A 120,597-nucleotide genomic window follows, 5' to 3' on the forward strand; every position below is an offset into this window, starting at 1 on the left:
TTTTAATATTTAATGCTGTACTGTTTTTAACACTTGATTGGGAGCTGCCCAGAGTGACTGAGGAGGCTCAGCCAGATGGGCGGGGTATAAATAATAAATTTATTATTATTATTATTATTATTATTATTGCTTTTAAATGTCTTTAGATGGTTTTGATTTTTAAAATAGGCTTTTATTCTATTTTATATGCTTTGACCTTTGACCTGGTGCTGGGCTCCTTTGGGAGGAAGAGTGGGAGAAAAATTTAATAAGGTTGTTTTTCTTTTTAAATGTAACCTTTGGATTTAGCTGCGTGGAGTTTGTAATGATGCAAATGAATACAGGAAGTAGTTGGGGATTGGTGTAGTGGCATCTAATGTCACAAAGGCACTGAGGTTCGGGGAGGGCTTTCTCCTGTGTGAGAAGACAGTTTTACTGAGAGTAGATCCCTTTATATTACTAGCCCTAACTCAGTCATCTTTATTCATTTCATAGGGTCTGCTCTGAGTAAAATCTAGCTCAACGGCTTTTTCTTCTATGGCGATTTTGTCCTGAGTTCAAGCGTCTTCAAAGCCCATGACACCTTTGGTAAAGGCTGTTCTCTAATTGGAGCGCTCGCAGGCCACTGATTCCCAGTTGTCGGTGTTTATACTACATTTTTTTAAAGATTTGCTTTGAGAGAGTCTTTAAACCTCTTTTGTTGACCACCAGCATTGTACTTTCCATTCTTAAATTCAGAATAGAGTAGTTGCTTTGGAAGACGATAATCAGGCATCCAAACAACATAGCCAGTCCAACAAAGTTGATGTTGAAGATTCACTGCTTTGACACTGGTGATTTTTGCTTCCTCCAGTACACTGGCATTAGTTCGCTTGTCTTCCCAAGTGATATGTAAAAAGGTAAAAGATAAAGGACCCCTGGATGGTTAAGTGCCGTCAAAGGCGACTATGGGGTTGTGGCGCTCATCTCGCTTTCAGGCCAAGGGAGCCGGCGTTTGTCCACAGACAGTTTTCTGGGTCATGTGGCCAGCATGACAAAACTGCTACTGGTGCATGGGGGACTGTGGCAAGTGCCAGAGCGCACGGAAACGCTGTTTACCTTCCCACTGAAGCGGTACCTATTTATCTACTTGCACTGGCATGCTTTCAAACTGCTAGGTTGGCAGGAGCTGGGACTGAGCAATGGGAGCTCACCCTGTCGTGGGGATTCAAACCGCCGACTTTCTGATCAGCAAGCCCAAGAAGCTCAGTGGTTTGGACCACAGCACCACCCACTTCCCTCTAAGTGATATGTGTCCAAAGATGGCACCCACAAGCACAGCATTGTACCTGCCCGCCTGCATAGTTCCTGCACAGAGATGCTTAATGAATGTAGAACAACTGCAGAGAGATTCAAATGGATCAAATCCCCCCTCCTATTGACCATGTATAATAGTCTCCTGCTGTGCTTCATTTCAAAGTGAGAGATGCTAAGAGCACCAGTATTTAACAATGACTACTTGTGGGACGCGGGTGGCACTGTGGGTAAAACCTCAGCGCTTGCCGATCGCATGGTCAGCGGTTCGAATCCCCACGGCGGGGTGAACTCCTGTCGTTCGGTCCCAGCTCCTGCCCACCTAGCAGTTCGAAAGCACCCTTAAGTGCAAGTAGATAAATAGGTACCGCTTTATAGCGGGAAGGTAAACGGCATTTCCGTGTGCTGCTCTGGTGCCGGTTCGCCGGAGCAGCTTCGTCACGCTGGCCATGTGACCCGGAAGTGTCTGCGGACAGCGCTGGCTCCCGGCCTCTTGAGTGAGATGAGCGCACAACCCTTGAGTCTGTCAAGACTGGCCCGTACGGGCAGGGGTACCTTTACCTTTACCTTACTTGTGGAGCCACCTTGTTACTGCATGGCACGGCCTAGACCACCTGACTTTGTGAGTTAGCGTACTAACCTAAGTGGTTGTTAATGCCATTTAAGCCATGCTAATCTCTACCGCAAGGATGCAAGCACCATGTCAGATTTAGTTTGGGTTTGCAAATATTCAGTTATCTGTCAAGTCCTGTTTCTGCGTTCTCCCAGGAATTTATTTGCTGCTAAAACTATGTAAACTAAAAGGAGACTGGTTTACAGGCAAGTTGCGAGCAGACGGAATAGTCCTGCTTTTTGTGAACTTTTGTTCTTAGAAAATGAGATAGTTAAGGAGAGAGATCACCCGAAATAGTTCTAAGAATATTTTTAGCATGCATGCGTAGAATTATGAACAGTAAATCAAGAAAACACAAACACGTAGGTCAGATCTTTTTGTGCTCTGTTAGACAGAAATAAAATATTTCATTTGCCATACAGTACTTACTTTTTATTTCCTCATACTTATATTCCTCCCTCCTTCCTAAGGAAAACACAGAGAGTCTAGTAGCAACACAGTATCACCTATGCATCAGTACAACACAGTGAAATAATGGATTATAGCACATTATAACTGGCTATGAGAACAGAATAAAAACAATAAATTCAGATGTTGCTCAACTTCAGATATGTTATGCTGCAGACCTTAAACAAATCTGAACAAATAGAAAAATACATATCACATATTCATCACGCCATGACTAAACATACAGTTTCCTCCCCTCAAATATATAAATGATACAAAACACGACACAGTGTTACAATGTTTTTGCAATATTTGCGACAAACTAAAAGAGAACAATTTTTTTTGGAAAGCTACATTTTGCAATCTTTGTAAATAACTGTGTGTTTTCTGAACGGTTGGTTTCTTAACAAGCTTTATAAGTCTTTAGATTTTGATGCTGTCCCCTGTGATATTGCATAAATAATACTTGCATCAGTAAGGAAGAAAAGACGTGAGTTGATTGCGAATACTAGTAGGTGAGGCATCTTTAGGGTTGCCATATTTCAAAAAGTAAAATTCCTGACACTACCCAAAGCAGCTCACAAGGGCTTGCGATTTATTATTCACCTGAATCTGATGCACACCCATAGCTTCTATCCGAGAAGTCTGTATCAACTCAAAACTTAGTGCAATGAGAGAAAGAAGTTTTGCATTTGCAGTGCTATCTGTTCTGAACTCAGCTGTTAAGATTAATAGTAAACAGACTATTATGTAACAGCACTAAGAAAAAAAGCTAGAAGGTATGCATTTGCAAATCCTGAGGATATGATTAGATATAGATTTGTGTTCAGTGCCAATCACAAAAGGATCATGGGGAAAAGTATTCAGGGAGCATGAAAGGAATTGTAAAAGGCATCTGCAGAACCTCACAGCCCACAATCAAATGGGGAGGAAACCCTCTGCATTAGATACTGAGAAATTTATTTCCTGTAGGGCAGGAAAGAGAGGTCACATAAGTCCAAAGAAGAACAAGCCGCCTTGATCACAAGGAAAAGTAGACAGACATGCACACCCAAAGCCCACAAAATGTGCTTGCTGAGGCAAATGACACCTCTATAAGTTTGTCTTGCATTTTGGTCAAAATATCACAGATGTGGGAATGTGAATCAAGTAAATTATTTCAAACCGTTTTAATCGGTTTCATTTTGATCATTTAAATGTTTCTCGCAAACAGCTTACGGGTTTTGCCACAATCAAGGGGCATATACACTTTCTTTTTACAATAAATAAATGGAATCACTGCTCTTCTATGTCCAGAACAAATGGCATGGGAAGGTGGAAAAATCACAGGTCTCTTTCTGAGTTTATTAGTCTCTTTCAGTCTCCCAGGGATAAATTATACAGGTTATCCTAGATGAGTAGCAGTGCCTATAAGTGCAGTTTAAGCACACAAAAATTGCTGCTGTGGGGCCCACAATCCAGATAGAATGGGGGTTTGGAGGACTTTAACCCTTGTTCCTGCTGTGCCGTCCCCAAAGTCAACAATTTGCATTCAAAAAAAACCATCCAGCTTGCTTCACTGCCCCCCCTTGCTCCCCCAGCAATACAAATCACACATATTGGGTCCATGGCAGCTTTAAAAAAGGAGTCTTTCCCAATCCTACTGGGAGATGTCTGAGACTGAACATGGGATCTTTTGCTTCTATTCCCCCCCCCCCCCATTTTTTTAAAATTAATTTTTCCAGAAAATTTTTTAGACAGACAAACAGAGAAACATACATCCCAACTGTGGTTAAACCAATCTTAATAACATTGTTAAGTGACTTCCTCAAATCACCCTGGTTGAATTTCATTGTATATCATTTTAGCAGTTTTCCAAAATCAATCTTCTCAAAAAATTAACTTGATCACTTAGCATCTTTCATTCTTTCAAATCTAATTTTAATCATCTTAATTCCTATCCTTACATATTTAAATCCTAAGCCTATCTAATATTTGCAAGCTTTTCCAATTAAATTATCTTAACATATTTAGCTAAATAGTCTTTAAATTTTATCCATTCTTCCTGGTACGCCTCCTAGTGGTCGCGGACTCTTCCAGTCAGGTTGGCTAGCTCCGAAAAATCCATCACCTTCATCTGCCAATCTTCCACTGTTGGTTCTTTTGCTTCTAACACAGGTACTCACATACCCCACAAGTGTCCTGGAAAAATGGGACATACTGTTTTCTCATGGAAGAGCACGGCGGCCATTTTGAGTACTGCAATCTCGCGTGATTTCACATTGTGATCTCATGCCGAAACTCCCCCCCCCGAAAAATGCTTTCTTGGGGGCCACGATCTCACACAGTACCCCAAAGCATGCATTTTTGGGCACCATGCGAGCACAGCCTCGAAAAAGCACATCTTTAGGTGATCTCTCACAGGTCATATGATTCACACTGTCGGGAAGATTTGCATCCTGGTTTGGGAACTCGAGATGTTGGTGGCCTTCAGTAATACCTAACCTATTTTCAAAATTACTGAGGAAACCTTAAGGCATTACATAAGTGCTGGCAGAATTATTCTGTTACCATTTTTCCATAATTTTTTTTTTACACCCGTTCTAGTTTGTAAGAAGGAAGCTGCCTCACTCACTTAAAAAAAATAAATAGTACGCTTTGCCTTGTCATCCCATTTATTATTAAAAAATTGAAATGCTTCCCAAAAGCGATTGTTCGAAACATATTGTCTTAATATCTTGCACAGTTTTTCATAACACTGTTACTCAACGTTAGCAGAGATTCATTACTCAGACCATCTGGAAGTGCCAAAACTAGTAACAGCACCGCTCAGTCATTTTTTAAGGGACCAAAAGCTCTCCGCTGAACTCCACTGTTTTAATTCTTCCAGGCATTGCACAAATGTGGCCCATGGGGCATGACAGATAAAACTCTGAGGATATCCAGAAATTGGTGATAGCAGCAGGGTTTGCTTGGACAACATCTGTTGTGTATAGGACCATTGGCGTGGGTAGACATCAAAACATAATCACCATAGCTGTCAAGTGTCCCTTATTTGAAGGGACAGTCCCTTATTCCAGCGCCATGTCCCGCTGCTGTCCCTTATTGATGATGTCCCTTAAATTTCAAAGGAAGCAGCTCCTCTCGCTCCCTCCCTGCCAGCCAGGGAGGAGGGAGGCTCCAACTGTGTTGCTTGGCTGTGTTGCTCACCCAATAAGAAGGGGGGTGGAGCTTGCATGCCTTGTGTGTGGCTAGTTAATGCAAGCTGAGGGGTTTTTTGAATGCTGGACGCCATTTTGTTGCACGTGCTGCTGCAAACTTTGCAGTGCAAAGCCAGGCCGGGGAGCCATCTTAAGTTGAGGCTGCATAGGCCTTGTGGTGCATGTGATTCAGATTCTATTCAGTTGAACCTCTGGTTACAAAGTTGGTTGGACAGTGTTCTCGACGCTACTAGCATGAGTTTGACCAGACTGCAGGAGGACAGGAAGACTGGAGTGCCTGGAACAGGTGAGGCTGCAGGTCCCTTATTTGGGCTGCTGGTCCCTTATTTTCAAGGCTGCTGGTCCCTTATTTTCAAATCTGTAAGTTGACAGCTATGATAATCACCAAAGTTTGCTGAGCGAGCAAGACAGAGGAATGAAGAATTGTGAGAGTGAGCTCCTGCTTTATGGTATTGCATGAGCGGTTTCTGTCTAGTTAACAGTTCTGATACTGAAAGCACCACCGTTAACGGGAGGCATTTCTGCTGTGTCAAGACTTTGTCGTACATATGTCACTAGCTCTATTGCCAGTTCCTGGAACGGAATCACCCGTTCGTTTCCAACAGACACATGGAACAATAGCTGAAATATTGGAAGATGCTGCACATTTGTCTTCCTGTGGGGATCAGAAGAAAGAAGCCAGGGCATCTTCCAAACATAACAATCCATGGGAAATGCAAAGGCTGTATCCTATACTGCAGACTGAAGCTGGTTTAATGACAATTTCCATCAGCCGCAGCTAGGAAGTTGTCGTCCAAAGTATCTCCTCCAGTATAACTGAAGGACTGTCTCCACCTCCATCGCTCAGAATGTTGTCCACCTCCGAGGGTCTTCTGCAGGTTACCTCACTCTGAGAAGCGAAGTTACAGGGAATCAGGTAGAGGGCCTTCTCGGCAGCGGAACGCCCTCCCATCAGACGTCAGAGAGATAAAGAACTACACAACTTTTAGAAGACACCTGAAGGCAGCCCTGTATTGGGAAGTTATTAATATTTGATGTTAAGTTTTTGTATGTGCTGGAAGCCGCCCAGAGTGGCTGGGGTGACCCGGCCAGATGGGCGGGGTATAAATAATAAAATTATTATTAAATCATTATTATCTGGAGGGCACCAAGTTGGGGAAGGCTGGCTTAAGGCATTTTTAACTGCCTAGGGACATATTCTCACCACCTCACACTGCAGATGGTAACATTCTGCACACTGACAGGAAGAGCACATCCGCAACATCAATAACAAAGAGGCAAAGGCAGCGCTGCCTCAGGGCGACGCAACTCAAGTTAGAAAAGGCACAAAATAACTACTTTGTTGTTTTTCAAGGTCTCTGTCAGGTTTCGACAGTGGATTCATGGAGAAGTATTAATGATTCATGTGGGATTTAGCCTTCTTTACAAATCCTGCATTCGGCCCAGTTCAAATCTTGTGAGAGTGACACCCTGCTCTGCTCTTGACTGCTGCAAAGTTGTTTCTGTGCACAAAGCCAGGTGCCTAAAGGAATAAAAAAATGAAACAGGAACTGTTCTGTGCTTCTTTAGATTAAGGTTCAGATATATTACAGTGGTACCTCGGGTTAAGAACTCAATTCGTTCCGGAGGTCCGTTCTTAACCTGAAACTGTTCTTAACCTGAAGCACCACTTTAGCTAATGGGGCCTCCCGCTGCCGCTGCACAATTTCTGTTCTCATCCTGAAGCAAAGTTCTTAACCTGAGGTACTATTTCTGGGTTAGCGGAGTTTGTAACCTGAAACGTCTGTAACCTGAAGCGTCTGTAACCTGAGGTACGACTGTATACCATTTCTGTCCTGCACAGCATTTGTGATTCTGTGTGTACAACCCATTTACCCACAGCTGCATTTGCATGCCAAGGCACCTGAGCCACAAAGTTCCCAGGAAAACAATAAATCACACTGACACGGAGTATTTTGGTTTATGGGTTCAAATAGGCCACAACTTTATTGGTTACAGATGTGAGCAGTTTGGCTTAGGCATTGGGGTGAAGCCAGGCTATATCCAGACTCCTGCCCATCTGCAGGGAGTCCACGGAAGCGTAAACCACCCATAGGGGGTGCCCTGTAACTCACATCAGATAGTGGCACCCCGTGGGGTCCCAATAGGGGCTGTGACATGGCCCTAGCCCACGCACAGACTTCGGACAATATTCACACCCCAAATCCCTTTAACGGGATACCCATACTGAGGAGGGGCAGGCGAAGGCAACAACCTCCTCTCCAACCAAACAAAGGCTTACCCAATACCTAACCTCACAAAAGTTGTGATGATTGTTGCTAGGTAGGTGAAAACCAAATGGCTGATGCCAATTTGCCAAGAGGAAAAAATTCCTACCCGGTTCCAACAACATGGCGACCGACAATTGCCACAGCAAGGTCGTATCAGAGCAAAGCATGAAAAGAGGGTAGGTGTGTAGGGTGATCTGATGGAGAGGCAAGGAAGAGGGAGCTGGCCAGCTCTGCGATGATTAAATTACTCACGGCCACTCCCACCTTGCTGGCTGATTGGCTGGAGCTGTTGCCCAACACAGATGACGCGGCTGGCTATGATGTAGGAGGAAATAGCATACCTCCCCCCTAAGCTGGAAAACCAGGGGTCAGCAAACTTTTTCAGCAGGGGGCTGATCCACTCTCCCTCAGACCTTGAGGGGGGGTGGACTATTTTTTTGGGGTGTGTGTGTGAATTAATTCCTATGCCCCACAAATAACCCAGAGATGCATTTTAAATAAAAGCACACATTCTACTCATGTAAAAACACCAGTCAGGCCCCACAAATAACCCAGAGGTGCATTTTAAATAAAAGGACGCATTCTACTCATTACATGACTGATTCCTGGACTGTCCGTGGGCCAGATTGAGAAGGCAATTGGGCCAGATCCAGCCCCCGGGTCTTAGTTTGCCTACCCATGTGGAAAACTATTGAGGCCTAGCTGCCTGGCTGCAACGCCGCCCACCGGTAAAAAGGCGAGCAGACTTAAAAGATAGTGTCTGGGTGAGGACATTTTGTGTGTGTGTCCATTCTGTGGTCCTGTTCTGGATCCTTCCCCCAACGAGCCTGCATTTGCCTCAGAAGAAAAGATGTCCATTTTCTTCACAGGGAAAAGATCAACTGTGGGTTGCATCCAAAGTAGCACTGAGTAACATGTCTCTCTTGCACACTGGGACTTCTCCTGCCCCTAAATATGTTCCCTGGAGATTTAGGGTGGGCTCAGGGCACATGCAGGGGGAGGAAAATCCCAATGCAGAAGTGGAAATTATTGCACTGATAAGGATGCATCACCATATTCTTCGCTCTATAGGACACACCCGACCATAAGACGCACCTAGTTTTAGAGGAGGAGAACAAGAAAAAAAATATTCTCTCCCTCTCTGCTCAGCGCCTTTCCAGCAAAGCGGGAGGAGAAACGGAAGGGGCTCCTCCCGCTTTGCTGAAGGGGCGCTGAACAGCTTTCTCTCTCTGTTCAGCGCATCTTCAGCAGAGGGGCAGGAGAAACGGAGCCCCTTCCATTCCCCCTCCCGCTTCGCTGAAGGGGCGTTGCGCAGAGAGGGAAAGCTGTGCAGGCGCCTCTCCAGTGAAGCGAAGCCAGGAGAGCAAGAGGGATCAGTGCTCACCGATCCCTCTTGCTCTCCTGGCTTCAACGAAAGCTGCACAGCCTGCATTCGCCCCATAAGACGCACACACATTTCCCCTTCCTTTTTAGGAGGGGAAAAGTGCGTCTTATAGAGCAAAAAATACGGTAGTTCATGGGTAGGCAAACTAAGACCCGGAGGCTGGATCCGGCCCAATTGCCTTCTAAATCCCACCCATGAACTGTCTGGTAATCAGTGTGTTTTTACTTGAGTAGAATGTGTCCTTTTATTTAAAATGCATCTCTGGGTTATTTGTGGGGCATAGGAATTCGTGTCTCCCCCCCAAAATATAGTCCGCCCCCCCCCACAAGGTCTGAGGAACAGTGGACCGGCCCCCTGCTGAAAAAGTTTGCTGACCCCTGGATTAGTTGGAGACTGCTTTGAGTATGTGCAACTGATGGGGCACTATGGCAGGGGAAAAGTTTAATTCCCATCTTACCTTGCACTGTGGCTGAGGCCAAATTAAGATGGGTGAGGGTTCTGGTGTAGTTCTCCAAAAGGGAAATAAATAAAATAAAATAAGGTTTTTTGGATGTTAAAGACTAACACATTTATTATGGAATAAGCTTCTGTGGACCAGAAAGTAAGTATTCTGAGCATGTGCAGTTTCACAACTCTTAGGAAAACACATGCACAACCACCACAAAAAGGAAATTCCCTGAGTGTATAAAGTTTCACATTTTAAAATCACTTCCATGGAAATAAACAGTAAGCCCTTAATGGAAGGGAGGAGACGCCTTTCATACAATTACTGGAATTGAATGATGTCTCAGTGTCCATACGAAAGTAATAATTGTTTTGTGAGAGATTTTCAAGTCTTTTTTTATTCATATTTATTAATAAATATATGTAATAGTTATTACCACATTTGCAATATATTTTTTCTCCTGTGTGTTCTTATTTATTATCCCCTCCAGGATATATTGTATCCCCTCCCCCCCCCCCCGCCCGCTGCTGGAATTTTTGGGATAAAACTTTCTGTATTACTACACATGGAAAAAAATGATGAAAGAAAGGAGAAAAATTAATTTGTTTCCGTTTCCAATAAAAAGAATGAAAAACTGAATATTTGAGGATGTTAGCTTGTTCAACTTACTTTCTCAACATTCATTTGTTGTATGAGAGACAAGGCATTGAATCGACTAACATTTTCTCTTTGCAGAAATTGTAAAGCAGAACTGTAACGTTCACCAGTTTTTATCTGGACTGTTGTTTTGAAGGAAACAACAAATAATTTCCTCATGCCAAAACAGCACATCCCTGTGACCTGCCAAAAAGACTGGGTTATCCAAGCTCTCTTATGTATTCGAGTTTGATTTTTTGTTGTTGTATTATTATTGTTGCTTGGCTGTTTATCAGAAAGTGACTTCAGTAAGGGAATGGAACAAGTCTCCATCAGATTTTCCTTATTTTAACTGTCAAGAAAAGCTTGAGCCCAGGTCACCAGAGAAGGTAAGGTTTGACAATGCAAATGTATCAATAGTAACTAACAGGCAAAAGCAATCCATATTGCTCCCTTTTTTGAGGCTGGCTGCCATATCGAACTCATGTGGTTTTCTAGTAACCAGGGAGGAGTAGGGGGTGGTTCGGGCTACCGTATGTTTGGATTTTCCTGGACATTACAGGGATTTCAAAGGCAGAACTGACATCTGGGGGGAAATTCTGAAAGGCGGCACTTAGTCCTGGATCTTAGCCAAGTCAATCACATTTTTTGTGTGTGTCTAAAAAATGCTCAATAACTTTTGGATCCCCTCCCCCCAAACTGAACAACTTTCAGGGTGTCCTGGATTTTACTTTTTGAAGTATGGCAACCCTAGGGGTTGTAGAAGCTTGTTTTATTGTGGCAGCTTTAGCAGCTGAGGGAGGGGAAAAAAACTCATGAGAAGCAGATTTTTTGGCTTTATATCCTCAGAGCCTGTTAACTTTCACATCTGGGAGTGATGTTATTTTGGAGCGGACACTGCCTGTTCTTGTAGGACGCAACCCTATAAATCTCTTATCTGGAGCATCTGTAAATAAACCAGGCTTTTATGAAGACACAACAAAGCATTTTAAATTTCTCTGCATTGCAGGCTTTGCTTATTTTCTATTTTCCGCTTCTTAAGGGCTAAAAATTGAACAATCACACCTACATTTATTAGAACACCCTAAAGTAATTTGCAGACAATTAATTAATGAACGCGGGTGGCGCTGTGGGTTAAACCACAGAGCCTAGGACTTGCCGATCAGAAGGTTGGCAGTTCGAATCCCCGCAACGGGGTCCCTGCTCCTGCCAACCTAGCAGTTTGAAAGCACGCCAGTGCAAGTAGATAAATAGGTACCGCTCCGGTGGGAAGGTAAACGGTGTTTCCGTGTGCTGCTCTGGTTCTCCAGAAGCGGCTTAGTCATGCTGGCCACATGACCCGGAAGCTGTACATCGGCTCCCTCGGCCACTAAAGCGAGATGAGCACCGCAACCCCAGAGTCGGTCGCAACCCCAGAGTCGGCCCCATAACTGTGGGTGCCCAGGGTTGTGGGTGCCATGCGGCGTGACTGGCCCTGGCACCAAAATTTGTGGTGCCCGGCCCCTTCATGGGGAATTTTGTGGGCCCCAGGGAGTTGGCCGCTATGAGTGGTCCTATCCTGTGATGTTCTTCAATGAGTTATTCTATCCCCGGATAACGTTGGTGCACTTTGCCAAAGGAGGAGAAGGCAGGAGGACTCTTCAGGATGGGCCGTGAAGTATCCAAGATATGGAACGATGAAGCAGCACTGTTTAATTTCTCAAAGAAATGGCCGGGCAGAAATTATCCGGGCGTCTAGATGAATGAGCGCAAGGGTATAAATCTGGGGACTTTCTGCAGCCTTTGGGCTCCATGCTCATTTCATGACACAGAGATGGGATGCCATGGAGGGAGGGATGAGGCGGCAGAGGGAATTGGAGGATAGGGTGGAACAGTGCAAAAAAGTGGGTTGTAGGTGCTGACCTTTAAAGCCCTAAATGGCCTCAGTCCATTAAATCTGAAGGAGCGTCTCCACCCCCATCGTTCTACCCGGACACTGAAGTCCAGCTCCGAGGGTCTTCTGGCGGTTCCCTCGCTGTGAGAAGCCAAGTTACAGGGAACCAGGCAGAGGGCCTTCTCGGTAGTGGCACCCGCCCTGTGGAACGCCATCCCATCAGATGTCAAAGAGAGCAACAACTACCAGACTTTTAGAAGACATCTGAAGGCAGCCCTGTTTAGGGAAGCTTTTAATGTTTGATGTATTACAGTGTTTTAATATTTTTTTGGAAGCCGCCCAGAGTGGTTGGGGAAGCCCAGCCAGATGGGTGGGGTATAAATAATAAATTATTATTATTATTATTATTATTATTATTATTATTATTATTATTATTATCATTATTATTATTATTACTGGGTGAGGCATGCAGGCTTTTCTGGGAATCTCGATGGAGGCATTGGTGGAGATAGCCTCTCAGGCACCTGGGGTGAACTGCCCATAGAGGCAGAGTGAACTGCCCATAGGAACGGAATGGGGCACTTGGTGCCCATAGGAATGGGACGGGACAGGCGCAGTGCCCTTAGAGAGGGAAGGGATGGGGCGCACGGTGCCCACAGGGACGGGGCACGCCTCGGTGCCTCAGCTGCCCCACAGCTGGGGGGAGGCAGCAGGCGGACAGTGTGGAGCCTGCGGGTGCCGAAACGCATGACTCGGGCGTGCTGCAGGCCCTGTGGTGAGTGCCGCCCACCATTTTGTCACCCCCCAGGGTGATACCTGGGGTGGACTGCCCCTCCTGCATCACACTTCCTATCCCCCTGGGTGGAGGAATCTGGTCCCTGGTGTGGGCCGTTGCAGTAACCCTGCCAGCTCCCATCCCCAGTTGGCCGGCAGCACTATTAGAAATGTGAGCGAAGCACCCAGTGGGTCTTAGAGAGCCAGTGTGGTGTAGTGGTTAAGAGCAGTAGACTCGTAATCTGGTGAACCAGGTTCGCGTCTCCGTTTCTCCACATGCAGCTGCTGGGTGACCTTGGGCTAGTCACACTTCTCTGAAATCTCTCAGCCTCACTCCCCTCACAGAGTGTTTGTTGTGGGGGAGGAAGGGAAAGGAGAATGTTAGCCGCTTTGAGATTCCTTCGGGGTAGTGATAAAGCGGGATATCAAATCCAAACTCTTCTTCTTAGAGGGAAGGAAGGTGGAGATATTGGGCAAGAGTTGCAGAAGGAGGAAAAAGGAAGGGAGGGAGGAAGGAGTCAGAAGGGAAAGCCGCGAGTGGAGGGAGGAAGGCAGGCAAGCAGGCAGATGGACCGACAGAGGAGGGAACAGAGCACACCTAACCCCAGTGGCCGCGGAGGAAGTCACTGACAGAGTGCGAAAGGTAACAAAAAGCAACCTTTTTGAGTTTCTGGTCCATGGTTTCTCCCTGCTTCAGAGGCACTGATGCAGGTCCTCCATCCTAAATCTGGGGCTAACCCTGCCCTTGTAAATTATCTATTAACATGAGTCAGTCTTGGATGTTGCTGATTGACCATGCATTGGAAAAAATGTGCAAACTCCAAGAGCCCAGAAATGTAATGAAAGTCCCTGAAGGGCAGGGAGAGATTGAAGTGTGTGTTAACCTTGGTGTTGAAGGAGAGCAACTAAGAATCTTTTAAGGATCACACGCAAATAGTAGTTTCTGACATTTTATTAACTGAACGCGTCAGCAGCAGAAGGAAAAAAATAAAACGGAGATTCATTCATTTGAAGAAATATCTAGTAACACTAAAATTTAGACATTCGTTGTTATTAGATACCAGATGTCAGGCGAAATACTTTAAAATTAAAAAAAAATCCCTTTCTTGACTTCTTAGGTTACTAAAATGATGACTGTCAAAGAATGTTGAACCACCTTCAAAAAGTGCCATTATTCCAAGATGCTAGTTTACTAACCACATTTATAAGAGGATACACCATCCTTGCAAGAATGACCTGCAGGTGAGGAATAACCCGGGGTTCAAGCCACTAAGGGATGGCTCATACAGGCATGGTTGTCCCTTGGCTGGAACATCAAACGACAATCTGCATGTCTCAATGAACTATCACTGATTAATCACCACAGAGAGAACTTTCTTATTACCCAAAATCTACTCAGTTGCAATATATTTCCATACAGAGAGCTCATATACAGTCATACCTTGGATCCCAAACATCCTGGAACTCGTACGTTTTGGCTCCTGAATACTGCAAACTTGGAAGTGATTGTCTGGTTTGCGAACGTTCTTTTGGAACCCGAACGTCCGACGGGGCTTCCGCGGCTTCTGATTGGCTGCAGGAGCTTCCTTCAGCCAACCAGAAGCCATGCTTTGGTTTCTGAATGTTTTGGAAGTCGAACGGACTTCCGGAACAGATTCTATTTGACTTCCAAGGTATGACTGTAGTCACCTGAGAATCCACAAGTGATGGCTGGATCACGTAATGTCCACGCAGGTTTGAAAAAGGCCTCAGCTGATAGCGTCGTAGCACTCAAGTTATAATGACCTAACATCCAGGCCAGTGTAAGGAAATGATATGTGGGTCTCAAAGAAATTTAGAATTCTTTTTTAGGGGGGATGGGAGCAGAGGTGGAGTTACTTAGAAATAAAGAAAGGAATGGCTGTTATTGAGGTGTATCATGGCAAGCATGGCCACAATACAAAGTTCTGTGTTTCCGGGGCTTTCCATTGTCTTCTTTGGAAGAAATATTCCCGATTCCACACTGAATATCCAGAGCCTTCTCGCCCTGCTTACAAAAGAAAATCACAGCATGTCCCCAGACCAACAGCTTGGCCTTGGATGCAATGAAAAGATTCGGGCTTTTCCTCAGATTTGGGCCAACGCAGCAGCCTGCTAGATTAAAATCGACAGACAAAACGACATTTCAAAGCTCTCCTTGTATGGCATTTGAAAAGGAAGGGATGGACCCTGAGGTACCACACCCATGAGCAAGCTTCACAGAAAAGAAAATTGTAAAATAAACATCTGTCCTTCAGTGACACCGTGGGTAGGGCAAATCTGTGTGTCATCTCTCCAAGAAAGATGTGCCTAATAGAATTAAAACATGTTTATTGTGCAACTTTAGGCCCAGATGTGTTTCCAGATGACACACTGTAAGTACAGCACTGTCAGCTAATTAGATTTAAAAATTCCTTTACACCCAAAATCTGAATGCTGTGACCTATATAAAACAGAATATATTTGCATAATTTAGTCAAGGAGAGGAGGAGGTACCCAAAGGGACCGGAAGGATCTTTCTGTGGAAGATTTCCCTCCGACCCCTGGATTCTGAGATCGGACCACGCATTTTCAACCATTTTTTTTATAACTCTAAAAAGAAGAAGATATTCTTAGGAACATGAATCCTGTAGACCAGAGGTTCACAACCTGTGGCTCCCCAGATGTTGTTGGACTACAACTCCCAGCATCCCTGAGCTCTGGCCTTGCTAGCTAGGGGTGATGGGAGTTGTAGTTCAACAACATCTGGGGACCCACAGGTTGAGAAAGGCTGCTGTAGACTTTACTGCCATGGAATCACAGGCAACACACAACCTTGAATAAATCCATGCTTTTTCAAATGACAGGAATGGCTCCAAGAACCCAACGACTTTAATTTTGTAACACCACACGGCCGCTTCAATACATTTCATTACTCCATCAAATGCCATCCTAAATAACAAGAATTTGCCAAGCTTTCCCTAAAGCATCTGAATATGATTATACAATCGTGACGACAACCATTCAAAGCTTTTTCAAGCCTCAAAAGCATTGTAACGGCTCACAAAATTAGCTGCCTACTGAAGCCTGTTAAATGACAATTAATGTGCAGCCTTGAAAAAAAAGGAGGAAATTGAACACTTCACATTGCACCGTGGCATTTATAGGCAGATGTTGTTCTGAGAAAGACGAAGGGGCTTCATTTCCCTCCTTGCCAGTCCTTTCATAAGAAGTCAGAACCACATTGGTATGAGACTGTTCCATCACCAGTAGCAGTGACTAGACAGTTCTCATTTTTTCTCCACATTAAATAAGCCACATATTATTTATTTATTTTAATGAAACTGCCCCCCCCACCCCGCATGCCCATTTTCTTTGTTCCTAAGTCTTTTGGGGAATTTATTTCACCTGCGTCCATGTGCTCTCATAGCTTTTTCCTGCTAGTCAATATACATGATTTAAAATAAAAATACCTCATCATTAAAAAAAATAAAAATGCATCAGTGGTATTATCCACAGAGTAAAGCCCTTCTCAGTGTAAGTGGAGACAGCAGAATAAAGTTTGGGAAAGGCATGAGAAACAAGAATATCGCACTTACATGCAGTCCTCAAGAGGCTAAGTCTTCCAGAAGGTTTTCCTGCATGCAGTTAAGCTACATTGCATCCCACTGACTTCTGCTGGATTTAAGTACTTTAGGGGGTATGCATGGAATGAGAGGAGTTGCAGTCCAGCAACATCTGAGGGGCCATGGGTTCCTCATCCCCAGGTCTTTTTTTCCAGCTGGAACTCACCGGAACTCGATTCCGGCACCTCTCAGGTGGGTGCCATTGCCATTATAAGAGGACAAGGGAGGCTTTCCAGCACCTCTTTTTCTAGAAAACTCTCCCTGCTCGTCCCTATTAGGGCTGGGCAATATAGCGATTTGAAGTCCAGTTCAAAGTCCATATCACAGTTTTTGACCTGGCAATACATTGCAAATCATGATGCGTACACGCTCTGCAAACAATCACAGTGTGGGGAGAACCGCGAGGCTGGTCAACTGTATACCTTGACATCGTGATATATCAGTACATCACGACGTTTCGCGGGTGATACATCGGCAAGTTTAAAAACAGCTCCATCTTCATTTCAGACATTGCGACAGATCAGTTTATCACAATGTTTAGCGGGTGATGTATCACGAAGCTGAAAACCAAATACAGTGGTACCTCGCAAGACGAATGCCTCACAAGACAAAAAACTCGCTAGACGAAAGGGTTTTTTGTTTTTTGAGCTGCTTCACAAGACGATTTTCCCTATGGGCTTGCTTCGCAAGACGGAAACGTCTTGCAAGTTTGTTTCCTTTTTCTTAACACCGTTAATCCAGTTGCGACTTGACTTCGAGGAGCAACTCATAGAATGTGGTGTGGTAGCCTTTTTTTGAGGTTTTTAAAGACTTTGGTGATTTTTGAAGCTTTTCCAAAACTTTCCCGACACCGTGCTTCGCAAGACGAAAAAATCGCAAGACGACAAAACTTGCGGAACGAATTAATTTCGTCTTGCGAGGCACCACTGTACTGGCTAGCCCTATGGTTCACCTCTAGATACCGTATTTTTCGCTCTATAGGACGCACCCGACCATAGGATGCACCTTGTTTTAGAGGGAGAGAACAAGAAAAAAATATATATCCCCCTCTCTGCTCAGCGCCCCTTCAGCGAAGCGGCAGGAGAAACGGAGCCCCTTCCATTTCTCCTCCCGCTTGGCTGAAGGGGTGCTGCGCAGCTCTTCCTCTCTGCTGAAGCCAGGAGAGTCTTGCTCTCCCGGCTTCAGCGAAAGGAACCTGAAGCCTCCGCAGCCTCCTTCAGTGAAAGGAACCTGAAGCCTGCGGAGCACAGCGGGAACTCGCGCTGCGCTCCGAAGGCTTCAGGCAGCTATCCCTGAAGCCTGGAGAGTGAGAGGGGTCGGTGTGCACCAGCCAAGGAGTCTGCACCAGCCAATGCAGCCAAGGAGTCTGCATTCGCTCCATAAGATGCACACACATTTCCCCTTAATTTTTGGAGGGGGAAAAGTGCATCTTATAGAGTGAAAAATACGGGTAGTTCCATCCTTATTTCAAACATTGCGATAGATTGGTCTATCATGACGTTTGGCTGGCAATATACCATGATGTTGAAAAACAGATATTGCCCAGCCCTAATATCTTTCCTTTGCCTTCTATACCAAATTACTGCCAGCGCTACTGCCAGTGCAGACTCCTGGGTCCATAAGCCTTAGAAAAGATGATACCTGAGTCAACTCATGAATGGGTCAGGGCTCCTGTACCCATCTCCACTATCGCGTTCTGAAGAGCCAACTTAGCTATGGCCAACTCATTCTCCAATCACTGCCTTTCCCATCAGTATATAGTCAGCCGGGTTTCTGTACCACAAGAAGAGTGAGCAGCTGCAGTACATCCAAATCTCCTCTGACTGAAACATCTAGGACCCAGGAGGCAAACAAGCTGGAAACGATCCGTTGTATTGTGTTGCGTTGCATTGCATTGTGCATCAGAGGATGTGAGTTTTAAGTGCCTGATTTTCTTCTTCTTGCGAAATACAAACCTGCTACTGTCTCTAGTGCAAACTTCATGTATGCCATTCAACAATGTGCACCAAGGAGCACATGGAACTACGGTCCAAGCATTCGCTTCACTTTGTGCACATTCAAAAACAGATCCTTCTGCAAAAAGGAAAGGGAAGCTCCATGGAGAAATTCCTTAGAGGAGCTGAATGAAAAGATGAAGAAACATAGCATACCATTCAGGCCCAAAGATTCCTCATGCCTTTGCGACTCCCTCCATTTAAAATAGTGATCAATACAAGATAAATCATTGGGTCAGAGAAAGCAAGTTGTGACTAATGGCCCAATCCTGTTCATATATACCCAGGAGCTGTGCACATCTAATTCCATGGGCCTCAATCTCAAGTAAGGGTAGCATGTCCCACTGAAGCCAATGGAGCAGGTTAGTCACTGATTAACGCCAATCAAATCAGAGCCATTGTCTATACTGCAGATTTATACCTATCTTTGTCAAAGTTAAATGTTGCACAGACAACACGTAGAATACTTTACAATCATCGCATCCTTTCCAATACTTAATTAGGTTGCTCTGTTGGCTGCACTTAAGACGAAACGACATGATAAATACAGCATTTACAAGTTCTTCTGAGCATACAAAATGACCTTTGGACAACCCCCAGTCATGATACAAAACCGCTGAAAATAAACCGAAACTTCCCTTGATTCCCGTCATACAAAAGAATTGCCCACTTTGTCTACACGGTAGAAGCTGAAGAGGCAACATCTATCTATCCCGACACATATCTATATGTACAAAACACATATGTAGCTCTAGAGCTTGATTGATCCCCATGAAAACTTCAGCCAGTATTTCTCCGAAGGTTGGGCATCCAGAGGTCAGAGCATGAAACTTCAGTTGGTGGGCAAGACCAGCTCCAGTGTACAAACAAAGAGCAAGCACTCACATGCTGAGATATGCCAAGGCATGAGCACATGTGAGAAAGAAATTAAAATCCGTCACATCCTTCAAGAGTAACCAAGTTCAAAGACTGACCAAAAAAGTGTGGGTGGGTGGGTGGGACTGTCTTGTTGGCTCCTGGAGTCATCCACTCAAAATATCGTGAGGGTGGGAATAAAAAGTCCTTGCTAATCAGCCGTACAGCTTTTCGGCTTTAAAAACAACGTTTTCCGTGTCGTAAATGCTTTTCCCGTTCGTATGTTCCCAGTTGCACTCGCTATTGTAGCTTTGACTATCGACCATCGTGGAGGCTGTGTAGGAAGGCGGGTTGTGTAGGAAGCACTCACGATTGTAGCTGAAGCTTTGACCATCGACGATCGAGGAGGCTGTGTAGGAAGCTGAGCGAAGGGCATCTGAGTGAGAAAAGCTGTGCCCAAGCTGGATCCTGTGTTGCTTCCAGTGTCTCCTCAGAACAGACTGGACCTATTTCAGGGAAGAAGGGGACAGAGAACAGGTTGACAAAGATGGCTGCCTCAGGTGCCACATCAGAAATATGATACGATAATCTTTATTGTCATTGTCCCATACAGAACAACGGAATTGAAAATCTACATCAGACATTCAGAAACCAACAAGCCTGCTATCCCAGCCTAGTTAGCCCCCTAAAAACTCTGATACCCCATAATTAAATACAATATACTCCCATAGAGACTACCTTACACTGCATTTAAAACCAAAATCGCATTTGAATAGAAACTGTTTCTCAGGCGGCTAGTCCTAGTCTTTATAACCCTGTACCTTCTTCCAGAAGGCAGAAGCTGAAAGAGATCATTTCCGGGGTGTGCACTAACCTGCGCTATCTCTGCAGCTTTCTTATGGCACCTGGCAGCATAGATTTGATCCAAGGTGGGAAGAGTGCACCCACTTATTCTCTCCGCAGTCTTTACAACCCTCGACAACATTGTTTTTCCCCTGACCATGCAGCTCCCAAACCACACACACAGACCATAAGTTAATACACTCTCAACAGTACAATGGTAAAATGCCATCAACAGGTCCTTTGAGAGATTATTTTTCTGGAGGATTCTCAGAAAATATAACCTCTGCTGTGCTCTCTTTATCAGGTCTTTGCTGTTTTCTCCCCAGGTTAGGTCATCCCTCAACTCCATTCCCAGAAATCGAAACATAGAAAATGGCACACATTTGCTTTCCTCGCTCAGTGCCAGATTAAACCCCGTGGAGCCCCCTCCCCCAGCAAATTATCTCCTAATATGTGGGTGTTTGTTTAAAAAAAAAAAAAAAAAAAGAATTTTAATACACCAATTTCAAGGTCAAATCAATATTATTTTGATCGGCTGTCATAGGACCCATAGGCTAGTGCCTACTCTGCTTATTTGATAATCTGGCACTGTCTTCACCTTGTGCTCCTAATTTCGAATAGGTTATATATTTGAATTACGCAGGGGCTCAAGGACCGGAGGCACTGATACCATGGACTGGCTCTCCCACCTCCTCAATTCAGGTAGGTAACCGTGTTGGTCTGACGCAGTCAAAATAAATAAAAATTTGTCCAGTAGGACCTTAAATTGGTCTCTAAGGTGCTACTGGACAATTTTTTATTTATTCCTCCTCCTCAGTGTGAACAGCAACAGACACAATGGTGGAATCCTTCCTCATGAACTGACTCAAGGGGAGCCACACAAAGAATGCTGTTGGTCAAGGGAGCCGTGGACTCGAAAAGGTTGAAACCCTCTGGTTTAGTTTCTGAAATTAAGTAGGCCTGGACCTGGTGACCCCTGGGTGGGAGATTGCCTGGTGACCTCTGTACAAATGGAAACAATAAATATCCCCAAAACACGTTGACCAACGTGAGATGTTCAGCATGATTTAAAGCACCATAGCATCCTAAACGTTATGCATCTGCATAATCTGGCAAGAGTTTTCAATCAGCAAACGTGATTCACATTTTTGTGGCGTTGATGGAAACGCCGCTTCCTGAATAGAGCTCTGTCTGCTTTCCTACCTTGTTTAAAAATACACGGGATAAAACAGATGAAGGCACACGAGGCCTGCGTTTGTTTGTAGAAGGACTATGGAAGGATGTTCTGTTTTACAATAGTTTCCGTTTATACAATATGGGAGGCCACCTGTGCAACAGGAAGCGGAGTTTAGCAGCAGCCTTGGCAAAAGGTATGCAGAACCCATCCCCTCAAAGAACCGTTGACATCGGGAGTGGAAGGTTACTGAATCTGCTTTGTCAAATATTGGACGCGATAGCAGCTAGGATACCTTATGCTCGGAAATGGAAAGATGAAGAAGTTCCCACTAAATAAGAACGGATAAGGAAAGTAAAGGGCTATGTTGAATCAGCAAAGCTAAAATAAGATAATTTAATGATGGCTGGGTTTTTTGGGAGGTGTTTGTGTGGGGGGAGAATGGAATCCCTTTTCGGATTATTTGAAGAAATATTACAATATGAAGAACCCGCGACCAGGCTTCGAGCTACGAGCAACAGAAAGAATGTGAGATTATTGTGTCATGATAATGATGGAAAAAAAGGGAAGATGAGGTGCAGCAAAGAGGGGATAAGAATAACATCACAGAAAATGGGTTGGGAAGTTAAAAAGAAAAAATAAATTTTATTATAATGTGTATTGGAATTTTATGTGCAATTTTTGGAAAACTCATTAACCATAAATAAATACCCACTAAAAAAAGAGAAAGATTGAATGTCATCATGTTGTGCTATGTGTGCAGAATGATGCTAAAAAGTAATCAGCTCCCGAACAATGCCATAAGTCTGGATTTCCCCAGACATTACTGGGATTTCAAAGGTGGCGCTTCGTCCTGGATTGATCAAAAAATTGTGGATTTTTTGGCATTTTTATTTTAAAAAAGAAAAAAACCCAACAGCTTTTGGGGTGCCCTGGTTTTTACTTTTTGAAATATGGCAACCCTACGCTAGTATTATAATACCACCCCCATTTAGAGTGGCCTTGTACCCCACTTCATAGAGGGCCACCATCTATTTGAAAGGCTGTCAGTCTTCTGTTTAGAGGCGCCCTCTGTTTGAAGGGTTTTCCTGTCTGAGTTGGGTTTAAAGATAAACAACCATAGTAAGGAGGAGCAGGAAGAAGAAGAAGAGTTTGGATTTGATATCCCACTTTATCACTACCCAAAGCTGTCTCAAAGCGGCTAACATTCTCCTTTCCCTTCCTCCCCCACAACAAACACTCTGTGAGGTGAGTGGGGCTGAGAGTCTTCAGAGAAGTGTGACTAGCCCAAGGTCACCCAGCAGCTGCATGTGGAGGAGCGGGGAAGTGAACCCGGTTCACCAGATTACGAGTCTACCGCTCTTGACCACTACACCACACTGGCTCTCAAGACACCAGCAGCAGCTATGCCAACCATGAAAGATTCTTTGGGAAATGGTCAGGCTTTTACTGGGAAGGCACAGGAAGACCAAACCAGTTACAGACTGGCGTGGAGGGAGGGATCTTGCTGCTATTAGCTTAGATTAACCAATAATAATAATAATAATAATAATAATAATAATAATAAGATTCACCAGATTACGAGTCCACCGCTCTTAACCACTACACCACACAGGAGGGAGCCTGAAGCTGCTGTGAGAAGCAGATTCAGTTCTCACACCAGTCAACTTGCTCATGGTCTTCCTTACTATGGTGGGATGTACTGGAATTCTGTTTAAAAGATCGTTGTGATGTCTAAATTTGCACATCATGCAAATTGCATGTGCAAATTGTACGCACAACCGTGTCCTCTTTTGGCTTCTCTTTTTTATGGGGAGATGCTTCAGCTGCTATCCTGCCCCCCCTCCCTCGGTGAGGCAGAAGCGGTGCATTGCTGCACATTCATCATACTGGAGGAAACAGAAATATCCGTGTGTTTCCACAGTCGCTTATATAAACTGGGGTTTCAATATAATTTAAGGAAGTCCATGGGAGGAAAGTTTCCCATCACTTTCCCACCCCTTCCGTTCCCTGCATCCCATCCCAAATGGGCCCCTGACACTCCCCCCCACTAGAAAGGGTTTTTTTGGGGTGTGTGTAAGTGGCTGCTGGTCTCAGAGGAAGGGAAACTTTCCTTCCACAAACGTCCTTAAATTAACTTAGAATTTGAGCCACATAATTCCAGGAATCCATTTATTGGTAACAGACTCTCAGTGGTATTACCACTCCTCTGTGAATCCAGTACTGAATGGTACGGAAGTGTATTTCCTTCTTCAAAAGGGATTTTCCATCTCATCCCAACATCCGTTTTCTGTAGCAAATGACTAAAGGAGACCGATAACCCTAGCTTGCACAGGAGGACCAAGTAGTTTGTGAGGTACATGAAGAAATGGCCACTGTGGGAGCTGATCAAGAAAGAAGATTCCACCTAAACATTAGGAAGAACTTCCTGACAGTAAGAGCTGTTCGACAGTGGAATTTGCTGCCAAGGAGTGTGGTGGAGTCTCCTTCTTTGGAGGTCTTTAAGCAGAGGCTTGACAACCATAAGTCAGGAGTGCTCTGATGGTGTTTCCTGCTTGGCAGGGGGTTGGACTCGATGGCCCTTGTAGTCTATTCCAACTCTATGATTCTATGATTCTATGATCAAAACCCAGCTATGTGGAAGCTGTCCCACATTTTGAGTCTTTTGTGCATAGCAGCTCACTATGTACACAGAGTGTTTTTTTTAAATGTATTTTTATTAAAGATTTTCTTAGTTTACAAGAAGTATGTGCAATGTCTCTATCTCTCTTTTTTCCTCCCAGTAACATTTTTTACAGATCCGTTTCATTTGTTGAGGCATTAGGAAGAAGAAGGGGAAAAGGGGGGGGGGGGGAGAGATGGGTGGGGTTGGGTGGCTGTGTTTCTATTACAGTGGTACCTCGGGTTACATACGTTTCAGGTTACACACTCCGCTAACCCAGAAATAGTGCCTCAGGTTAAGAACTTTGCCTCAGGATAAGAACAGAAATCGGGCTCCAGCGGCGCAGCAGCAGCAGGAGGCCCCCATTAGCTAAAGTGGTGCTTCAGGTTAAGAACGGACCTTCGGAACGAATTAAGTACTTAACCCGAGGTACCACTGTATACTTAATATATGTAGGGTTTTGTGTCAGTGTTGCTTGTGTAGGTTCTGTGCTTTCACTTGTGTTCCTTTGGTGGTGAGAGAGGTTGGGGTTGGCCTAGGGTGTGGTTGTCTGTTTGTGATTGGCTGTGGTGGCCTTTGTTTTAATGTGTGAGTGGGGTGGGTGGGTGTTTTGGATCAGATTAGCCATATTGATTTGTATGCTGTAGGTGGATTTTTGTCATTGTCTTGTTCGGCTGTGTATGTGATAAAAGGAAGCCATACTGGGCTGAAGGCGTCTTCTTCTATTTGTCCCCGTGTCAGTTTCAGTTTATTGGTTACAAGTATTAGAAATCACCCCATTATCACAATAATGCCCATTTACACCACAAATAACTCACAACCCACCTACTTTCAGCAGCCAGAAACACCATAACCAGACACTGGAGAGACCTGTCAGGAGTAAGCACGGACCAATGGTACCAAATAGTATGGCAAACAACCATGTACACAGAGTTCACAGGGCTACAAGAAATGTTTCTCCTCAGCTTTGTGGTGGAAAATGGAAGCAAGGGCCAACAAGCATTTCACACAAATGTATCATGATATGAAGGAACCTTCATTTGTAAAAGTAAAGAAATCAGTTACTGTACCTCGCCATTAAAAAAGCAGAAAATGGTTGCCACCAGCAAGCCCTGTGGAACAAAACAATAAGCTGTAAATCTAATGAGACAAATGCACTTAATAAAATTCAGATGCAAGTAAGGGTGATTCAGAAACTCAGAGGGACACATTTTCTCGCACTGGTTCTTGGCTGCTTTGAGTTCTGATTTTCTGCAACGTTGGTGCCATTCTCTTTTATTGAAGAACAGGATATTTTAATGCCACCAGAGGTGTCTGTGCGGGGAATATATTAAGTGGAAACGTCTAGCAAACCAGATCGGTAGTTGGGTTCCTACTGAGGGTATTCAGTGAGCCAACATGACAGTGACGAGGGATTAAAGTTTGGAGCGATCATTCTGTGATATTATATGACAGTGGAAAAAGCTGTATTGTAACTTTTGAATAAATGTGTATTAATTTTTTTTTAAAGGGGGGGTTGCCCTTTTTTTCTAGTGAGGCCCTCACTCTGAATATTTTTCTCTTGCCATCACCAGCCTTTGCTAACTTCATTCTAACTTGGGCTGAGTGGAGTTGAAGTCCTAAACATCTGGAGCTCACCCAGTTGGTGAATGCTGGAAACACCATCAAACAGACAAATCTGGTTATTAGGAAGAAGGTCCTTAAAAAAAAAAAAAAGGTGCCAAAGCAGTAACTGGTAAAGAGTTGAAAAGAGCTAATTTTCAGGAACGTCAGGGCCTAAATGCAGGGTAGAGGGAAGTATGTTTTGAGGCTATGGTCCAACTATACAAACAAAGCTGCTCAATTTCTTCTGCCTTGCAAAATTGTGCAAAGTGGAGGGCACATTATTCTTAGAGGAAGGAAATGTTGAAACAACTGTCTGCTCCCCTCCCCAATCCTTGTGAATCAGCTTTGTATAAAGTAAAGGTTAAAAATGTAAAGGACCCCTGGACGGTTAAGTCCAGTCAAAGGCGACTATGGGGTTCTGGCACTTTGATGTGCTTTTGAACTGCTAGGTTGGCAGGAGCTGGGACAGAGCAACGGGAGCTCACCCCGTCGCGGGGATTCGAACCGCCAACCTTCAGATCAGCAAGCCCAAGGCTCAGTGGTTTACACCACAGCGCCACCCTATCATCAGTGCTTAAACAAAACCAAAAATTGGAATGCATCTGACAAGGCTCGCAAGGGGCATTTGGATCAGTTATTGATCATCACGAGCACATCACTCCTTTTTTATTTTCTTTTTTGACATTCCTGTACCCCCAAGTGCAAACTCCACATGCAGATTTGATACCTGATAGTGTATAAGGATATGCATCACATAGTCATAAATCTCTTCGGCGATAGGGCCCACGGGCCGCCAGGGAAACAGTACAAATTCGATGCCCAGAAGTGGCACTAAAATGAGGGTGGCTCTGACGGCTTTCATGTAGAGATTAGATTCTGCTTGGTGGGTGACCTTTAGCTTGGTGATCAGCACTCGCACAATGTTCAAGAGGAAAAAAAGATTCACCTACAAGGGAAGCAGAAGGACAGTGTTAACATGGATAAATTTTGTCATACGGTATCGACACACTTGTTTTGGGTGAGGCTCCATAACTCACTGTGAAAATCCTATTGGATTGCGGGCAATTCCATGGCAGAACAATCGCAGCATGCACAGCTCTGCCAGTTTATGGAAGCCAGGGCAGGATTGTGGCAGTAGTAGTAGGGAATTTTCCAATTTTGGGGGGCATTTCAGGGGAAATGGAAGATTATTGGCTACTCTAGTAGACACACATACAAGCTCATTTTGGCTGCTGGTGGAACACAGCGAGCAGAACATCTATGTTGATGGAGATTTCTGGGTACACATGGGCCTCTGGTGGCGTAAGTATAATTCTGCCTGAGGATGATAGAATCATAGGCCTGTAGAGCTGGAAGGGACCCCAAGGGTCATCTAGTCTAACCCCCTGAAATGCAGGACTCTGAGCGAAAGCATCCATGACAGATGGCCATCCAACCTCTGCTTAAGAACCTCCATGGAAGGAGAGTCCACCACTTCCCAAGGGTGCCTCTGTTCCACTGTTGATCTTCCCCTCTTGCAATTGTGCTGACAGCCAGCCTCAAAGCAGCAGAATTGCAGTCTAATAAGTATTTTTTTAAAAAATTAAAACTATTTGGCAATTAAAATTGCAGTGAATATCAAAATAAATTATTTGATGAAATATAAAAGCAGGCCATTTTGCATCCACTGTCCAGAACACTGAAACTTTTCAGCAAATATTCTTCTTACAGAGAATCTAGTTAGCAGAAATATAATAACTAACAACACACACACACAAACACACACACACGGTGCGTGTGGATCATCACTACCAAAACCCCCAAACTCAGGCAAGAAGTTGGACTGTAAACCTATGGGGAGAAGGAATATTGTCTCCATCTATCTAAACAGGTTCATCTTGCCAGATTTATGTGTCCCAAGGGACAGATGAAGAAGGACAAATTCAGCACCCGGGACTCAGGCTGCCAACCCCTGCTTTAAGGCCTACTCCCTTTTAAGTAGGAAATCATGCTGGTCCTCATGAAAGCCAAGACATAAAACCAGGATTATTTTTTTAAAAAATACAATATTTTAAAAATTCATACCAATAGAGCAGCGCAAATAGGACCATGGACGATGTACAATAGATTAGTCTCTGAACTGATCCAGCAGCTGCAAGGGAGAAGAAGAAATCAGAATTAGGGAAGAAGAAGAAGAATCTGTCTTCTCGTTCATAAGAGGCACTCTTGAGATTTGTTCCAAAGATAGAAGGCTGAATTGCGTTTTGACTTACTTGTCGTTGTAATATAGGATCCTTGCTACAGCATGGATGCAGGCCGGAATGAGCGGGAATCCTGCGAAGAGAAAATGGGATCTTCGTTACTAAGAAAAAGAAGCAGCAAGGATTCCTCTGCTGCCACAGGAATAAGGGCCGCTGAGAGGTCACCTTCTCCCCTGAAGAAGGTTGTGGTCAGCGGAAATCCAGGCTGGCCCAAGCCATTGGCCAGAGAATGAGATCATCCTCATTTCCCTTCTTGTCAAAAAGACCTCAGCTTTAGCTGTCACACAGCAAAACTGAGAGGAAGCAGATGTTGGCCAGAGGAAAGACAACAGGAATAAGAGCGGCTGGGTTAGTATAGAACTTCCATCCAAAGCAAGTGCACAAAAATGGGGAAATCATCCCAGTGCTATTTGCCTGGAAAAAGAGGTGCTGGAACTCGCCATGAACACCTCCCTCGTCCTCTTAGAATGACCACCTGAGAGGTGCCGGAACCGAGATCTGGCTGAAAAAAAGCCCTGGATCACCCTAGCATACCTGTCAATTTACAGATTTGAAAATAAGGGACCAGCAGCCTTGAAAATAAGGGATTTTCATAGCACAGGTAGGTTCAACTTCTGAGCCCTCCGAGCCAAAGGCAGAAAGCCCAGCGCAGCAACCCGACAAAGGGGATGCAGCAAGGAAAACCACCGTCACCTCTCCGCTGGGAAGCGCTGAGCAAAGGCGAGTCCCCAGGCAACGCGGCCGATTTGATTGGCACAAGGCATGCAAGCTCCACCCCCCAGTCGTTCTTAGACTCCTTATTGGGTGAGCAACGCAGCCAAGCAACACAATTGGAGCCTCCCTCCTCCCTGGCCGGCAGGGAGGGAGGGAGATCTGCTGCTTCCTTTGAAACCCGGGAAATTTAAGGGACATCATCAATAAGGGACAGCAGCGGGACACGGCGCTGGGATAAGGGACTTTCCCGCCAAATAAGGGACGGTTGACAGCTATGCACCCTAGCTCTGCATGAAAATGAATGACTTCTTAGCAACTGGGGATCGAGGATTCTGTTCACATTTAAAGGTGAGCCTACCAAATCTGAACTCTCCGAAGCCATACACAAACAGAAACACTGGAGAAAGCACCAAACTCTGTGCGGGCAAACTACCTGTCCCTATTTTGAATTCCAGCTCAACTAGGGGCTTTGGCTATAACCTGAAGACCACCTGATCTTCCGTTCCCAGATCTTTACCATGAGGATAATAGTGTATTATTCATCAAAACAAGACAGAAGTTTGTTTGGCAGATAGGAGCATGCGCCTGAGTCAAGTGATGCCACGCCGTAATTCACCTTGATGTTATTCCGTGCCAGCGGAATCAACGTTAAAAAAATAAAAATAATCATGTACAGACTTGAACTTCCTTGAACAAAATGTCCCGAAACACCCTAAAAACAAATTTATTGTGAGACAAGATTCCGTAGATTAGTGCCCACTTGATCAGATGCAGGAAGAAGTCTAGATATGTGACCATCTGGCAAAATAATAATAATAATAATAATAATAATAATAATAATAATAATACCAATAATAATAATAATAATTTATTATTTATAACCTGCCAATCTGGCTGGGTTTCCCCAGCCACTCTGGGCGGCTTCCAAAAGAATATTAAAATACTGTGATACATCAAACATTAAAAGCTTCCCTAAACAGGGCTGCCTTCAGATGTCTTCTAAAAGTCTGGTAGTTGTTGTTCTCTTTGACATCTGGTGGGAGGGCGTTCCACAGGGAGGGCGCCACTACCGAGAAGGCCCTCTGCCTGGTTCCCTGTAACTTGGCTTCTCGCAGTGAGGGAACCGCCAGAAGGCCCTCGGTGCTGGACCTCAGTGTCCGGGCAGAACGATGGGGGTGGAGACGCTCCTTCAGGTATACTGGACCGAGGCCGTTTAGGGCTTTAAAGGTCAGCACCAACACTTTGAATTGTGCTCGGAAACGTACTGGGAGCCAATGTAGGTCTTTCAAGACCGGTGTTATATGGTCTCGGTGGCCGCTCCTAGTCACCAAAAGCAGCCTCTATCCCATGAAAACACATCCCCCAATAAATCTGTTAATCTTTAAGGTGTCATAGGACTCTTTGTTGTTTTTGCTTCGCAGTTGCCCATCTGGAATTCTTCAAGAGAACCGCAAAGCAATTTCTGTTTGGGAAACAACAAGATGTTGTTTGTTCAAGCTCCAGTTTTGGCACAACCGATTCTTTTATTTAATAAACCTCACTTGATTGAATAAGCCTGTTTAAGTTACTTGGTAACTCAAATGTGATCTTAGCCTGAATATGGCCAGAAGGATAGATTGAAAATTCAATTGCTAAGCCCATGAATTTTCCCAGATTTCACATGCAGTTAGGCAAACTTTTAAGTGCTTTGCTGGAGTGGAGCCCATGAAAGAAAAGCATGGACAAACTTTCTTCCTCAGTGTTTATGGATTTGTTTTGTTTTGTTTACCCAAAACAAAAGAAAACTAATTACAAATGGGCTGGCACCAAGTTTTGCTACCCCTGCAATGATGGAAAGGGTGAATTGTAAGTGCTGCATCAATGAAGCATCCTTAAAGGTAAAGGTAAAGGGACCCCTTACCATTAGGTCTGGTTGTGGCCGACTCTGAGGTTGCGGTGCTCATCTCGCTTTATTGGCCGAGGGAGCTAGCGTGCAGCTTCCGGGTCATGTGGCCAGCATGACTAAGCCACTTCTGGCGAACCAGAGCAGCGCACGGAAACGCCGTTTACCTTCCCGCCAGAGCGGTACCTATTTATCTACTTGCACTTTGACGTGCTTTCAAACTGCTAGGTGGGCAGGAGCAGGGACCGAGCAACGGGAGCTCACTCTGTCACGGGGATTCGAACCGCCAACCTTCTGATTGGCAAGTCCTAGGCTCCGTGGTTTAACCCACAGCGCCACCCGTGTCCCTTGAAGCATCCTTACACAGATATAAAAACCACCTGTGAAAATGCTTTTTTTAAAAAAAAATGTTTTAAAAAATACATTGAATTTCCATAGCTCACTTTTGCCATCTAGTGTCACTTTTGTATATTGCACTTTACAACACACTTAAAACCTTTTATTTGCAGCTGTGCAGCTAAATCCCCAAATTCTGAACTAGCTATTTAGACTTAGCTTGCAGTTCCCTTCTAATCAGTAAAACAAATCTATAATGCCAATGGAAGGTGAGAGACATGTTTATAAATGAAGAATGATTTAAAATTAAACCGTTTATGTTAACACTGACACCTTCTAGACGATAAATCAAACTCCGATTGATCCCTGTGGAGTCTAATTAAAAGTGACTCATTATAACGTCTGTGTATCTGAGCCTGCGTCAATCAAAGCTGTCAGGGATGTCTATGTTAAATAGTTATTAAAAGCTTTAAAATTAAAATAAGGCACATGGTTCCGAAAAGCACAAAAATAGATTTTCGGAAGCTACCCACCATGCTGTGCCACGTACTTTAAAACAGATGCTCCAAACCATCATTTATCATATTCAGATTATCTTTAGCATTTGGCCTGGGGTAGGACCTTGAGTTTGTTCCTTTGACCAAGGTGGCATTTTTGTACATGGGGAAAAGGGTCACAGGAGGATGGTATGATAATCTCAGAGGATACTCTGATACTCTTTCTGAAGGGCTGTGATGGTACATAATGGAACCCTCATCCGATTCCTCGCAGCCTCGGGCCTTAAAGGTGCAGAAAGTCATTTAAGAATGAAGACCAAAAGATCCGGCTTAGAGCAAGCCACGTTCTCACTCTGGGGCAGGAGCGAGGGTGTCAGATGGCTCTGCTCAAGCTACAGATAACCCAGCCGTCACTGCTATTAAATCTCATGATCTGGAAATGGCTTCCAAAGGAGCCGTGTTTTTATTAACTCACAAACTTATAATTAAAAAATATATAGCAAGGTAGAGTACAGCATATAAGGGTAAAATCAACAAACGATCCATAGAAACATATATAAATACCAATAAATACCGAATAGTTAAAAGGGAGAAAAGCATGTCATAAAGCAGAACTTTCCAAACCACACATTAGTGTGTTGGCTCTGTTGTAAACAAAAATTTTCCCCTTTTCCCCTTATGGGGTATCCAAAAGCCCATATAGAGTCCTTACGTAGGTTCCCTATTGGTAGGAGAAAATAACAGAGGCCAACCAGAGAATATTGAGGAGCAAAGCAGCTAGTAAACCTGATCTTTATCGATCTGTTGCAACAGTGTGCTCCCCTCACATGCAGGAAAGGAGGAGGACCCTGAACAAAGGTGTGCCTGCCCTTATATAGACAATTTAAATTCTCTCCCTGGAGTCCAAGACCACCCCCAGAAACATCATACCTACATCACAGAAGGAGTGTAACTCAAGATCACCCCCCCCCCAAGATACATCATACCTACATCACAGAAAGGGCGGTCTACAGCGGAAATCTGAGTGCTTTGCTTACCTCCTGTCTGCCAGGTTACCTGTTTAATGGTCACTTGATTGGATTGCCTGGGGAGCCTGGCCAGTCTTTTGTAATGATAAATACTTAGTTCCTGGGCCAGGTCACAGGCTCACACCCTATTCATATCTTAAATGTTCCCTTAAGACAGGATTTGTGAGGAAAGAGACAATGGGGAGGTTTCCCACTTTGACCTTGCAGAGAAATAATTGAGGTCAATTTGTTCAATACTTTTTTCTGTGGGGGTTTCAGACATGTGGTTTATATATTTATGTACATGTTTGCTTGGTACATTTATGAACATTTATTACATATCTAAGACCTTAAAATTCTTAACACAGCTCTACTGGGAAGGTGCATTGCATGAACACTCCCCGTGCTCCTCCCGAGGCTGGAAAGGGGTTAGTTTAACCTCCGGTATGCTAGTCAAATTGAATTGCTGTGTCGTGAAAAGCGTGTAGCCAACATGAAAAGTTTGGAAAGCTCTGTCGTAAAGGCTTGTCTAAACACCCCCCCCCCCAGCGGAAAGATGGGGGGATAGTTCCTGTTGAATCTCTCCAGAGGCAGGAAGTTCCACAGGTCAGAGTCTGACACACTAAAAGCCAGATCCCAATTGAAGAATAACCAAACCTGCTAGAGTGCAGCAATGATGCAGTTTTGAGCAAGAGGTGTTTGCTTAGTTTGTCTGTGTGAACAGCAGATAAAAGGTGGAACACCCTGGGAGAGTAAAAAGCAATGGAAGCTGTTGTGGTCCATAAGAAAAATAAAAATAAACTAAAATTCAAAGAAGGAGGGGCATAAGCAATTAGTACACTGCGGGCCACTGAGTCACCGAAAGAGCTCATGTGATAGGATCAGGAGCCATCTTAAATCCAAGTTGAATTTGGCTCTTTTTGTGGATCAAGTTCCCCAGTGTTTATGCTCACAGGGATAAGGCAGTTCACATGGGTCTAATTTTTCTTTAAACAGAAAAGTCCAAAAAGCTAACTGGATTAACTTCAGAAATTTCAGCCTACAGTCTTCAATACTGTTCTCCGCATCAGGTTTTTCATCTCAATAATTTTATTTTATTTTTTATTTTTTTGCTTTCCTCTGAGAACAAAGCAGGTCAAGAGGAACTGCTGGAAAAATAGAAGTTGGTTCGACCTCCTACCATAGGAATGGCGAGACTTCTTTGAAAACAAACACTCATTCCTGTATAAACACCTCAGAGATCAGAAACAATGAATAATTACCCCAGAATGCCTTTTCACAATAGAAGACTATTTTTTCTCCACAAAAGAGGAGCTGTTTCCTGATTAGGCTAAATGTGCGCTGTCTTTTTTAGCCAAGATAAAGATGGCTGCCTAAATGCCACGGCAAAGGTTTCTTCACCAGACTAAAACAAAGGGGCAAAGAAGCTTGACATTCTAAGTTGACTCTGCTTTTATTTCTTAGCTATGAGAACAAAGCAGAAAGGCTACCAACTTCCGATTTTCTATCTTTGAACACAGAGCTGGTGCGCAGATTGCCATATTTCAAAAAGTAAAAACCAGGACACCCCGAAAGTTTGACTCGCCTAAGATCCAGGACAAAGCACCACCTTTTGGGAATTCCCCCTGGACTTCAATTCCACCTTTGAAATCCCAGCCATGTCCTGGATGAGAGAGTCGTTGCCACTGTCCCTTCCTCAGCCAACACTTATTCCCGATCCATGACTGATGTTTCTCCCATATCCTTCCCTCTTCCAACTCCTGCTTCCATTCTCCCCCACCCACTGTGCACTCCATGCAAACCCTCTGAATTAGAGATCCCTCCTCAGAGTGAGGAATTACGGACAAGTTTACCCTTGCTTTACTGCTTTGCTGCGACGTCCGCAAATTACAATGTAAAGTGACAAAACTGTTCAAAGGTGAATGGCAACAGCATTGGGACTGAGTCCCTTATGTGGTTATATAATTTGCATTTAATAAATCCCTCCCCTGGGGGATTTCCTCTGGGTTTTGGGGTTTTTTACATTGCTTTTAGGATTCATTCCTTACTGATTTATTGTGGCCTCCAATGGACCACACATTTATTTTTATTATGACTAGCCATTTTAAAATGAGGAATATATGAGGGGAAAAGATGTCAAAATTAAACTAAAATTTGCAGGAGCCACCGAGTGGTTGTGGTGCAGGGTCTCCTAAGGTGACCTCAATTCACTTAGAGCAGAGCTTTTCCAAACTTTTTAGACAGGCATAATTTCATGACACAGCGATTCAGTTTTGCTAGCAAACCGGAGGTTAAACTATCCCCTTTATGACTCCTGTTATGTTTGTAATTGTGTAAATCTTGTCATGTTGTGAGCCACCTTGAGCATAATTGCAACTATGGAAAGGCAGCATACTGCCCAGTCCCTGACAGTTAGGGGGTTGGGAGGAGCTGGAACAGATGGTATTAGATGGGCCAACCAAATAGTAGATGGCAGGAGCAGCAAAATGCCAGCCAGCCAGCCAGCCATTTGGAGGTGGCCTCATCAGGGCTGTCTTACCCATAGAGGCTAGTGGTGCGGGAGGGCGCCAGGCGAGCGTCCAGGGAACACGGAACGAAGAAGAAGAAGAAGAAGAGTTTGGATTTGATATCCCGCCTTTCACTCCCCTTCAGGAGTCTCAAAGCGGCTAACATTCTCCTTTCCCTTCCTCCCCCACAACAAACACTCTGTGAGGTGAGTGGGGCTGAGAGACATCAAAGAAGTGTGACTAGCCCAAGGTCACCCAGCAGCTGCATGTGGAGGAGTGGAGACGCGAACCCAGTTCCCCAGATTACGAGGCTACCACTCTTAACCACTACACCACACGAGCGCGCTGAGTGAGCGAAGGTGTGTGTACAGCTCCCGCTGAGCATCAGCTCAGTTTTTCCCACTTTAGCCTGCAGGCGTCGAATTCTGTGGGGTGCCAGAAGGCTAAAAGGGAAAAATACTGAGCCGTCGCTCAGCGGGAGTGGCACATGCTCCCTCCCTCCCTCGGCACAGGCCCGCTCGCTTGGTGTGCTGTCTGCTGTGGCCACTGTGGCACGAAGCAGCTAGCTGAGCCGGGAGGCGCCGCATCCAGCCTCTGCCTCTTCCCCGCCAGAGGAACTACCCTCCAGCCGCTGCCCGCCTCCTCCAGCCCTAACTGTGGGAAAGGGGGTGAGCTGGAGGGATCTTTGCACTACAGCGCCGGATATGCTTAAGACTGCCCTGGGCTTCGTGTTTGGTGGATGGGAGGGTGTTGGACACACAATCTGTCACCTGTCTCAATCCGTGGCCTGAACCATGTGCTTCGGGACAGGCTTGCTTCAACCATGGCATTGCAAATCTCTTAAATGAAAGCACCATTATGCTTGTGCTCTCCAGCGGATATTGGCACATCTTTGGGATTTAAGAAGAAAAAGAAGGAGGAAAATAGCATACCCCATCCGAGAAGGTAATACCACAGTAGGTGCTGCTTTTCTGCAAATACAGCCACCACAATGAGCGTGTGCAGGTAAATGCCTTCGCAGAGCATCCAGAAGTAATTGCAGATCATCAAATAAAGATGGAAGAACTGAGCCACTTTGCATGTGATCTACGGGGAAAAAATACCACCGGAATGACGTCAAATCATTTGGAAAGTAGAAACAACCAAATAAGAATTGTTTTGGGCATCAATTTTAATGTGAAGAAAAAGATTTTAATTCTCCAAACTGCCATGTTTTGAAATAGATACATTTGTAACTTCCAAGTGTTAATGCTATAGGCTTGGGTGCTAAAATAGCTAAAATAAACTTGCAAAAGGAAAGTTTCCTGTTGTGTCCTCTTGCCATGCAGCCATCTATGCTCTCCAACGATCTGAAGGTCAGGAGGCCCCAGGATGGATAGGGGCAGGGACGAGGTGGCAATGAGGTTGGCATGGTGGAAACGCGCTGGCATGAGCCATGATTGATTCTGCTGGTGCTTTAGCACTGCACCAACATGGCCATTTCCAGTCTCCATCCTGGTATGCAGCAGTGACCCAGCTTGAGCGAGGTCAGGTATAATAATAATAATAATAATAATAATAATAATAATAATTTATTATTTATACCCCGTCCATCTGGCTGGGTCCCCCCAGCCACTCTGGGCAGCTTCCAACAAAAGACTAAAATACAATAACCTATTAAACATTAAAAGCTTCCCTAAACAGGGCTGCCTTTAGATGTCTTCTAAAAGTTTGGTAGTTATTTTTCTCTTTGACCTTTGGTGGGAGGGCGTTCCATAGGGCGGGCGCCACTACCGAGAAGGCCCTCTGCCTGGTTCCCTGTAACTTGGCTTCTCACAGCGAGGGAACCACCAGAAGGCCCTCGGTGCTGGACCTCAGTGTCCAGGCAGAACGACAGAATAAAAAGGTAAAGCAGAATAGCCCTACCTTGCCCTCCATCTAATCTGTAGGTATCAAATTTGCCATCTAATTACTTCTGATGGAAAAAGACTCACTTGCACTGCCTATCAGACTTTAGAGAATGGAAGGCTGCTACTTATGAAACAGTAAAACAACCAAAGGCCTGCCCACTTACTGGATTAGCTTTAACCAGCTGTTGGTTGTTGGCAACTCCTGTGAGAGAAATGACTGTAACGATGGAGTTGAAAACAAAAGAGAAAAAGAGATTTTTATGCAAAGTGATCCTCTGGCAACTCAGGCTCCTGAAAGGAAACACAGACAAGAGGAAATTAATGTGGATGGTCAAGAGATTTGCAACAGTAGCAATGCAGTTATATGCTGGAATACAGTAAACCAAGAAAGGAGGAAGCATTTTGCCTGTGCAAAATGTAGGACAAGCAATCAAACTAGGAAGCTTCCAATTAACCACCGTTTCCTGTTTCATCCAAGTTGGGAAACTATGGCTACTGCACTTCACCACAAGCCATGGCATTAAAACAACTTCAGACCATGGTTTAAGTTCCTGGTTTGTTTTGATACGGATAACCATAGTTTCCTGGCTAGGCTAAAATACGAAACTATGGCTTCCTGGTTTCATTGCTTAGGCTATGAAGGGAGGAGCAATCAAGCCGTATGGGCAGGGAAGAGATTCATTCATATTTTGGCTTACTGAGCTGAGAAATGAATGTTCAAACATGGTCAATGTAAATTACTGTTAAATGTGAATGCATCAGTAAAAATTAAAAAATTACAGTCATCATTGCCAGTAGTTGTTCAAAATAATTTTAGATGTGAGAAATGGAATGATTTATATGTCATGGAGATTTATTAGTGTTTGTTTCCATAATAATAAAACTATACAAAGTCAGGGAAGAGCAAAATATAAACAGAATCATACTTACTTAAAATAGGCAAATATGCCAAGGGAAATCAAAAGTGAAACTATTGAAAGGCTATGACCAATGATAGTGAGATAATACAAATTCAGAGCTGTCTGCAATAAAACACAGAGAAGAAGATGAAACCACAAATCCCATGAACTAAGTAGGTACAAAGCATTCCAAGGTAACACGACTAGTATAAATAGGATATTAGCAACAGTTCATCTCACTACTGTGACTGTCTACACCAGGGACAGGGAATCTGTGGTCCCCCAGGAGTTGCAGGATTACAATTCCCATCATCCCTGACCAGACTGGCTGGTTTCCAGCAATATTCAGAGGTCACAGTTTTCCCATTCCTGGCCTACATGTTTAGAGTCCTAAAACCAGCTTCCATGGTTGGGCTATCTGAGTCACCATTAAGAACCATCAGGCTGGTGGGCATGAAGGCAGGGAAGGTTCAGTGGTGGCCTCGTGTCTTTAGATATCCCCCTCCAAGCACCTCATTTGCCTCCCTCATTTCAGGGAGCACCCCTACATATGCCTATTCAGAAGGTCCACTGAATTCTGAGCTGCTTACTCACAAATAAGAATGGTAGCTGTTATGTACTGAGTTGAATAGGATCCAAAATGCAGCAGTCTGATTGGTCTTAGAACAATAGGATTCAGAATGCAGCAGTCTGATTGGTCCTAGAACAATAGGATTCAGAATGCAGCAGCCTGAGTGGTCCTAGAACAGGGGTCTGCAACCCGCGGCTCCGGAGCCGCATGTGGCTCTTTTACACCTTTGCCGCGACTCCGGGGCGCATACTAGCGAGGGGAGGAGTCGCATTGTGCGCCCCGACACTCCCCACTGTGGCGGGCACTGTACTGGCTGTGACATCGCATGGGGGCGGTGCGTGCGTTAGTCACGCACCGTCCCGACGTCACCTTCCTGCCCGCCCGCCCGCTACATTGTAAGGGGCACGTACGCTGGTCACTGCATTGAAAGGGGGCATGTACGCTGGTCACTGTTTTGAAGGGGAGTGAAGAACACACACACACAAAAAGGTAACTTGTTAATTTAACGTTTATTTCTATGAGGAGGAGTAATTCTGAGGGGTCAAACAAAGAAATAATAAAAAAGTGACAAAAAAGTTATTTTTATAATGACGAGTTTTGCGGCTCCCAGTTTTTTTTTCTTCGGAAACGGGTCCAAGTGGCTCTTTTTGTCTTAAAGGTTGCAGACCCCTGTCCTAGAACAATCGGATCCAGAATGCAGCAGTCTGATTGGTCCACAGGAGCCACCCAATCCAGCTCCAGGTGGAAGTGAATCCGCAACCTGATTGGCCTACAGGAGAATCCCGGAATTAGCCAATCTCGTGGGGCTCCTTGTGTAAATAATGTATATAAAGCAGACATTCTGGGTGAACTTCCATTCCTCCTCACCACTATGAGCTGAATAAAGAGCATGAAATCCACTCTTGACTCCGAGTATATTTCAGTAGCCTTAAGCCCAGTGGTGTAGCGTGGTGGGCAGTGACCCGGGGCGCAAATTTCTGAGGGGGCGCAACAGGTGCCCTTACAACAGGCTTCCTCATCAAGGCCGGAGCCATTGGCCAGGACTTTGGGGCTGGGCGGCAGCAGGGCCTGGCTTCTCTTCATGGCTGGAGAAGGGATGCCTGCATGCGCCCCACCCCTGGGCCAAGAGGGAGGGAGGAAGAGCAAGGCAAGAAAGCACTGCTAGAGCCCTGTGCATTGCCTAGAGAGCCTCACTGCAAGCACAGAAAGGTGAGGCGACATAGCGGCACTCCTAGCTTTGTGTTTCTCTGCCTTATCTCTGCTGCCAGGTTGGGGCTGGTTTTAGAGAAAAGACTCCGTGGATTAGACACTGGCCAGCGAAGGGACTGACCGCTGCCCCACTCCCGGGTGCCAGCAACCCAAGCTACGTCCCAGCTCAAGCCAGCAATAGTTTTCCGTTTCGCTGAGCTTCTTGTTGATTTGCCAGGTGTTTGTTTTTTTAATCTGTTTTCTTCCGCTACCGCTTTCAGTAGTTTTCACTTTAAAATCACTTTAAAATCTGGCCTGAAAAGCTTGTGAGACATTACGATGAACTGGAGCCTGCCTCTGGTTATTACTGCTTGCTGGGACTTCTAAGCACAAAGGGAATCGCCATCAAAGACTTTGCAGGTTGCACAAACATGGGTTACTGCATGGGTAGGCAAACTAAGGCTCGGGGGTCGGATCCAGCCCAATCGCCTTCTAAATCCGGCCCGCGGACGGTCCAGGAATCAGTGTGTTTTTACATGAGTAGAATGTGTGCTTTTATTTAAAATGCATCTCTGGGTTATTTGTGGGGCATAGGAATTCGTTCATCCCCCCCCCCCCATATAGTCTGGCCCCCCACAAGGTCTGAGGGACAGTGGAGCGGCCCCCTGCTGAAAAGGTTTGCTGACTCCTGAGTTAGGGTATATGAGACTATACTCAATTCTGAGGACCACAAAAGACGCAGGCTGGTTCTAAACAGAGATTGCTGCATGCCTGCTTCTCGATCCTTTATTTTACAAGAGGCTCTCATGTAACTTTGAGATCACGAGCACTTAACAGGTTAAATCTCTCTCTCTCTCTCTCTCTCTCTCTCTCTCTCTCTCTCTCTCACACACACACACACACACACACACACACACACACACCAGCTTGCAAGGAAGCCACAGGGTGATCAAGGCCTATATTAATAGACCTTGCAAAATCCATGAGACCAACTGCAATGTAACCCAATAGGAACTTCATGGGTCTCAAGCTGTCATTAAACGAAATGTGTTTCCCAAACATCAAACACCTTTTATAGTTGGCTATACTCCAGTCAACAAAACAGCTTGAAGATTAGGATGCCGGGGCAGGGTGAGGGGAGCTTCACTCTTAAATGCTCATTGGTACGATTTGTTGCCTATTCCATGGAACCAGTGGGCAGAATGGCCCAGCACTCTTTCACAATCAGTGCCGCTAGGATGTTGGTCCATTATAGTTAATGGGGCACTGGTCTACCAAGCTCAGTTGGTAAAAGGTAATGGTAAAGGACCCCTGGACGGTTAAGTCCAGTCAAAGGCGACTATGGGGTTGCGGTGCTCATCTCGCTTTCAGGCTGGGGGAGCTGGCGTTTGTCCACAGACAGCTTTCTGGGTCACGTGGCCAGCATGACTAAACCACTTCTGGAGCAACGGAACACTGTGACGGAAGCCAGAGTGAATGGCAACGCCGTTTACCTTCCTGCCACAGCGGTACTTGCACTGGTGTGCTTTTGAACTGCTAGGTTGGCAGGAGCTGGGACAGAGCAATGGGAGCTCACTCCATCGCAGGGATTCGAACCGCTGACCTTCTGATAGGCAAGCCCAAGAGGCTTATTGGTTTAGACCACAGCGCCACCTGCGTCCCTAGCTCAGTAAACCATCAGCTAGCCACCTTCCTGCCTTCCTTCCTGTGGGTGGCATCACCTGCCATCCTTAGGCTATGTATACATTACTGGCTTAAAACCAGCAAAGTTGTCCCCCCCCATTGTGTTTCAAGTCGCATTTGCACAATGTGGTGCACATCAGTAAGGTCCAATGTGCTTCTAAGCCACCCATTGCCTGTCCACACCAGTGGGTAGAGACTGGGTCAGGCTAGGCACCCCTCTGCCGACTCCCAGTTGTGAAGCTGTCATCGGCATATATGCTGTCATCTGCGTATGTGCAATGGCTGTCTCAACCGTACACAATTTGCCTTAACTGCACAGTGAACATGCCTTTAAGTTTTCCGTTCGGACGGAAGCTGGTTTGAGGGAAAACATATCGAGAAATTTCTCAAGAAACTTCAGGATAGATACGGATTGTGGTTAATGTTGTGCATTCATGGCTTCAAAAACCAGTGGTGCGTTATTTATGTATGCCACTACAGCGGCCTGGGTTTTGTTAGCCCAAAAATGGAAAACGAGCAAGATCCCACCAAAGAAGAATGGCAACTTAAACTGATGGAATATGTTCAGCTTGCAGATCTAACTTATAGAATAAGAGTACAGCGGTACCTCGGGTTAAGTACTTAATTCGTTCTGGAGGTCTGTTTTTAACCTGAAACTGTTCTTAACCTGAAGCATCACTTTAGCTAATGGGGCCTCCTGCTGCCACCGCACCGCCGGAGCACAATTTCTGTTCTCATCCTGAAGCAAAGTTCTTAACCCGAGGTATTATTTCTGGGTTAGCGAAGTCTGTAACCTGAAGCGTATGTAACCCGAGCTACCACTTTACAAGAAGAACATTTGTTTAAAGAAGATTGGAAAATGCTGGGGGAGACGACTGTGCACACTTGAAAACATTGGCAGCATTAAGATAATAAGTTTTGAAGGAAGTAATAATGGAATATTGAATGGTTTAGTTTATATAAAATGTGCAGGGATTTATGCAAAAGGAACCATGGAAAGAGAAGAAGGGAAATCACTGATAAGGTTGTTTAAATGAATATTCTAAATTGTAAAACAGAATATTTAATTATATCCCCCAGTGCTGGGTGCAGAGTCAATGGTAATGTGTACACAGCCTGAGACTTAGTACTGCCCTTTTCAAAATCAAAAGAGAGGAGGATTAGAACAAAACTAGAATTAGTTGGCTGTGCCACTCATTGACTATGGACCTCCTTGCCTTTGTCCTACCAATACCAATAGGCACCAGTTTTCACTGCCTAGGAGATCACAGTGCAAAAGTGTCTTCGAAGTGGATTCTTTTTTAAAAATATTTATTTGGTTTTTCAAATTACAGTTTTACAATCACATATCGAACATACAACATAAAAACAAGATTCCAATGAATCTCCTGGACTTTCCTCCTGCCCTTTGTGGGTTCTAATGTCAGTCATTTCCTCCTGCATCTTTTATGATAATCCAAATCTTCTATATCTCCATTATATCCTTAATTCACCATTAAATTACAAGTGTTATTCCAATCCTACTAACAATTTTAAATGTTTACAATGGTTTTTAAGATAAATTATAATTTTCCCCCATTCTTTATTAAAATTTTGGTCTTTCTGATTTCTGATTCTGCCGGTCGCCATTTCGGCATTAATCCATCAGCTTAATCTGCCATTCTTTTCTGGTTGGGACTCAAAGTGGATTATTCCACCCGCAAGCTTCTTGAAGCCAGCATAAAGGACTTGACAGTCCTTTCAGCATCATTCTCACAAGTCTGCTTGGGCCTGTAAGAACCTAGAAGGGAGCAATGAGTTTTCCCAAGCCTTTGTCCACCATGGAGAAAGTGGGCTTAAGGATCAAGAAGGGCATCAGGTGGCGTAGTGTAGCTTGTAGATTGGGAAGTCTAATCTACCAGATTAACTGGCCTCTCATCTCTATGATCTCTTAAGGTGTCAAATGTGTGCTTCATGGCAGCCAGCACTCATTGCTTCTGCATAATAGCCAGAGGAATATTATTTTCACCCAAAGGGCAGAGTGGAGGTTGGATTCTATTCTGTAAAGAGAACACGGACATACTCTATGGAAGGATGTTGTAATGGGAAGACTGTTCTGCACAATACAGTGGTACCTCGGGTTAAGAACTTAATTCGTTCCGGAGGTCCGTTCTTAACCTGAAACTGTTCTTAACCTGAAGCACCACTTTAGCTAATGGGGCCTCCCGCTGCCGCCACACAATTTCTGTTCTCATCCTGAAGCAAAGTTCTTAACCTGAGGTACTATTTCTGGGTTAGCGGAGTGTGTAACCTGAAGAGTCTGTAACCTGAAGCATCTGTAACCCCAGGTACCACTGTATTTTGGTAAATAATTCAGTGCTGCTGGGGTGAACCCTCACCCGCAGTAAAAATATAACAAAAAAGAGACTGCTTCAAGGATTGGTAAGTTTCTGTCACGTTTCTAATGTACCTTTATCAAATAAAAACTTATGAAAACTGCTAATGTCTCCCCTCCAACATGCAGCAGTTCCTTAAAAACAACAACTGTTTATGATCCTGCCCTCACTAATTTGTGAGCCCCTCTCTCTATAGAATGCATTACTATCTGCCCAATTGGAAGGGGCAATAAAAGAGCCAGGGGTCAGCAAACTTTTTCAGCAGGGGGCCGGTCCACTGTCCCTCAGACCTTGTGGGGGGCCGGACTAGATTTTGAAAAATAAATAAATGAATGAATTCCTGTGCCCCACAAATAACCCAGAGATGCATTTTAAATAAAAGGACACATTCTACTCATGTAAAAACATACTGATTCCCAGACCGTCCACGGACTGGATTTAGAAGGCGATTGAGCTGGATCCGGCCCCCGGGTCTTAGTTTGCCTACCCATGAGTAAAACCAATAGTAACCATTTGGTAAAATACTACATGCATTTCAAACTTCCCTGAAATACAACGGCGGTGAAAAACAAAGGTTGCATATCAAAAGGCGCATGATGCCATAATAACATCAGTTCCATGTGCTTTTGAAATGGATCCCATCCCCCGATAATGTTCATTTTTCAGCCTACCTGCACTTTATCATTTACTCCTAAACTACAGCGTGTGTAGTTTGTCCATGTTCTGTTGCTTTCGGGATGTACAAACCATTGCCCATTTTCTTCACAGGTCTTAAAAACTTTTTCTTGTTACGGAAAATTAAGGAGGGGGAAAAACACACACATAGTCATTACTCTTGTTTCTGTATTTAACAAGCAGATGTAGAAAAATAAAAGAAGATGTCAAAATTTCAGAGAAATTGAAAAACAAACCAACCCGATCTATCTCATTATTTCACTTGGGAAGTAAATGTGAATATATCACTTAAGGTTGCATTAATGCAATAACGCAGCACAAAGGTTCTGTGCACTCACATTGAAATAGAGAAACATGCGTTAAAGTGGGTTGTAAACATACATAATTGCATCCTGGATAATAATCATGACACCTTTTCACATAAATGAAACACTCACTGCCCTATAGTATATTACAAATTCCCAGGTAAGATCCTCCCTCTATTGTGTGGGCAGGTAATTCCTCCCCTACCTGGCCTGGTCTCCTTGGCAACGCTTCCCCCAGGTGGGATTGGACAACTGACTGAGGTAGGCAGAGACCTCCAGGTATCCCACCTAAGGGAAGGCGAAGCCAAGCCTGTGTTGATGGAGCCGCTCAAGATCCAGGGGCTGTGCGCGTCCACGCAAAGGTCGCCCCCCGTTTTATGCGGGGAGCAGTCATTACAAATTAAATGGCATAAATGTCCAATAACTGTTGAATTGAAGCACAAAGTTCAAATGGCATTATTTAGGCGCAAGATGGTCTTGCGGGATCCACTCTCACCCTTGGGCTCCAGTGCAGTTTAGGAGGCTTCGAACAAACCGCTTGGCTGTCCTAACCTTGGTTGTCTCACCTCTGGGTGAATGACAATTCTGCCCTGGTTTGGCATTTCAGCATCAAGAGAAAAAGTGCACAATATATTCCGGCCTACAGAACTGAAATCCTTTCAAGCTAAAGACAACTCGGTAGCCAAGCAAGGCACTTTAAAAAATATTTTTTAAAAATGCAAAGTGATGTGGGAATGCAAAGAACCAGACCTAAGACTCGAAAAATGAGAAAGTGGGGGAAACTGAAATTGACCCATTTGCCCATCTGTAGTTAGGTATAATAATAATAATAATAATAATAATAATAATAATAATAATAATTTATTTATACTCCATTCATCTGGCTGGGTTTTCCCAGCCACTCTGAGTGGCTCCCAATAGAATATTAAAAACACGATCAAACTTTAAAAACTTCCCTAAACAGGACTGCCTTCAGATGTTTTCTAAAAGTCAGGCAGTTGTTTATTTCCTTGACATCTGATGGGAGGGCGTTCCACAGGGCGGGTGCCACTACTGAGAAGGCCCTCTGACTGGTACAATGTGAAGGAACCAATGTTGGTCTAAGTCTGGTCTTAAATGGGCAAGAGAGTGGCTTTTAGAAAGGCACAAGAGCAGCACCACAAATAGCATCTTCCTTGTGGTATTGGTGAGACTCATTCACATTTTAATACATTTCCTCACTGGCAGAGATTTACCTGAGGGGTCAAAGTCCTGATAGTAATCAGGGCAGTTCTGGACGACTGTTTTCCCCAAAGCAGTATCATCCCAGCACAACCAGCCATCCCATGTCCTATTGCAATGAGGACCTAAGCAAAAGACGAGAGAAGAAGTTATGAAGTGTTTGATCCTAAGTCACCATGAAGAATGTCCTCCTGTGGAAGGAGACTTCCTTTGACAGAAGGACTCCTTCTGTTCCAGGAAGCTGACCTTTGGATCAAGTCCAGTGGATTTGCAATGGCTACATATCTGCTTTCGAGGTAAACAAAAAACCTTCCCCCATGACCACTACATCTGTTTCATCTGGGCTTTCAAACATCACTACCATATCCTCTTGAGTATCTATAGATTATTGGGAGCTCTTGAGGCTCTGTCACCCTACGATACGATACGATACGATACGATACGATACGATACGATATGATACGATATGATAATCTTTATTGTCACTGTCCCATAAAGAACAACGAAATTGAAAAATCTACATAAGACATTCAAAAACCAACCAGCCTGCTATCACAACCTGGTTAGCCCCCTAAAAACTCTGATACCCCATTTTTAAATACAATAAAATCCCATAAAGGTAAAGGTAAAGGTAAAGGTAAAGGTAAAGGTAAAGGTAAAGGGACCCCTGACCATTAGGTCCAGTCGTGACAGACTCTATGGTTGCGGCGCTCCTCTCACTTTATTGACCGAGGGAGTTGGCGTACAGCTTCTGGGTCATGTGGCCAGCATGACTAAGCCGCTTCTGGAGAACCAGAGCAGTGCACAGAAACACCGTTTACCTTCCCGCCGGGGAGATACCTATTTGTCTACTTGCACTTTGACATGCTTTCAAACTGCTAGGTTGGCAGGAGCAGGGACCGAGCAACGGGAGCTCACCCCATCACGGGGATTCGAACTGCCGACCTTCTGATCAGCACGTCCTAGGCTCTGTGGTTTAACCCACAGCGCCACCTTACATTGCATTTAAAACCAAAATTGCTTTTGGATAGAAACTGTTTCTCAGGGAGCTAGTCCTAGTCTTTATAACCCTGTACCGTCTTCCAGAAGGCAGAAGCTTGACACTAACATGACCAAGAAGCAGAATGCTATTAGCCCCCAAACGGAAAGAAAAAAGCACTGGCCCAAAAATGGAAAACTAAAGAAGAATGGCAACTTAAAAAGGATGGCAACAGAATATGCACAATTTGAAGACTTAACACACAGAATAAGAGAACAAGAAGTACATGATTTAAAGAAGATTGGAAATCGTTGGTTGAATACATTGGGAAATAACTGTATACAGTTGGAAAAGCTGGCAGCATTAAGATAAATTCAACGGCGTAAACAAGTTTTGATGGGTACAATAACGGAATACAGAGTTGGTATAGTTTTTGTAAAATATGCAGGGATTTGTGATAGGTAAAATGAACCATGGAAAGAGAAGAAGGGAAGTCATTGCTATCTTAAGGATGTAAAATGAGTATTTTGAATTGTAAAACGGAAAATTTAAATATATACATGAAGCAGAATGCTAGAGTGAAGCTACGTGACAAACTGGTTTGCTCTGCCAGGGCCTCCAATGCAGCTGGTCAAAATTAGGGGTGGAAGGTCTGCATGGTCCCATTTCTTTTAGGTCTCATTGATTTGCTGAGACCTGCAGTCCACAATTTCAAAACCCTGATTTAATTAGGATAATTTCTAAAAATATGTAATTCCATGTACCGTGTGCTGCACCTTTCAACTCCCTGAGTTTGTTTGCTTCATGTTCTTTCCCTCCTCCTCTGAACTGCTTGCGAAGGATCCTTAATACCATATTTTTCCGTGTATAAGACGCCCCTATGTATTTTGGGGGACTCCAATTTTGGGGAGGGTTGCCCATAGTTGTTGAGCTTTTTTGGGGGTGGGGATGCGAAAAATCACTCACCAGACTGACAAACGCTGCCGATCGCACGCATCATGAAAGCCACAGAGTGTCTGCCCGCTCACCACCAGCAGCTGGCAAGCGCACCTACAATTGCCGCAGCGGAAGCCAATCCACAGCAGCCCTTGCCGCAGCCACCGATCGCCAACCCAATGGACACAGCAGCAGCCAATCCAAAGCAGCCCTTGCCGCAGGCACCAATCGCCCACCCAATCGCTGCTGGCAACCAATCGCCAGTCCCCCCTCCACACTATCCATGTGTAAGACAAGCCCCGATTTTGAACATTGTTTTACAGTAAAAAAGACCTCGTCTTATACACGGAAAAGTACGGTACATAAGGCATCAAGAGTGCTTTTTAAGCAGAGACTGGATGGCGTCCTACCAGGAAGACTGTACAAGTCGGTTTCCTGCATTGGCAGGGGCTACAACTCTAGAATCCTATAATTACAGGGGTCTGAATGAGATATTATGCTTGCATGGGGATTGCCTTTGTTTTTCAGAATGTAATTTTAAGTAACAACAGATACAATGCTTTCATTCAGAATATATGGGTTTGTTCAGGTTTTTTTTTTTTTTTAAAAAAAATAACATTTCAGGTTTCTTTTTTTTTACCTTCATTCTTTTGAGAAGGTGTTTGCATAATTTTCTGGTAACATTCAAACTGTGCTGTCATGATTTTATTCACAGTTACGCTTAGTCCATAGATATCTTCGGTTGCGTTCGTATCCTCTTTTATATAACCTTCCTTGGTTGCATTCTCGTCCGGAACCGCCGTGACAAAAATCTGAATAGAAAGGGAGAAAGAAATTGCCACCGTTCTTAGGAGGGATGCAGTATTTCATCGATTAATTAGTTAGAATAAGTGGGGCGAAATATTCCAAGCGATTAAAGAGGCTTCTTCCAAGAAACCAGGCAGGAGATTTTTAAAAAGAGGTTAATGCGTCTACCTGTAAAAACCATTGGTCACAACTTACAAGGCTCTACCCTTCCACCATTTCTCTTGCGCAGCAGGCATGACTCTTTAAATGTAGTCATATGCCTGTGCCAGTTTAAAATAAGCAGGTGGCGGAAACACTTTTTGTCCGTATGCAAATTTATGCAAATGAGATCTATTCATTGATCAAATTCCCACAATTAACTAAGACTTAACAAGACCGATTTCCTTGTGAGATAATGACTTTCCACTGCAGTTTGCAACTGGGAATTCACTTTTTAAGGGACAGAAAGAATAGTGGGTTCTCTGAGATGGGGCTGTTCCACTGCCACCACAGATCTTGTGCATGCCCAGAGCTTCCTCTTCCTCTCCTGTTGCCTCCAGCCGCTTCATGCACCCTCAAAATAAGCTCCAGAAAGTTGGGGGGCACACAGGGGGAGGAAATAAAAATCCCATTGCAGCAGTGGAACCAGGCGCATTAGACACAACACATTGTTTCATAGCTGAAATGTTTAAAGCTTGCAGAAATTTATAAATTCATTGGCTTGATCCACAGGAGAAATGCCAGTTTTCAGATTATTATTTTTTGGTGTTTTTTTGTGTGTGTTTTTTTTGAGGGATGGATATGCTAGCGGAGTGAAAAGCATGAAAATCTGAGGCCTGACCTGATTTTGATGGTGTCGGTAACGTAATATGTGTGCTTTGCATATGCATATTGAAAAAGAAGAAGAAAAATACCTTTATTATACTGTATGAGTAACTTGAGGGAAAGAAAGCAACTCACCAAGGTCTGAGCTAAGAGGAACACCATCTGCATGATCCAATTTGTCTCCATCACTCAATATAGCTAGTGTAGTTGTTGCCCCGTAGTTCAGAAAAGAAGTGTGGCTGAAATTAAGACAAACACATTTTTTAAAAATAAAATTAAAAAGCAACCTTAAACCAAATAGACACTCATAATATTTCACTTGAAGAACAATAACCAGCCAAAGTTAAGCACTTTCATTTCCATTTTTTTTCACCGAAAGGGAGAAATTAAAACATATGGTTAATTACTCCCATTGTAGTCAACTTAAAAGTGACAAATGGTTTTACTGTGTACTATATATTTAGGAAGGGATGCGGGTGGCGCTGTGGGTTAAACCACAGAGCCTAGGACTTGCTGATCAGAAGGTCGGCGGTTTGAATCCCCGTGATGGGGTGAGCTCCTGTTGCTCGGTCCCTGCTCCTGCCAACCTAGCAGTTCGAAAGCACGTCAAAGCGCAAGTAGATAAATAGGTACTGCTCCGGCGGGAAGGTAAACAGTGTTTCCATGCGCTGCTCTGGTTTGCCAGAAGCGGCTTAGTCATGCTGGCCACATGACCTGGAAGCTGTACGCCGGCTCCCTCGGCCAATAAAGCGAGATGAGCGCCACAACCCCAGAGTCATCCATGACTGGACCTAATGGTCAGGGGTCCCTTTACCTATGCACAGGAGACTTTTGTTTCTACAAGTGGAAATTACCCTTCTTCCCCTCCACCTTCCTATTTGCCCCTGCCGTGGACTCTAGTGCCAATCTGAGGGCAAGGGAAGAGCCTGCAAAATGAAAGAAGGAATAGTACACAAGCCAGGACTGAAATTGTGCAATTGTAATTGTAAAAAAGCAGCAACCCCAAACCCAGAAGCTTTTCTCTTGGGAATGATGGGATCAGAGTTACCTAAACAATATAGATATTCATTTATGTGTGCAATCACTGCTGCAAGAATGATATTTTCCCCAAAACGGGAAGAAGAAGAAGTCCCGACGAAAAAAGAATGATTACAGAAATTCATGGACTATGCAGAAATGGCGAAACTTACCGGAAGGAAAAGAAATCAGGACAACAGAATTTTTATCAAGGAATGGAAATCGTTTATTGGATCTTTACAAACAAATTAAAACATTAGCAGGATTGCTGTAAAAACTTGCAGTTTCTAAAACCTGTATGAAATGGATGAGGAAAAGAATTGATAGTGTTTATTGGGATAGTGTTTATTGGCGTAAAAAAAGAGAGGGTAAATTCATGGAACCGCTGAAAGAGGGGGAGGGAAGTCAAAGTTTGATATGTGATAATTGTTTTAATTTCTTTCTTGAAATGTTTATTTGTTATAAATGAAAATCATAAATAAACTTCTTTTTTAAAAAAGGACCGAAATGGTGCTGAATAAGATTGCTTCCCTTTCCACATCAACTGTCACCGATCCTTGCATGGACCAGGTTCTTTGGCTTATTCTTTGTGAAGAAAGATTGAATTATTTGATGATGGCCTGAGGCTATTCTGGAAGGAGATCAGACAATTTCAGAGGACAAGTCTCTACCAACCACAATAAACCACAGTAGCTACATGCAATTTCCAGGATGTCACTGAATACTAAGTGTGTGTGATGTAAAGGTGAAGGAAAACAAAACAAAACTTTTTTTTTTTTTTAAATGCCTTCGTTTTAATCAGCTTCATTCTACTTTAATTGCTGCATTCCGATGTCCATAACTTTGGTGTTTTCTGTTCAAACGGCACCAAATGTGCAGAATTCTATGATTCTCTCAGGGCACCAAACTTGAAAATTTCAGACAGACTGGGCAAAAGGTCCTTGGGATTTGATATCTTGCTTTATCACTATCCTAAGGAGTCTCAAAGTGGCTAACAATCTCCTTTCCCTTCCTCCCCCACGACAAACACTCTGTGAGGTGAGTGGGGCTGAGAGACTTCAGATAAGTGTGACTAGCCCAAGGTCACCCAGCAGCTGCATGTGGAGGAGCAGGGAATCAAACCCGGTTCACCAGATTACGAGTCCACTGCTCTTAACCACTACACCACACTGGCTCACCTTGTTTTAGAGGTGATGAAAAAGGACAGGACACCCGATAAGCTTCCTTTTAGAGGAGACCCATCCTCTTCTCCAGATTGTACCTTTGGCGTTTTCCAGGCAAAAGGCATGAAATATTCACACGTTGAACTGCTACCTCTGCACATCGTGCATGTCAATTTTCAGGCAGTTTGCATGCTCACAAATACAAGTGAAAATGAACGGGGGAGCATTCATTTGCCCTTTGCCTTTGTTTTTTGAAATAAATGCATACCCCTAGTGACTGTCAGCTGTTACACTGAAGGAGAATCAGGAGAGGCATTTTGCCCCCGTGCCCAGCTTGTTTGTATCCCAAAAACATCTGGGTCACCACTGATAGAAATAGATTTTCTGGGAAAGACGGATCTCTGATCCGGAAGCCCCTATCATATGTTCTTAATTTGATCATCGAAAGGAAGAAGAAATATCCTCAACAACATTGAGCACTGCTCATCCATCCTCCATTGCTTTTGTGGCCAATGGGTGATAGCCATACAGTGTTACCTTGTTTCTCAAACTTAATCTCCGTTCCAAAACAAAAGCGTTCCAAAACCAAGGCGCGCTTTCCCATAGAAAATGGATTAATCCATTTCAGACTTTTAATAACAATCCCCAAAACAGCAATTTAACATGAATTTTACTATCTAAGGAGACCATTGATCCATAAAATGAAAGCAATAAACAATGTTCAGTGGTACCTCGGGTTAAGAACGTAATTCGTTCTGGAGGTCCATTCTTAACCTGAAACTGTTCTTAACCTGAGATACCACTTTAGCTAATGGGGCCTCCTGCTGCCTCCGGAGCCCGATTTCTGTTCTTATTCTGAAGCAAAGTTCTTAACCTGAGGTACTATTTCTGGGTTAGTGGAGTGTGTAACCTGAAGCGCATGTAACCTGAGGTACCACTGTAATTGACTGCCTTAGTGTTCTTTGTAGATCCCCCCCAAAATAGCTCAACAACTTTGGCCAACCCTGCCCCCCCAAAAAGCTCAAAAACTTTGTAGTCTACTCTCCAAAAAAAATAAAAAAATAAAAAAAAGCTAACAACTTTGGCCAACCCTCCCCTAAAAAAATCTCAACAACTCTTGGCAATGACAATGGGTAGATCACAGCCAGTCTTTTTATACTGTGAGTAGATCACAGTTTCTTGGGAGTTGGATGTGCCTGGTGTACAGTGGTACCTCAGGTTAAGTACTTAATTTGTTCCGGAGGTCCATTCTTAACCTGAAACTGTTCTTAACCTGAAGCACCATTTTAGCTAATGGAGCCTCCCGCTGCTGCCGCGCTGCCGGAGCACGATTTCTGTTCTCATCCTGAAGCAAAGTTCTTAACCCGGGGTACTATTTCTGGATTAGCGGAGTCTGTAACCTGAAGCATATGTAACCTGAAGCGTCTGTAACCCGAGGTACCACTGTACTGCAGTCACACAATCAATCAGTAGCTGAACTGGGTTCCATACAGTCACACACACAAAAAAGAGCCACAAAAATGCAAAATAAGTAGCAAAAACAGACAGACTTCAGTGTAACACTCCAAACAGAAGTGTGGCACTAAACTTGGAAGCGTAAGTCTCAAAACGGAGCACGTTCAGCTTCCAAAAAAAGTTCACAAACCGGAACACTTACTTCCAGGTTTGCAGTGTTTGGGTTCCAAGTTGTTTGAGAACCAAGGTGTTTGAGAACCAAGGTACCATTGTATTAAGCGAAAACCCACAGAAATCAATGGCCTTGAGTGGGTTTTATGCCAATAGCTAGATCTCGCTCCATGGCTTTGCGTTGTTTAAGCAGCTCTGTTTTGTACTATGGAAATTTAAATTCCTACATGCACAGCTCTGTCTAGACTCAAGCAGCATTTTCCCATACGCTCCTCTGTCTCTAATCTTCAGACTTATTTTCTCCAACAGTCATGACCTACAAGATAGATTTATGACAGTAAACAAACAGTTGACTCCATGGATACTATTTTGGACAAATACAACTCTTTTAAATAGGTATGATAAAATTCTTCTCAAACTAGGACTGGGATATGAAGCATATTTACTCAGTTCTAGGCATGTTTATTAGACATATGTGGCATTAATCTGAATGGGTTTTACTTCCAAGTGCATAGCATGATTTCACAACCTGATGTGGTGTCTTTCACAAAAACCTACATATAATGTACGTCAAAAGATATTTTTTTTTTAAAAAAAATCCTGATTTAACTTAATTGTGGTGGCATCCTCTACCAAAAAAACAAGTGTATATTGGTTAACAAAAATGTAAGAAATCTGTCAAATGCAGGCAAATGTAGGAAATCTGCCAAATGCTTAACACTTACTGAAAAAACGATCATGTAAAATGTGTGGACTCTCAGCCTAACCATGCCACCTGGATATAAATGTAATAAGAAAATGAAAAAAAATAACTGCAAAAGCTCAATTACCCTCATTCAATTTCTTCCCTGCATAGTGACACTAATGGCAAGAGATAAGAAGGGAGTGAAGGCGTAACAAAAATATTGAGTATAAGGGAATAAAAGTATGCTTCTAGGATAGATTTGACATATGATAAATGCATTTTTGACATACGATTTCACTGAAGCAAGGAAGACTGTGAACCAGCTTCTGTTGCTTCATTACTATTGCAAAAGCTAGGCAGACAATATGACTTTATTTTTATTTTTATATACAGTGGTACCTTGGGTTAAGTACTTAATTCGTTCCGGATGTCCGCTCTTAACCTGAAACTGTTCTTAACCTGAAGCACCACTTTAGCTAATGGGACCTCCCACTGCCGCCACGCTGCCGGAGCACGATTTCTGTTCTGTGACAGATGGCCATCCGAGCTCTGTTTAAAAACCTCCAACATAAAGGTAAAGGACCCTTTGACTCTGCGGTTCTGGTGCTCATCTTGCTTTACTGGCTGAGGGAGCCGATGTTTGTCCGCAGACAGTTTTTCCGGGTCATGTGGTCAACATGACTAAGCTGCTTCTGGCGAAACCAGAGCAGCGCATGGAAACACCATTTACCTTCCCGCTGGAGCGGTACCTATTTGTCTACTTGCACTTCGTGCTTTCGAACTGCTAGGTTGGCAGGAGCAGGGACCAAGCAACGGGAGCTCACCCCGTCGCGGGGATTCAAACTGCCGACCTTCTGATTGGCAAGCCCTAGGCTCTGTGGCTTAACCCATAGCACCACCTGTGTCCCTTTAGGTAAAAGGTAAAGGGACCCCTGACCATTAGGTCCAGTCGTGACCGACTCTGGGGTTGCGGCGCTCATCTCGCTTTATTGGCTGAGGGAGCCGGCATACAGCTTCCGGGTCATGTGGCCAGTATGACTAAGCTGCTTCTGGTGAACCAGAGCAGCGCACGGAAACGCTGTTTACCTTCCCGCTGGAGCGTTACCTATTTATCTACTTGCACTTTGACATGCTTTTGAACTGGTAGGTTGGCAGGAGCAGGGACCGAGCGACGGGAGCTCACCCCATCGCGGGGATTCAAACTGTCAACCTTCTGAACAGCAAGCCCTAGGCTCTGTGGTTTAACCCACAGCGCCACCCGCGTCCCTTTACTTTTAGATTTATTTCACACAGGTGGAAAATGAACAAAGATGTGCTTTAAAACAGGTCCAGAATTCCACAAAGAAGCCCTCTACTTTCCTGCGCTGTGTGGCTCTGAACTGAGAACTGGCTTAGAACATCATGTTCCACCCCCTAGTGATGGCAAACCCATTTAAACTGGGTTAACCTTTTGCGGCAAACTATTATCAACTCAGCGCCGTGTTTTTTCCTGTTTTAAAAACATGTCCTCAATGGACATTTAAAATAACTTTCTTTCCTGAGCAACCTGGTGCCAAAAAAAGAAGAAGCAAGAAAGCAACACCCTATTTCAAACAAAGCCCTGCTGGAAAAGAAATGCGTTGTCATGCTTGAAAGAACACATTTTGAAAACGCTCGCTCTTCCTAAAGGCAACACACGTTCATTACTGGGCAAAATAATCTGGGAAACCAAAGAAGCTCGTTTCTGAAGAGATAGCATCTCATCATCACTTCATCTGACCAAAAAGTTTTCTTTGGGCATTTTACTTGTGTGCAAAGTCAAGATGCAAGCGGGGAGAAGAGGACATGAGTCCAAACACAAACATCCATCTCTGCCTCCTCCATGCGTTGGGGGTCAATGCGGGGGGAGAGAGAGCAAGGGGGTGGAGCTCATCACAGTTTCCCTGCACCCACGTTGGCTTCTGCATTCAAGCAGAATGGCCGAAAACACCTGAAGACGGCAAGCCTTTCTTGCTGGTGAACCAATATTGCGGAATTTTAGCACTTCCTATCGGTAGTCCCATGGACTGCAAGAAAATCAGACCTCTCCATTCTGAAGGAAATCAGCCCTGAGTGCTCACTGGAAGGACAGATCCTGAAGCTGAGGCTCCAATACTTTGGCCACCTCATGAGAAGAGAAGACTCCCTGGAAAAGACCCTGATGTTGGGAAAGATGGAGGGCACAAGGAGAAGGGGATGATGGAGGATGAGATGGTTGGACAGTGTTCTCGAACCTATCAGCATGAGTTTGACCAAACTGCGGGAGGCAGTGGAAGATAGGAGTGCCTGGCATGCTCTGGTCCATGGGGTCACGAGGAGTCGGACACGACTGAACAACAACAACAATTGGTATTAACACTCCAGCTCTTGTAGATCCACCTGTTTAGAAGCAAGCATTCCCCTGAACTTGTGCCCTACTTGTTTTTATTAATTGTTAGGCAACCCTGTATTGGTAAATTTATCATCTTCCAAAGCAACTACTCTATTCCGAACTTAAAAATAGAAAGTGTAATGCTGGTTTAAAGGGGTTTAAAGACTCTCTCAAGGCAAATCTAAAAAAATGTAGTATAAACACCAACAATTGGGAAACACTGGCCTGCGAAGGCTCCAATTGGAGAACAGCCTTTACCAAAGGTGTCATGGGCTTTGAAGACGCTCGAACGCAGGACGAAGGGAAGAAACATGCTAAGAGGAAGGCACACCTAGCAAATCCACACCGTGATCAACTCCTTCCCAGAAACTTGTGTCCCCACTGTGGAAGGACATGTGGATTCACAATTGGCCTCCACAGTCACTTGCGGACTCACTGTTAAAACCGTGTTTATGGAAGACAATCTTACTCAGCTACGAATGAAGAAGAAGAAGAAGAATGTCTAATGCTTTACAATTTTTTATGTGTTGTAAATAGTACTATTATTATTATTGTTGTTGTTGTTGTTATCATCATCATCATTAAATTGATTTGCTTTATTGCATTTTTCAATTGCAGATGCTTTCATTCCTTTGATGGAATTCTTTTATTGTATTTTAATTATGCACTTATGCATTTACTTATGCATTTTAGTTACGTCGTATTTTATACTTGTAAACTCCTTAGAAGCTATTTTACCATGCAAGTGCATAACCTCCAACAATTCACCGATGAAATGAGGGACAGCTTCCAACATATATAAAAACATAATAAAACAAAAAACTCCCCTATACAGGGCTGCCTTCAGATGTCTTCTAAAAGTTGTGTAGTTACTTATCTCTTTGGATCAGGGGTCCAATAACTCCATACCTTTCAACATTTCCCCGATGAAAATAGGGACGTCCTAAGGAAAAGTCGGACATTCCAGGATCAACTCAGAAACCAGGATGGTTCCTGTAAATCTAGGACTGTCCCTGGAAAACTTGGAGGGTCTGCAAGTGTTATATACACCATTAAATTAATAAACAAGAACTCTGGAACCATCAAAATTCTATTTTTTTTAAAAAAAGTGTCACGAGGAGGCATAAAAAAATAAGCCTCTTTCCTAAGAGAAGACTACTTTCTAGAAAATGGAGTACACAGCACTAGCCTAGATTCTGCAAAGCTTGCTTTATGCTCGATAATCAAGCTTGCTGCATCAAAGGAAATGTGCCTTGCAAAGTGCACTTAGCAAAGCAGAAATGCGCTCGCTCTGTAGTAAAATGCTTTGCATTGATGCCAAAACCTGGACAGCCTTAATAAGAAATGAGAGAACTTCGCTAAAGTTGAAACTGATCACAACACAAGCACAGTTAAAAGCAGGACCAAGGAAAGAGGAATAAGCAAACATCCGTACAGAAAGAAATGTGATGGGTTTTTCGATTCGGACATGCATCTGCAAATATCAAAGGGGAATCAGATGTCTGTATAAAGTCAAGGGATGCTCTCTGCAAGGGCTGACATCAAAAGTGGGCAAATGCCGTTCCAGCTTGACTGGAAAGGACCCTTATTCAATTCAGTGCTTTTTCTTTTTTCTTTTTTTCTCAATTAAATGCATTTTTTATAAGGAATAGATGTCCCTATGGGTACATCTTCATACGTAAAAAAAAAAAAAAAAAAGTAAAGACAAAGGACTCCTGGACGGTTAAGTCCAGTCAAAGGCGACTATGGGGTTGCAGCGCTCATCTCGCTTTCAGGCCGAGGGAGCCGGTGTTTGTCCACAGACAGCTTTCCGGGTCATGTGGCCAGCAGGACTAAACCGCTTCTGGTGCAACGGGACACCGTAACGGAAACCAGAGCACATGGAAACAAGTTTACCTTTCCGTCGCAGCGCTACCTATTTATCTACTCACACTGGCCAGCTTTCGAACTGCTAGGTCGGCAGGAGCTGGGACAGAGCAATGGGAGGTCACTCTGTACCACAGATTTGAACCGCTGACCTTCTGATCGGCAAGCCCAAGAGGATCAGTGGTTTAGACCACAGGACCACCTGCGTCCCTCTTCAAATGTCACTAGTTTAGGAACATAGCAATCTTCCTAATATAGTGGTACCTCGTGCTAGAAACAGGATCCGTTCTGGAGGCCCGTCCATAATGTGAAATGCCCACAACTTGGAGCGGTGAGTATGTGCAGGCATGTGGCGTGATTTGACACTTCTGCGCATGCGCAAAGCGTGATTTAGTGCTTCTGTGCATGTGAGAGTGGCGAAACCCAGAAGTAACCCATTCTGGTACTTCCGGGTTGCCGCGGGATGTACCGCGAAAAGATGCAACATGAAGCGGATGCAACACGAGGTATGACTGTACAGTGGTACCTTGGTTTACGAACTTAATCAGTTCCGAAAGTCCGTTCTTAAACCAAAGCATTCTTAAACCAAGGCGTGCTTTCCCATAGCAGCGGGGGACTCAATTTACAAATGGAACACACTCAACAGGAAGCGGAACATGTTCTGCTTCCAAGGCAAAGTTCACAAACCAAAACACCTACTTCTGGGTTTGCAGCATTCTTAATCCAAGTTGTTCATAAACGACCGTATTTTTCACTCCATAAGACACACTTTTCCCCTCCTAAAAAGTAAGGGGAAATGTCAGTGCGTCTTATGGAGCAAATGTGTGGTCGACCATTGGCTCCCTTTCTGGCCCCGCCCCCTTGCCCAGGCCTCCATTATTGAATGTTCTGCAGATGGAGGCTGTTTGTTTCCCCAGCGACATGTGACTGGCTGATGAGATTATCTGTCTGGAAACTGTAGAAATGGCTCCCTTTCCTTTCCTAAAGGAGCTGCAGAACTGTGAGTTGAACCCCATAAAAACAGGATTTTTTCCCTTTGCAAAGTAAGCTCAACAACTTTAAGCTGACCCCCTCAAAAAACGGGGCTTTTCCCCTTTGCAAAAGAAGCTGCACAACTGTGAGCTGATTCCAAAAAAACGGGGCTTTCCCCCTTTCCTCCTCTAAAAACTAGGCGCATCTTATGGTCAGGTGCGTCTTATGGAGTGAAAAATACGGTATGCTGTTCTTAAACCAAGGCACCACTGTACAGAGTCTGACAAAGGGTACATCTGCACTGTCTGTACAGACTTGCAGTGGCTCTCCGGGGGTTCAGTCTTTTGCAGCACTGCCTGGAGTTGCCATTAGCTCTACCACTTTCCCCAACTTTGCTTGCTTGTCTGTTGTAACTAACTCTGTAATTAGAAAGCGAACGGGCAATACATGCCTACGCTCGTTTCTGTTTGAGACGTGCTCCCTCGGTAATTTGACGGAAGAGCTGATCTGCTGTCTTTAGGATTTCAGAGCCCAAATGAAACTGAGTGGTACTGACTACAATGGTATCTGAAGAAGTGTGTATGCACACGAAAGCTTATACCAAGAACTAACTTAGTTGGTCTTTAAGGTGCTACAGGAAGGAATTTTTTTATTTTGACTATGGCAGACCAACACGGCTACCCATCTGTAAATGGTAGCTCAGGTTACAGACACTTCAGGTTACAGACTCCGCTGACCCAGAAATAGTACCTCTGGTTAAGAACTTTGCTTCAGGATGAGAACAGAAATCGTGTGCTGGCAGCAGCGGGAGGCCCCATTAGCTAAAGTGGTATCTCAGGTTAAGAACAATTTAAGGTTAAGAATGGACCTCCAGAACGAATTAAGTTCTTAAACGAGGTACCACTGTACATGCTTATTAGGAACACTCTCAGGGCCCTTGAAAGTGCAAGAAATTAGATTTTCTTATTCTTAAGATAAAGAAATCATGGGTGAGCAGGGCCAGGACTTGCTAGCACCTCTCAGGTGGGCGCCATTGCCATTCTAAGAGAATGACGGGAGCATTCATGGTGAGTTTTGGCACCTCTTTTTTCTGGAAAAATAGCACTGCGTGTTTGAGAAACAGTGAAATATCATAAATTCTGAATTCACAAATTGATGGCTTTTATATGGCTTTTTTATGTTATTTTTCTGCTGCACCAGTCATATCAAAATAGTGTTCTTTGCCACCCATAATGCCAGTGATACTAATCCAATCAGATAGCAAATGGTTGAATGTGACTAAGGGAGCAGTAGAGCTCAGACTGAATTATGGAAACATACTGTCATATCTGCTGATCATGATTTAACTGCCCTGCTCTCAAATAAACCTTAGCAAGGATAAAAGCATCGTTGTGTTGTTTGGTTTGCCCTGAAAGTACTCAAGCGTAATGTGCGGTGCAATGAAATTAATGTGGTGTCCTCATAAACCATAGATTAGAGCCGCCACTCTGCAAACGAACACACCGCAAGTGGGGAAAAAGGCAGCAAATGTACTGGTTTTCCAGACTTTCACCAAATGGCCCCTGTAGACAAGAATGTTTCAAGGTTCAATCGCGGGATTCATGCCCAATGAAATAACACAAGTGACCTGATGGCTTGCACTATGTTGTGAGAGCTTATGAATCCACTGCAAAAGAGTGTATGAATACGACAGGCTATTGGAGACATCTGATCTCTTAACAACTCATGGACAACTCATTTATTGATCACTTGATGCTCTAGTAAACTAGCTCTTAGTGAATGCAGAGGCAGTTCCCGGGGGGACGGGGGGGACGGGGACTCCTCTCATTCCTTCCAACATTCCAGTTCTAGTTCATGCAATGCAACATTTGTATTTATTATTATAATCTCTGTACTTGTGAGATCCCCCAGTTACTGTATTTTTTGCTCCAGAAGGCGCACCGGACCATAGGGCGCACCTAGTTTTTAGAGGGGGAAATCAAGAAAAAAAATATTATTCCCCCCCAGCCCCAAAGAGCAGCGTACAGGCTGCGTGCAACCTCTCCCTGCCAGAGGGGCTGCGCGCGGCTATCCCTGAAGCCTTCCGAGTGCAGCGCAAGTTCCCGCTGCGCTCCTCAGGCTTCGGGTTCCTTTTGCTGAAGTCGGGAGAGCAAGACTCTCCTGGCTTCATTGAAAGGAACCTGAAGCCACCAGAATGCAGCGGGAACTCACGCTGCTCTCCAAAGGCTTCAGGCGGCTATCCCTGAAGCCTGGAGAGAGAGAGGGGTCGGTGCACACCGACGCCTCTCGCTCTTCAGGCTTCAGAGAAAGCAACGCAAAGCCTCTGGAGCACAGAGGGAGTACTCCCTCTGCGCTTCGGAGGTTTCGCATTGCTATCGCTGAAGCCAAAGAGCCTGCATTCGCTCCATAGGACGCACACACATTTCCCCTTAATTTTTGGAGGGGAAAAAGTGCGTCCTACAGAGCGAACAATACGGTAATAACTGGTCCACAGTGACTGAGTGAGACTGTTGGTCCATCTAGCTCAGAAAGCATTCTCTAAAGTTTCACGGCATATCCCAGCCTTACCTGAAGATGCCAGGGATCAAAGCTTCCCCCTTACAGACCTCCGCGTTTGCTGAAAATAACCTTCTAATTTTTTTGCTATCTGCCTTCAATTTAATTCCCCACCTACATCTTCAATAATGGAATTATGAGAATTAGCATTAGTCATAGATGAATATGATGCACTGCGCTGTCATCGAACCTGACAAAGACAAAGGAGAATGTTTTTGGCAGAAAAATAATACTGAACACATCTGATAGTTTTCTAAAAATTGTAAAGATCTGGGCTTGATGGAATGAGACGACAGACTCATTGCAACCTGGTTCTCCTAAATGTAACAACCTTAAATACATTGCAGTTTATGCAATCATTTCTCCTATGCTGGTGGCTCTCCAAATATTGTTGTGACTCTTTACTCCCGATGGTGTGGAAGAAAGAGATATAATCCTGCAACCTCTGGAGAAGCAGGTACCCCTTCCAGCTCTGAGCAACCCTGGCCTCTGTTTAGCACAGGGGTCAGCAACCTTTTTCAGCCGTGGGCTGGTCCACCGTCCCTCAGACCATGTGGTGGGCTGGACTATATTGGGGGGGGGGGGGATGAAAGAATTCCTATGCCCCAGAGATGCATTTTAAATAAAAGCACACATTCTACTCATGTAAAAACACGCTGATTCCTAGACCGTCCGCAGGCTGGATTTAGAAGGCGATTGGGCTGCATCCAGCCCCTGGGCCTTAGGTTGCCTACCCCTGGTTTAGCAAGACCACAACCTAAGTTCACACCTAATAATAATAATAATAATAATTTATTATTTATACCCCGCCCATCTGGCTGGGTTTCCCCAGCCACTTTGGGCGGCTTCCAACTGAATATTAAAAACAGTACAGCATCAGACATTAAAAACTTCCCTAAAGACGGCTGCCTTCAGTTGTCTTTTAAAAGTAAAATAGTTGTTTATTGACTTGACATCTGCTGGGAGGGCGTTCCACAGGGCAGGCACCACTACCGAGAAGGCCCTCTGTCTGGTTCCCTGTAACCTTACTTCTTGCAATGAGGGAACCGCCAGAAGGCCCTCGGCACTGGATCTCAGTGTCCGGGCTGAACGATGGGGGTGGAGACGCTCCTTCAGGTATACAGGACCGAGGCCGTTTAGGGCTTTAAAGGTCAGCACCAACACTTTGAATTGTGCTCGGAAACGTACTGGGAGCCAATGCAGATCTCTCAGAACCGGTGTTATGTGGTCCCGGCGGCCACTCCCAGTCACCAGTCTAGCTGCCGCATTCTGGATTAGTTGTAGTTTCTGGGTCACCTTCAAAGGTAGCCCCACATAGAGCGCATTGCAGTAGTCCAAGCAAGAGATAACTAGAGTGTGCACCACTCTGGCGAGACAGTCTGCGGGCAGGTAGGGTCTTAGCCTGTGTACCAGGTGGAGCTGGTAGACAACTGCCCTGGACACAGAATTAACCTGTGCCTCCATGGACAGCTGTGAGTCCAAAATGACTCCCAGGCTGCGCACCTGGTCCTTCAGGGGCACAGTTACCCTATTCAGGACCAGGGAATCCCCCACACCTGCCCGCCCCCTGTCCCCCCAAAACAGTACTTCTGTCTTGTCAGGATTCAACCTCAATCTGTTAGCCGCCATCCATCCTCCAACCGCCTCCAGGCACTCACACAGGACCTTCACCGCCTTCACTGGTTCTGATTTAAAGGAGAGGTAGAGCTGGGTGTCATCTGCATACTGATGAACACCCAGCCCAAACCCCCTGATGATCTCTCCCAGCGGCTTCATATAGATATTAAAAAGCATGGGGGAGAGGACGGAACCCTGAGGTACCCCACAAGTGAGAGCCCAGGGGTCTGAACACTCATCCCCCCCCCCACTTTCTGGACACGGCCCAGGAGAAAGGAGCGGATCCACCGTATAACAGTGCCCCCAGCTCCCAGCCCCTCTAGACGGTCCAGAAGGATGTTATGGTCGATGGTGTCAAAGGCCGCTGAGAGATCCAGCAGAACTAGGAAACAGCTCTCACCTTTGTCCCTAGCCCGCCGGAGATCATCAACCAGCGCGACCAAGGCAGTTTCAGTCCCTTGAGGTGACTTCCATAAACATGTAAGTACAACGAATGCAACTAGCTCCCTTTTATCTCCTGTCACTCTTCCCATGTTAAAGGAAAGCCTCTCCACTTAACCCAAAGCAACAGCAAATGTTACAAAGGATTAACAACCTTAAGTGAGGGATTAAAGGATTACGTTACCTGCAGGGATCTGCCTTTTATTTGCGAGAGGAACTGAACAATCTGGTCATTCTCCTGGAGAAATGCCAGCTTTTCTTCATTCCTACTATCTGGTGACTGACATTGCAACATGACATGTCTGTTTGTCTCCAGAATTGCTTCTGGACCCCATTGCTACCTCCTATGCCGTGGAAGCAAATTCCATGCCATCATAACAGAACAGAGCCACAATACGAGCTTCCTGGCAGTCGTGTTGCTGCCGCTGAACAGAGGTGGCACTCAGCTGAGGTGGCAGAATGGCTGGAGACGTGTGGGTTCCTTGGTGAAACCCATAGCTGTCAAGCTTCCCTTATTTGGAGGGACAGTCCCTTATTCCAGCGCCATGTCCCGCTGCTGTCCCTTATTGATGGATGTCCCTTAAATGATGTCCCTTAAATTTCAAAGGAAGCAGCTCCTCTCCCTCCCTCCCTGCCGGCCAGGGAGGAGGGAGGTTCCACCTGTGTTGCTTGGCTGTGTTGCTCACCCAATAAGAAGTCTAAGAACAACTGGGGGGGTGGAGCTTGCATGCCTTGTGCTGATCAAATCGACTGCGTTGCCTGGGGACTCGCCTTTGCTCAGCGCTTCCCAGCGGAGAGGTGACGGTGGTTTTCCTTGAGGCTTCGTTTGGCTGCTGGCTGGGCTTTCTGCCTTTGGCTCAGAGGGGCTCAGAAGTTGAACATACCTGTGCTGAGTGCTCGGATCAGAATCGGATGGATACGTCATCAACGGCCCACTCACCCTTGCCGGCAAAAAGGTCTGTCTGGAGCGGGGGCACATGGTGGGGGAAAAGGAAAGGAGATCTTGTGGGGGGGGAGGCTGTGTGTGTGTGGCTAGTTAATGCAAGCTGAGGGGTTTTTTGAATGCTGGACGCCATTTTGTTGCACGTGCTGCTGCAAACTTTGCAGTGCAAAGCCAGGCCGGGGAGCCATCTTAAATTGAGGCTGCATAGGCCTTGTGGTGCATGTGATTCAGATTCTATTCAGTTGAACCTCTGGTTACAAAGTTGGTTGGACAGTGTTCTCGAAGCTACCAGCATGAGTTTGACCAGACTGAAGGACAGGAAGACTGGAGTGCCTGGAACAGGTGAGGCTGCAGGTCCCTTATTTTGGCTGCTGATCCCTTATTTTCAAGGCTGCTGGTCCCTTATTTTCAAATCTGTAAGTTGACAGCTATGGTGGAACCAATCTGGTGTTCCTGCTTGGGCATCCACACAGCCCCGACCAAACTATTCTCATTTCCTCTTCCCAGCAAGCAGTAACAACACGACCGCTTGGAAGTTAGAACTTCACTCTGACCCACCAGGCAAGCTGCTTCAGAGGCGTGGCCAGCATTGGCTAATGGTCAGGTAAGGTAAAGATAACATAAAGAACCTCTGGACAGTTAAGTCCAGTCAAAGGCGACTATGGGGTTGCGGCGCTCATCTCGCTTTTCAGGCTGAGGGAGCCGGTGTTTGTCCACAGACAGCTTTCCGGGTCATGTGGCCAGCAGGACTAAACTGCTTCTGGCGCAACAGGACACCATGATGGAAACCAGAGTGCATGGAAACACCCTTTACCTTCCCGCCACAGCTGCTCCTATCTTTCAAACTGGTGTGCTTTCGAACTGCTAGGTTGGCAGGAGCTGGGACAGAGCAATGGGAGCTCACTCCGTCATGGGGATTTGAACCAGCCACCTTCTGATCAGCAAGCCCAAGAGGCTCAGTGGTTCAGACCAGGGATGTCCAACAGGTCTATCGCTGTTTGTTTCCCCTGCGATCTGCTGGTGATGTTCCTCTTTTTCTCCCCAAACCAATAAAAATGGGAGTTGGGAGTTGGCCACCTGCGTCCCAATCAGTCAGGGAAGATTGGAGTTGCAGTCTGACAACACCTAGCAGGTCACAGGTTCCCCATTTAAGGAAAAAGATGTTACAGAAAAAGGACGTTTTGTGGCACTAATTGCAGAATAATTACAGGACAAATGCCCAGATGGTCTCAGCTGTACTTTGGCTGCTCGCACTCTGGTGAATTATGGAGGGCACTGTTTGCACTGTCTTTCTGCATTGGGTCCCATTTCTGCAACAGGCAGGATCAAGCAGTCCCCAGACTGTACTAACTGCAGGTGGAAGGCTGCATATTTGAATGCTCCCAGACTACAAACGCAACAAGGAAGACTCGGTTAAAACACACCCCATGATGTGCTGCTGTTCCACAGGCAATGAGTCCCCAGTGGAAGAGTGAATTCAAACATACTTTCTTCATCCTGCAGTCTAAATTGGTACAGTCCGAGGAGGGGGGGGGGGATAGCAAATTGACCAATGAATACAGGCATGTGTGCACGGCACACAGAGTATTTTCTTCACTACACGACATTTGACGAAGAAAAGCAGGCACAACGCTGGGGTGAATTTGAGCTGGGCTCAGATGCTTAAGGTGTGGTCGTGAGAAAGTCTGCTGCTACTTAGACTTGGCCCCTGAAGTCCAATTAGCATTCTTCTTAAGTACAAGCAGATTTCCACACACACACACATCCTTTAGCGTTACTCCACCCTGTCGCTCTACCTGACAACGCAAAGTAACAACATTTCTCCTGAATATTGAAGCGCATGAAGCTGAAAATCAACAACGGACACATATTTCATCCAAGAAATCTATGTGAGTTGCCAATCCCTCCTGAGATTTAGGCGGAGCACTCCATCTGTGGGAAAGTCGAAGCGGAGCAAATGAGACATTGGATGGGACGTTGGCGCAGCAACAATATGGATGGAATCAACTGACTGGAGACTGAGCTCAAGATCCCGCAATCTAGGAGGCTCCACATAAGGTAAAGGTAAAGGGACCCCTGACCATTAGGTCCAGTTGTGACCGACTCTGGGGCTGCGGTACTCATCTCGCTTTATTGGCCGAGGGAGCCGGTGTACAGCTTCCGGGTCATGTGGCCAGCATGACTAAGCCGCTTCTGGCAAACCAGAGCAGCGCACGGAAATGCCATTTACCTTCCTGCCGGAGTGGTACCTATTTATCTACTTGCACTTTGACGTGCTTTCAAACTGCTAGGTTGGCAGGAGCAGGGACCGAGCAACGGGAGCTCACCCCGTCGCGGGGATTCGAACCGCCGACCTTCTGATCGGCAAGTCCTAGGCTCTGTGGTTTAACCCACAGCGCCGCATGTGTGATATTCAGTGGGTGTATACATATTTTGAGCGGTGAGCCCTCAGGCACCATTTTTGGGCTGAATGCACAACCTTCCTCAGAGAACTGAGCTCAGGGGAAGTAGGTTCTTCCTCTTTCCATCTAAAGCTAGCTGTGTAGAGCGCCGACTGCCACATGGGTCAGCCAGCCACAATCAGGAGCACCAAGTACAGGGGGCTCTGGGTGCCTGAGCACCCACAAAAAATTCATTGTGAGTGCTCAGCACCCGCACTGCAGCTCCCCCAACTTCCGAGGTCTTGCAAGGCCTCGGATAGCATCTCTGAGGCCCTGGAGATGCTTTCTGAGGTCTTCCTAGACCTTGGAACCTGACTTCCGGTGCCACTGAAAGTCAGGTTCCGAGGTCTTGGCAGGGGGCGCAGCATCATGACATCATGTTATGACATCACACCATGACATCATGCACACTGGGCACCCATAACCTGGGGCCCAAGTTGGATCTCCTGCCACACCTCTCCTTTCCAGCAAGGTATGCAAACAATCACATAGTTATTCCTCCACCCTGAAGCAGCATTTCCAGCATGCTTACTGGGCAGGCAGGGGAGATGGGATTGACTGGCTTGCAAAAAGAGGTGCTGAAAAACATTTGAGTGCCTAAGCATGCTGGGTGTCTGATTAATTATTTTAAAAGCTGGAAGTTTGTATGGGTCAGCACCGGATTCAGAGAAAGATATGCTAGTGACTACTGGAGCAAAGGTGAGGAAAGCCAGGGTTTGAATTATGGAGAGGACTTCATTAAATGCACCACCCCAAACCCATGACATCCCTCATTATTATATATATTTTTTAACCCATACCCTCTGATCATCATCTAAAAATAGTAGCCAAGTGGATGTAACACAGAATACACCCTCAGCAGGAGAAAAAGAATTGACTGTTAAAGGTTGGATCAGTCTGTGTTCACCTTTACAATAGAATTAGCATTGTTTTTCTACGTTTCATGACTATGCCATGAGGAATAAGGAGATTTTACCTTTGGGTTAGACTAGCTGGTGGTAAACAAAACTAGGAAAGAAAACCCAGATTCTGGCCTCGTTTGTGTGTAATATTGAGCTATGGTGAAGGTTAAGTAATGTTATAAACCAACAACAAACCAGTCTTGGCTTATGAGTGTGGTTTGTTTGTGGTTAATAAATCATAGTTAAGTCACTGGGCAGGGTTTGAGATGATCAGCTGAAACTACGATTTACTCACCTATGTGCCCCAGTTTCAAAGGCAGAATTGACGTCCAGTGGGAATTTCCGAAAGGCAGAGCTTAGTCCTGGATCTTAGGCAAGTCAATAGAAATATTGTGGTTTTTTGGTGTTTTTGTAAAAAACCAAAACAAAAAAACCACACAACTCAACAATTTGGGGGTCTTCCTAAAAAAAGCTTCCGGTGTGTCCTGGTTTTTACTTTTTGAAATACAGCAACCTTACAAGCTCTGAATTGTCCCACCTCAGCCTCACTTCTGCTAAGAGCTGCATTTGTGCTTCCTGTTATCCAACAGCAACATAAAATTCCACTTGCCAGCACATTTGCTTGCAGCTGCTAACTTGGCAGCCTTCTGAAACTGAGAAAATTTTCCAGACTGTGGTGGAAACATTACAACAAAGCTTTCATCATCAGCAGCCTTGATGGCCTTGAAAAAGAAATATCGCCCAACGTTCTTCCCATGTGACGAGAACACTAAAAGCTCTCCTACATTGACTTCCTCCGGGATACTGTGAGCCAATCTTTTTTTTATTTAAAGGTAACGGCCTATCGTTTATCCTCAGCTTCCTCTCAGTGCTGATGGAGTGGGATATTCACAGATGCAGCCGGCAGTCCGAGTGCTTCTGGATCTATCAGCACAGAAAATGAGACGGTATTCTGCGTCAAGCTGCCATGTGATGAAAGAGCTATTCTAAAACTCACTGGGAGATGCATCTTTCCAATAATGGAAGACCGATTTACCTGCGGCTACAACCATCCCTGCTGTATGCTGCATGACACACATGAAACTGAAGGAGGGCTTGGTCTCCAGATGTCAGGGACCGTGCTGAGGAGGGCTGCACTGAGGAAGAATGGTGGGAGCCACCCCTCCCCCTGATCACGATCCTGAATCTTCCCAGGAGCAGTAGGACAGTATAGATTTGGAATAGTGGTTTGCAGAAGGGCATAGTTCTGAAGGCAGAAGCTGGGAAATACTGGATGGGGAACAACTAGCAGAAGAAACACTAAGAGAGAAAGAGTTAACAGATTCACAGTCTCTGGACAGCATTCACCCCCCCTTCCCCAAAGACACAGAGAGCTCAGAAAGTGTTAGTGCAGAGGGTACAAGCTCAGATTACAAGATGTAGGAGTGATGTAGTTTAATAGGGACGGAGGGGGTGTAAGCCTTAATTGGGAGCACCGCCATTTCTAGGATATGTGTTCTCTGTTCTCTCTCTGCGATTATAAAAGTTTCTAACTGGTAAGACATTCCTTTCTTTGATCTTCTTATCTGCCACGGGGGAAGGCGATTCCCCAAAGCCTGACACCAGAAGGGGCTACACAGCACATCCAGAAGTGCATACCCATTAAAATTCCTCAGATGAAAATAGGCACATTTCTCACTCCTCGCAACTGACCCTCCTTGATCCCACCTCTATTTTTTGTGTCCCCCCCACCCCACAGAGCATTTCCTACCAGAAGGGTGAGTGTCACCAGCACAACGCCATTGGGGCACAGCTCACACGCCCTCCTGAGAAAACTCCTTAATCCTGATTTGATTTAATTCTTTGGTAGATTTACAAAACACCCACACCCACACCCACACCCACACACACACACCCAATAAATCAAGTTGAGAAAGGGGAAGGTTGGAAGCGGACACACAAAGCATTTATAGATGATCGATAGATAGATGATAGAAATGATTGATAGATCAATAGATCGATAGATGATAGATAGAGAGATGATGACAGATAGATGATGATCTATAGATGATGATAGATAGATAGACTCTGCTAACCCAGAAATAGTACCTCGGGTTAATAACTTTGCTTCAGGATGAGAACAGAAATCGTGCTCCGGCGGTACAGCAGCAGCAGACGGCCCCATTAGCTAAAGTGGAACAGTTTCAGGTTAAGAACGGACCTCCAGAACGAATTAAGTTCTTAACTCGAGGTACCACTGTATTGTGCAGAACAGTCTTCCCATTACAACATCTTTCCATAGAGTATGTTCGTGTTCTCTTTACAGACTAGACCAGGGTGGGGGACTTGTTGCTGGACAAAGATAAAGGACTAGGGCTGATGGGACTTGGAGTCAAACAACATCTGGAGGAATCAAACAACATCTGGAGGGCAATAGGTTCCCCACCCCTGATCTAGAACTAAGAAAAAGATCTCTGCGGTTCCCAAAAGCACACTGGGATTTGGCAGGTCCACTTAGCTGTGACTGCATGTTAGCAATGTGATGTTCTGATCAAGCAAAGGAAGAGCCAGATGTGGACAGTGGGAGCCAATGATGCTGAACAACCAATGCCAGATGCAGTTAAACATCTGTGTTTCCATTTGCGTCCTCATTGCCATACTCAGATGGGCCCCATTGGTCATGAAGAACCTGGATGTGTCTCTTGATATGGATGGGAATGTATATCCCCATCCAAAGTTGACTAATATGTAAGACAATACGCTTGTAACTGGACGTGGATCAGGGGCATAGCATTTTAAGAATGTAAAGCTGCCAATCTGTACTGATTATGCATATCTGACTATGTTCACATACTGCAGCACAGAATACTTCAGTGTTTAAAAAATGATCCAGATCATAAGAGGCAAATTGTTACATAAATAGGGCTGCCATACATCCGGATTTTCATGGCCATTATCAGGATTTCAAAGGTGGAACTGATGTCCGGGGGGAATTTCCGAAAAGTGGCAGATCTTAGGCAAGTCAATCGGAAAATTGTATTTTTGTTCAAAAGAAGCTCAACAACTTTCAGGGCGTCCTGGTTTTTACTTTTTGAAAAATGGCAAACCTATACATAGTAAAGGTTATCCCATACCCTGGTGTTTTTAAGAAATGAAAGCCTCTTTCTCTTTTATGGGCGAATAAATGGTGGCACACTTGACAGACAAGAACACACACACAAAAACCACACACACAAACATTTAATCTCCGAAAGGCTGTCAAAAGTTTCAGAGCAATAATTCAGAAAATTCGGAAGAACAGTCTGCAACCCAAATTCAGTATTACATATTTAAGGACAGCAGAGTCATTTTTGAATACAGCTGAAATCTGAAATGCACATACTAATGAGTGAACTTAGTGTGATTTACTTCCATGTAGATGTGCTACTTTTTGGCATGTTATATAGAGTGCAAAGGCCAACTAAGGACTGACTGAGAGAATTCTGCTGGAATTCTAAGACAAGCCGACTGGAGACACAATAAATAATACCAATATTACTCACAAACTTACGTTCGTCTACACCCTAAGTAACTTGTTCGGTTCCTACATTCCAGCTCCAATTGAATAGTCACTATCTGCCCATTTCGTATTTCATTTCCCTCTGACTTCATTGCTTACAGTCCACTCCCCACAATTCTATATATGTTTCCTGTGTGTGTTTGTGAACATACAAGGACACACCCCTGAAACTGAAGGTTGCTCTCCATGCATGTGATGGAGTGCTCTTAATTATTACTACAATCAATTTATTGATCACATTCTAAACCACCATCTCAAGGTGATTTCTGCATAAAAGAATTGAAAAACAATTGAAAACACAAAGGCAACAATAATTTAAAACAAGACTCAAACCCTAACAAGTGGACACTCTTGGTAAAGATTATTTTTAAGTTGATGATGATGATGACTAGAATTATTAGAATTTATATAATGCCCTATACCTGGAGGTCTCAGGGCGGTTCACAGAAAAGATCAACATAAAAACCACAATATATACAAAGTGGTACCTAGGGCTAAGAACTTAATTCATTCTGGAGGTCCGTTCTTAACCTGAAACTGTTCTTAACCTGAGGTACCACTTTAGCTAATGGGGCCTCCCACTGCTGCCACACCCCTGCCGCATGATTTCTGTTCTCATCCTGAAGCAAAGTTCTTAACCCGAGGTACTATTTCTGGGTTAGCGGAGTCTGTAACCTGAAGCGTCTGTAACCTGAAGCATCTGTAACTCAAGGTACCACTGTAATCAAAATAAAAGCAACCCAATAACACCCCCTCAGAAAAGAGCCACATTTTAAAAGGGCATAGGATGCCAATCAGATCAACCAAAGGCCTGGTTGAAAAGGAATGTTTTTGCCTGGCACCTAAAGATGTATAATGAAGGTGCCAGGCAAACTTCCTTGGGGAGAGCATTCCACAGATGGGGAGCCACTGCAGAGAAAGTCCCGTTCTCGTGTTGCCACCCTCCAGACCTCCTGAGGAGGATCCGCAACAAATTAAGGTCCACAACACAGTTGAGGATAGACAACCGAGTAAAAACAGCAAAACAGTAAAAGAAAGCACTTTGTTCCGCTGCACGTTCAAGCCTCAATAAATTCCTTAAAAGTGTAGAAAGAAGAAAGGGGCATGTCAAAACTAAAGACAGACAAATTACAATACCCCTGGGGGCGTGTAGATGGGGGCTACTGAATGACAGGCATTTGAAAAGCAGCAGAAGTATACTGTGAACAGCGATAGCCATTATGTGAGCAACGCTCGCGACCTTGTCAGGAGAATCGATAAGAATAATGTTCTTTTTGCAAAGCACCAGAGCATAGAACGAAACACAAACTGCAACTGACTGAATTTGAGTTCAGATAATGGGCTGAAAAGGCAAACAGGTTCAGAACAGTGAGACTCATCCTTACTAGGGACAGTATAAGAAATGGGGATAGGTCTAAACAAGGGTAGGCAAACTAAGGCCCGGGGGCCGGATCCGGCTCAATCGCCTTCTAAATCCGGCCCACGGACAGTCCAGGAATCAGCGTGTTTTTACATGAGTAGAATGTGTCCTTTTATTTAAAATGCATCTCTGGGTCATTTGTGGGGCTTAGGAATTTGTTCATATTCCCCCCCCCCCAAAAAAAAATAGTCGGGCCTCCCACAAGGTCTGAGGGACAGTGGACCAGCCCCCCGCTGAAAAAGTTTGCTGACCCCTGGTCTAGAAGAAGAAGAAGAAGAGTTTGGATTTGATATCCCGCCTTTCACTCCCTTTAAGGAGTCTCAAAGCGGCTAACATTCTCCTTTCCCTTCCTCCCCCACAACAAACACTCTGTGAGGTGAGTGGGGCTGAGAGACTTCAAAGAAGTGTGACTGGTCCAAGGTCACCCAGCAGCTGCATGTGGAGGAGCGGGGACGCGAACCTGGTTCCCCAGATTACGAGACTACCGCTCTTAACCACTACACCACACTGGCTCTCTAAAGGAAGGGAATGCCATAGCTGTGAGGCTACCATAGAGAAGAGCAGGTGGCGCTGTGGACTAAACCCCAGAGCCTCTTGGGCCTGACGATCAGAAGGTTGGCGGTTCGAATCCGCGTGACAGGGTGAGCTCCCATTGCTCTGTCCCAGGTCCTGCCAACCTAGCAGTTCGAAAGCACACCAGTGTGAGTAGATAAATAGGTACTGCTGCGGCAGAAAGGTAAACGGCGTTTCCGTGCACTCTGGCTTCCATCACGGTGTCCCATTGCACCAGAAGCAGTTTAGTCCTGCTAGCCACATGACCCGGAAAGCTGTCTGTGGACAAACGCCCTCGGCCTGAAAGCGAGATGAGCACCGCAACCCCATATTCCCCTTTGACTGTACTTAACCATCCAGGATGTGACGTTAACATATGAGAGTGCTGGAGGGAAAATAGTTAAACAGATTACCCAATCAGAACCCAGGGGGGTGGAGTCAGAGGGACTATGAAACCAGCTCTGGGAGGGGCGAAGGGGGAGTTCGTTGGGAGTTGGGTGGTTGGTTGGAGTGGGAGTGAATTGGGATAGAGTCTGTGGGTAGGTTGAGTTAGTGTAGCGAAATAAGCTGAGTCAGGAACAGTTAGGAGCTAGGAAGACAAGTAAATATCTGAGAGTTGGTTTAGTGAGTGAGAGCAGGTAGCGGAAGTTATAGGTCTGGATAGGCACCCCATGATTGTACAGTGGTACCTCAGGTTACATACGCTTCAGGTTACATACACTTCAGGTTACATTCGCTTCAGGTTACAGACTCCGCTAACCCAGAAATATTACCTCGGGTTAAGTACTTTGCTTCAGGATGAGAACAGAAATCAGGCTCCGGCAGCGCGGCAGCAGCAGGAGGCCCCATTAGTTAAAATGGTGCTTCAGGTTAAGAACAGTTTCAGGTTAAGTACAGACCTCCGGAATGAATTAAGTACTTAACCTGAGGTACCACTGTAATTGATGGAGACTGTTTATGGAACCACATGCTTGTTAAACTGCAATAAATAAACAGAAGTTTATGTTCCAATTTAACCCTGACTGGACTCAGTATTTTACCAGGTAGGGCCTGGGTGGTGGCAGCGAGAAATAAAGTGGTGGCACTGGGATCAATAGATGGTGAAACGTCCAGGGACCCTGTGTGATCACCACACAGGGGTCCTTTACCTTTTTACCATTTTAAGAGAAGAGCTTCTCCCCATGACCTTAGGTGACTTAGATGATGGGCATACCAGAAGAGGCTTCGCCACAGATCTCAAAGTTCAGGCACGATGCCGCTAGTGGAAGTGAACTCTTGCATAAATAAGACCCCGTGCTTCTGTTTCTGCGAGCTTTGCTCAATGGAAGCACTCTGCATGCTATCTGCATTAAAAGCAACTCTTCCCTTTTTCAAATATAAAAAGTACAGAAGCATCCATCTGTGTCCATCTACGCTGAAGTGTAAACATGGACGGTGGACAGGGGTGGGGTGGGGAGGAGAACAAAAGAAACAATAATAAAAATAAAAATAAAAGGGGTCAATGTACACAAAGAATTGCAAAATGTAAGCAAAGCAGATGAGAATAGACAGAAATAGTATTATGAAAGTTTTCGGCTGGAGTTACATGACTGGGAGGGATGTCAGAACTCAGAAGACATCTGGAGACGAATTGGCAACCGAACCTAAGCTATTAAAACAATTGTTAGGGCAGAGGAGTACTGCCAAGTGCGCTCAGTTGCGTCCCATCTAGATAGTGTCTCTGTGTAGCAACACATCAACAAAGCCAGTTTGCAGCCAAAAGAAGGGAACTGAGGATTTTCCTCTGTCAGCTGTGCTGCATCCAGGATTTGAGATGCCCTGGGGAAAGCTGGTCTCAGCGGGGGTCTCTTTCTTCAGCAGGCCTCCGCCTTGCTGGCATCGCCCGCTGCTTCTCCTTGCTACTGTTGCCAACTGACTTATGAGAGAGCGAAAGAGACAAAAAGACGAGACAGACAGACAGAGATGCTAGACAGACATACAGTGGTACCTCAGGTTACATACGCTTCAGGTTACATACGCTTCAGGTTACAGACTCCGCTAACCCAGAAATAGTGCTTCAGGTTAAGAACTTTGCTTCAGGATGAGAACAGAAACCGGGCTCCGGTGGCAGCGGGAGGCCCCATTAGCTAAAGCGGTGCTTCAGGTTAAGAACAGTTTCAGGTTAAGTACGGACCTCCGGAATGAATTAAGTACTTAACCTGAGGTACCACTGTAGAGGGAGAAGGGAAGACGAGATAAGAAAGCAGAATTTCGATCACCACCGTCCACAGCTTTTATACATGGTTGCTCTTTAACTTGCCTGAATGGGCAGGAGGGATTCCATTTCAAAATGTATGAATCTGGAGTGTGTTCTGGAGCCACCAGGACTGGGTGGTAGACCCTCCCAAACCTTTGCATTTGCATCATAAATAGAAGGGCCGGGGGGGATGTAATAGTTGGGTGGGTTTTTTTGCATATACAGTGGTACCTCGGGTTAAGAACTTAATTCGTTCTGGAGGTTCGTTCGTAACCTGAAATAGTTCTTAACCTGAAGCACCACTTTAGCTAATGGGGCCTCCCGCTGCCGCTGCGCTACTGGAGCACGATTTCTGTTCTCATCCTGAAGCAAAGTTCTTAACCTGAGGTACTATTTCTGGGTTAGCGGAGTCTGTAACCTGAAGTGTCTGTAACCCGAGGTACCACTGTATTCATAAACGGCCTCAGCCCAGTACAGTGGTACCTCGGGTTAAGTACTTAATTTGTTCCAGAGGTCCGTTCTTAACCTGAAACTGTTCTTAATCTGAAGCACCACTTTAGCTAATGGGGCCTCCTGCTGCTGCCGCGCCGCTGGAGCACAATTTCTGTTCTCATCCTGAAGCAAAGTTCTTAACCCGAGGTACTATTTCTGCGTTAGCGGAGTCTGTAAACTGAAGCGTCTGTAACCTGAAGTGTATGTAACCCGAGGTACCACTGTATACCTAAAGGAGTGTCTCTACCACCATCGTTCAGGCCAGACACTGAGATCCAGCGCCAAGGGTCTTCTGGTGGTTCCCTCACTGCGAGAAGTGACGTTACAGGGAACCAGGCAGAGAGCCTTCTCAGTAGTGGCACCCGCCCTGTGTTACACCCTCCCATCAGATGTCAAGGAAATAAACAACTGACTTTTAGGAGAGCTCTGAAGGCAGCCCTGTTTAGGGAAGTTTTTAATGTTTTATGTTTCATCATGTTTTTAATATTCTGTTGGGAGCTGCCCAGAGTGGCTAGGGAAACCCAGCCAGATGGGTGGGGTATAAATAATAAAATCATCATCATCATCATCATCATCACCAGTGCTATCCACATTTCACAGAATTCTACGTTCAGGGTAAGTTGCTGTACTTCATATCAGACCAATGGAGACAGACAGCTTATTTGGTGATATTACCCCATGAACATGGTATGCCAGATCCCATCACCACCCAATAAGAAATAAATATGGCAGGTAGGGCAAATCTGAACCCCTTGCTGCCTGACTACAACATCTGTTAACCCACACCAATGGCCACACTGATGGGAGTCAAACAACATCTAGAGGTCTACAGTTCCTCCATCCTTGATATAAGGCGACCACTTGCAAAGTGGTCTGTCTATTTAATTGTAGCAGGATGAAAACATTCCTTTCTCCCCATCAACAGTCCTCTTTCTTTTGTTGTTGTTGCTTAGTCGTTTAGTCGTGTCTGACTCTTTGTGACCCCATCGACCAGAGCACGCCAGGCACTCCTGTCTTCCACTGCCTCCCGCAGTTTGGTCAAACTCATGTTCATAGCTTTGAGAGCACTGTCCAACCATCTCGTCCTTCTCCTTGTGCCCTCTATCTTTACCAACATCAGGGTCTTTTCCAGGGAGTCTTCTCTTCTCATGAGGTGGCCAAAGTATTGGAGCCTCAGCTTCACGATCTGTCCTTCCAGTGAGCACTCAGGGCTAATTTCCTTCAGAATGGATAGGTTTGATCTTCTTGCAGTCCATGGGACTCTCAAGAGTCTCCTCCAGCACCAGAATTCAAAAGCACCAATTCTTTGACAACCAGCCTTCTTTATGGTCCAGCTCTCACTTCCATACATCACTACTGGGAAAACCTCTTTCTTTTATATCTGGCCAATCTAGCAACGAATCAGATAGGATTGTTGAAGACACCAACCCGAATGGCCAGCATTGTCAAAGTCACCTACTGTGGCAGAAAACTCAATTTGGGTCCGCTTGCCACTTGTACCATCCTGCGACAAAACATGTAGTCTGCATCCTTTTTTTCAAACAGGATTTGGAAGCTAAAGACATGGAATTATTTTAGTGGGAAATGCTGGAGGTGATGCGTTTGATATATTTCGTTATCTGTAATAATATTTGTTCGCTGCCTCTCTTTGCTAACAGATATCCTAGAAGGAGAACGTTGGTTAAAACAATCAGTAAACAGCAAAACAACAATCCTATGAGTACCGTGTGTGGTGGGGATCAAAGCAACATCACAACTAATAAGCAGCACAGAAAACCTGAAGAGGATGCAAAAGAAAATCTAAGCAACAGAAAAATCAAAAGCTCAATGGAACAAAAACAAAACAACTTATCAAAGGTAGCTCATGATAAAACAAAATCTCAGCATATACGTCTTCTGTGTTAAGGCTTGAGAACAAGGAGAAACACATCAGACATAAACACATTTATGTCTGGTGAATTTAAATGTACTACCTTTGGGTAACATACTGTATAATCAATGTGTCAATGCAGACAATCAGGAATATGGGTTTGTGGGCTCCTCTTTCACATGTAGATTTCCTTCTCCATTTCCAGTTTGCTCTTACTGTAGCCTACTGGTCTTTGAATGGTTAGATACTGATCTAATCTTAGTTGTAACAGGAGCAAAACCACCCTATAAATATATGGCAAAAGATTAAGAAATGGATCCTCAAATGCGTGCTTGGGTTATTTATTTATTAAATTTATATACCAGCTTTCACCCAAGGATCACAGAGTGCTTTATGGTATAAAAACACAAAAATACACAACACTTTAACAAACAAAACAACCCCCCCCCAAAAAAATGGTTTAGAAGGTCATAGATGGTTTAATTAGCCAAAGGCCTGGGAAAAGAGGAAGGTTTTTTGTCTTAAAGAGCTTAAAGAGATGTAATGAAGGCGTCAGGTGAACCTCCCTGGGGAAAGCATTCCCTCCTGTGGAGGGAGCACATGAAAAAGGGCCTCAGATGAAGATTGCAGGATCCAGTTCGGTTTATATGGGGAGAAATGGCCTTTGGGGTATCATGGCCGTGAGCCATTTAAGGCTTTATAGGTCAAAACCAGCACTTTGAATTGGGCCCGGAATCTAACTGGCAGCCAGTGCAGTTGGGCCAGGATTGGTGTAATATGCTCAAACCATCTTCCCCACTGGTGAGCACCCTGGCTGCTGAATTCTGCACCAGCTGATGTTCCTGAACCGTCTCCAGAGGTATAACATGTTGACATAATCTAACGATAAAAGTGGGTCTTGACTCTTAAAAATCCTAGTCCAGTAGTCTGCTATGCAATATCCACACTGAACAACTAATGTTGAGACTAAAATCCAAGCTTGCAAGTTAGCGCTAATTCGGATGCTACAATTTGAATGTCTGGTTATCGCAATCTAAGAAAAGTTGGGGCAAGGAGCCTGTGAGCCCGAGGAGGAAGAAGAGGCAGGAGGAGCACAAAGCCCATGATGAGGAAGACTAGAATTCTACATCTGAACTGAGCTATTCTCTGTAGCTTGCTGCAACAGGCACGGAAGCAGTGCTGATTAATATCGTTGCTATTAATGGCATTTGTAGCTATGCAGGTCATAATAAGGGGAACCAAATATAAGACTTTTGGGAAGCGAAAGTCCTTGAAAATGTCACGTTCCCCCCTCTCTCCCTTGCTTAAAAACATAAGAGAACTCAGTATCATGAATCAGTGGAATGAGCATACTTACGTGGGGGTGTGCTTATACTCTAAGCCTAATTTAGACATTTGTCCTGGCTTTCACCCTGCGTTGCTATAATTCTATGTACAACACTATCATTATTATTTTATGGGGAAGCATTCAAAATATACAGTTCCCAACCTACAGTCTGGAGAGGCCATGTCCAGGAAAGTGGTCTTGTCTGGGCTTTGCCACCTGATTCTATTGTCTGTACAAACTGCTCCTTATTTGCACCAGGTTGCCAGCAGACCATTCAGGACTGGGTCTAATGGACAGCTTATATTGGAGGGGACCGGGCAAGAAGCCAATTATAGCCAGGGAAAACCCTCTAAGTAACATGGAGAGATGGAAATGCTCCAGAACTTCCTTCAGTTCTGACCACTTAGGTGGGAGTTACATTCCTGGCCATCACGTGTATAAGCCAAATCGTGTAAAACCACAATAATAACAACAACAGCATTATTTATTTGTTTGTTTGTTTGTTTGTTTGTTTATACATACATACATACATACCCCACCCATCTGGGGGTGGAGACACTCCTTCAGGTACACTGGGCCACGGTCGTTTAGGGCTTTAAAGGTCAGCACCAACACTTTGAATTGTGCTCGGAAACGTACTGGGAGCCAGTGTAGGTCTTTCAAGACCGGTGTTATACGGTATTGGTGGCCACTCCCAGTCATCAGTCTAGCTGCTGCGTTCTGCATTAGTTGTACTTTCCAGGTCAACCTTCAAAGGTAGTCCCACGTAGAGCGCATGGCAGTAGTCCAAGCAGGAGATAACCAGAGCATGCACCACTCTGGCGAGACAGTCTGCGGGCAGATAGGGTCTCAGCCTGCGTACCAGATGGAGCTGATAAACAGCTGCCCTGGATACAGAATTGACCTGCGCCTCCATGGACAGCTGTGAGTCCAAAATGACTCCCAGGCTGTGCACCTGGTCCTCCAGGGGCACAGTTACCCCATTCAGGACCAGGGAGTCCCCCACACCTGCCTGCCCCCTGTCCCCCCAAAACAGTACTTCTGTGTTGTCAGGATTCAACCTCAATCTGTTAGCCGCCATCCATCCACCTCCAGACACTCACACAGGACATTCACCACCTTCATAACAACCCCTAGAAGACCGCAAAAAAGGCACAAATCCACTGATGACTCTCCAACCTCCTCCACAGCTTTCTCTGGCCTCCTCTGATCTCTCTCCAACTGCTTCCAAAACTCTCTGCTCTTAACTCACACGCCACTTTCCAACCACACCCAAACACTCTCCCAATGCCTGATAGGATTGCTGGCCATCCCTGCTGTCTGCCTATTATTTTTTGGTGATCCACGTAAAGCTGCGATTGTGTGTGGGAAATCCACAGAAGAAGAGGACTACCTGTATCTTCAAATGGACATATGGCTGTCAAACTCCGGTCCCTCAGGAGCTGGCAATGGCCACTAATTATACCTGGAGCACCCACACGGAAACACAAGTTGAAATTAAGAATGTGTCATGGCCGTTAGTTGCCCTTATGTGATGTGCTGAAGAAATGCTTTCTACAATACATGAAAGGAACTCTGCTTTGTCATATATATTGGCGCGTCAGTATGGTTTGTGATTGTAGAGCAACGGTGGCTAAGCTTTGAAATGTTTCATTAGAAACCTTTGCCATCACATCTTCAAGCTGACCTCTCTAACAGCCACAAAATGGAGCGCAAGAATGGAATTCAGTAGCAGAAGATGTGGTGTCGGGCTCTAACTCAGATTGCTGTCAAAGGAGATGGGTCAAATTCATAGAGGCTATCAAGGTTGACTAGCAGGGCCGGCCCACCTGTGAGACAAAGTGAGGCAACCACCTTGAGCTTTGGGATCCATAGGGGCAGCTGATCTGCACCACCCACTGCTGCGGTGCCTCCTTGGCAGCCGCCCCCTTCAATGCCACCTCTACAGTTGACCCCTTGGTGAACAGGAGGCACTGCTGGTTTCCTCCCACCCTTGTTCCCATTGTAGATCTTTATTCCCTGCTTGGTCCTGATGTAGATCTTCACATATCCCTTCATCCCTGGCGGTGATGGGAAGAATCATTTGTGGTTTGTCTCAGGTGCCAAAATTTCTTGGGCCGGCCCTGAGCATGATGGCTATATGCTGCCTCCAGGATCAGAGGCAGTATGCTGGGGAGCAGCCATGGCGAAGGAAGTTATCCCCATGTCCCACATGGCCTCTGGTTTGCCCCTATGTGATGGCCCTGCAGGGTCTCTTCTTGTGCTGGTGTGGTGTAGTGGTTAAGAGCGGTAGACTCGTAATCTGGTGAACTGGGTTCGCATCTCCGCTCCTCCACATGCAGCTGCTGGGTGACCTTGGGCTAGTCACACTTCTTTGAAGGGGTCCCTTTACCTTTACCTTTACTGTAAGTTAGTGTCCATTTGGAAGAAGGTAACTCTTCATGCTCCCTTCACAATTAGAAGTTGGTCCCTACCAAACAGATGTAAACTCTACAACCTAATTGTCCCTGCTTCATTTTTCCTTTAACTTTACGGAAAATATTAGTCATCTAATGACACCGGGGTCTGGGAACGGAAAAGGAAATCGATGTACACAGCTGTTTTGTTGATGGGCAAAAGCTCGAGAGCTAAGGAAACGCAAAGATGTTTCCTCTCAAATGAAGACGAAGGTTGGGAATGGAGGGAGGGGAGCAGGTAGCAATTAAGAGTAATTCAGTGGTCTGATCCTATTCAGATATAAGTAGAAGCCATGTTGTTTAAGAAGCTATTCCAGATTTCTTTGGCCAGAAATCCAGGATGGGAATCTCATTAAAACGGGTTTTCTGGTAAGACCGTAGATACTTTATATGTTATAATCATCATCAAGCTATAAATAACGCAGCAGAGAGGGGGCATTTGCCTTCCCCACCCGAGGCATTTTAGTACTTCCGTTTCCATTTGTGGCCCGAGAGTAGGAAGTACACAGGAAAGGGAACATTTGATATATAAGCAACTCAAAACTTGCGTTTTTCCAGTTCTCTGTTTATCGGCAGACGGGGGCAGCTTTAATTCCAGTTTCATCTCCACCCAATAAAAAAACCATGACATGTGTCCCACTCCAAACACCCCCCCCCCCACAAAACTAGCAGACATCAGGAACCTTCCAAATGGTTGCCTAATCAGGGAGTCGTGCCTTTGCAGACATTGACCCAAGAAAGGGAACAGAACAGCTAAATCCTCACAGGTTCAAGGAGTTCAGAATCATTTATTTTTTTAAGACACTGGCAAAAGTGCTCAAAAATGACAAGCAGGAAAGAAGGCCTACGCATTGCAGTAACCACTGTCAGGACAAGGATAGCCCCTGTGTGTGTGTGTGTGTGTGTGTGTGTGTGTGTGTGTTGCTTCCCCTTCTCCCCAAACAGGACTCAAGCTACAGCCAATGTCACATGGGCCACAGAATTCAGCAGCACCACTGGGAACTGAAGCCCAATGTCACCTCAGTCGCTGGAGCATGAGACTCTTAATCTCAGGTTCATAGGTTTGAGCCCCACGCTGGGAGAAAGATTCTTGGGCTAGCCTTGCCTTCCCTTTCAACTCTACAATACTATGATACTATGTCCTAGTCAGATGTGCAACCCTTGGCTTTGCAAGACCAGGGCTTCCCTTTCTTGTTATGATCCCTTTACCTGTGAAGTTTTGCTAGTGGGTCAGCACAAGAGATCCTGCTGTTTCATGTACCCTCAACGTTGGGTCTGATTCCAGGACTGATAATGCAGCATTATCCCAGAAAATCCTGCCTGTATCTGAAAAAGCTCCCTGTAACAAAGCAGTTTTAGGATTGTGGTTATCACCTTCCTTTCTACCCACACCTCCCATGTTGGGCTTTCCTGGCCCAGTACTGGACAACCTGGCTGAGAGAGCTTTAACCATGAGACAGCTCCGGGTGTTCAATTAGACTAATTTCAGCCACCCGTTTAGCGCTAGTAAGTAATTAGGAAGAAAGTGTGTGCTTGTGTCTGAAAGGAAGCATCTGACGCGTAACTAGAAGGGGGGAATATGCAACCGAATTAAAAAGGTAAAGAACGGAGGGAACGTTCTTTTATATGCGGTGGACTTGTAAAAGGGTAAAAGAGTATTAGGAAATTATCCATAATGAATTGGGGAAAAAAAATGTTTAAAAGTACTTTCCCAAAAAACCCTGAGTCCTTTTGTTGGGGATAATTCAACCTGAAATTCCCAGGTGTCAAAAATGTTTATTTATGTATGGTACTACTGCGGCCCGTGTTTTGTTAGCCCAAAAATGGAAAAAGAGCAAGGTCCCAACCAAAGAAGAATGGCAACTTAAGTGGACGGAATATGCACATCTTGCAGACTTAACATATAGAATAAGAGAGCAGGAAGAACATGCTTTTAAAGAAGATTGGAAAACGTTTATTGAATATATGGGAAATTACTGTGCACAGCTGAAAAATGCTGGAAGCATTAAGATAAATTCAACAGTAAATAAGTTGATGGATGCAATAATGGAATACAGATTGGTATAGTTTTTGTAAAATATGCAGGGATTTTTGATATGTAAAATGAAGCATGGAAAGAGAAGAAGCGAAGTCTTTTCTCAAGGATGGAAAATAAGTATTTAACAATATATATATATATATATAATCCCAAACTTAAGCCGATCCGTGCATTTTTAAAAAGAAGAAGGAAAGATTGACTTTTAATATTTGAATATTAGCATGTGGGAGTCCTTGATAAGTATTAACGGTTTGAGTGAGCTGTCAGCTGTACTATATAAATTAATACCTGACAAGCTGTCCAAAATAAATTTACTAAGCAGAGGAGCTCCAGGTGTTCGATTTCTATAACTGCATTTGCCCATCACGTCCTTAGAAGTCATTAGGCTCCTTTTCCTTTCAGAAACGAAGCTTTCAGGGTACTTCCATGGGCTGCTAAGTGCAGCTGACTCAGGAGGAGCCCAGCAGGAGACAGGCTTTTCAAAGATTGATTCCCGTGACTGAATTTAAAGATTCGCTTGCTCCTGTCTACCTTCGCCTCCGGCAAACTGCCCCCTGAATGCTAGTTCCTGAACAAACAGGAACAGAGGAAAAGGAAAACAAGGCTGTTTGTAGCCTGGATAGCCGCAGAACTAGTGTGTGTAGTGAGCCAGTGTGGTGTAGTGGTTAAGAGCGGTAGACTCGTAATCTGGTGAACTGGGTTCGCTTCCCCGCTCCTCCACATGCAGCTGCTGGGTGACCTTGGGCTAGTCACACTTCTCTGAAGTCTCTCAGCCCCACTCACCTCACAGAGTGTTTGTTGTGGGGGAGGAAGGGAAAGGAGAATGTTAGCCGCTTTGAGACTCCTTTGGATAGTGATAAAGCGGGATATCAACTCCAAACTTTTCTTCTTCTTTTTCTTCTTCTTCTCTGAGCAATTCACTATCCCTCAACCTAATTAACTCCAAGTGCAAAGCAGTCTGAAGAGCTTGACCGAAATAGGGTATTTTATCAGATCAGATTCTATCCATAAGACGGGGTGCTGTCGGAAGCAGGAGCCCGTGTCGGCAGTGTCGTTTTTGCCGAATTTCCTGGGCCCCCCAAAAGCAGGATAAAGCAGGATATCAAATCCAAACTCTTCTTCTTCTTCTTCTGGTCGCCCTTGTTACCTCAAGGATTTCTTAAGTCCTACCAAGCTTCCAGACCATTCATTTGGTTGGGTGAAGAGTAGTACAGTGGAACTTCGGGTTAAGTACTTAATTCATTCCGGAGGTCCGTTCTTAACCTGAAACTGTTCTTAACCTGAAGCACCATTTTAGCTAATGGGGCCTCCCACTGCTGCTGCACCGCTGCTGCACGATGTCTGTTCTCATCCTGAAGCAATGTTCTTAACCTGAAGCACTATTTCTGGGTTAGCGGAGTCTGTAACCTGAGGCATATGTAACCTGTACAAACATTCCCTAGGTCACATTGGCCTTGTCTCTCAGGCCTTATCCAGACTGCCACTATTTCTTGGAGGGATTCAACCGCATACCAGCAAATTCAGGCTGCACAATTATAGCTGGAGGAACTCAGCAAACCCATTACTTTGAAGGACTGGACTTCTTGCAGGAAGGAAAGTGATGGGGAAATGTACTGGAGAATGTACTTTGACACGAGCTTTGGCTTAACATTAAACGTGTCCCCCCCACAAAGAATAAATGATTGTTATTTATCTAATCTCCCTGCAAATTAATCAGGATGAAGAAACAGGTCACCCTCAGATATCTTTTCTTTTGTTCCTTGGTCTGCTTTTTGCCATCAGCTGCAGACTGCTGGCCCCACACTGGCCTATAGGACTGCAGCAATGAGCCACTATGGGGTTCACCCACGGTGCCCCAACTTAGCTGCTATTCTCAGGCAGGCAGGCTCACACCCACAGATGTGTGTGTTCCCCCCACAGAGCTTTCTTAAGCAAACAAAGATAATAGCCATATCTGCATCAGTTTGGTCTTTCAGCGGCCTGAACTGATTCTGTTAACTTGGATGATTTGTCCTGAGGAAGCAAAAATATGGAAGAAAAGCCAATCCACCAAGAAGGTGCTTTTTCACACTTTTCCATCTTCCTGTGCAGCATCCTTTGCTTGTGATCGTTGGTAATAACTTGTTTCTTCAGCCAAGGACGTAATGGCCAATGGGGCCTAAAACCAGGGTCTTCTTACAGCTTCTGAAATTCCAGAACCGGTTTAGAAGCACCAGCTATTCCCAGAGTCAGGTCCCCTGCCACAGGCATGTACACCAGTTGTCTGCCAAAGGTAAAGAATGTGCTATACAGATATTTTACTCCTCATATAACGGAGTCCATCTCGCTACATCCGTGTCTGTCAACGTGCTGTAATGCGACTCCAGGAGAAGCTCAGTGCGTCAGCAGATTCCTGGCCTTATCTTTCCGCCTCTAAATAAAACAGGCCAAGTGCAGCTCTGCAGGTGCAGGGCAAGTTTCACCTTTACACAATGTCTGAAAGAACGTAATCGGTATAGAGATATATCTTGTGCACCCCCCTCCATAGATCAACAGAGTTTGTATATGACTAAAGGAGAGGCGTTAACTGGAAATTAATCATTTATCTTTCTCTATCTTGGGAAAGGGCAAGCATCCATGGGAGAATGACAGGGAGATTTTACCTGATGATACATGCCATGCTAAAACTCAACCTTGTACTTGAGCATCAAAGCCAAGCCAATCCATCAAACGATCCACAGGGAACGAGAAGCAAACCTCACCCAATATTGCTTCTCCAGTTGTGGCCAGGCCTCAGAGGAAGAGGAAGGAGACAGGATCTTAAAAGACAGGGATGTTTCATTTGTAGAGGGTTGGAGTCAGTTTCAAAACATCTCTGGCATGTTCGAAATGTGCCTTTTTCTCTCCTTGCTTGAGATGTAAGACAAAAAACCCCACAATTATTCTGCAGAACCTCACACGGGTAACACTGATTGACAGATGCCCATGACATCATAAATACACTTGTCTTCGGCCTCAAATACCTGGAGTAGTTTTGCAACTTAAAAAACAACAACCACACACACTTAAAAATTAATGTTAACAGACGGCTATATGATTTTTTTATATACATAAGGCAGACAATTCACTTAAAAATATAGGGCTGCAAGACTGATGACTTGAACCAATGTTCAGTTTCTTTGCATGTGTGTCTAACATGCACACTGCAAAGCCAGGGGAAACCAGACTGAAAACCTCACTGCAGGTCCTCTTTTTAAATTACAGCTATTTTTATTGAGAGAAATGTTTTATATTCTTCACTCAGTTCCTCCCTTGATCCAATAGGATGACTTTCGTAATGTTTTAATTTCTGCGTTTCACGGTTTGTGGAGGCTCTGCCTATTACTTAGACAACCTTTTTTTAACAAAAATCATTATTCTTCCTGCTGTTAAAAGAAGAAGAAAAAAGGTCACGCATCCACAACCTATTTCAGAAACGGTTTAATTGAAGAGCTAATTAAAGAGCTAATGACAGTGATTGGACCAGGGGAATCTGGGTTTGAATGTCAACTCAGACGTGAAGTTCACTGGGTGATCTTTTGTCAATTGCTCTCTCTCTCAGTCTAAAACCACTTTTCAAGGTTTCAGAGGAAATATGGGACAATCCTCATGGGTGCTACCCGGAGCTCCTCGGAGGAAAAGAAGGATATAAATGTGAGAAATAATAAATCGCCACAGGTAACATGGCCACTTAACACATTTCCCAAAAGGAAAAGGGAAAAAGGAAGCACATCTCCGAAAAAGAACACAAAGAGATCACTTGGATACAATAACTATAACTGAAATGGTTCAACATGGGAGAAGACTGAATAGGTCGCCTGTTTAAACCGGACAGCCCTTTAAATAGAAGACTGCCCTCTGTAAAATAGGGCTTAAAAGGAAAAGGGACCCCTGACCATTAGGTCCAGTCGTGACCGACTCTGGGGTTGCGGCGCTCATCTCGCTTTATTGGCCGAGGGAGCCGGCGTATAGCTTCCGGGTCATGTGGCCAGCATGACTAAGCCGCTTCTGACGAACCAGAGCAGCGCACGGAAACGCCGTTTACCTTCCTGCCGGAGCGGTACCTATTTATCTACTTGCACTTTGACGTGCTTTCAAACTGCTAGGTTGGCAGGAGCAGGGACTGAGCAACAGGAGCTCACCCCGTCGCGGGGATTCAAACCACCGACCTTCTGATCAGCAAGTCCTAGGCTCTGTGGTTTAACCCACAGCACCACCCGCGTCCCTAAAATAGGTCTTATGGCCCCCTAATCTTACAAATCTTCAAAAAACAGTGCTTGATTTATGGAATCAAATATAGGGGCACCACCCCAACTCCTCTCAATCTTAGCAAAAGCACAACACACAAAATACTAGCTTAGGGTGATGTCATGAAAGGTACAGAGGCTACCCCCTTCTGTAAATCAGGTACCATTAAAAAAACCCCTGTTCATATCACCTTTGCATTCCTAGAGTTGTCTGCAGGAGGTATAGATTAACAAAGGTATCAGTATGGTAATTAATCAACCATTACAGGTTTGTGGATAATCTGAACGTTTGAAAAACGTGCGATTCCTAAAACGTACCATGGGATTTCGCAAACCCGAAGAAGTTGCGACAAATGGAAAATAGATTATACAGTCTGTTCATCCAACCATCTTTAATCTTTACTGAGTAATTTTGATGGGATTTTACTCAATATCAGCCCAGTTCGGATGTACAAATCTTGGATTACGAAACCAAGACACAAATGAGTCTTGTGTCTTCTGGACGCAGCCATTTCCCTCGTCCCTTCTCAGCACAATGAAATTACCCCATTTCAGCTAACCATTGTTTTCTGTTGCTTCCAAAATGGGAAATTATCATTACCAGGTTTGGATCGCACAAAGATATTAAATAAATTTGAAGCCATGGTTGAAGATCCTGACTCTTAACCTGGTAATACCACAGTTTGACAGACCTTCCAAGTGTCCCTATTTTCCAAGGACGTCCCTGATTTAGAGAAGTTGTCCCAGTTTCTGATCTGATCCTGGAATGTCCCACTTTTCCTTAGGACGTCCCTATTTTCATTGGAGAAATGTTGGAGGGTATGGAGTTATCTGCCCCCTGAACTGTCTGAAGTATAGGGAAGTGTTTTTTAATGTTTAATTATGTTTGTATACATGCTGGAAGCTGCCCAGAGTGACTGGGGCAACCCAGTAAGATGTGTGGGGTATAAATAGTAAAATTATCATTATGGAATGGGATGTCTCTATTTTCATTGGAGAAATGTTGGAGGGTATGGTTTCATGGTTTGGTTCTAATGAGAAACTATGGTTAACCAAATAATTCCCAGGGTCATTGTGACATGAAAGAAGAGAAGAGAAGACAGAAGTTTGTGTATATCTTGGCTTGATCTATATATATGAACTAGGCCTTTTTGTAATATGTAACTACACAGAGCTCCTTCTTTGTCATTACACAAAGAGCAACCTTCCAGGGAGGATATTTATCCAGCATCTATTTAGTAGTCCTACTTTCTCAGGGGTATTCTGAATGTGGAAAAGGCTGCCTGAAAAATCTAATATTACAGGCACACATTAAAATAAGTTTGAAGCAGTGCTTAATGCCATACACAGTGGTACCTCAGGTTACAAACGCTTCGGGTTACAAACGCTTCAGGTTACAGACTCCGCTAACCCGGAAGCAGTACCTCGGGTTAAGAAATTTACCTCAGGATGAGAACATAAATCGCACACTGGCGGCACAGCAGCAGCGGGAGACCCCATTAGCTAAAGTGATACCTCAGGTTAAGAACAGTTTCAGGTTAAGAACGGACCTCCGGAATGAATTAAGTTCTGAACCAGAGGTACCACTCTACCTGAAACCAGTTTTGGAAAAACGTGGCTGGTTTTTATGGCTTGCCAAAATATCTCACTCAACACCATCGCTGGAGAGGAAATAGAAAAAAATAAGAAAGGAACAGGATAGATCTAGAGAGGAAAGAAAGGAAACAGAGATGCTTTATGTGGTCTGAGGTTGCACACGCATGTGATTAACTGTATTTACTGTTTCTCTCCAGCTCAGTGACAAAGTGGTTAGACATTCTAATAATATCTTAGATTCATAGGAAGAGGTTCAGAGATAGGCTAGCCGTGGTTCTAGCAGTGGTTGTATTCAATGTAACAAAGCGTGTTCTCCAATAAATGAGAGCACGTGTTGCGGTGTGGGCTGCCGGGCCAGCCCTCTTGTTGCCAGGCAGGTTAATAGTTGTTGCCTGGCATTGTGATTGGATAACCGGGTTGCTGGGGCAAATTGTATGTTGCAAATTGGGTGGGACCATAGTCTTTAAATATTGGCGCACTCTGGTTTCTCTTTCTCTTTGCAGAGTGCATCGGACCGACCGACCGCCCGCCCTCTTTTCTGGTTGACCTTGCTTTGCCTGTCATGGGGTCGTCTGCCTTGGCGCAGGGGCCTAGTAGGAATTTTGCCATTTGGTGATTGGCTGTGCCATTTGGTTTTTGCCTACTACTCAGCAACTCGTCACAACTTGTAAGGTTGCGGTTAGGCATTGCTTATAATATGCTGGTGGTGGAGGGGTCAGGATAGGCTGTGCCTGCCCCTCCTATTGCGCTGAAGGGAATTCCGTTTCAAGTTAAGAACGGACCTCCAGAACGAATTAAGTACATAACCAGAGGTACTACTGTATATTAAATCTTGATCACTAAAATATAACCTAAAATTGTCATTTAAAACCTCAATCATTTTGGTAGTACAGCTTGTTCTGTAGGTTTTATCGTAGTACAACTTGTTCCGTAAGTTTTTTATGACTGTTTGTGATTTTCGGCAGAGGTAGAGAGCAAAATATTCAAGCCTTGTTTAAGCCCCTGAACTGAAGTGGTGGGGTGTAAATCAGTTGGAAGGGAGTTCCATTGCTGTGGAATCACTGCTAAAACGGCCCTGTTTCTTGAGGACACTAATCTGAAGCTATCTAAAAGCACCAAGCCTGTTATCATAGGTTATTCTTGGAAAACTACTGTGTGAACCACTATCAAAACTTGGCTTAATAATGGGCAAGCCTTAGTCATGCATGCAGCCCCTAGAATTGGCTGCACATTCCATTGAACTCCAGTGACATGCATTTCCAAGGGTACATGCAGGACCGCATTTAGGTTTGATGAGGCCCGAAGCTACTGAAGGTAATGGGGCCCTTTATATGTCCAGCTGTCCTTTGTCAACAACAAATTGTCACTTTTTGTGTTGAATATATGCTATATGGTAATTTATGGACCTAATAGGTATCTAAAGCCATTTGCATATGTTGCCATGCAACCAGTCCATGCAAAATGTAGGCACCCTCTCTCTATATATATTTCCAATTTTTTTTATTGATTTTCCAAAAAATTTAAACAAACAGACATACGTACATCTTAATTGTACTTAATCCAATCTTAGTAACATTGTTAAGTGACTTAACCTCAAACCCCCCTGGCTGAATTTCAGTATATATCATTGTAACAGTTTTCCAAAGCAAGTTTCTCATAAAATTTACTTAATCACTTAACATCGTTCTTTCTTTTCATCTTTACTTTAAACATATTATTCTATAATTTCACATATTTAAATCCTAAGCCTATCTGTTATTTGCAAGTATTTCTATTTAAGTTATCTTAGCATATTTAACTAAATAGTCTTTGAATTTCATCCATTCTTCCTGGTGCTTTAACTACCGCTATATCTGAATTGTCTCTGTTATACCCAATTGCAATTCAATGTATTCCTGTTGTGTTTTATGATTTTCCTGATATTGTAAGTGAGCCGGAACTGGTCTGTGACCGTAATAATAAAATTCAATTCAATTCACAAACAGTCTGTATGTTTCAGTTTGAGCTTTCTTACATATAATGCACACATCATTCTGATGTCTTCTATCTCATAGCTCCCCTTTTTTTGTAGATTGTTTTGCGAGGGCAATGTACTTATAAATAATATTGACTTATTAATATTTGGAATGAATGAATGAATCAAGTAGCCAAGACCAACAATTCACAGCACTTACAAACAAACCATTTGTCTCAACTAAACCTCCAGCTTCCCAACAGGAACAACACAGCAAATCAGTTCCCCGCTGAGCCCAAAGATAATTTCAAGACATATTTCTACAAAGAGGGACTCACACCCTTTCATAAAAACATACACCCGCTCTAACCTTTTTTCATAAACGCATGACCTTTTTGTTGACAAACCAATAAAGTTGCCTATGTTATTGCTATCAGACATGGAAAATGTTCTGGCTTCCTCAACTCTGTACACTTCTTTGTGGATTTAGCATCTCAGAACATACGCACTCCTCTTACCGTGGGAATATTCCGCGGCAATATCATTTTGCCTAGTGAGACAGACCATAGGCTCAAGCTGTAGCCATAATCAGTGTGAGAAACTGAGATATGACAGCTAAGAGTTAAATGGCACCTTAAACCAAAGTTATGGCTGCCACAACGGAATGCCTAGGCGTGCGTTTTTTATAACAAGAATACAAAGCTGAAAATGAATGAAACCAAAATAGTAGGTTCCTTTTTCACATGGTCTAGTCCTTCCCCTGCCCACCTCCTGATAGTCTTAAGAGGGTCCCTTCTCCAGTCTTCAGAGAGCAGCTGGAAGTGGGGAGGCAGAAAAAGGTCCTCCTTTCCTCCCACTCTACAGTTTTAATCTGAAATCTCAGGCGCAGCACTGCGCCCAGAGCTCAGAAGCTGCTTGCGCTAATGGAATTCCCTGTCGCAAAATGCGCCTGGAACAAGGGGAGTTTCAAACACTGGTCATAATCACAGTTATCTGCAGCAACCCATTGTGTATGTTTGCTTAGTTGAAGCAGCTGATTATAGTCAAGGATTGCAAGCACCATATCCAAGGCCATGTGCGTGTCATTCTTAAAGTAGATTGCACATCAAAGTTACAACAGAGGAGGAGGAAGGTCTTGAGAAGCAGCTTAATGCCAGCTTAAAAGAGAGTGAGATAGAACTGCAGTAAAAGGACTTCTTATGGGTTATGAAGAAAATATCTTTCTTCAGCACATCCTATCTCCAGGAAAAAAAACATCATTCTAACATCTCCTTCATGTTTAGTCCCCAGAGTGACACCTGCTGGACTCCATTGACAAAACCCACCACAAGAGTTAAGACATTCCCATAATAAACTCACAAGTACATTTCCATTCGGAGGAGCTCAGTGTCTATGATAAAGGCTGTTTGCTTAGGACTATTTTCCCTGCATATCAAGAACTGATCTACTGCACTCGGGAGAATACATTCTTTTTAAAAAGTTTATTTTCTGTTTGTGGGGTCCAAGCTAACTTAGTTGCACTTCATTTCTACGGAACTCAACCCTTGTGCAAATTAACTGAAACAAAGCATGTTTTCTATCTTACTCGTAATCCTGTACTCAAAACAAACACGAAATGTCAGTTGATCATTATGGTGTCGGAATCCTGCAGCCAACAGAAAGAATGATGCGCTCCCCACAATATACTGAGGTTCTACGAAAGAGGGTTATTCCAGAGCTGGAAAAGAGGTATCCTGACGGTACTGGGATATTGCCCCCTGTCACACATCGAAAGTGGTGAAGAAATTCATGACAGAGCAGCAAATACAGGTACTTGATTGGCCAGGGAATTCCCCGGACGTAAATCCCATTGAGAATTTGTGGGCTATATGCAAAAGTCGCCTCCGTGCTGTAGACTGTACGACTATGGAGAAGCTCATTCAGGCGCAGATTCAAGGGTGGTACAGGGATCCGAAAATCAACAGTGACTGTTCAAAACTAGTAGATTCCATGCCAAACTGTGTTCAAATGCTGCTTAAAAATAGTGGAGGTCATATCCATCACTAATGTACACATATGTGAATTTTGTACATATATATGTGAGTTTTGTACAATAAACTACATTGTTGGTTTCAATTAATTTGCACAAGGGTGTAAGTCAGGACTAACATGTCCCATCGGTTTCAGAGGGACCCCGGGGTTTGCGCATGTAATAACGAGACAGCGCTCCAAAACAAAGACACTCCAAAATCGCAATTCTGAATTTTTAAAATGGCAGCTGCCGGGTCAGTGGCAGGTAAGTTGAAGTGGGAAGCAATTGCTTTTGTGGCTGGCAAAGAGGGCATGGTGTGAGAGTTAGACTCCTTTAAGAGCAGAAACGGAAGGAATAAGGCATGAAAGGGAGTTACATCATGAAGAAGGTCCTTTGTGTTAAAGTTAAATTTGTTGGTAGCGTTCAATAGTTTTCAGCTTTTTTTATTTATTCCACTTGACTGCCCCCCGGCAGCCCACCTCAAAGCGGTAAACAAGGAATGTTGTTGACTGAGCCACTACAAGCACTTTGCCTGTTTCCTCAGACCTGGAAAGCTGTCGTTGATCCCATAAAATTGCATTACATCCTGGCACATCGGACCTTTATTAGCCATGGCGTCTGAGTTGTTGTGGCGATCAGCAATTTTATCTTCAAAGAACCTAGCACATCCATTGGCATCCTAGTCATTGTTGGGCCTGCATCTTTCCCAACAATGGCTTTAGAATCAACCCGTCTTCCCATGGAATTCTGGGAATTGTAGTTCTGTGAGGGCAACAGGGGTCTCCTCACAACTCTCAGCACCCTTAACAAATGACAGTTGGGGAGCCATGGCAGTTTAAATCCCGATAATAGTGCTTTAAATGTAGAGTTGCCATATAACATTAGTTGTTGAGCTTTTATTTGACAAGATAAAAAAAAAGCGCATAGTATTTTGGAACCGGACTACTTTACTTAGCGCTATTATTAAAACCTACCCAACACTCTGTGTTTAGTAAACAAGAAACTGTCTTACTGTGACTAACCTTCAGGCAGACAAGAAACACAGCTGCTTTAAACCAAAGACTTCGTTTTAGATATAGAGGAAACGAGCGTTCTTTTTCCTGGTGTTACTAATTATACAACAAGCTGCTCTATTTACTATTTGCATAACTACTTAACTTCTTTCCCACGCTGCCCAATAAACAACCTATTTACTTCAAAGAAGTACTCCAGCTAGGGTTGCCATATTTCAAAAAGTGAAAACCCAGACAAAAAAGCTGTTGAGCTTTTTCTCGGGCAAAGTCGCAAGGAGATTGGACATTTTTGAGCTGTTTCTGAGGAAAACAACACTACCGACATAGGCTTTCGTACGTCCGAATTTTCCCAGACATTCCGCCGATTTCTATCCAGACACTGCTTGCAGCTGCAGTATTCCGAATATGTCCAGGAAATTCCGGATGTATGGCAACCCTAACTCCAGCTGAATGGCTTCAAAGAAAATGTTTCAGGACCATATTTGCTGCAGTCAACAGACACACTACATATGTAGACACTGTCACGGAATTCTACTCAATATTGATCCAGAACAGAACTACAATATATAGTTTGTTGTTGTTTAGTCGTTTAGTCGTGTCTGACTCTTTGTGACCCCATGGACCAGAGCACGCCAGGCACTTCTGTCTTCCGCTGCCTCCCGCAGTTTGGTCAAACTCATGCTGGTAGCTTCGAGAACACTGTCTAACCATCTCGTCCTCTGTTATCCCCTTCTCCTTGTGCCCTCCATCTTTCCCAACATCAGGGTCTTTTCCAGGGAGTCTTCTCTTCTCATGAGGTGGCCAAAGTATTGGAACCTCAGCTTTAGGATCTGTCCTTCCAGTGAGCACTCAGGGCTGATTTCCTTAAGAATGGATCGGTTTGATCTTCTTGCAGTCTATGGGACTCTCAAGAGTCTCCTCCAGCACCATAATTCAAAAGCATCAATTTTTCAGCGATCAACCTTCTTTATGGTCCAGCTCTCACTTCCATACATCACTACTGGGAAAACCATAGCTTTAACTATACGGACCTTTGTTGGCAAGGTGATGTCTCTGCTTTTTAAGATGCTGTCTAGGTTTGTCATTGCTTTTCTCCCAAGAAGCAGGTGTCTTTTAATTTCATGACTGCTGTCACCATCTGCAGTGATCAGGGAGCCCAAGAAAGAGTTAGCAGAGTAAAAACTTAAATCTCGTTGCAGGATTCCCAAAAAATAGACCAGAGGCAATTAATATTACATCCAGCAGAGCTTTATTGCTATTGAAGGCAAATGAGCATAATGGCTACAAATCCAATGCCTACATATGTAGGCAGAAACAGATCATCTGAATTTTAAAAACTGTGCTCAATGGCGGAATTATTATTAAATGTTCTTAACAGCTATGTGATTGTACTTTCCTTTGCTCAAAACCCTTGCATTTAAAATTCAGTAAGCTCTGCCACTTGAATTTAAAGTAATCAAAATTATGTTTTCCGAGTGGATTACGCAGAACGATTTTGGCCTCTTTCTTTGCCCGGAAACGTTAATAATCTGAATCTGGGCTGCAAGATTTGAAGTCTTTATCACACACACATAATAAATTCATAACCTGAGGAAAAGTTGCTTCTCCGTGATCCAAAAGGCCTATGTTGCTCAGTATATTTAAGTGAGGGTGGTAAGGAACTGCTGTTGAGGTGGGGGACAACATCTCATGAGACATTTTGCACTTGGTATGAGCACCAGGAAACAAAATTAATGTCCCCATACAATTAAAATGGTTAAATTGCCAGTTTTCTTTGGAAAACCCACACAGAGAGAGGCCTGAGCTGTTCCTGATTGCTACTTCTGTGTGTTTTCCCGGGAGAAGGTTATACTTGGTTCACAAGAGCCACCCACAATGGATGCACCCTTTGTTTTTACACTGAGTTTCACACCCCTCACAATCCTCCATTCAGACAAAAAAAGTGTCATTAGCAGAGTTTAAGGCATGGGTAAGCAAACTAAGGCCTGGGGCCAGATCCGGCCCAATCGCCTTCTCAATGCGGCCCGCGAATGGTCTGGGAATCAGCGTGTTTTTACATGAGTAGAATGTGTCCTTTTATTTAAAATGCATCTCTGGGTTATTTGTGGGGCATAGGAATTCGTTCATTCCTCCCCCCCCAAAAAAAAAAATATAGTCCACCCCCCCAAGGTCTGAGGGACAGTGGACTGGCCCCCTGCTGAAAAAGTTTGCTGACCCCTGGTTTATGGAGTTCTGGCCAGGTAAATCACTCAAAGAGAAGATTAAGCAGCACCAGCCAGGAGTGCAAAGAGAGTTCCTGAGGACAAGGCTGAGAGTGCTGGAGTATTTGGCTCCCAGGTCTGAGGTTCCCACCCGCCCCCTCACGTCAGAGGAAAACCACTTCTGTTTGCCATGCCACAACGCTGTGTATGTTGCCTACACAGAGATAAGATACAGAGTGGGCTGGATCTGGGCTTCCTTCCAGAAAGTTTATGTAATGTACACATATGCAGCTGACTGCGAAATAATAAAGCTCAGCAAATGTTGTGGTTACCAGGTTAAAAATTAAATATATATATATGTATATATAAGGGAATTGCACCTTATGTAAAGAAGCCGAGCTGCAAAACAGGAAGTCCTTACTTTTAAATGTCACATCTGCTGTGAACGCGGTGAGGAGCTTTGAACAAGCTGCTTTCGAATTCTTGGACAGAAGTGCTTCCTGGGTTCTTCAAACTTTTCAAAACACAAGGCGTGCCAAACAGCAAGCCCCGTCTTCTCCTCCTTTATCGGCATGTACACAGTTTCAAAGCCGTCAATAAAACCATAAATTGACTTAAGTCACATTGCAGGTTTGCTCTATAGAAGCGCCAGAAACAGGGCAGAAGCTTTCAAACGCCAGGGCCCTTTTGGTAAATCTGTGCAAAAGCCACAGAAGCAAAGGGAAAGAGGATAGGTACTTGAAAGGCTTGGGGGGCAGGCTCACGACACAGGGTTGAACCTGCTAATTTATACGTAGATGCACACTGAGGCTGGCTTTTAGGGGGGTAACTCTGGTTGTCGGGGGGGAGAGCTCTGGGTGTCATAGGGCAAAACAACCTCTGCATGTCAGGACTTAAGCTGAGCGATGAGGTGCTTAAAGGATTTCCTAGATCCACAACATTGTACGTGTGCACTGGTAAAGGGATGCAGGTGGCGCTGTGGTCTAAACCACTGATCCTCTTGGGCTTGCTGATCAGAAGGTCGGTGGTTCAAATCCGCACAATGGGGTGAGCGCCTGTTGCTCTGCTCCAGCTCCTGCCAACCTAGCAGTTCGAAAGCACACCAGTGCAAGTAGATAAATAGGTGGCGGAAAGGTTAACAGCGTTTCCATGCACTCTGGTTTCCATCACGGTGTTCCGTTGTGCCAGAAGCCGCTTAGTCCTGCTGGCCACCTGACCCAGAAAGCTGTCTGTGGACAAACGCCGGCTCCCTTGGCCTGAAAGTGAGATGAGCGCTGCAACCCAATAGTCACCTTTGACTGAACTTAACAATCCAGGGGTCCTTTACCTTTTTTTTATGTGTGTACTGTGTCCTCTACCCTGCTCAGGTTGCAATTTGTACATGAGCACTCACTGTGCTACTGTATGAAATATTTCAATAACTTTTGTCTCTGTGTGCAAGAATTGTGCATATGTACTTGAACATTTAAAAAAGTCCTCTGGGTAAATTAAAACAGCAAGTGGCTGGGGTTTTGTTTTGGGTACTCCAACACGTAGCACACCCAGTCACCCTGGTTTATTTATTTTTAAATTAAGTTTTCAAAAGGAGGAATGGGCCAGGAGATTTGCAGCCTGCCACAAATATCCCCTGAAAATCCCTCTTCATCTAAGCAACAATATCCACATCCATTCAATCTAATTTTCCCAAGGCCTGTAAACGTGAACTTATTTCTGCACGAATCACTCAGAAACTATAAACATGGGCAGAAGGTGAATAGAAGGAAGGAGGTTACGTTTGCAAAAGTGTGACTGCGAGGTACAAGTATACTTCGCGTTGAAACGACAATGCTGACCTGAAGCGGCAACGAAACTTTTTAAAATACCATTTAACAAAACTGCATTGGGAATTTAGAGTGTGTTGCCCCCCATCCCCAAAAAAAGACTTCCACTCAGTGAGAATAAAAGCGGTTGTGATGCAATGGCTTGTTGGTTGGGTGTGGATGTGGGAAAGTTGACATTCCTGCTCCCCCTTCCTGATCAACATGGGATTTTGAACAATACAGCTAAAGGTTAAAGGATGCTTAATTATTATTATTTTAACCCTAGCATTTGGCCAATTTTGCCATGCCAGGATGAACCAGCCAGCCTCTATTGCTCACCACACCTCCACAACCCTGTGGAGGTGTGCACTGGTGACGGTTCAGCTAGCTTCACTGAAAAGGACTGAAATATTTCGGTGAGCTTCTGTTCAACACATGTGCAGATCTTCAAAAAGAGTAAGTATAGACCTGCCACTTGGAGGGAGACGCAGAGATCAATGGCCTGTCAGAAATTACGAAAGAAGTGAAAACTGCTTCACCTTGTGAATCTTATTTGTTCCAAAATAGTGGCTTTGCTGAACTGTGCACGTACCATTTTAAAACCACCTCAGCTTTGGCAACTCGTGTGTAACACTGTTAAAGTTATCCCCCTACCTTTCCACTTGCCCGCCTCCTCAGATTCTATTAAACATAAAACCAAAGACACCAGAAGATTCACTCTAAATTTTGACTTATGAAAGATCAGGCTGAGGTTTCAAACAATTGTTTTACTGACTTCTAAAGTAACCAAAACTAGCCAGCATCACCACCATTGAAACATAAGTTTTGTAGGCTTAATAACTAACCACTGAAGAGCTACAAAATGTCCTCTTGCACGTCCTTCTCAAAGTGGATGAGCCAACCGCTTGAATCGAATGCCGGTGGTACTCTCTTTCATTTTCCTAGCTACAGGAGCACAACTGCCTATACCACGTCAGTACTGAGAGTGTTAACAAGCAACATAAATATAATATAAAAAATACAAAGTGGAGACATTAAGGAAATCCAAAGGGAAAATATGAAGAACAGAGGTTCTGACGAACGGATTATTAAAAACGCGTGAGGTAAACGGTGGAAGTCTTTTTTTAAAAACAAAACAAAACACTTTATTTAAGGTAGATAAGGACAAGATGAAATTATACAAATGAATATAAATATAGATGGGAAACGGCTATGTATTGTGAGTACTTATCTACTTTTAAAAATTTTCACCTATGATCTTTTTCTTTTACTTCTTTATTCTTTCTTTGTTCTTTTTTCTCTTTTCTGATATATTATCTTTCATTTCACTGTTTTTTTGTGAATAGCATTTTATAGAGGTATAAATAACTGTAAATATGAAAAGAGACAAAATATTCTCTAATTTTTTTTCCTTGGTTAGATGTATTTTCTTTTGTTGTGAATATGTATGTTTTCTAATTTGTACTTAATAAAAATTAAAAAAAAACAACAAGCAACATATCCATAAACAACAGAACAATCCATCTTCTTATATATACCATTTTAAGCAAACTAAAATAAAACGTTTATATCCCAGAAAGCAAAAACGTTTGCATTTGAACCCACCATTGCTTTCAGTTTATACTTTCTTTCCTTCCGGGATTCAACTGCAAAAAATATAGGCTGAGAAGCCCCTTTCAGCCTTTCCTGTGCCATGTGTGAATTATAGATGGATCTTTGGTTTGATCCAGAAGAGGTCTTCTTACATTCCCAAAGTGGTTAATGCCGGACCAAACGCAGGGGAAAAACTGAATGTAGATTTTTTTTTTTATTCATGAAGTTTCCTATTCACATTTTAGAGGATGTTCAATGCAAAGGGTGATTTAAGCCTTAGACATGAAAACTACTGTGGATTTCAGTTCGCAAACAAACTTGTTTGACAAATTTATGATGTTAGATTTGGATTTTACAGGCTGCCTAACCGCCATACATTCAAAGCACACACAGAGAGTCACAAAAGGTGTTTGCTGTAGCTCTAATCTGGATAGTTTATTCACTGACTGTGATAGGATTTGGTTTTGCGGATGAAGTGGCTTTCTAAGCACCTTGGGCCAAAATTAAACGATGCTGCAGGTGCCAGGTGGCCACTGAAAATAGGAGCCCTGTGTCTTATTCTCTCTCCTGCTCTTCTTCCATGGTGCAAAATGTGCTGCATTGTGGTGTCGTGGTCAGAATTCCCCTGCCTCAAAATGCTACATAGAGTGATATGAGGTGAGAAAACCTTGAGGATGAGGCCCCTGGAAACTGCACACAGGTTCCCAGCACCCATAACAAACTACAGCTCCCAGGGTTCTTCCTGCCCCCCCCCCCCCAGTGGTGCTTTAAATGCATGGTGCATGTGAATCCCTTTGCGACACGGGGAGAATCGTATTCGCCTGCCTTACAGGACTGTGGTAATGATTCTTGAGTGGTGAGGAACCTGTGGACCTCCGATGGATTTCATGCAGTTGGGGGGAGCTGGGAGGAAGAGAAGGAGCACAGGGAAGCATAACACACACAAAGCCAAAATGGGTGGCACAAGGAGGAGGATGGATGGATGGATGGAAATCCCTCTGGGAGCAATCAGTTGAGACCTCTGGCAACAGCAATCTGTCCTTTCCTGGCAGTTCTCTGGGCAGGGAGGAAGAGAAAGAGGGAGGGAGGGAAGGAAGGAGAGAGAGAGAAGTGGGGAAGCAGGTGGCAGAAAGAGAGAGAAAAAACACAGGCCATGACCATCTTTGCTTCTAGCCTCACTGTTATGTAGCCCTCACCACCATGTTTCCAAGGGATTGTGGCCTTGGAGTGGAGGAGGTTAACCGCTGCGGTGTTCATGGCTGCACTGTGAGTGCTGGAAGGAATACTACTTCAAGGCCCATTTTCACCTGTCCTAGGGGATGGGGCCCAGACTCACCTTTAGCAGCTAAAAGAGGTTCCTGGGAGGCCATTGAGACATTGCTGGAACAACTCTTGGGTGGGGGCAACTGGCTAAACTGTTTCACAATGCTTTAACCGGTTCCAATTCTGGTTCCTCTGTTTCCTTTTTGTCAAGTTGGTGTTAGTTAAATGTTTAGTTGGGGTTGGTGGTTATTTTAATTTGAAGAAACTGTAAACTGTTTGTTATTGTTGTTGGTTTCTATTGATTTATTGGTTTGTTTGTTGCTTGTATAGGATATGTGGTTTTTTAATGTTTGATGTTTTGTTGTGTTTTTATATATGTTGTAAGCTGCGCAGAATGGCTGGGGAAACCCAGCCAGATGGGCGGGATATAAAATAAATAAAAATTAAATAAATTCACACTCCCCTTTACAGTGAACTCGCTGCATTTGCAGTGCTGGGTTTTGAACCTGTGTTCACACAGCTCAACATCATCCAAAATATAGTTGCATCCTGTACTACTGTCATAAGAAAACTATTCACACCGGCGAGAGTCCTTTGGCCATTCCTAGCAAAGGTGTGAGGATCCCTGCCCATCAATGCCCCCTGTATACAAACAGACACAAATATGACACTAATGAAGCCATGTTGATTTGAACATCTGAGGAAGGGGTTGGAGGATGAGCTGAGGAACACACTGAAAAGAAACACACAACTTCACCATCCTCTAAGATGGTAATGTGAACTATAGTAAAGGTAAAAGGTAGAAGTTAAAGGCAAAGGACCCCTGGACAGCTAAGTCCAGTCAAAGGCGACTATGGGTTTGTGGCACTCATCTTGCTTTCAGGCTGAGGGAGCCGACGTTTGTCGACAGACAGCTTTCTCGGTCATCTGGCCAGCATGACAAAACCACTTCTGGTGCAACGGGACACCGTGATAGAAACCAGAGTGCACAGAAACGCCATTTACCTTCCCACAGCAGTGGTACCTATTTATCTACTTGCAGTGGTGTGCTTTTGGACTGCTAGGTTGGCAGGAGCTGGGACAGAGCAACAGGAGCTCACTCCATCACGGGGATTCGAACCAACAACCTTCTGATTGGCAAGCCCAAGAGACTTAGTGGTTTAGACCACAGTGCCACCTGTGTCCTGAACTCTAGTTTTGCAGCACAGCTAAGCACTACTCAATGGCCGGTTTCTTTATAATCCAAAGAAAGATATTCTGATCTGATGTTTTAGATCTGTGAATGTTTATGAGAACAGGTCCCAAATCCCCTAGTCCACCCTCTGAATGAACTGGCAGAAATACACCGGTCAGCACTTATCTGGATCATGGCAACAAAGAGCAGGATTTTATTTGACCGTTTGCAAAGCATCTCGTTCCTTTTCCTTTTCTTTTTTTAAAAAAGGTCAAAAGTAGTAATACAAGCAGACAACTGGTATCCAGCAGACAAAAGGAAACGTTGAAATGTAGAGCAATAGCCCATTATGGGTTACAAGCAGCAAGGGACACAACAAATGACACAATTTCTAACCATTGCAATGGACAGACCTTTCTAGGCACAGTCAAGAAACGTGAGACATGTGAAGCAATTCATGCACTTCTGAGCTATAGGGATTTCTCCTCCTGGGGAAATGGAGACAAGGTACCAGCCTGAATTACCTCATAGGGTTCATGGATGAAAGTTAACCCCGTGCCATTTGAGTTCCGAACGAACAACAGCAGTACTTAAAAATATGATAAAACCAGGTGTAACTCTTAACTCCAGAAGGGAAGAACAACTCCAATCCTTTAGCAGCTACTCTTGTATGAAGGGGGTTTACTTGCACTTATCTCCGGCAAAAGAAAAGCCCCAAACAAGTCTATCCGAAGCGTTTCAGCACTCTCTGTGCCCCAGATATTTCTATCTGGGGTTTCCTCAATGACCCCTTGATCTTCCAGGTAAGTGGAGTCCTGCTCCCCAGTGCTAAGAAGGGTTAATTTCAAATGGCCAAAATAGCAGTGGAGGCTTGGACCGCACATCCATTCTGGGCTCACAAATTCTCCATAGAGTTTAAATGTAGGGCTGCCAACCAAAGGCATTTCTTTCCCTCTATACACCTCAGTAGAATTTTTATCATTGACAACTCATCACACAGGAGCCAATCCTCCTTAAACTATTTCTTCCTTACACACAGAAAGTCAATCACCAAAGCTGAACCTCATGGAAATAATAATAATAATAATAATAATAATAATAATAATAATTTTATTTATAGGCTGGCCATCTGACTGGGTTGCCCCCAACTCTGGGCAGTTCCTAGCCAAATATTAAAAACACAATAAAACACCAAACATGAAAAACTGCCCTATGTTCATGTGCGGCTGCCACTTTGCTACATCCAAATCAAGAGAAGTCAAACCACACGAGGTTGGGGAGAAAATGTAACCCTACAAGTCCACACGCTTCCACATTTTCACGGCTTCAATGGTTTTGAGGTTGAAGGAGAAAAAGCGACAGTGTTTGTGGTGAACACATGAGCCGCTAATACGCCAGTCCTAATCAGGCTTACTCAGAAGTCCTCTCACTCAGTGTGGGATTGCTAATTGCTTGGGAGTGTGACCATGTAGTGCAATCCAAACAATGTATGCCTACTCAGAAGAGTGACCAAATTGAATCTGGCTTGTTCCCAGGTAAGTGTGTGCAGAATTGCAGCCCTGGGCAGAAATTCTAGGCACATTGGCACCTAAAGGACTGGCAGCAGCAAACAAGGCTATGGATCTTAAAGCATATTTCCTGGAAATAGCAAAGCCGGCTGGATTCGGGACCTAGGCTATTCATACATAAAATCAGAAATAGCAACATCTAGATGCAAATGTGATTAGTACCAGGTATTGAACTTTATCTACAGGTGGTGCTATACAAACAACAAAAACAACAACAATTTATAAATATGACCCCCATCTGACTGTTGCTCCAGCCACTCTGGGCAGCTCCCAACAAAAAAACAAAAAAAGCGCAATACAACATCACACACTAAAAACTTCCCTGAATGCTAATAACCATGCTAAGTCTACTCAGGCAGAAGTGCCATAGCGCATGGCCTCAACAGTGTCTCCTTATGTAGGAAAGAGCCCCCCTGATCTCTGTGGGACTTCCAGAAAAAGCTTTCCCCCGTTTACTTGAAGGAAGCCCCCTGAGAGCAACGAGGCTTATTCCCAAGTAAGGACACGCAGGTTTACAGCCCTGAGTCTGATATGACACGAACAGCAAAGGGCTACCGGGGGTGCCTTTTCGTACGCTCCTCTCTCTCCACGCCTCGCTTTCCGACACGCGAAGGAGCTCGCAATGCGCGCAAACCCTCGCGCCGATTCAGCCACCGAAACGGCACCGAGGCGAGCGCGGCTGCAGCGCCGGCATCGCCCTCGTCCTCTTTTTCCGTTCGCCCCTGCTTTGCCCAAAGCCGCCTGATTTCCACGCCGGGCTTTGCTCCAGAGGGATTCTGAAAACTCTGCAGGCGCCCGGTGGATTTCCTGCACTTCCCCAAGGCGAAACCGGGTGCGCCCGGGTGTCGCTTGCTGCCAACTTGGGGTCTGTCTCTTTACGCGCAGCCGGAGAAGCCCCGAGTTGCGTGTGGTCCCACCGCTCTCACCCCTACACGGAGGCGCGCTTTCGAACAAAGGGGTTTCCCCCCCTCCCTCCCTCCAAATAAAGTTCCTCTCCACGGCTTGTGCAAACCACACGCGCGCGGGGAGCCTCCAACTTCGCCAGCAGGAGCGATTGCCTCTCGCGCGCGTGGGTAAAGAGTGCTCTGTATTAGGATCGATGCTCACCCAAAAGCTCTTCCTCCTAGCGGCACCGTAGGCAAGGCGATCGGATGTGCGTCCAACTCTCGGTGGGTTCTTCGTTTCGGAGGCAGCTTTGCCCCCTTCCACACACACACAACACTCCAAAAAGGCAAATGCGAAGCGGAGTCGAAGCGCACAACAAAGGAGTCGATCAGGAGAGGCAGGTACAATCCAAGTTGGGAGATGGGGCGAAGGGAGGCGGCTCTGCTGCGCTCTGCCCTCCGGAGGAGGCGGCTGGGTCTGAGGAGGGACTGGCGAGCGTGGTCCGGTTGTAAGCGATCCGCAGCGCAAAGGAAACATCCCCGTTTCCTGTTACATCAGTCCCAGACCCCGCCCGCCGGGAGGATTGGGTTACTTTCTTGGCAAGCCGAGCGCTGCTCTCTTTCTCTTCCCGGAGACGCGCGCCCGGTACGAGCGCAGGGCTGCTGCTTGTTGCTGCTTTTTCCACCTTCTTTAACCGACCGTCCTGAAACTTGCCTGCGCGCACCCAGGAGCTGAAGTGAAGCGCGGGACAGCGAAAGCTCTCCACCTAAGAGGCATAGAAAACGGGAGTGGTGCAGCAATAAAGCCGCTGGAACGTTTGCAAAGCTAAGCAGGGTCCGGTGTGGTTTCAGATTGGATGGGAAACCTTGTGTGGAGGTGGGGTTGGGCTAGATGACCCTCAGGATCCCTCTTAACTGTTAGATCACACAGGCTCTCAAGGCAACGAAAGTGGAAAGCTGTCATAAATCCCCTTGCAGCCTACCTTTCTCCGTTGCATCCTGCCTTTCTTAGGAGGAGCTCAAGGCAACATGCAGATCCCCACAACAGCCCCAGGAGGTAGGCTGCTTAGGCATAGCGATTGTGCATGACCCAAGGTCATCCAGCAAACTTCAGGGGAGAACTGGAACCTGGAGACTCCCTGGCTCTTGCCCGATGCTCAGTCTAAACCACTGCATTGCTCTGCTTCAAGTGGGGCATGGAGGTGCAACAGAGGAGAGGCAGTGTGGTGTAGTGGTTAGAGTGCTGGATTACTGCTGGGGGTTCAGAATATGGTGTGGAGAGGCCTCTGATTGAATTGCCTGTGACTCCCCACCCTGCCTCAAAAGTCAAAGCAGATGCTGAAAGTCTGTACTGGGCAGGCTACTCATTTCTTTACAGTGGTACCTCAGGTTACATATGCTTCAGGTTACATACGCTTCAGGTTACAGACTCCGCATACCCAGAAATAGTACCTCGGGTTAAGAACTTTGCTTCAGGATGAGAACAGAAATCGTGCTCCTGCGGCACGGCGGTAGCAGGAGGCCCTATTAGCTAAAGTGGTGCTTCAGGTTAAGAACAGTTTCAGGTTAAGAATGGACCTCCAGAATGAAGTTATCCCGAGGTACCACTGTACAGTGTTTTCCCAGCCACATCGCACATTTACAGGACATGGATTCCCTCCACCAAGAATCACAGGAGCTGCAATATGCCTCTCACAGCCGGAACTACAATTCCCAGCTCCCTTAACCAACTATAGTTGCCAGGAAGTCTTAAAATGCCTGGTGTGGATGTGGCTATGCCCAAGCTACCATTTGCATATACATGCCATGAAACTCACGGAGTGACTTGAGGCACTCAGCATAACCTCTCTCGCAGGGGTAATGTGAAGACAAAGTCATCATGAGGGTCTAGATTGGGTATGTGCTTGAATGGCTATGCTTGTGCGTGCTGTGATGGAGTAAACGCATCATTAAGCAGCACTTCCTTTTATCCAATTGCTGGATAAAGCTACACTTAGTACTCTTGAGTGATTGAGACCAATCACTCAAAGCCCCATTACCTTGAAATTCTGTCCTCACAACAATGCAGCGCCTTTCTAGAACTAAGGTTTCAACAGATGCCCTCAGCATATTTAGAGGGGAGATACCAGAGAATGCCCCCTATGCAGGGCCGGATTTAGGTTTGATGAGGCCCTAAGCCAGGCATAGGCAAACTCGGCCCTCCAGATGTTTTGGGACTACAACTCCCATGATCCCTAGCTAACAGGACCAGTGGTCAGGGATGATGGGAGTTGTAGTCTCAAAACATCTGGAGGGCTGAGTTTGCCTGTGTCTGCCCTAAGCTACAGAATGTAATGGGGCCCTTTATATGTCCAGCTGTCCTTTGTCAACAACAAATTGTCACTGTTTTTTGTGTTGAAAAGCTGGCCGGGGGGAAGGGGGGGGAGGATCCCAGGACTGACCAGAGGCATCCCGCGATCAACCTGTTGGACAGCCCTACTACATGGTAATTTATGGCCGTAATAGGTATCTAAAGCCATTTGCACATAACAAAATATGTATTTTATGAAAGCAATTGTTGTAATTGTTGAACTGAAATACAATAAAGAAGAAGTATATTAATAGCCAACAAAGGTCCGTATAGTTAAAGCTATGGTTTTCCCAGTAGTGATGTATGGAAGTGAAAGCTGGACCGTAAAGAAGGCTGATCGCCGAAGAATTGATGCTTTTGAATTATGGTGCTGAAGGAGACTCTTGAGAGTCCCATGGACTGCAAGAAGATCAAACCTATCCATTCTTAAGGAAATCAGCCCTGAGTGCTCACTGGAAGGACAGATCCTGAAGCTGAGGCTCCAATACTTTGGCCACCTCATGAGAAGAGAAGACTCCCTGGAAAAGACCCTGATGTTGGGAAAGATGGAGGGCACAAGGAGAAGGGGACGACAGAGGACAAGATGGTTGGACAGTGTTCTCGAAGCTACCAGCATGAGTCTGACCAAACTGCGGGAGGCAGTGGAAGACAGAAGTGCCTGGCGTCCTTTGGGCGTGCTTTGGTCCATGGGGTCACGAAGAGTCAGATATTACTAAATGACTAAACAACAACAACAACAATTATTAACCTCTAACTGTATATAGATTACATTTTATTTGTTTTTTATCTTATATTTTGGAAATGTACATCCAGTTGTTTTTTCCTTTAAATTTTTTGGGGGGCCCAAGAGAGTGGGGCCCTAAGCTATAGCTTGTTCAGCTTATACGTAAATCTGGCACTGACCATATGGATCACAAATGTATATATGGATGCAATCAGGTAGAGGACATCACAAACTATCTGCTGATTTTCCCTCTGTATGCATCGCCCAGAGGAAAATCTATATTGCCAATTATTCATTGGCTTCCAGGTTGATCCACACTGGAAGTGAGAGTTCAACTCCTAGCAGATAAACGTCTTATATACTATACACCAGGTAGCCAAATTTGCGCTGGCATCCAAGAAGCTCTGTTCCAGCTATGTGAATGCACTCCAGTCTTAATGTTGTAAATTTCTTTTTATGTTATCTGCTACAGGTTACATTGTAGGGTTTTAGATTAAAGTTTCCTTTTATTCACTGCTGTCCATTGTAAAGGCCTTTGGCGATATACGATAAAATTGATTGAGTACTCTTAGCCTAACTGACCTCTCTCTCCCTAAAGAGAAAATTAAATCCCTAAATACTCACACACATGCTTTGCCGAAGTGATTGAAAATTTACAAGGAACTGAGCAGCAAAGAAAGATTTGACCCCGTCCTCAGATCTGCCTTGGTCTTTTAGGCTGCATAAGTCACCCTCATGGAAGCTAGTGAGATTTAGTTCCTAGTATACCTATTTGGGTATAGGGACGCGGGTGGTGCTGTGGGTTAAACCACAGAGCCTAGGACTTGCTGATCAGAAGGTCGACGGTTTGAATCCCTGCGACGGGGTGAGCTCCCATTGCTCAGTCCCTGCTCCTGCCAAGCTAGCAGTTCGAAAGCACGTCAAAGTGCAAGTAGATAAATAGGTACTGCTCCGGCGGGAAGGGAAATGGTGTTTCCGTGCACTGCTCTGGTTCGCCAGAAGCGGCTTAGTCATGCTGGCCACATGACCCGGAAGCTGTATGCCGGCTCCCTCGGCCAGTAAAGCGAGATGAGTGCTGCAACCCCAGAGTCGGCCACGACTGGACCTAATGGTTTGGGGTTCCTTTACCTTTATACCTATTTGGGATCCCGCACCCCCATAAACAGACATAGGATCTGTCTGCCATTGTATCAAATGCAAATAAGTCCTCGCAAGCCCAGGGTGGATCTCAGCCTGCCTGCAGATTTGCCTCACGCAGAAGATGTCTCAGCCGTGCAGGGAATCCCCATACCATATCGCACCTATTTTTAGCACGCACGGAAAGACCTTTCGGTGGGAGCGTCCCCCATGGTTCAGTTGCAGCCCTGAAGCACCTCTTTGGAAATGTGCAAAATTCTTGGCCAAGGAGGCAGACCCATGGCATCTGAGAATGCCGGAGCAATCCAATCTGTGCAAATCTCCTGGCAACCTCCAGCTTTCTGCAACTAGTTGCCGCAGGGGCAAAGCTTCAATGCTGCTTTCGTTCTACCTAACCTCTCCCCTGTTCCCCTCCCTGTCATGTCTTTGCCCTCTGGTTTTAGAAACCTGGTGGTGGTGACTCCAATGTTCTGGAACTCAGAGGTGCTTAAAGCTAGACAGAGGCCAGCAAACATCAGCAGATTCCTTCAGGATGAGCTTAAAGAGACCCAGTGCTCTGATGGGCAAGCCCTGCCTCTCTTCACAGGACTATCAGCTCTGCAAAGCAATGGACTGGGAAATTTGAATAGTCATTTTATGCCACATTTCTTTCTTTTCTTTTTTTTTTAAAAAGGAAGATGTTTATAATAATATACAGGGCTGGATTTAGGTTTGATGAGGCCCGAAGCTACTGAAAGTAATGGGGCCCGTTATATGTCCAGCTGTCGTTTGTCAACAACAAATTGTCGCTGTTTTTTGTGTTGAATGTATGCTATATGGTAATTTATGGACCTAATAGGTATCTAAAGCCATTTTCACATAGCAAAATATGTATTTTATCATAAAATACATACTTTATGCAGGCATCCTATATATAGAAATGAGCAAATTTTAGGGAGCAGGCTAGCAGGCGGGGCCCATTACTTACATCATAGGAGCCTACACAACACAAAACACTGTTGCTGTATGTAGGTTTTATTTTATTTGTTTTTTATCTTATATTTTGGAAATGTACATCCAGTTTTTTTCCCTTTAAATTTTTTTGGGGCGCCCCCAAAAGAGTAGGGCCCTAAGCTATAGCTTCTTTAGTTCATACGTAAACCCAGCACTGATAATATAGAAGAAAATGATCAGACAACAGCATTGCAAATCCAATCGTTAAAACCAGTTACAAATCAGAGAGTTTAAAAAACCTGAATCAGATGAAAAATGAATATAAGGTAAAATAAAAATAATATGCACCCTATAAGACTTGGATTTTTCATATCATGAAACCAGGAATAAAGGGATCAGAGAAGGGGCTTGAAAGTATGGTTTGGTTTGGATCAAGGTTAAAGCCATGCAGAAAGAGAATTGGTCTGTTGTATGATGCTGACCTCTAGTGTTTAAGCACCAACCAGCCACCTTTCGATACACAGTTAGCGCTGCTATACATCCAGATTTCCCCACACATTACCGGGATTTCAAAGGTAGAATTGACGTCTGAGGGGAATTTCCTAAAAGCTGCTCTTTGTCCTGGATCTTAGACAAGTCAATCGGAAAGCTTAACAATTTGGAGGGTGGGAGGAGTGCCGTAATATTTTTTTTAAAAAAAGGTAAAGGACCCCTGACAGTTATATTAATAATCTAAAACTTGAGAGAACAATGTACAAGATCTACTACAGAAGCCACAAACAGAAAACTCATTCAAATTGTGTCCAAAAGGAAGATTCAGTCTTTAAAGGTCCTTTAGCCAGGCTCCTGTAGATATCAACGAAGATAAGTTTGATCAAATGAAGTGTCGGTGATGTTACGCACAAGAATTAGACAGGGTACCGGCGTTTGTCACCTGGTTCGCCCATGAAGAGTCTCGGGCTTCTTCAGTAAATTCTCTCTCAAATATATCAATTTTGATATATTTATAAACATTCACTGGTGGTATAAACCAAAACTTGTTAGTGTTTAAACAAGATTTCTAAATAATATCTGAACAGACAAGTGCAAAAGTCTATACAGTGGTGCCTCGCAAGACGAAATTAATCCGTTCCGCGAGTCTCTTCGTCTTGCGGTTTTTTTCGTCTTGCGAAGCACGGCTATTAGCGGCTTAGCAGCTTAGCGGCTATTAACGGCTATTAACGGCTTAGCGACTTTAAGAAAAAGGAAACAAACTTGCAAGAACTCGCAAGATGTTTCGTCTTGCAAAGCAAGCCCATAGGGAAATTCGTCTTGCGGAACGACTCAAAAAACGGAAAACTCTTTCGTCTAGCGAGTTTTTCGTCTTGCGAGGCATTTGTCTTGCGGGGCACCACTGTACTTACAGTCTATATGTTACATTTCTTCTTGGCTTAGGCTACAATATTTAATTTCTTTCTCCAGGAAATTCTCCCTCAAGATTTTGGTGTATTTACATACATTCACTAGTGATATAAATCAAAACCTGATTAACCTTTAAACATTGATTATATAATTTCTGAGAATATAGAATTGGCAGCATAGGTTCATTTCTTCAACAATCACAAGACAAGCAGACTTGGCTCCTCTCAAAGAATTCTGGGAAGTGTAGTTTGTTAAGGGTGCTGAAAGTTGCTTGGAAACCTCTATTCTCCTTGTGGAACTAGCAATCCCTGAGTGGTTTAACAATCAATTGCTCTTTACAGGGAACCCTGGGCATTGTAGCTCTTTGACAGGACTAGGAATCTTCTCACAACTTTCAGCCCCCAACTTTCAGCTGGGCATGAAAATAGACAGAGCAGAATTTGACAGCAATGAGACCAAGAATGATGGGGAATAACTGGACGACGACCAAGGCAAGTTGGAGGCCCAAAATGTGCTCACAGTGGATTGTGCCTGGCTAGAGACTTGCTGCAGACTTTTCTTTTCAAATCCCACAAGCTAATTGCTAGGAAGCAAGCACATTTTGCCCACCTGTGCTCCTTTTATTTACTTGGTCCCCAAAGGCATCCTAAACCAAAGGAAGCCCCACATGTTTTCATATACGTCAAGCAAAAAGCTAGGCAGAAGAACATTCTTAAGACACCACCACAAACGGGGGGCGGGGGGGCGGGAACGGGACTTTTTCTTTTCTTTTCTTTACAGCCCACCATGCTTTTGTATTGCATGTTATAGAAATAGAGCGTTTCTGTCACCCAACAGCTTTAAAAGCATGTGTCATCGTCGCTCATGTCACCAAGTGCGAGCCTGAGACAGTCGATTCTTAGCAAAAAAAGCTTTCAAAGTAAACCCCATCTTAAAGCAATTATTCACCAGGCTAAGGAATGTTCTGTCATCATCTATTTCCAGCATATTGGCTGACGGAACTGAAAGGAAATAAATGATGTTCACAGCCTTTCATTACAAAAAAGAAAGATGGAGAGAAAGCAGTGATTGACATATAATTAACGGTGGAACCCCAGTTGCACTATACCATTTCAACAAAATGTGTTATTTTCCATATATCACCTCCTACATTTGCAGTAGTTCATCTGCCCTGCATATCCAGCAGGCTGTTTCACAGCTTCTATATCTTTCATGCAGCTTCTTGAATGAGGGGTTAATGGCTGCTGTTGCCCTGTGTTTTGCCAGCTGTACCCTGAGGAGCTTACCTGAGCATTAAGATCAGCATCTGAAACTGCTCTGTGGCCTGACTTAGGAGTCAGCTATTTACCTTTACCTTTATACAGCTATGCGGGACATGGGTGGCGCTCTGGGTTAAACCACAGAGCCTAGGACTTGCTGATCAGAAGGTCAGCGGTTCGATTCCCCGCGACGGGGTGAGCTCCCGTTGCTCAGTCTCAGCTCCTGCCAACCTAGCAGTTCGAAAGCATGTCAAAGTGCAAGTAGATAAATAGGTACCACTCCGGCAGGAAGGTAAACGGCATTTCCGTGCGCTGCTCTGGTTCGCCAGAAGAGGCTTAGTCATGCTGGCCACATGACCCAGAAGCTGTACGCTGGCTCCCTCGGCCAATAAAGCGAGATGAGCGCCGCAACCCCAGAGTCTGTCACGACTAGACCTAATGGTCAGGGTCCCCTTTACCTTTACCTTATACAGCTGCAAACAAAACGTTTTCAATGTGCTGCAAAGCGCAATATACAAATGTGACACTAGATGGCGATAGTGAGCTATGCCAAATTAAATGTATTTTTCGAAACTTTTTTCAAAAAGCATTTCACAGCGTTTTTTAAATATGTGTGTAGATTCCACCTTAGAATCATAGAATTGTAGAGTTCGAAGAAACCCCAAGGGTCCAATCCCCGGGAACGCACATGGAACATAGAAAGTTGCCTTGTGCCAATTCTGTCTATTGTCTACATTTGAACCTGGGCAGCCTGAAGTCATGGTGGCTTTGAGCAAATGAGCTTACACTCCATAGGGTTACTCCTGCTCTCCTGCTCTGGAGAGGCAATATTCACATCTCTGCTATTCTAAAACTAGCAAACATTGCACACTGTGGGTGATTAGGCGTAACAGCTGAGCTTAGCAGAGCGACTGGCATTACCATCATGGAAACCAAGGAGCAGAAGGTCAGGCCTCCACAGGAAGACCATCAAACAGGTGCAACATCTGTGGAAAATGAGCCGATGAGATATCTGTGGGATACTGACCAGGGATAACCCATTGAGAGTTTGAGTCTATTCCTATTGAAGATGCAGGCTGGCTTTTTCATGTTGCTCCCCCCCCCCCCCCAGTTGCTGAAGATAAATTATAAGGACATGTTAGTCTAATACAAGGGTAGCCAACGTGGTTCGTGGCTTCCAGATGGTGGAGTCCAACAGTTTCTGCCTAACCTTTCCCTGTGGAATCAAACAAATCTGAACCTTAACATACACAGCAGTCGGCACTTCCTTAAGAGCTGTCCAGGGTCAAGAGACATTAGAAGAGGGGTGAGAAACCTGTGGTTCTCCAGATGTTCTGCAATCTTCTGCTCATGCAACGCCACTGATGCAGCCACACAAATGCTTTAGCATGTAGCCAAACCTTGTGTAGATCCACATTGTTAAGTTCTGGGCGAACATATCAGACGACACAGCGATTCTTCCAAAGCAGCTCTTTATTTGTAAGCTGGAACAGAACTGAACTGAGGAGCTCAGTCAGCCTGCTTATATAGAGCTCCAGAACAATGTAACTGTTGCCATTTTCTAAAACTATCCAACCACTGAACGTCACTTTCGATCCTTCATTTGCATACAAACTATCCAATCACTGAACGTCACTTTCGATCCTTCATTTGCATAACTATCTACAGTATCCCCATGCTGGCCCAGGGTGAGAACTTCAGTACATAACACACATAGTCCACATTTTCACTTCCCAATTAAGATATCCAGATTGGTTTTTTTAAAAATAATTCACAGTGCTATCTTATAAATGTCTTCTCAGAAGTTATATTGTTTGGTTGAAAGCCACTTTGAGTTGCCCCAGGGGCAAGATGGAGTGACTAAGAAGAAGAAGAAGAAGAAGAAGAAGAAGAAGAAGAAGAAGATTGAGTTCAGTGGGACTTGCCCCCAGGTAGCAATGGGGGAGAAATTCAGTTCAGTTTTCATTTAAAGGCAAACATACCTTGTTCAGACTTTCTGAAACATGTGAACCAAAATACACCCATCCTTCAAAATTCACAGTTCTCTGAATTTTGCAGAGCAGTTCTTTAGCCAAGTAATATGTTGATGAAAATGAAATCCCCAAAATGCATTGCATTAGGGGAAACTGCAAACAGAAATCATATTATATTAGGAGAAATTCACACAAAAATGCTGGGGGGATTTTCAAGATGACATTTAATCGCAAAAGGATGTGGAAATGCGGGGAAGTGAAGACTGCAAAAATGAGAAACAGGGAGAAACTGAAATGAGCAGAATCACCCATCCCTGCTCCCAGGGAAACATGTATAGGATTGAAAGCCATCATTTCACAAAGGATTCAGTCAAATTCCCCCAACCACACCTAGGACAAATATTTGCTTCTCTGTATGCAAGCATCCTCTTTGAAATGTTCGTCTTAATTCTTCCAGAGTTCACATCTGATCGGGTTTAAGGCAAAGCGCTCATATGATGTGCCAACAGCTGCAATTTAACCAGGCCCTTGGAGCCTACTTTGAGAAGAGGAGTGAATGAGAAGGGAGAGCAGGATTTGGTATTTCAGCTGAAACCTGAATCCAGAGACCAGCTGAAGTTTACAGAACACCAGCCGGCCCTACATGCTAAGAATTCTTGACTAAACAAGAAACGGAGTCTGTCCCCCTACGGTTTCCAATGTAATGTTTATTTCTCCTCGCTATTATGGTGATCATACAAATGACAAAAGAAGTAAGCTGCTATAACAAAATATGTTTTAAAGGGCTTTTTAAAGCTTCTCTCTCTCTCTCTCTCTCTCTCTCTCTCACACACACACACACACACACACACACACACACATGCACACACATGTTTGTCTATGCAAGGACGTTTTCTGTGGCAACTGTTCTTTGGACAAGTGCAGTGTGACAGGAGGTAAAGCTAAAGGTAAAGGGACCCCTGACCATTAGGTCCAGTCGTGACCGACTCTGGGGTTGCGGCGCTCATCTTGCTTTATTGGCCGAGGGAGCCGGCGTACAGCTTCCGGGTCATGTGGCCAGCATGACTAAGCCGCTTCTGGCGAACCAGAGCAGCGCACGGAAACACCATTTAGCTTCCTGCCAGAGCAGTACCTATTTATCTACTTGCACTTTGACGTGCTTTCAAAATGCTAGGTTGGCAGGAGCAGGGACCAAGCAACGGGAGCTCACCCCATCGCAGGGATTCGAACCGCCGACCTTCTGATCGGCAAGTCCTAGGCTCTGTGGTTTAACCCACAGCGCCACCCGCGTCCCGTGGCAGGAAGTACTGATAAACAATGGTTCTGTGTGACTTCTTGTAACTTGTTCTGAGTCTCTTCCTTCCATATTTCAGTGAGAGAAGTAGAGAGAGAGTCTTGGACTTGTTGGACTCTAAGCATGCCTTGACATGGCAGTGGTGAACATCTGCATATATTTGCTACCAATATGCTTTTATGCCTGTCAAGTAAACCTCTACACTTGACCGAATCTTTATGGGGCCCTGAGTGTTTATTGTCTACTGTGTGTACCCCAAAGACGCTTCCAAGGAAGGGAATGTGTTGAGATGTAACTCTGCTGAGTACGGATACTGGCACACACATGCAGCAAAAGTAATAGTAGTAGTAGTAGTAGTAATAATAATAATAATAATAATAATAATAATTTATTTATACCCCACCCATCTGGCTGGGTTTCCTCAGCCACGCTGGGCAGCGTCCAACAGAATATTAAAATACAATAATCTATTAAACATTAAAAGCTTCCCTAAACAGGGCTGCCTTCAGACGTCTTCTGAAAGTCTGGTAGTTATTTTTCTCTTTGACATCTGGTGGGAGGGCGTTCCACAGGGCGGGTGCCACTACCGAGAAGGCCCTCTGCCTGGTTCCCCGTAACTTGGCTTCTCTCAGCAAGGGAACCGCCAGAAGTCCGGGCAGAACAATGGGGGTGGAGACGCTCCTTCAGGTATACTGGATCGAGGCCGGACTAAATCTAGACTAAATCATCCATCAGAGGTTGATAGATTGATCCAACAGTTTCGTTGTCTGGAGAGGTCACTTCCTGGCTTGCATGATGGAGAAGCCGTTTTCAGCAGAGCCCAGTGACGGAAGCATGCAGCTGTATTGAGGCAGCACTGGGTGTTGTAATTTTGTGCCCAAACAATTTTGCGCCGGGGCCAAACACCCCTGTGGCGCTCCCATTCTACGTCACTGCCCGGTATTATCCAACTTTGTTACCATGTCTTTGATCTCTGACACTTTCCACCTTTCTACCGCATGTCGAAGTGAGGGCTTTGCCTCTGCCGCTTGCAAACCAGTGGGGGCAGGGCCGGATTTAGGTTTGATGAGGCCCTAAGCTACTGAACATGATGGGGCCCTTTATATGTCCAGCTGTCCTTTGTCAACAACAAATTGTCATTGTCACTGTTTTTTTGGGTTGAATATATGCTACACAGTACAGTGGTACCTCTGGTTACGTAATTAATTTGTTCCGGAGGTCCATTCTTAACCTGAAACTGTTCTTAACCTGAAGCATCACTTTAGCTAATGGGGCCTCCTGCTGCCACTGCACAATTTCTGTTCTCATCCTGAAGCAAAGTTCTTAACCAAGGTACTATTTCTGGGTTAGCGGAGTCTGTAACCTGAAGCGTATGTAACCCGCGGTACCACTGTATGGTAATTTATGGACCTAATAGGTATCTAAAGCCATTTGAAAATGCAGGATGTAGGCACCCTATATATAGAAATGAGCAAACCAGTGATATTTTAGGGAGTAGGTTAGCAGGCCCATGACTTACATCATAGGAGCCTACACAACACAAAACACTGTTGTTGTATGTAGGTTTATTTTATTTGTTTTTTATCTTATATTTTGGAAATGTACATCCAGTTTTTTTCCCTTTAATTTTTTTGGGCCCCCCAAAAAGAGTGGGGCCCTAAGCTTTAGGTTGTTTAGCTTATACCTAAATCAGGCACTGCAGTGGGGGCAAGTAGCTGATGGCACAGCAAACACCCTGCTCTTGCTGAGACCACTCTTGACTGAAACACTGAATCCTTAATAGCTTTCGGATCTTACAAGGGGGCGGGGACTGGACACCACCTTCCAGCAGCAATTTCCTCACTATTGTCAGGGACAGGGCAGAGGAGGAATGGTGGAGACCGCCTCCCCAGCCTGACCCTTCCAGGAACAAGGAGACAGTTCAGAATGACAACAAGGGTTTGAGGGAGGTCACAGCTCAGAGGCAGATGAGGGGGAAAGCTGGGAAATAATGGGAGAGGAAGAAGAAGGCAAGAGCTGACGGACACGGTGTCTTTAGAAAGCATTCCAGACACAAACCCCTCCCAGAAACTGGTGAGCCTTGAAAGTAGGAGAGCAAATATCTCAAAGGCAGAGGGCACTTTTCAGCTCCAGTAGCGATGACGCATGAGGAAGTGGGAGAGACAGAGGAGGTGGAGACTCACTTGGGACAATGCCATTATTCCAAGAGGCTGTGTTTCCAAGCCTCTCTCTGTGACTACTGAATAAAAAGCAGGTGGTAAGGACTTTTCCTTGTCTTATCCATTCCTGGCAACCTCCTGTGGGGGTCGGATCCTCTGCCGCCTGACAACTATTCACTTCCTCAGACTTTTCAGATTTTAGACATGGACCTGTCTTCTTGTTACCTGCAAAGTGCCAGGTACCCTGCCGGTCCTGGATAACAACAACGCCATTCCTGAACAGAGACCAAGTTGTAGTATAATCTGGAAATATAAGCAGTTGGCCTGAAAGCCATCAAGTCACTGAGTTGCTGTTATGTACTGAGTTGAATAGGATCCAAAATGCAGCAGTCTGATTGGTCCTAGAACAATAGGATTCAGAATGCAGCAGTCTGATTGGTCTGCAGGAGCCACCCAATCCAGCTCCAGGTGGAAGTGAATCCACAACCTGATTGGCCTACAGGAGAATCCCGGAATTAGCCAATCACGTGCAGCCCATTGTGTGAATAATGTATATAAAGCAGATATTTTGGGGGAACTTCCATTCTTCCTCACCACTACGAGCTGAATAGAGAGCATGAAATCCACTCTCAACTCTGAGTATATTTCAGTTGCAAAATGCTACGTTAACACCGTGCCTGGATCCTATCCATACATATCCGGAAATCATGCTTATTGGATTCACTGAGACTTACTGGGAAGGAAAAAATGCTTAGAATCAGATTGCCTCTGTGTCTATGCCAACCCAACAGCAAGGTGGGTCTGCAGTTGTGGTTGTGTCTGTGGGCCAGATGATTTTTAGATTATAATCATGCCTTGTGCTCAAAACATACGAAAGGGCAGTAGCTCAGTTGGGGAGCATGTGCTTTTCATGCAGAAATTCCCTTGTTCAATTCTCGAGATCTCCCGATAGGGCTGGAACAAAACTGCTACCAGTCAATGTATACAACATTGAATTAGATGCACCAGGCCCTGACTCAGTAGGAGGCAGATTCCTGTATTTTCATATACGTGTTTGTCTTGCATAGAACTGATTACTATCATTAAAATGAGCACGTATCAGCCTTGAATTCTGATGAGCACAAATGCCCACCAGAGGGCAGCATCACCCTATCAAATAACGTAGAAACAAACTTATTTGGAACATACAGACAACTTTTCATTTATGTAGTCTGCATGAAACCTAGATTGAACTTCTTTGTCTAGTCAATCCAATTCAACACCTTAATACAAACAAGTTTTCTTGTGTTTTATATCTGATTTACTGGATAGTAAGGGAGCAATCAGATGCGGGTGGCGCTGTGGGTTGAACCACAGAGCCTAGGACTTGCTGATCAGAAGGTCGGCGGTTCGAATCCCCGTGACGGGGTGAGCTCCCATTGCTTGGTCCCTGCTCCTGCCAACCTAGCAGTTCGAAAGCACGTCAAAGTGCAAGTAGATAAATACATACCACTCTGGTGGGAAGGTAAACAGCATTTCTGTGCACTGCTCTGGTTCGCCAGAAGTGGCTTAGTCATGCTGGCCACATGACCTGGAAGCTGTATGGTGGCTCCCTCGGCCAATAAAGTGAGATGAGCGCCGCAACCCCAGAGTCGGTCAAGACTGGACCTAATGGTCAGGGGTCCCTTTACCTTTAAGGGAGCAATCGTTAATTATTCAACACTGGCTGAGATCTATAGGGCCACATGCACCCATAGTTTTTTGCAGTTGTCTCATCAGGAGCTCATCTTTGTTCTTTCATACAGCCACATGTTCAACAACTAGGTAAACAAAACAGACCACAGCATCAAATCCAAAACCCCCTGAACGCAGATCGAAGCCTACCCTCTACATCTCTATGTAGAGATATGTCTTGAACTGTTGGTGGAAGGTCATAGAGTCATATAATTGTAGGGTTGGAAAAGGGACTGTGAAGGTCATCTATTCCAACCCCCTGCAATGCAGACCATCTCAACAAATGGTCCCCCATCCAATCTGAAACCACACCAGACCCTGCTTAGCTTTGCAAATGTGCTCACAGGTTTATTGCTGCACCACATCAGCCAAAGAAATATTTATATTTCTATGGCAAGAGAGATCTATTCAGGGACCGCGTCTAAACCACTGAGCCTCTTGGGCTTGCTGATCAGAAGGTTGGTTCGAATCCCCCTGACGGAGTGAGCTCCTGTTGCTCTGTTCCAGCTCCTGCCAACCTAGCAGATCAAAAGCACGCCACTGCAAGTAGATAAATAAGTACTGATGTGGTGGGAGGGTAAACAGTGTGTCCGTGTGCTCT

The 120,597-nt window shown here is 44.6% G+C and overlaps 1 protein-coding gene across 4 annotated transcripts; it reads right to left on the reverse strand.

The window, feature by feature from the left end:
* Positions 1-13,851: 13,851 nt before the first annotated feature.
* Positions 13,852-105,617, reverse strand: CALCRL (calcitonin receptor like receptor). 4 transcript variants are annotated; one of them, XR_013976971.1, is made up of 14 exons: positions 105,277-105,617; positions 49,321-49,424; positions 48,215-48,386; positions 45,674-45,784; positions 44,130-44,242; positions 37,673-37,764; positions 36,907-37,033; positions 35,786-35,939; positions 27,923-27,983; positions 27,735-27,801; positions 26,398-26,616; positions 25,136-25,177; positions 17,768-19,892; positions 13,852-17,732 (listed from the first exon to the last, which is right to left on the reverse strand). XR_013976971.1 is itself a non-coding variant. In XM_080971492.1 (14 exons), the coding sequence occupies exons 3-14, from the start codon at positions 49,369-49,371 to the stop codon at positions 19,602-19,604; spliced, it is 1,500 nt and encodes a 499-aa protein (XP_080827618.1). In that variant the 5' UTR covers positions 49,372-49,424; positions 50,040-50,111; positions 105,277-105,617; the 3' UTR covers positions 13,852-19,601. The 4 variants fall into 4 exon arrangements, 3 of the variants coding, with proteins under 3 accessions (XP_080827618.1, XP_080827617.1, XP_080827619.1); XM_080971492.1 differs by adding an exon at positions 50,040-50,111 and having other exon boundaries at positions 13,852-19,892; XM_080971491.1 differs by having other exon boundaries at positions 13,852-19,892.
* Positions 105,618-120,597: the final 14,980 nt, after the last annotated feature.

This window comes from Podarcis pityusensis, assembly GCF_964106645.2.
Source record: "Podarcis pityusensis genome assembly, chromosome: 1".
Classification (NCBI taxonomy): domain Eukaryota; kingdom Metazoa; phylum Chordata; class Lepidosauria; order Squamata; family Lacertidae; genus Podarcis; species Podarcis pityusensis.

Excerpts from the sequence above, each read along its gene's own strand:
- CALCRL (XM_080971491.1), bottom strand. The coding sequence starts at position 49,371 with ATGGAGACAAATTGGATCATGCAGATGGTGTTCCTCTTAGCTCAGACC. Across the intron at positions 44,243-45,673 it reads TCAGGACTTTGACCCCTCAG|AAAAAGTTTTTAAGACCTGT; the intron begins GTAAATCTCTGC and ends TTCCGTAACAAG. Across the intron at positions 19,893-25,135 it reads TCTGCTTTTTTAATGGCGAG|GTCCAGTCTGTTCTGAGGAG; the intron begins GTACAGTAACTG and ends TCCCTGAAATAG.